The sequence below is a fragment of the Erythranthe guttata genome, chromosome 10 (assembly GCF_056151865.1).
Source record: "Erythranthe guttata isolate IM_541 chromosome 10, IM_541, whole genome shotgun sequence".
In the NCBI taxonomy this organism is placed as follows: domain Eukaryota; kingdom Viridiplantae; phylum Streptophyta; class Magnoliopsida; order Lamiales; family Phrymaceae; genus Erythranthe; species Erythranthe guttata.
The window spans coordinates 1,478,628-1,597,873 of record NC_142542.1 but is presented as its reverse complement, the minus strand read 5'-3'; the positions used below and the strand labels follow the sequence as shown (position 1 = coordinate 1,597,873).

At 37.9% G+C, this 119,246-nt stretch overlaps 27 protein-coding genes, 2 long non-coding RNA genes, 2 other non-coding genes and 3 pseudogenes across 35 annotated transcripts; 18 read left to right on the top strand and 16 right to left on the bottom strand.

The window, feature by feature from the left end:
* Positions 1-1,192: 1,192 nt before the first annotated feature.
* Positions 1,193-1,562, top strand: LOC148767251 (protein LURP-one-related 15-like; annotated as a pseudogene).
* A 319-nt stretch (positions 1,563-1,881) lies between these two features.
* On the bottom strand, positions 1,882-3,498 carry LOC105949902 (uncharacterized; annotated as a pseudogene).
* A 1,778-nt stretch (positions 3,499-5,276) lies between these two features.
* PCS1 (Eukaryotic aspartyl protease family protein) lies at positions 5,277-7,112 on the bottom strand. Its single transcript, XM_012976574.2, has one exon. The coding sequence runs from the start codon at positions 6,900-6,902 to the stop codon at positions 5,583-5,585; it is 1,320 nt and encodes a 439-aa protein (XP_012832028.2). The 5' UTR covers positions 6,903-7,112; the 3' UTR covers positions 5,277-5,582.
* A 1,240-nt stretch (positions 7,113-8,352) lies between these two features.
* Positions 8,353-11,735, bottom strand: LOC105952713 (amino acid transporter AVT1E-like). Its single transcript, XM_088823979.1, has 11 exons — positions 11,281-11,735; positions 10,510-10,796; positions 10,219-10,433; positions 10,102-10,125; positions 9,821-10,001; positions 9,516-9,735; positions 9,304-9,439; positions 9,041-9,206; positions 8,911-8,954; positions 8,750-8,812; positions 8,353-8,651 (listed from the first exon to the last, which is right to left on the bottom strand). The coding sequence occupies exons 1-11, from the start codon at positions 11,475-11,477 to the stop codon at positions 8,565-8,567; spliced, it is 1,620 nt and encodes a 539-aa protein (XP_088680105.1). The 5' UTR covers positions 11,478-11,735; the 3' UTR covers positions 8,353-8,564.
* A 742-nt stretch (positions 11,736-12,477) lies between these two features.
* Positions 12,478-13,340, bottom strand: LOC105952792 (hypothetical protein). Its single transcript, XM_012976369.2, has 2 exons — positions 12,811-13,340; positions 12,478-12,711 (listed from the first exon to the last, which is right to left on the bottom strand). The coding sequence occupies exons 1-2, from the start codon at positions 13,092-13,094 to the stop codon at positions 12,567-12,569; spliced, it is 429 nt and encodes a 142-aa protein (XP_012831823.2). The 5' UTR covers positions 13,095-13,340; the 3' UTR covers positions 12,478-12,566.
* A 1,588-nt stretch (positions 13,341-14,928) lies between these two features.
* Positions 14,929-17,534, top strand: LOC105952972 (hsp70 nucleotide exchange factor FES1). The gene is made up of 6 exons (XM_012976576.2): positions 14,929-15,216; positions 15,600-15,742; positions 15,837-15,887; positions 16,400-16,621; positions 16,719-16,821; positions 16,907-17,534. The coding sequence occupies exons 1-6, from the start codon at positions 15,131-15,133 to the stop codon at positions 17,418-17,420; spliced, it is 1,119 nt and encodes a 372-aa protein (XP_012832030.1). The 5' UTR covers positions 14,929-15,130; the 3' UTR covers positions 17,421-17,534.
* A 482-nt stretch (positions 17,535-18,016) lies between these two features.
* Positions 18,017-20,741, top strand: NDP1 (Tetratricopeptide repeat (TPR)-like superfamily protein). Its single transcript, XM_012976577.2, has 12 exons — positions 18,017-18,381; positions 18,516-18,627; positions 18,756-18,829; positions 18,973-19,019; positions 19,116-19,269; positions 19,354-19,398; positions 19,482-19,686; positions 19,782-19,843; positions 19,943-20,043; positions 20,144-20,198; positions 20,305-20,355; positions 20,452-20,741. Exons 1-12 carry the CDS (start codon positions 18,183-18,185, stop codon positions 20,631-20,633), a joined length of 1,287 nt encoding a protein of 428 aa, XP_012832031.1. The 5' UTR covers positions 18,017-18,182; the 3' UTR covers positions 20,634-20,741.
* Positions 20,742-20,890: 149 nt separating this feature from the next.
* On the bottom strand, positions 20,891-22,642 carry LOC105952974 (cyclin-D2-2). Its single transcript, XM_012976579.2, has 6 exons — positions 22,294-22,642; positions 22,091-22,180; positions 21,882-21,986; positions 21,584-21,794; positions 21,303-21,436; positions 20,891-21,213 (listed from the first exon to the last, which is right to left on the bottom strand). Exons 1-6 carry the CDS (start codon positions 22,543-22,545, stop codon positions 20,986-20,988), a joined length of 1,020 nt encoding a protein of 339 aa, XP_012832033.1. The 5' UTR covers positions 22,546-22,642; the 3' UTR covers positions 20,891-20,985.
* A 700-nt stretch (positions 22,643-23,342) lies between these two features.
* Positions 23,343-25,871, bottom strand: LOC105952793 (glucose-induced degradation-like protein). Its single transcript, XM_012976370.2, has 8 exons — positions 25,704-25,871; positions 25,360-25,415; positions 24,763-24,906; positions 24,552-24,625; positions 24,382-24,436; positions 24,254-24,316; positions 24,034-24,161; positions 23,343-23,851 (listed from the first exon to the last, which is right to left on the bottom strand). The coding sequence occupies exons 1-8, from the start codon at positions 25,747-25,749 to the stop codon at positions 23,773-23,775; spliced, it is 645 nt and encodes a 214-aa protein (XP_012831824.1). The 5' UTR covers positions 25,750-25,871; the 3' UTR covers positions 23,343-23,772.
* Positions 25,872-26,118: 247 nt separating this feature from the next.
* On the bottom strand, positions 26,119-28,409 carry LOC105952975 (L-type lectin-domain containing receptor kinase IV.1). The gene has a single exon (XM_012976580.2). The coding sequence runs from the start codon at positions 28,228-28,230 to the stop codon at positions 26,221-26,223; it is 2,010 nt and encodes a 669-aa protein (XP_012832034.2). The 5' UTR covers positions 28,231-28,409; the 3' UTR covers positions 26,119-26,220.
* A 66-nt stretch (positions 28,410-28,475) lies between these two features.
* Positions 28,476-29,184, top strand: LOC148767250 (uncharacterized). Its single transcript, XR_016033807.1, has 3 exons — positions 28,476-28,592; positions 28,760-28,823; positions 28,898-29,184. It is a non-coding gene; the product is annotated as an uncharacterized LOC148767250 (long non-coding RNA).
* A 269-nt stretch (positions 29,185-29,453) lies between these two features.
* LOC105952976 (subtilisin inhibitor CLSI-I-like) lies at positions 29,454-30,147 on the top strand. The gene is made up of 2 exons (XM_088823922.1): positions 29,454-29,721; positions 29,848-30,147. The coding sequence occupies exons 1-2, from the start codon at positions 29,649-29,651 to the stop codon at positions 30,048-30,050; spliced, it is 276 nt and encodes a 91-aa protein (XP_088680048.1). The 5' UTR covers positions 29,454-29,648; the 3' UTR covers positions 30,051-30,147.
* A 433-nt stretch (positions 30,148-30,580) lies between these two features.
* LOC105952977 (L-type lectin-domain containing receptor kinase S.4) lies at positions 30,581-32,964 on the bottom strand. The gene has a single exon (XM_012976583.2). It carries the CDS (start codon positions 32,908-32,910, stop codon positions 30,877-30,879), a length of 2,034 nt encoding a protein of 677 aa, XP_012832037.2. The 5' UTR covers positions 32,911-32,964; the 3' UTR covers positions 30,581-30,876.
* A 2,423-nt stretch (positions 32,965-35,387) lies between these two features.
* Positions 35,388-35,897, bottom strand: LOC105952714 (zinc finger protein 10). The gene has a single exon (XM_012976297.2). The coding sequence runs from the start codon at positions 35,895-35,897 to the stop codon at positions 35,388-35,390; it is 510 nt and encodes a 169-aa protein (XP_012831751.2).
* Positions 35,898-39,126: 3,229 nt separating this feature from the next.
* On the bottom strand, positions 39,127-40,651 carry ZFP10 (zinc-finger protein 10). Its single transcript, XM_012976298.2, has one exon. It carries the CDS (start codon positions 40,421-40,423, stop codon positions 39,446-39,448), a length of 978 nt encoding a protein of 325 aa, XP_012831752.2. The 5' UTR covers positions 40,424-40,651; the 3' UTR covers positions 39,127-39,445.
* Positions 40,652-45,283: 4,632 nt separating this feature from the next.
* On the top strand, positions 45,284-48,078 carry LOC105952979 (noroxomaritidine/norcraugsodine reductase). Its single transcript, XM_088824913.1, has 6 exons — positions 45,284-45,478; positions 45,574-45,781; positions 46,771-46,913; positions 47,360-47,451; positions 47,555-47,661; positions 47,771-48,078. The coding sequence occupies exons 1-6, from the start codon at positions 45,387-45,389 to the stop codon at positions 47,951-47,953; spliced, it is 825 nt and encodes a 274-aa protein (XP_088681039.1). The 5' UTR covers positions 45,284-45,386; the 3' UTR covers positions 47,954-48,078.
* Positions 48,052-53,754, bottom strand: LOC105952978 (transcription factor LHW). Its single transcript, XM_012976584.2, has 11 exons — positions 53,473-53,754; positions 52,188-52,786; positions 51,742-51,948; positions 51,239-51,332; positions 51,080-51,121; positions 50,870-50,929; positions 49,361-50,587; positions 49,168-49,269; positions 48,816-48,962; positions 48,577-48,702; positions 48,052-48,379 (listed from the first exon to the last, which is right to left on the bottom strand). Exons 2-11 carry the CDS (start codon positions 52,283-52,285, stop codon positions 48,320-48,322), a joined length of 2,163 nt encoding a protein of 720 aa, XP_012832038.2. The 5' UTR covers positions 52,286-52,786; positions 53,473-53,754; the 3' UTR covers positions 48,052-48,319.
* A 4,541-nt stretch (positions 53,755-58,295) lies between these two features.
* Positions 58,296-61,351, bottom strand: LOC105952981 (CASP-like protein 5B2). 2 transcript variants are annotated; one of them, XM_088824164.1, is made up of 4 exons: positions 60,847-61,268; positions 59,821-59,953; positions 59,580-59,689; positions 58,296-58,814 (listed from the first exon to the last, which is right to left on the bottom strand). In XM_088824164.1, the coding sequence occupies exons 1-4, from the start codon at positions 60,975-60,977 to the stop codon at positions 58,724-58,726; spliced, it is 465 nt and encodes a 154-aa protein (XP_088680290.1). In that variant the 5' UTR covers positions 60,978-61,268; the 3' UTR covers positions 58,296-58,723. The 2 variants fall into 2 exon arrangements, with proteins under 2 accessions (XP_088680290.1, XP_012832040.1); XM_012976586.2 differs by lacking the exon at positions 58,296-58,814 and having other exon boundaries at positions 59,345-59,689; positions 60,847-61,351.
* Positions 61,352-62,200: 849 nt separating this feature from the next.
* LOC105952984 (NADPH-dependent aldo-keto reductase, chloroplastic) lies at positions 62,201-65,016 on the top strand. Its single transcript, XM_012976591.2, has 8 exons — positions 62,201-62,516; positions 62,692-62,812; positions 63,308-63,358; positions 63,617-63,693; positions 63,779-63,866; positions 63,948-64,223; positions 64,308-64,556; positions 64,652-65,016. Exons 2-8 carry the CDS (start codon positions 62,693-62,695, stop codon positions 64,736-64,738), a joined length of 948 nt encoding a protein of 315 aa, XP_012832045.2. The 5' UTR covers positions 62,201-62,516; position 62,692; the 3' UTR covers positions 64,739-65,016.
* A 280-nt stretch (positions 65,017-65,296) lies between these two features.
* On the top strand, positions 65,297-67,933 carry LOC105952983 (NADPH-dependent aldo-keto reductase, chloroplastic). Its single transcript, XM_012976588.2, has 7 exons — positions 65,297-65,545; positions 65,911-65,961; positions 66,210-66,286; positions 66,604-66,691; positions 66,802-67,077; positions 67,192-67,440; positions 67,630-67,933. Exons 1-7 carry the CDS (start codon positions 65,426-65,428, stop codon positions 67,714-67,716), a joined length of 948 nt encoding a protein of 315 aa, XP_012832042.2. The 5' UTR covers positions 65,297-65,425; the 3' UTR covers positions 67,717-67,933.
* Positions 67,934-68,559: 626 nt separating this feature from the next.
* CHLAKR (NAD(P)-linked oxidoreductase superfamily protein) lies at positions 68,560-71,594 on the top strand. The gene is made up of 7 exons (XM_012976587.2): positions 68,560-68,789; positions 69,499-69,549; positions 69,733-69,809; positions 70,192-70,279; positions 70,528-70,803; positions 70,980-71,228; positions 71,360-71,594. Exons 1-7 carry the CDS (start codon positions 68,670-68,672, stop codon positions 71,444-71,446), a joined length of 948 nt encoding a protein of 315 aa, XP_012832041.2. The 5' UTR covers positions 68,560-68,669; the 3' UTR covers positions 71,447-71,594.
* A 218-nt stretch (positions 71,595-71,812) lies between these two features.
* LOC105952985 (NADPH-dependent aldo-keto reductase, chloroplastic) lies at positions 71,813-73,681 on the top strand. The gene is given in 8 exon segments (XM_088823645.1): positions 71,813-72,014; positions 72,161-72,211; positions 72,305-72,381; positions 72,482-72,569; positions 72,657-72,932; positions 73,045-73,287; positions 73,377-73,418; positions 73,420-73,681. Coding segments are annotated over 8 exon segments (951 nt in total). The 5' UTR covers positions 71,813-71,888; the 3' UTR covers positions 73,468-73,681.
* A 37-nt stretch (positions 73,682-73,718) lies between these two features.
* Positions 73,719-73,800, bottom strand: TRNAS-GCU (transfer RNA serine (anticodon GCU)). Its single transcript has one exon. It is a non-coding gene; the product is annotated as a tRNA-Ser (tRNA).
* A 77-nt stretch (positions 73,801-73,877) lies between these two features.
* LOC105952716 (uncharacterized protein At2g39795, mitochondrial) lies at positions 73,878-75,028 on the top strand. Its single transcript, XM_012976299.2, has 2 exons — positions 73,878-74,606; positions 74,721-75,028. Exons 1-2 carry the CDS (start codon positions 74,035-74,037, stop codon positions 74,890-74,892), a joined length of 744 nt encoding a protein of 247 aa, XP_012831753.2. The 5' UTR covers positions 73,878-74,034; the 3' UTR covers positions 74,893-75,028.
* A 1,054-nt stretch (positions 75,029-76,082) lies between these two features.
* Positions 76,083-77,177, top strand: LOC105952795 (hypothetical protein). Its single transcript, XM_012976373.2, has 3 exons — positions 76,083-76,433; positions 76,510-76,916; positions 77,014-77,177. The coding sequence occupies exons 1-3, from the start codon at positions 76,191-76,193 to the stop codon at positions 77,171-77,173; spliced, it is 810 nt and encodes a 269-aa protein (XP_012831827.2). The 5' UTR covers positions 76,083-76,190; the 3' UTR covers positions 77,174-77,177.
* Positions 77,178-80,057: 2,880 nt separating this feature from the next.
* Positions 80,058-81,069, top strand: LOC105952796 (uncharacterized protein At2g39795, mitochondrial-like). The gene is made up of 3 exons (XM_012976374.2): positions 80,058-80,331; positions 80,419-80,780; positions 80,910-81,069. Exons 1-3 carry the CDS (start codon positions 80,089-80,091, stop codon positions 81,067-81,069), a joined length of 765 nt encoding a protein of 254 aa, XP_012831828.2. The 5' UTR covers positions 80,058-80,088.
* A 625-nt stretch (positions 81,070-81,694) lies between these two features.
* On the top strand, positions 81,695-82,567 carry LOC148767248 (NADPH-dependent aldo-keto reductase, chloroplastic pseudogene; annotated as a pseudogene).
* A 283-nt stretch (positions 82,568-82,850) lies between these two features.
* LOC105973596 (uncharacterized) lies at positions 82,851-85,052 on the bottom strand. Of its 4 annotated transcripts, none has more exons than XR_016033985.1 (6): positions 84,969-85,052; positions 84,337-84,608; positions 83,921-84,230; positions 83,592-83,671; positions 83,236-83,355; positions 82,851-83,119 (listed from the first exon to the last, which is right to left on the bottom strand). It is a non-coding gene; the product is annotated as an uncharacterized LOC105973596 (long non-coding RNA). The 4 variants fall into 4 exon arrangements; XR_016033986.1 differs by having other exon boundaries at positions 83,921-84,009; positions 84,539-84,608; XR_016033984.1 differs by lacking the exon at positions 84,969-85,052 and adding an exon at positions 84,706-84,949.
* Positions 85,053-85,652: 600 nt separating this feature from the next.
* Positions 85,653-85,734, bottom strand: TRNAS-GCU (transfer RNA serine (anticodon GCU)). The gene has a single exon. It is a non-coding gene; the product is annotated as a tRNA-Ser (tRNA).
* A 125-nt stretch (positions 85,735-85,859) lies between these two features.
* On the top strand, positions 85,860-86,938 carry LOC105952797 (uncharacterized protein At2g39795, mitochondrial-like). The gene is made up of 2 exons (XM_012976375.2): positions 85,860-86,509; positions 86,633-86,938. The coding sequence occupies exons 1-2, from the start codon at positions 85,938-85,940 to the stop codon at positions 86,802-86,804; spliced, it is 744 nt and encodes a 247-aa protein (XP_012831829.2). The 5' UTR covers positions 85,860-85,937; the 3' UTR covers positions 86,805-86,938.
* Positions 86,939-87,605: 667 nt separating this feature from the next.
* On the top strand, positions 87,606-88,831 carry LOC105952798 (uncharacterized protein At2g39795, mitochondrial-like). The gene is made up of 3 exons (XM_012976376.2): positions 87,606-87,961; positions 88,039-88,358; positions 88,483-88,831. The coding sequence occupies exons 1-3, from the start codon at positions 87,719-87,721 to the stop codon at positions 88,640-88,642; spliced, it is 723 nt and encodes a 240-aa protein (XP_012831830.1). The 5' UTR covers positions 87,606-87,718; the 3' UTR covers positions 88,643-88,831.
* A 693-nt stretch (positions 88,832-89,524) lies between these two features.
* On the top strand, positions 89,525-90,772 carry LOC148767246 (uncharacterized). Its single transcript, XM_088824265.1, has 3 exons — positions 89,525-89,877; positions 89,971-90,338; positions 90,468-90,772. The coding sequence occupies exons 1-3, from the start codon at positions 89,644-89,646 to the stop codon at positions 90,625-90,627; spliced, it is 762 nt and encodes a 253-aa protein (XP_088680391.1). The 5' UTR covers positions 89,525-89,643; the 3' UTR covers positions 90,628-90,772.
* A 5,971-nt stretch (positions 90,773-96,743) lies between these two features.
* On the top strand, positions 96,744-98,025 carry LOC105952986 (uncharacterized). Its single transcript, XM_088824264.1, has 3 exons — positions 96,744-97,095; positions 97,215-97,567; positions 97,665-98,025. Exons 1-3 carry the CDS (start codon positions 96,838-96,840, stop codon positions 97,831-97,833), a joined length of 780 nt encoding a protein of 259 aa, XP_088680390.1. The 5' UTR covers positions 96,744-96,837; the 3' UTR covers positions 97,834-98,025.
* A 6,902-nt stretch (positions 98,026-104,927) lies between these two features.
* Positions 104,928-105,536, bottom strand: LOC105952718 (uncharacterized). The gene has a single exon (XM_012976300.2). The coding sequence runs from the start codon at positions 105,480-105,482 to the stop codon at positions 104,928-104,930; it is 555 nt and encodes a 184-aa protein (XP_012831754.2). The 5' UTR covers positions 105,483-105,536.
* Positions 105,537-119,246: the final 13,710 nt, after the last annotated feature.

The window sequence follows — 119,246 nt, the reverse complement described above, 5'->3', positions numbered from 1 at the left end:
AACATTCTATAATCGATAATCTTGTCTGTCCAGCTCCAGCCATGGAAAGCCAATTCACTACCCTTCCGTAGTTTCACTTCGCATCTATCAACTCTGTAGTTTCCAACATAACGACCTTTTTTTTTTTTTAAATCGACAATGCTGTGAATCTTGAATTTGAGACGACGGCCTTGGATCACAGCCTGTTACTTTATCCAGAGTCGTTTGCTTGCTGAGGGACCAGGTTTTCGTTGAGCATTTCGTCTAATAAACCGCGAGCTCCGTTTACATCACCGTTAGCGATAAATCCATCAACCAGAATATCATACATTTTTGGATATAGTTGCACGGACTTTTTGGCGCATTTCAGTCAGCACCACTGTCACCGTATCAAACTCCCCAGCCTCAAAGAGTGCTCGTAAAATCGTACTATACGTACACTAGTCAGGTGAACATCCTAGCTCTTTCATAGCACCCATCAGTTTAATCCCATCATCCACCTTCTTTTCCACACACAACCCCTTAACGTAGGTGTAGATCCATCAAGAACCAAATTGTGACACATTACATCAGGCTTATGTGCACTCATATTCATATGTTTCAACAATCCAAAAGCCTTCCCCTTTCCAATCCTTTTATCCCGACAAAGAATCGAAAGCAAGAGATACACAACAACCATCAAACATGTTTTTATCACCGTAAAAGATGATCAGATCAATAAAAAGTGTTTGAAAGTTTTCGACTTGCCAGGATTTGTTGGTGGGGGCAATTCGAGGCTTTCTTTTGAAGAGAAAATGGTATGATTGGGATTAGGATTTGATGGTTTTGGATTTTCTGATTGATTGATTGTTTGAATAGCAAAGTTTTATTGTCGCCATGGATGAAGTATGAATCCCCTCAACATTTTGATTTTGCCCCCAAATCTGATTTTTGGTTCAATTAAGCAAACTATTTAAATTGAACTTGTTTTGACTAGGAATATGGCCTATTAAGATTTAAATTGAACTTGTTTTGACTAGGAATATGGCCTATTAAGGCGTTCGGATTATGATATGTTTATGAATGTTGAGACGTAATTAATCAACCAATCTTGTGTTTGATGATGTAATAACAGCTAATGCCTGCACATAGAAGATGCCAAGCTTTCAGAGGAGAGAGCACAGATGATAAGGATATGCTTTTCAGTGTGAGGAAGTTAACATTCTTTCAAGTTGGTGTATTCATGCCTTCCAACGCAAACGAAGATGTTTCCGACTTCAGAATCGAAGGCAGCTGGTTCGAGAGATCGTGCCTCATGCTGGAAACTGGGATAATATCATTGCTCAAGTCCCAACACCATATTTATCTTGTAAAACTATTTTGGTCTGTAATTTGATGGAATCAATGCAGATGCACAGGAAACACGGTGCACAAAGTATTCTACTTGGGAAAGATAGCTTTGGGGTGACTGTAGATTACGCCGGAAATTAACCAGGACAGATCAGGTGAGGATTAATGTCTATATTTAACGAGTTTGCGTTTTGAATAAGTCCTTTAGACCCTTTGTTTTGATTTTAAGAGCTTTATGGGGTTTTGTAATTAGTGTTCTATGTTTGCTGTATTTTACCTTAATATGTCTACTAAGCCTCGTTTGGTTACCAAGATAAGATTAACCTGGATAATATAATTTGCACTCTAAAACTATCAATTTTGGCTATTTCAGAAGTTCTTAAACACTAAATAAATTAAAGTTTCATTATTTCAGAAAAAGAGGTAAAATTCTTCAATACTCATGCCACATCAGTATCAAAAAACGAGCGGAAAAAAAAAAAGAAAGATATAGTGCAATTTAAAATAATGTTACTAAAAGTCTAAAACCGTACTAAAAGCTCCGATCCATGTAATGTCCACCTGAGTGTAGCCTTAGTTTCTTCTTCTCTTCTTCGCGCGCCTATCATCATCATCACTTGATGATCCAGATTCAGATTCTTCTTGTGAGTTTTGTTGTTGGATTACGAGCCTTGGCATGTTTTTGTAATAGTCTTGCAAGTTGTCTGTGATGCCGCCAAGTCCAATGGAAATGAAATAGTTTATGGCAAACCTAGTGTTGATTGGATTATCCTTTGGAAATATAGATACGTCGAAAAATTCTTTACTCAGACGTTCACTGAGCATGCGAATTCCGAGGTGCTCGGATAATTCCTGGAAGAGAAACTTGATGAAAATACGAGAAGAAGAAGTTGTGCTGTCTTTAGTCAACCGTATATACGCCAAAACGTGCCAAGGCAACGCGTCTGTGGCAAGTAGATGAGCAAAGAAGTTTGCCACATTCCGTATTTTATTCGTCTCGAGGTGATGTATGGTGGAGTATTGGTGGACAAAATACTTTTCAAAGTTTTCCTTGTGAATATTCTTCATCATACAAAACCGCTGCCCAATGAGTCCGTAGTAGCGTATGTAGGTTCGCTCCTGGCTGCAGCATTCTAACAGCATAATGCAGAGTTCCATCTCGTGACCAGGCTCCGTTTCCATTATCTCCATCAGCTTATGCCCTGCTTCTTCAAAATCAACACTAGACATAATCGTCAAATACATACTTCTTAGAAGATTGATCAAATTCGTCTCTGTTTCATCCCTTATTAATTCCGATTCCGATTCCAATTCTTGATCATCTGAATCTTCTTCTTCTTCTTCTTCTTCTTCTTCTTCTTCTTGATCTCCTAGAATATCCTTCTTCAGTTGTTCATATATTTTCTCATTCTCTAGGAAATTCGGATCCGCCTTGAAAACATCTATGGCGATTTGGGGGTCAATCTTATCAGCCAATGACAACTCAACATGGGTAAATTGGTCTTCTTTCTCCACTAAATCCAATTCCGGACGAATAGTAGGGTACCCCTGGAACTTCGCTTTACGCAATGCAAATAGGCCTTCGATCAAGAACTGGACACGTTCATGTATTTGTTTTCCTTCATGAAGAATCCCACGGAATCGCTCAAACACACCATGCAATCCACGTGGACAAACTTCTAGAAGCAAAGCCCCACATTCTGTAACGAAGCCAACAGCCACTTCAACACTGTCATCGGTTGGCTTTTCGAGCAGCAAAGTGAGCAGCTCGAGAGAGATAAGCTCATGGACTACGTTCTGATTCACCAGGTGCGCTATAAATTTGACCGCAGCAAGTAATCTTGGCTTATCATTGCGCTTGTACGCAATCTGGAACTGTAATATTATCCTACGCAATAGAACGAGCCCAACTTCAGGGAACTTGGTGTTTACCACAGCAACCAATGCTGCAAATACGTCGGTGAAACGCGGACACGCTGTTTGAGACTTGATGCATGATCGACAAAATAAACCCCTACCTCGTACTAGATTCTCCGCAAACAGTTCCGGAATTATGTTCTTGATGTTGTTGGTACTCACTTTGTTGACCAACCCGTTGATACTCTTTCTCAACGCATCCCACGCATGTCTTTGATACTCGACGCTGCTTTCGTCCTTGATTTCTTTCATCATTCTCGCACACGGAGGAATATACACCGCCATGCCAATTTTATTTTATTTTCACAGGGAATAATAATAGGTTTGTTTCTTTTCTTCTAGGGTTTATAATAAGAATAAGAATAAGAATAATAATGTTGAACATAGACAAGAAAGAAAGAGATATATATAGACATTGTGAGAATTGGAGTTGTTGTAGGAATACAAGTTCCAAAGGAATACTTTTGATTGGCTGGATAATTCAAATTACCTACTAATTAATTATGACTCCAATTGATTTCAATCATTCCATAATTCTACTAAGCCCATTCCTTCAATTTTACGTGCCTTAGGGCCCATTGAATATATTTCTCCATAATTTTTTTTTACATCAACATAAGAGTATAAATTTGTGTATGAGGTCTTTGAGTATTAACAAATAACAATACATAACTACGAGTGCACGCTAACTTTTTTTTTAGAAAAAAGAAGATATACTACGTTTATATTAATTTCATGAACCTCCTTACAGAGATATATATGCAAGAAATTATCATAATTGACTCTAAGGTAAATCTTCATATTAAGGAAAGAAAATAATACAAAATCAATTAATGGAACTATCAAATATACGGTTTCCTAAATGAGTGGATATTGTTGATTTCACAACACTCCCCTTAAGCTGGAGAGTGAAAATATAGCTTCGGTAAGCACAATTTTTTTATTTTATTTTACCAAGTCCTATAACATTCTTTTTTATAGTGTGAATTTGATGAGTAAACTCACATTGATAGTAGGAAGACAATGAATCTTTAAATCCTTAAGAACTCGATCTACATCAAATTAACTTGTTAACTCCTTTGCTATTTCTCCATCTTCAATAAGATTCCCAACAAGCACTTGTTAATTACAAATACGGTAATATACATCAAATACTACACTTCACTTCAAGACTACCAAGTAAAATCATCTAAAATAGAATTAGTTAGTTCTAAGGCAATAAATCACTAAAACGTTAGAATACACATTCATTTATATAATATTTTTTTCTTGCTAAATCAAACCAATACCAAATTAAGATAACCAAAAAAAAAAAAAAAGAGAGAGAATTATATGAGAAACAAAGCATTCTTCTTCATTGGCAGGAGACAAAAAATAAAACATTTTTTTTGTGTGCTAATTTGTCTCAATATTCAGTATGAACAAATTAAATATTACATATATTACCTGACTTACTACAGCCCCAGTGAATTGCAAACATATATTATTTTAAATTTTTTGCCATGTAATAAAATTTCTTCCTTCACACAATTCCCAATCCCATGTCGTACAATCAATAACCTGCATATTCATACTTCTAATATCAAAGTATATATAAGCATATATACCGACATATTTATATCTACACAAATTAGGGGTTTAGGGTTTGGATTTAATTATCACGGCAAAAAAAATCGATTAAGATGGATGAGTGCGCTAAGAATCATTTACCATAAATAGAAGAAGAATTGACTGCTACATTAGCACGAACGGTATATTTTTCTCCTGCCCTTTGGGTTCGTCTCCTCCTTGGGATTCTTCTCTGCGTTGATGTTGGGAGAAAAAAACACTTCAGTTTTCTTTGCTGTAAATGCAGCGTGAACACGGTTAAGGGGAAGGAAGTGGGAGTGGGCTGGGCCGGGCAAAATATATTGTAAAAAAAAATTGCGATACACTACTAGAGGGGTAAGATTGGAAATAAATATTCTAGGGGGTTTTCACAAAGAAAGAATTATGGTATGGACATATCACTAGTTTATCTAAACGAGGGGTGTATTGCTAATGACCCATAATAAAAAGGAGGTTATATCCACTTAATATAAGTAAATGAATTGGGGTTTTTCACTAATTCTTCATTTATTAATGTTGGACTATCTCCTCCAATGAAAACAAAACACGTGGACAATCTATTTTTATTTCACCATCAATCCTCACAAAACTGTACAACATCTTTCTTGGCACCTCTTCCCTGTACACCGCTGTCGTACGTGGGCGATTTCCATTGGACCACATTTGTTTTAAATCTGTGAACTAGTTGACCTAGGGCTCTGTGTCCTAAGTAAAACACACGTGACATTAAGCACGTGCGAGAGTGGAAACTAAAGATGAAGGCCGAATCTCTGTCCTGCAAGATCGCATCTAACTTGCGCAACACCGATCCTAGATTTCTCAAGATCGAATTCCATCCACACATTTTGCTGATGGTGATGCCCGATGACGTAAGCCTCAATCCCCAAAAGATCCGAGTTCCCAAACGTGAAGCATTGCACCGAATCATTCCCCCTCACTTCATACGGGACCCGGTACAGCAACCGCTCGCCCGTCACCGTTATCTCCGCGCCCCGAAACACTAAGCTCACAGACGGCAGTTTAGGCGGGTCCGTTAAGTTTAACGGCACCCGAAAACACAAATCAAACGCCCCCTGGAACACAAAATCCGGATCCTCCAAAACCCGCAGGAAATTCGATGTTTGGTTTACGAACTCGTTTCTCAGTGCGGTGTACGCGGGTCCGAGGAGGAAGGTGAACTGCGTGCCGGAGTCGACCATGGTTTGACCCGCCCCGGTATGGTCGGGTTCGAATATGGATTTGGGTAGCTGGAGTAATTTTTCCGAGACCATAATGCCCTCGAGCTGGACAGTGTACGCAACTCTGTCGAAGTAAGGGAGAGGGGTAGAAATCTGGATTAATGGAGTGTAGTTCAAAGGCATAAGCCACGTGGCATTGGATTCGCCGAAGAGTAGAATACCCGAAAAATCGGAACCCGATATGCAGTAGGAGAATTTCTTGAAACCCATTTGAGAGATGAAAGAGAGAGATCCACGGTTCATGCCCATTAACCCGGTTGTTTTCGAATCTTCATCCGAGTTACTGCTGAAACCCGAATCCATACACCCGAATATGGTACCCGGAAACTTCGACCCGGCGATGGTGAAGTTGTCCATGGCTAGATTTCCTTCCGAGGAAGATGCGTCGGCGTAGGAGAGAATAGCGTGGCAGAGATTCTTGGAATCGCAGGAGGCGGGTATGGAGAAATCTTGGGTTTGGGTGGTGCACGTGGCGGAGGAGCAAGGGATGGGGGTGTAGGAAGACGAGCGGTTCGGGTCGAATACGGGTCGGTTGATCCGGGTGGTGTTGCATTGGAGCCAGGAGAGCTCACTCCCTGTGTCGAGGACCATGGTAACATTCTGTGGTGGCGCGCCAACGGCCAATGAAACTGTGAGGGTTACGTTGTGGGTGAATGGGAGCTTGTTCGGAGGTGATGAAGATGGAATTTCTTGGGTTTTGAGGGGTAAAACTAGAATTTTACTCGAGTTCGATTTGGATACTGTAAACGGTTCGGCGGTGGAAATAAAGATCCGGGTTTGGATCGCTGTGAAGAAGGCGAAGAGAGAGAAGAACAGTGTTTTGATATTCATAATTTATTAAATTAAATTAAATTATATATATGTGAAGAAACTGGTAAGAGAATTTTTTGTATTGTTTAAGGAGGTCGGAGAAGAAGATGTACGTAACTACTGAGATAGTGTTGTGAGTTCATGAGACAAAAGCGTGTTTGGAATCTTTTTAACATTTTCTGAACTGAAGAAACGCCACTGAGAAAGATCAGTGGGGGAGTAGGGTATGATTAGTGAGGAAAACGACACCGTTTTGGACTACTATATCTTGATTGGTCGGTTGATTGGTGTATCCGTGACCATAAACTTCTATCATTAAAATGGTAGTATTAATTTAATGACGTTAAGCTTGTTGGTTTCACACCCAATTTCCTAGCTTTATTCGGAATAAAAAAAAAATTTGCAATTGAAATATTCAGTTTTATTCAACTAATATTTTCAACAATATACTTAGCCTCGGGCTTATGAGATCATGTACCTCGTGAAATACTTCATATGGTTTAAATCGTAGATCTACATAAATAACTATTCAGTATGTATATATGTATATAAGTGTGTGTGTGAATTATTATGTGTATATCAATAATGTAAAATTAAGTGGTGTATTGCTACCAAATGCAGATTCTACTAAATACAAAAAACTTTAATATGAGATTTATATTGAGGAAATTTCTATTTGAAATTTGGGATCTTTATGATTGAATTGATCCCATTATTGACCTAATTAATTAGGAAAAGTCATATAAAAAAAATTACTATAAGAGTTTATAATTAGTTGAATTGTATATGCTTTTATGAGGTAGGTAGATAGTAGTACACTAGTACAATTAATGGGAAAATGAATGCATCCGAAGATATAATTATAAAATGGAGGGTAAGATAATTAATATCACCTTTCAATTAGATGATTGAAGCTGGAATATATATTGATTGTGTTGGGTCATATATCGTTGTCTCTCTTTCAATATATGGTTGGTGAATTACTCAGAACTCCAATAAAAATAAAAAATAAAAAATAAAATGCAGAAACAGTTTCACCAGAAGAATTGTGCTACTGGTGGTGAGATTAGCAGCTACTTATTAATTACTTATATATCTGTGCACGTGTGAGCACATGCATTGTTGAATACGGAGTGGGCAAAAGAATTGGTGATGGGAATCCTTTTTTCCCGTGAAAAAAACACTAATGTTGGGGACCATAAACCCCGCTAACCCGGGGTCCTATGCTAGCTCCACCACTGAATAAAAACTGAATTTTCTAAACAATACTGATTATATTAAAATTTTCCGATTCCAATCCGAAAATTTTGAATGCTGGAATATATTTTGTCATTCCAATCTAAGAAATTTTAACTTTTCATAAATTTTTAAAAATGTTTTTTCTGTTGAATCTCCGTCTGATTTTCACCAATAGTAATAGGTGCGATTTTCACCCATAGTAACAGCTCGGAGCCTTCTAAAAACCGAGAAGCCAACGGAAAAGAAAATTTGAACATAATTAAACTCATAAATAACACAAGAAATGTAAAAAAAAAAGAAGAAAAATAAATAAATAGAAAGAAAATGTAGCAATCAACTCCAAAATATTTGGTGAAATCTTCTTCTTGTAGTTTTGTACATAATTGCACTAAAAGTTTAGCTTATATACAAGAAAGAAGAAACCAACAACCATATTAACTTCCATCAGTTACCCATACTTGATACTGCTGAATATGTCCCAACCATTGCAAAACAAATTCCCATTATTATAACCGCCGTGCTTGTTATAATCTGTTAATCAAGAAACATTAAACCACAAATTATTATTTAATTAAATTATAAAAAAACATATATATCACACACACACACACACACACATACATACTTACCTCTAATTTAGATAGTCTTCCGGCGTGTATTCGCATACTGCTAGCACATGGCAACACAACAGACTGTTCGACAAGAAGCAACGAAAAACCCGAAAGTTAAATCCATGGTCAAACCGAAAGCTATGAAAAGTCAAAGCAAATAATTATAAGAGATGATTTACCACTAGCATGACAAGAAGGGATCCAATCAGTGCCATAACAGATCCTGCAAATTTAAATCAGTTAATTAGCAAATGCACAAAAGAAAAAAAAAATCGTACGCAACAAATCGAAGTCGTTCGATTTTATTACCAAAGTACGGAACGGTCAATGCTACAATTAAGGTCGAAAAGACCAAAGTTGTCCTGATTATCAAAGACATGGTGGTGGATTGAATATAAGATGAAGGCAGTAATTCTTCTAGACCTAATGCCACTGGTGTCATTGATAAACCAAACTTTGTAAGAGGTGCTACAACCTGAATTATTAAATAAAAAAAATGTGTTAGTTTTATTACACTTTTAATTAGTATATATATATTCAGAAAAATTTTTTTTTTTTTTTTACTTTCTTACCACAGCCCATCCGGCGATTTTCGAAGGTTCCAAGTTTGTGGGAAGATTTAATGTGAACTGGGGTTTTATAGCTTCGCCAAACATGGAGTAACCGAAAACTGCTACTCCGGCGTATAGGAAACCGGCAGTTACAAAGCTGCATGGATCACATTTTGTTAAAGAAAATAAAAAATAATGAATAAATGATTTTTGAAGATGAATCGAAAGGTTACCTGATAATGAGAACTGAAGGAAATCGGGAGGGCTCGCGCATGGAGGAATATATGTTTGGAAAAACAGAATGGCTGCCATAGCAAAAGCTGAAAATACCAATTGTGATTGGTAAGTTCGGAAAATCGATCGCTTTTCCGGTTGGATGGAATCCGACATCGGAAGATACTCCGGCCCACACCAAACAGGCCACTACTAGTACCAATGTCACCACACCACCAACTGCAAAAACCAAAAAAAAAAAAACAAACATAATTAAATATATTTTCGAAACAGAATGCTACTATTTACGAAGCAAATTACGTACCTGAAATGTACGAAAGCAAACGGAGATTTCTTAGCCAAACCGTCGGAAGAATGATGAGTGCGGAAATAATGGCACAAATTTGATACGAGTCGAGATGTATCCCAAACACATCCATTTGCATATTCGGGAAAGAAGCCGACAAATTATCGCTCATCATTATTAAGTATTCCACACATGAAGACTACAATCAAGAAATTTCGATTTTTTATTAGCAAAAATAAAAATAAAAAATTGGATTATTGATTTATAAATTATAATGAAGTGTAGATACATATACATACATATAGTTCAACATATAGGATCACCTGCAATTAAAAAAAAAATCAACAGATCAGTTCCAAATTCCGATTAATTAATAAAAGTATTAAATTAAAGTGGTGTATTTGAATAATACTTACAGCGATTAATATTCGACCGGTTAATCCGAAAGCAGCATGTCCGATATCCGGATAAGTTTTGAGACGAGGCGAACTATCCAAACATTTCTTCAATAATAAACCAGTGTAGCATGTAATTGCTCCAAACAAGAACAAAAGCCCTATACTAAACCACCCTCCTTCTTTAAGCGCGTACGGAGTCGAAAGAACTCCGATCCCACACAGCGCATTTACCGCTGCATGTTTCAAAATATATATAATTTCCTCAATAAAAGTTAAATGCTTATTAAAAATAATTAATTAATTAATTACCGTTAAGAACCGATTGCGTGTAGGTACACTTCTCGCGGTGGGGCTGTTCATCGGAAAAGCTGGCGGTGAATTCAGAAACGGAAGGTTGATTTATGTGAGGCAGTGAGGTGCAGCCGATTTCGAGGTCGGAGTTTAACGGTGAGATTAGGGGTTTGTATAAAGACGAAGAAGATTCCGGAAGAATCGATTGGGATGCTTTCTCGGATGCAAGGAAGAAAGAGCTGCCTTTGCCTTTTAAGAAGCTTACTGTTGGAGGTGTCACACCTGTGAACATGTCCATTGAATCCCTAGTTTCGATATCAAAATACACGAGTTTATTAGTCGATTTTTTAGCGTAAAAATCAACTGTTAAGTTATCAAATAAATGAAAGAACTAACATACAGTAGAACCTCAATAAATTAATAACCTCGATTAAATAATAGTTTCTCGATAATTTAATAATTCGTTAAATAAATAGAACTTTCCTAGTCCCGACTGTATTAATTTATAGATGTTTAACTGTATATTTATTTTTTCAGGCAAGTTGAATAAGAATTAAGACAATGCTGCATGGCAAAGTAACAAGTGGTTCACCATGGCTAGGGTTTTTTTCTGTAATAATATTTATTTTTCATGAACCAAAATTTATCATACACAAAAAAAAAAAAAAACATAAAACAAATATTCAATCATGGTAATAACAAAAAAAAACAATTGTGCAATGTAGTATATATATACATATATATATTCATGTATGTATATATTAATGTATGTATATGTGTATGTAATACCTGTAACTTTGGGGCCAAAAATTGGCAGGGTCGGGATTGAGACAATCATCGGAATGTGCGCGCGAAGGACCGGTAATATTCGATTCGGTATCGTAATTATCGAGATCATGGCAAACTCTTTCGGCCTCGTTTTCTTCGTCGTCCGTTTCGATTTCAATCGCTCTGTCTCGCCCCAATTCTTCTTCCAACTGCTTCATTGTTATTAATCACAGCTGCTCAATTCCGCCGTATAACCAAATATATATATACCTATACGTATATGTATGTATATATATATATAAATATTAAGTATTCAGGGTTTTTTCTCTGGTTTCGCAGGAGAGAGAGAGGTTGAGAAGAAGAAGAAGAAGTTGTACGGTGTATGGATTGTTGGGAATTTTGGAGCGATTGAGTTTTTATATTGATAATAATTTAGAAAAATATATTTTGATCCAATTAGAAGACGTTTGATTTTCATAAGGACTCTTAATTGGAATAAATATTAAGTGTTTTGATATATATATATCATATCATATATATATGATATATCCCGCCGTGTAGGGGTTGGCTGTTTTGATGCTTCGCCACTCGATTTCTTTGCTGTTTTATTAATTACGTGACCGTTGGATAATTAATTACTGTGTTAATTTAATTACATCCTAAAAAAGTTGATTTACTACTTATTGTAACGGAATTGATTTTTAGCTTATAAATTAATTACGTGCTAAAATTTTGATTTAGGAGGAGTTATTAGTGTGACAGAGAATTGTATTTACATTAGGATTGTGGGTGTGACAGCTGGCTAATAGTTTATCTCGTCAAAGTCTAATTTAGAATGGGAATAAAAGAGTTTGACTTTTAGTCAAATTATAAACGAATTTAAGTTGAATTATTGGTATTCAATTTTCAAGCGGTCTCAAATTGATTAGATTTTTACGTTTGATCTATATCCGATGACGATGTAGCATAGTATAAATCTTCTACTCTAGATTCTTAGCCTTTTTATTTTTTTATATTTTTTTAATACTTCATAATACATCACTATTGCATAATTTTATATTTAGAATTAGGTTTTGAATATTCTTAATATTATTAAACAAGCATATTTGAGTATTTTTTCAATTTCCTCGATTTCATCATATCCCTCGTTACAAAACAATTGCTGGAAAAAAATAATTAACACGTGTAACAAAACAATCAAAATGAAAAATTCAAACATTATGTGACATGAAAAATCAAATTAAATTACTCCGTAAAATTACAACACAAATAATTAAAAATATCACATACAACAATATATACTATATTTATTTGGACTTGTCAATTTGGTTAAGCTTGCCAAGCCCATTGCACGTGACACATACAATTTGAAGCTGATCTTTTCTTGCCGCATTTGCCCTTAGAGCCGACCCGGTTTTTCTCACGAATCCCGCCCCGTCACATTCGGGGCACCTGAACCAAGCCCGCAAATAATATCAATATAATATTAGTATATTATTATTATAAATTAATGATTAAAAAAATTAAATTAAACATCAGCAATTTACTAACAGATCCTTGCGGGAAAAGAATATAGGAAAAGCAGTCCCAAGCAACGCCACCGCGGCGGCGCCGGCAATCAGATAAACTGTTCCGTCGGATGAAACGTCACCGACGGCGGCAACAACCGTGAGCTGCTTTCTCTCTCTAGTTTTCTTCTGCAATGTAGCCGTTGAAGATAGGGTTGGGCCGAAGAATATGCTTCTGCCGTTGGAGTTGCTGCAGAGAGACGATGGAGTGGGTTTAGTGATTGAATTCGTGGAGAAAACAGCCTGCAATTGAGTAACGGACGCCATTTTTGCGAGATTATTGTTTAATTTTTTATGTGAAATTATACAGAGTTTGACTCAGATTTTATAGGTAATTTTAGCAGAGATATTTGTATTGGGGGGAAGTGGATAAGGGGAAAGGGAGAAACGCTAATGGTGACTTAGTATTGGATAAAATAATGGGTCCCACTTTTTATTTCATGGCATTATTCTCAGTTTCGTGGTGGACGCTGCACTACCACAATTATTTTTAATATTATTTAATTTGTTGAATTATCAGTTGAGAGTTGAAACTCCATTGTTAGTTGCTAGTTAGCTACAATTTTCCTATCAATTTATTCAAGATCCAAAATTTGTGTTTAATTATTTCATTTTTATTTAACGCGGCTATTGAAAGTTTTGCAACACTATAAGGTATGATCTAAAAGTCATTTGACTAAACTTGTTTTAAATAGATGATAAACCGTTTTAAGAGTTAATAAGTTGATAAGCTGTTATTTGGTCTTCAGAACTTTATGTTTTAGATTTTTTTGAAAATTTTACAATACACTTTGAAAGAGCTTATAAGCTCGAAACATCTTATAAGTTATTTTCAACAACTTATAAGTATAGCCTAGCCTACCCCATGAGGTAGTGTTAAATTGTAAAAGCATCTTTTCTGTTTGGGTAATTACAACCACCATTCGATTATGAATCTATTTTCACGTCTATCCTTATGGAGTCAAATTCAACATAATCTTCTAGATTTCGTGGAATGTTCACTAGTTTGTACTCGTTTTGTGCAAAAATGCAGTTTATGATGCACCGCAATCTGATATTTACAAGTCAAATGACACATGTTATGATCATCTTGTTTTTAAACGTAGACCGAATGAGGTAAAACGGATACAAACTGGATAAAATTCCACATAATCTAGAAGATTCCATAAAAGTTAACACCGCAAGAGTATAAGTCTAAAAAGATTCATAGTTAACAGGGTGTTTGTAATTGCCCAATCATGAGAGATTTTTCGTAATTACCTTATCTCACGGTTGATCGTAATTTACCCAACATTTGAAAGATAGCAAAGTATTGATATCAAAAGATAATATTATTGCCCAACGGCTTTTAAGACATAAGGGCCATCTTCTAGAAGCCTAAGATGACCGATCTAATTGGGCCGGTGAACCGTTTTAATCCTCGAATTGGGCCGGTGAACCGGGCCCAAATTTCATTAACAAACCTTCCGTTCTATCCAGATGCTTCACGTAAATTCCAGAACCTCTCTCGTTTCCATTTCCCCTCACAAAACGGATATATAAATCTATTTACATGTCCATCCTTATGGAGTTAAAGTCAACATAATCTTCTACATTTCGTGGAATGTTCACTAGTTTGTACTCGTTTTGTGCAAAATTTCAGTTTATGATGCACCGCAATCTGATATTTACAAGTCAAACGACATATGTTATTATCATCTTGTTTCTAAACGTAGACCTCGAATGAGGTAAAACGGATACACACTGGAGAATATTCCACATAATCTTAATGAATTCACTAAATTTGACACCGCAAGAGTAAACGTTTAAGAAGATTCATAGTTAACTGGATGGTTGTAATTACGAGATTTTTTTTCGTAATTACCTATTTAACTTATCTCACGGTTGATCGTAATTTACCCAACATTTTAAAGAGAGCTAAATATTGATACCAAAAGATAATATTATTGCCCAAAGGCTTTTAAGATATACGGGCCATCTTCTAGAAGCCCAAAATGACCCATTTAATTGGACCGGTAAACGGTTTTTTATTCTCGAATTGGGCCGGCGAACCGGGCCCAAATTTCATTAACAAACCTTCCGTTCAATCCAGATGCTTCGCGTAAATTCCAGAACCTCTCTTGGTTCCATTTCCCCTCACAAAACGGATATATAAATAGCTGAGCTCAATCTCACCAAGTTCTAATCTCTACTTCTTTGAAATTTGTTCCTTCTGTTAAAACCAACTTCTTTCGGCGCTCAATCTGCAAATCATTCTTCCAGCGTTTTTTTAATTTCCTTTCGAGTTTCTCGATCGAGTAAAAATGGCGGGCGAAGGTCCCAATTGGCAAGGTTTGCTTAAGTGGAGTCTTTCCCACGCTGATGGTTCTAATCCTTCTCGCAATTTAAGGTATGGCCATTCTATTTTCTCATGCGTTTATGAAATTGGGGGTTCTTTTTAGGGTATACAACCCTTCGTTCTTTGCTTTGAATGTTTATTTATGAACTAGCACTAATTGTGAACATTAAATAGATTGACACAATATTTACGTAGAGACAGACTCCTTAACCCTAATCCCATGAACTAATGGATTTTCGGGTTTAGGGTTTGATAAAAAGCCCTAATTATAACAGTTTTGATTTGATGGGGTTGGGTTTTAGGGGGGAAGTGACTAAATCTCGTTTGGTTATTGAATTGTGATATAAAATGAGAGTGATGTGATATTGATTTATATTATGTTTGTAGGAGAATTTTTTTAATGGATTATTTTTCTTGTTGTATTTGGGTTTTAGCGAGGCGGATAAAAAATGGTTTAAAGAGGCAATGGAGGCGCAGACAGTTGATATTGTGAAAAGAATGAAAGAGATAACACTTGTGATGAAAACCTCGAAGGAGGATTTGGAATCTCAAGGGGTCACCGATCAAGATATTCAAGGTAGATATCTACACGGATAAACATTTTAGCTTCTGTTTGTGCTATTCAGAACTCGATTTGTTCTCAATTGTTTTTTTTTTGGTGGTTCGTGCAGATATGTTGGATGAGTTGCAAGAGCATGTGGAATGCATCGACATGGCCAACGGTTAGTTTCTTAGTTGTATTATCTGTTTCCGGATTATTTTATGCACTGGTTATTACGATATTGGGATAGTTCTTTGTTAGTTGGTAGTGTTGGGCAGTTAGTTTATCTAAGTAGGGACTTGGTGCATAGAGCTGCCACTTGAATAGTTTAAGAATCGTGGTTCCGGTTTCTTCAAAACACTGATAACGAGTTTGTGTTCTTCATATTCGTTATTCCAATTTCCAAAGATTGGTAGTGGCAAATCCCGATTTCCTGAAACACAAGGTCAATATGACTCGTTGCTTTATTCGGCCATTCTCATACTGAACTAATAATATTGTAGCTTATAGTTCAGAAAAAAAGGCCCCAAATGAAACCAATAAAGGTCCACAGTCTACTTCATTGCAGAATTTTATGCGATGATGTATTGTTTCAGCTGAAATCGAACTTTTCTGAAGTGGCTTTCCAAATACAATCTGCCAGCACTTTTTCCGTTGTTTATAACGAATTTGTTGGTTATTTTCATTTGTCAGATCTTCACAAGATTGGTGGCTTGACTCCTCTCCTTGGCTATCTGGAGCATTCCAATTCCAAAATCAGGGCTAAAGCTGCGGAAGTTATTACCACAATCGTCCAGAACAACCCGACAAGTCAAAACGTGGTCATGGCCCAGCATGGTCTCAAATCACTTGACAAAATTTTTACCTCAGATACTGATATTGTAGCTTGTACCAAAGCTCTCGGTGCAATCTCATGTAAGTGTCTTTTTTTGGTAAAGCATTTACGCTAAGGATGGATGATTTGTTGTTCTGATCTTTTTCTGTTTGTTCTTGTTCGTGTTGCTTTTTCCAGCCCTGATTAGGAATAACAAGATAGCAACTGAAGAGTTTATTCGTGATAATGGCTATGAGAAACTGAGAGATGCTTTAACCGACGAGAATGTGAGATTCCAAAGGTAACTAACTACTCTCGGGTTGTGTTAACATCTAATGTAGCTTATATCAAATCCTCGACTAAGTTTGTTCATATCATATTTACAGGAAAGCCTTGAACTTGATGAGCTATTTACTTGATGTGGACAAGTCAAGACGTGAATTTGTACTTGAGGCTGTGTCGTCGTCCCACCTTGCATCGAGCAGTGACGGTGGTGTACGTGAAGCTGTGCTTAGTATTCTTCTTGATATGGCACGAGACAAATCTGGATCTGGTAAAGCTGCTAAAAAATTTAGCAAAGAAAAAGAAAAATATATGAAGAAAGTATTACAAGAAAGGGTGAAAAGGATAACAGAGATGTCCGAAGAGGATCTTGTAGCGGCGAAAGAGGAAATTCGCCTCGTGGAGGAGCTTTGGAGAGTGTGCTTTTGTGGGCCTTCACCACTTGTCAAGAAGGGGATTGCTGTTCTTGATGGGGAAAATGAACTGTCGGAGCTGCCACCTGATGTGGCGAGTAAGCACTTTGAACCGCCGCTCAGAGCTTGGGCTGCTGCGAATATGGATAGCGAGAAGAAGGACGAGGCTCCGTTGTTGATTGGTCCTCAGAAAAATTCTATGTAATGCATTCACTCTGCTGTGGGTGTTGTTAAAAATGTGTTTTTGTTGTCGTGTTGTGACCGTAGATTTTTGTGCTCGGTTGTTTCTTAGTCTCTATAAATGAATGGTTTTCGTGTTCGGGCAATCGGTATTTCGTTTTATTTGTTGGTTATTGCGTTTATTACCAGGCTTGTTGCTCCATTGTTGGGGTGGAGCATTTGAGGTAGAAGGAGAATTTTGAGATCCTACACCGGGTGAAATACACCGGGTAGATCTTTACCATTAATATACACACAAACACACACACACCCACATTGGTGTGTGTAGATCAACGGTGAAAAATCACCCGGTGTAACCTTCACCGGGTGTAGGATAGATAAAACCGGTGTTTAGAATTAGCACTTACAGTGGGTTTTTTTTCGTTTTTTTTTTAGAATTTGAAAATTGGAAATCGAAATTGAAATTGAAATTGGAATAATATTTTTGGAAAAAAATTGGAATTCTGAGATATACCACATCAAAATTGGAATAAGAAATTAGCCCAATTGGGTTTCTGGCCAATCGGGCCCAATTCGGCCCATTTCTTAAACTAATGAAGGAGCTTATTTTATTTTACAATTAAAATGAAAGAAAGTGATGTGCTGGAATATTTGAGAGAGAAGAAAAGAAGAGAAAACAGAGTAAATTTGATTCCACCGGCCAGCAATTTCATGTTTTTGCTTTATTGAATCTCTGATTAATTCAGCTCAGAAGAGCAAAACAAAGGGAAATATATCAAGCAGTGCGATGAGGCTCGCAGCTGAAGTTTCGAAGGCGATGAGGAATAGAATAATCCCCTCAATTTCACTTATTAAACTCCCGCCGGAAGCGGTGGCGCCGCCGTCAATCAGACAATTTTCTTCAAGCTTGAGCAATTCCACGCACAATCCAGTTGCCGTTGAAATGATAAAGTACGCCACCTCTCTCGCCCGTGAACAGAAAACAGGTGCCCCCTCTTCATTTGCTTTTTCTGCGCACAATATTTCCCTAAAGTTTTGAGGTTTTCGATTTTTTTGTAAAACGACGTCATTTTGTTTGTTTATTTATTAATTATTGTTTTGTGTGACTGTGAAATTGCAGAGGAATCATATGCCCGAGGACTGTTGGTGTTGGAACAGTGCGAGTCCACTCAGTTTGATGATAACTCTAAGGGTTTGGTTGAACTCGCTCGTTCTACCTTAATGTTTGAGAGGTTCGTTCCTCTTTTTCCTTCACTATTTTTCCACGATGTTTTTATGTAATTTTTATTAATTGATTCTGTCGTTCATTTACCTTTTTAATCAATTATACCACTTTTGGTTAATTTTGATGTTAATTTAGAGGGCTCCATGAGTCAGCAATTGAGAGACTTGGAAAAATTCAAGAACTGAGTTTGTCTTCTATTGCCATTAAAGGTGATTTTTCACACTTCTTTTCTTTCATTTTCTGAAGAGAAGATAATTACAATCTCAGTTGATTGAGAAATTCGTGATCTCGAGTAACGGTTTTTGTGTGTGTGTGTGTGTGTGTGTGTGTGTGTGTGTGTTGGCTTCTGCAGTTGCTGCTTCTGAAGCTCTAGGTGGAATTTACTTAGAACATTATCAAGTAAGCTGTAGTGATAACCACAAGGATTCTTTCTAATTTTAGATATTATAATAAATTCTTCGAAAATGGAATCAAACGATTTCCATTTTTGTGTAGGAGGATGCTGCATCGGCCGTTGCAGATTTAGCTCTTCAAATCATAGGATCAATCAGATTAGAAATTGGCGATGGGGGTGGCTTTGAGATTTTAGAAACCCGCATTAAAGCACTAAAAGGTCTAATCGAGCTAAGTCGTGGTAATCTTGACTCTGGTAAGCATTATATAAATATACCCTTTTGTCCCTTTTCTGTTTTCTATTATCAATCGTGTTTGAAATTCAGTCCATTTTCTGCAGCACGTTCGATCTTTGATGAAGTTCAAGGACATAGATTTTTCATCGGTACGGGTTTTTACTTAAATGAGAGACGTCATATCGCCCATAATGTCCTTCGTTTTGTTAATAATCGTGATATATATATTTAGGCAATGCTGCCCTTTCTTGTGGCGAATATCTTCACGGAATGCGAAATTTCTCGACTGCAAAGGAATTGTATAAGAAAGTAATTAAAGAGATATCCGAGAATAAAGGTTTTTCTGATCCAAACAACATTGGAGCTTGTAACATGGCTGCAGAGGAAGTTGAAATTGCAGCTGCTTGTGCTTTAGGACAACTCGAGGCTCATATGGGGTAATCAATCCCAAGATATAGTTCTATCTTGCAATCAATGTCTTGTTTAGTCATGATATACTCGTGTCTTAATTTCGGTCTTTTGCCCTTTGTAGGAACTTTAATGATGCGGAGGAGATATTGACTGCCGCATTGAAGAAAACGGAAGAACGCTTTGGTATGCATACATACACCTTCATGAATGTATAATTGTGAACGAGGTCCTCGGTTTATGATCATATTGTAATTATGGTGGCTTTTATTGATATATATATAGGTGCTCATCATCCGAAAGTTGGTGTAGTATTGACCTGCATTGCGCTCATGTATAAACTGAAAGCCACAGTGGAGCGCTCGAGTTCCCTTTTAATCCAAGAGGTTTGAATTTTTTTATAGAAGCCCGAGTTAGTTATGTTGTGACTAAAAAAGATTGTTGAGAGAAGCGTTTTTTTTTTCTTTTCGTAAAATGGTTTTTCAGGGCCTTTTCAGAAGAGCAGTAGAATTGCTTAAAGCTCCACCGTTGGATGTCGACGGTACGATAATCATATCTCATCTTCTTTAGATTCAATTGAATGAAAGAAAAGCTTAATTAGCGATAAAAAAGAACCCATATTGAGTTCATTTGTTTTGATTGCATAGGTGAGGCGAGTGAGAATGTTTACAGAAAAGATATTATCGCATTTGCCAGAGGTATGTATGTATATATATATATATATATCTTTGTGTTAGCATTTTGAGTTAATTTACTTGAGGGTTCAATATACAACATATGTATATATTGTGAAGGTGGGTATGGAGAAACACTTCGTGTGCAAAAGTCGAGAAAAGCAGAAGGGGAAAGATTGAAAGAGTGGGCGGAAAATGGATGGGGAAACCGATGCATGTCCCTCGGGGAAGCTCTAGAACTTTCCGAGACTTCAACTAGGGTTCCGGTCATAGATACTCGAATATGCAGGGTCCTTCTCTAGTTTATTTTAACAATACTGTTACATGATATTTATAATAATCTCACTGTTTTATATATATCAACTGACATTTTGAGGTCAAAATGACTGAAATAACCTTCATCGCTTCAACTAATCATCTCTGAAAAACGAGAAAAATGCAATTAATGCAGATTATCATTTATTTGTTAAATTAAAAAGTACATTGACAAAAACCTTCTCTAAAAAGCTTAGCTATTAGGGAAGGTCTACCTTACAGAGGATAATCCTATTATACATTAAAATAGTAGTCTACCTCATTCACAGTTGAGTAGAACACAAGACATATTAATCAACAACATACATTAACATTAATGACAGTTAAATTAAATTAAATTCACAACCCGAATTCCGGTTCCTCCCACTTCCTTTTCCTAATACCCGATCCCAAATCGAGAGAAATATTTTCAACTTGATAGTCGTCGAAGTTGAAGCACTCCGCCTTCAATACAGTTACCGGACTCGAAGGGCTACTGTGCCAAGAATTTGCACAAACTAACATATTATCGTGATCTTGAACCGATAATAGTTTCCCCATAATCCTTCCACACTTGATTAAATCGTCCTACAGCACAAATGTTTTTTATCAGAAAAAAAATAAAAAGAATCTAAGCATTATTCACAAGTTAAGTACTCTTGTAATAATAATCTCACCTTTTGATCTTGAGGGACAACATTGTCCAAAAGTGCAAGCGAAGCTATATCTATCGACGGCGATAACTCTTCAAATGCACGTTTGACTGCAGATATGGCTACAACACATTGTCTGAACTCCAGGAATTTAGGGTCTGAACCAATATTTTTTTTTTTTTTTATCAGTACGAGAAGAAAATAAATTAATCCTTATTCATCAGAATACGTTTACGGATAAATATTTGCTTACACTTGAAGAAACAAAATTTAATTTTTATATATATGTATGCAAATTGTGGTACCTAAAAGAGCAGCGAGGAGTAATTCATTAACACGTTGAGTGAAATCGTGGACCACGGATTTGTTCAAGGCGTGATGAATACTATGTATTAAGATGTCGATATAAGAAAACGGAGTCGTAGAATCCATTCTCCATCCTAATGCCTTCATCAGTCTTAGTTCCATTCGCTGAATTAGGCCCGGATCAAAGCATTTCTCGAGATCACCTTCCACCTGTAATATGTGAAACAAATATTCAGATATTTTGTTATATTATATATCCAAATGCAGAAAAACAAAATTGGAAATTAATATAATTACCTGGAATTCATGCAGTTGGAGATTCATCGTTGTTTCGTTGAATTTAGAGGCGACGGATAAACATGCGACGGAGAGGAGTTCAAACATCCAGTACTGTTTCCATTCCTGAAAACATCATTAATTTAATTAATATAACAAGTCTGAATTACTAAAGAAACCCTAATTAATAACTAGAGTGTGTTATAAACATAACATAAGGCATTTCTTACTCGGCATTCATGAGTCACTGAAACGAACCGATCCAAATAATTCACGGCGATAAACACTGTTCCACGACACAGATTCATTCTCCTTTGAGACTACATAATAAAAAAAAATGAAAATTTTCAGCAAGAAATATATATTTACATGCATATATATATATAAATAGGCCGATCGCCATGTGAAGATCTTTCGAAGACTATATATATACCTTAAGAAGCCAAGTAACAGATTTAAACCTAGCATTACGGAGAAAACCGTTAGCATTGAGAAGCTGAAAGTAGGGTGGTTGAGGCATATAAGTTGCTTCCTTCCCAAGAAAAACACCTAAAGCTTCTTCACAATCTTCTTTCGACAAAAACAACGAACTTTCGACATTCGCGTTCGCATTACTACTTCCTCCGTTTTCTTGTCCATTATCAGGGGTCATTAGCCACACTTCATTGCATAGTAAATTCTCCATTTCCCGTATACACACACACACAAAAAAGAAAAAGCAGTTTAATCAATAATAACAGAACATATATATATAATCCTATATTGATTGGTTAGTTCTGATTTTATTACTTTTGAAGGCGGTTATATTACATGTATATATAGTGTCTGGTGGTGGTGGTGGTGGTGGAGGAAGGCGGTTGAGGAATAGGTTGGTGGGGGGGGGGGGTAGGAGTATGGGGGTGGTGGTGAAGTCGGATCATGAGATATAAAAAATGGGACACGTCCCTCATGAAAAGGGGTAAATGCTCAGAAGTGAAACAACGTGTATGTATATGTGTATGTATATATATAATTTTGCCAGCGATTCTTTTTTTGTTTTTTACTGGAACAAAGCAAATGCGTGAATAGGCACGAGGAATGCCCTTGTTCTTGTTCACCTCTCTTTAATTTTTTATTTTTTTTTATGATTTTGTTTTTGGTCCTTTTTCATTCGATTAGGGCTTTTTTGTTCATTAAATGGCACACGTGTGGGCCCACCGTGGCCATAATGGGGGCACGATTTATTTTTTAATCGGGACCAACCTAGCAAAATTCAATCATGAATTAAATAAAAACTGCACAAACTTCAGTTTCTCAACTGTATGCCATGCTGGATAAAAATACCTGCGAAATTCAGACGCAATTTCCATTTGGTTGTTTATTCAGGTTTTTTGGGACAAATAAGTGGGGCCTCGAGCCTGTCATTTCAAACATTATTCTCCATTCTGAAAAATTATCAATACATAATATATCTATAATAAAGTGACATCATTCATACATTAATTTTATAATAAAAAATGAAATACGATTTAAATAAAAATAAATAAAAAACAAAAACCCATTCTACGTGATGCGTAGGTTGGTTATACCATATTACACCCTCAAAGAAATTAATTGCTATGGTTATCTCCACCATATCTTGTCTAATTAATTTACTTTTTAATTTTTAAATTTTAAATACTAGCTACAAAGGAAGCCCAAAATAGGATAGAGATATTATGGTTGTTTTATATATATATCAGAAAAAATAGCAAAAAAAAAAAATTGGATTGGGCGTATGACAAAAGGCCACGTCACCAAAAGACACTGCACATTTGCAACCACCAAACTGTTTGTGCGAGTTCAGCTCATAGCCACATCATCTCTGGATAACTACATTTCACTCCAAGATTAAGGCTTCCCAGTAATATTATACCAACTCCATGCCTTCAATTTATTGCAACTCGTATGTCGAGAAACGGAACCCTGATTTTTCATCGTTATTGGACTTGAGCTCCAGCTTCTGGAAAGGGCTGCAACATTATATATTATTATCATTGTATTAGATCATTCACTCAATATATCGATGATGTAAACTGTACCGAATACAGATATACTATATGCATAACGCAAGAAGATCATATCATTGTGGACGAGCATATATAATCAATGTAAAACGGGAAGAAAATAATCACTGGCAAGAAATGTGGCATACCTGCTGTTAGGGTCATAATAGAAGCCGTTAATCGAACCATCGTTGCAAGAGAAGCAAACGTAATAAAATCCAGCAATTGTCAGTCCGCAGTCAGGTCCAACATTCACAAAGTATTGCTCTTTCCACCTCTGCAAATCGAATTGGGAAACAGAATTCATACAGCGGTTCTATTCATTATGTATTTTTACTAACTGTAGAAGGATAGGATCGAGGCTATCACCATAAATATGTAAGGATAGTTACTCAAGTCTAGAGATTTCCCCCCATCAACTTCCACTTGGCTCTGGAGAAGACGAAAATAGTGAGATAGCGTAAATACATAACGAGGGGAATGCTGATAGTACTCACAAGTAAAGGTGGGAATGACGGGAACTTTGTCCAGTGCTTTATATCGTCTTCTGCACTGCTCGTAATTATTACCCAGTCAATTATAAATAATCGATTAAATATTCCATCGATAACTCTCGAACAGTTTTTCACTCAGCCGTAAATGAGAATTACTAGGTAAAAAAACTTACGTTGCTCCCCATTTTCCAGTGAAGAAAGTATAATTCTTGGTATCAACAATTTCCCCTTCCCAGAAAGTAACAACCTGAGATGAAGATTAGAAGAAAAAAAAAAAGCGAGGATAAATCAGTCTTTACTCTTTATCAATCTAAAGGTGCCTGTAAAATCAGTCGTCTTATCATATAATGAAACAAATTACAGATTAAAGAGCAGAGTTTTTACAGGTGTATCGGCCATAGGAACATTTAGAGCTTCCATTGTGCCACATAAGTAGCCATGATCAAGATCACAACCTTTGATTCTTACATTTACTCTCCATGCTTCGTCTTTCTGTAGACTTGAAACATTTTGAGTCCCTGAAAAGGACTGTAATGAAACACGTGGTATCAGCAGAAGATGACAAACACTATTAGTCGAAAGATTTAATTTTTTTCATGATTGAGTCAGTGAGCTGGGCGAAGTTGATGATCCCGAATTAATTGAAAATCACGATTAATTAATAATATTGCCCAAGTGTCAACTCTTAATATGGAATGCTACCTAATTCTCAGCTCAAAAATGTGATACCGCAATCAAAGTTCAGAAGCAATTTAGATAACAACATTATCATATAACGACGTAATAAATTGGCATCCGATTCTTCTGATGGTCCTGTTAGTACACCACTATCACTCCATCGATTTTCCAAAATAATTCCGACTATTCACCAGTCATAAATTACTAACAGACGAAGTATTCCAACACATCAACGAATATGAAAAAAAAAATTGTAACCTGCTAATAAGTTAAACATGAGGCTACAACGACGGTAGAGATTACCTGACCAACGCTTAAAAGAGTACAAGGCGGCGGCAAAGTGTTTCCTGCAGTTGTACCTTCAAAAGTGACAGTAAAATATCAATCGCCATATGAACAATAACTTGCACATATTCCCAGTTCCTCGTCAACACACACACACACACATATACGGAAAACGGCATGAAAACCTAGATCGTAATTGTATAGTTTATTCCATCAATTCGACGTTTCTGTAAACCGAGAGCAACGATTTCTTACAAAGAGAAATTTCAATTTGGAACGAAAAAAAAAAAACAGAAAAAGCTTAAGAAAAGAGTAGTAATGGAGAAATGAAAATTAGAAAGAAAAATAAGAAAATTGAATACCAGAGACTTGGGAAGGAGAAGAAGTATCGACAACTCTCACCGGCATTTTCTGATTCGATCGAATTGTTGATGAATTTCTTCAATCTGTTTAATTAAACCCCAATTTGTTCTTCTTTCCCCACTCTGCTCAACTCATCATAGCGACTTTCCAGATGTAAACACGACTTTAGTTCAAAAAGGTTATAATAATATTATCTATATATATATATATATTTTTTTTTTCCTTACTTTTTTTTGGATTGGATTAAATAATTATGTTAACGTTATGATTAAAATGTGTATTTATTCAAATTGCCTTCCCCAATGTTCGTTATAATTTATTCTTTATCAAAGTTTTTTCTTTTCATTTAAATTACCTCATTAATATTAATTTATTATTAATGCTAGGACAAAATAAATTTATTCTTAATATGAATTAACATGACACACGAGCTCCAAAATATATTTGAAATAATACATAACTAGTACTTGTGTTTAAAATAAAATTCAAAACATAAAAATTGGTGCACAAAATTTGTCACCGGCCACCGGAAATAAGGGAATTCGAAACAGAGAGTGAGCCGGAAAACATGGCAGTTTGCGCAGTAGACGTATACGAGAATCGATAATCATCAAATCCTTCACAATAATACCCCAACTCACCGCCGGAGACACCCGCCGCCGACGACAACTCCGGCATAGCCAACGTCCCCTCCAAATACCTCACAATCTCTCTCATACCAGGCCTAATCTCCGGCCTCGAATGCGAGCACAGTAACCCTAATTTCAGCACCAATTCCACTTCCCCCTCAGCAAATTCACCCCCCAAATTCGGATCAACCGCCCCCAAAATCTCACCTCCACTCCACAGAGAAATCACCCACTCCACAAGCACCGTTTTTTCCGACGAACTCTTCGGATCCACCGGCCTCCTCCCGCAAACCACCTCAAGCAAAAAAGCCCCAAATGCATACACGTCGCTGCTGGTCGTGGCTTTACCCGTTCTGGTATGTTCCGGAGCCAAATACCCGAGAGTACCAACAACGTGGGTCGTTTGCGGGTCGGATCCATGGTCGTACAACCTAGCTAGGCCAAAATCCCCCAATCTCGCTTTCAATTCGCCGTCCAGCAATACATTACTGGCTTTTATATCTCTGTGAATTACAACTTGCTCCCATTCTTCGTGTAGGTAAAGAATCCCGGAAGCTACGCCTTTGATCACTTTAAATCTTTGCGCCCAAGTGAGAGTTGATTTTGGTTGATCGTGTAGATATTTATCCAGGCTCCCATTAGGCATGTATTCGTACACCAAAAGGAGCTCCCCTTTTCTCCGGCAGTACCCCAGCAGCGGCACTAAGTTCCGGTGGCGGAGCCGCCCCATGCTGACAATCTCCGCCACGAATTCTTTCATCCCCTGCCTCGATTCGTGGGAAACCTTCTTCACCGCAACTTCGATTTTTGATTTAGGCATTATGCCTCTGTACACATTACCGAATCCCCCACTTCCTAATAGCTCCTTCTCCTTAAACCCTTTGGTGGCAATGTACAAATCTTTGTATGTGAATCTGTGGGGTATGTAATCAAGCTCCCACCCTTCAACAACTTCGGCGAACTTCCATTTTCGTCTAGCATAGTAAGCCACGCAAATGGTAACCAACAGTAATAAAACTACAGAGATCACAGGCAAACCGATTGTTAAAGACTTTGGTTGTTTCTTCGGTCCGATTCTTGGGATCTTGGGCAGTTGTGAGAGATCCAACGGTGGAGCAGCTCCGTTGATATCGAAGCTCCACCCCAATATATAATGTGATGTCTGTAAAGGCGCGGCCGAAAATCCAACGTACATGATCTGGTTGATAATAGGCGAAATATCGTACCTCAATGACAACAGAGGAGTACTTGGTTTTCTTGATTCTGGTGGAGCTATTGTCACATTGAAAAGTGTTGAACCGCCGTCGTATTCGATCCAAGCTTGCATTCGCTTGCCACTATTGAGAGTCAAATTTTTTAAAACACCCTTTTCGTAATACCCTGCAGGCTTAGCTAGCACCGATTCCAAACTGGTGATATCTATACCGACATGGTTGTCGTCGATATCATTAAATTCAGAGCTTCTAAGGGTGTCTAGTTCAACTGCAACTATATGATTGGTAATATCTCCATTGTTGGATTCGTTAAAGAGTCCGAGGTATGTGCTTGGAAGAGAACCTGGGAGCCCTCTTGTCGGAGATAACACGAAAGTCAACCCGTGACCTCCTAATAGCTGAAATTGGGGAACTATGGCGAATACAAAGTAGGTCGAAAAGGAGAAAGCTGAGGTATTCGAGGAATTCTTGAAAGTAAGAGGGTGTGGATAGAAAGCATGGCCTGTTTGCTGTTTGGTGAAGTTTGATAGAATCAAGAGCCCGTTTTGTGCGAGTTGGGCTACGCCGTCGAGGCTCAAGTTAGCTGATTTGAATCCATTGAAGGTGAAAGGAGAAGAATCTGAAGCTGAAATGGCAACAATTTGAGGTAGCAAAAGCAATGCTAAAAGCTTGATTGGAGACATGGCTTGTTTTTTCTTGAATGGAAACAGATGCGTTTCATTTATTTCGTTCACGTGCCTTTGGGAAGAAAGACTTTTAACAGCAAGATGATAATGATGTGTATTTCTTTTTTGTCTTCAGATACAGCAAAAATGAAGCTTCTGGCCTATAACAACAATGTGAAAAGGACACAAGGTAATATTTTTAGCTGCCAGAAGAGACTTTTTCGAGGGTATTATATATTGTTCTTTGTTATATACTTCTTTTTTACTTAGCTCAGTTGTTGTATGCATTTCTTCTGTAGCAGGTCTGATAAATGAAAGAAGACACGTTCAAAGTTAGAGTCATCGGTCGTCGTGCCTAAATAATAGAATGGAGTACTCCGGTGAAATTTGATCAGTACACACTTGCACCAGTGTGTACTGAAATTTCAGTACACACGTGTACGTAAATAGTTGTTTATTTTCGAGCACGTCCACATATATTCATGTTGTATGTTACTATGTAGATTTATAAGGCTGTAATGCAAAATTGATCGATGATCACCGACAGGTGAGCTTAGAAGGTAGTATCTGGCAAATCGGGGCATTGAAAATATGTGGCCGTGTGGGACTCGGTTTGAATTCTGTTGCTCTTGTGGACCAGGCCATTCAGTATTTGGACCTGATGGAGCCTGTTTCTATTTGGCAGGTAGAATGAACGGCCCAATACACACTCGGTTAATTCCAAATTACGATTCATCACAGACTTCAATTTTGCAACATAGATGCAGTACAATATCTAACGTAGGGGTGTACGTTCACTTGGTCGGTAGACATCGAACTGAAAATTCGGTATTTTTTATTTGAATTTCCGTATAAGGTTTTGATTCCTGGTATATCATATCGTACCGAATATCGAAATATTTAATATTTTTTTCTTTTATTTCAAATCCTTTTAAGGTTATAATAACAAATTATAAAATACTTATAGATTGATAATTTTTTATTATTATTTACGAATTAGCCGATTAATGAAAATTGAATGTCAATCAAATTCAAGAAGTAATTAATTTAAATAATTTTTTGTACCTTTTTTTAAATAAAAAATATATATTTTCGATTTTATTGGTACCGAACCGAAAAACCCCAAATTAACTGAAAGAATAGTTCGGTTCAATAAACGTACAAATTTTTTATGTACCGAAATTTCAATTTTATCGAAATTTTGATACGCTTCTGTCCAGTTTACCGAATGAATACTCTTAATTTAACGTTGCTCGGCCGGCATCCTAACCCCAGACGGCCCAGATTATATTCTCTTCCTTGTCTAAACAAATGGATAAACTAGAAATTTTTTTCAGCAATTATATATATAAATATACTATAAATACAGTCTATAAAGATACGTAAATTATCCATAAATCTTGTAAAATCATTATTCATTTTATTATTAGCTACTAATGGCTGAGAAGGAGAGTCAACCAGAAAACTTTCCCCAGAAACATCCCCTTCAGCTGTCTTCCTACTCAGCTGGTAATTTTTTTTTTTTATTTTAATTTTATTAAATTTCTTTTATTGGTAGCAAAAATTGATTATCTTGTTGGTAATTTCGTAATTTTGAGTTATTAATATATTTTAGGGTTTTGTAATAAATTGTAGGTGGGAGGAGAAGAACATGGCCGGAAGTGGTAGGGCTGACCGCAGAAGAAGCGGAAAGGAAGATAAAGGAAGAGATGCCAGCTGGCACCCGTGTTGACGTGGTGCAACCTGATTGGTTCGTGACAATGGATTACAGAACTGATAGGGTCCGGATCTTCATCGATTCCACCGGGAAAGTTCACAAACCACCAATGATTGGCTAATTTTACATTACTTGTACTTTTTCTTTGTGTTTGAATTTCAATAATAATTTATTATATAAAATAAACAAATAAATAAATAAATTTTCTTCTTCCATTAGTGCTGCCATTTTGACTTTTTGGTCATCTTCTTTTTCTTCCTTAGTGGTGTGTTTGGTGCAAATTAATTGATGGGCAGACAAGAAGAAAGACTTTTAAGTCAACCATCAGTCAACTTTGGGATGGGCCATCATTATTACATATGCCTGGTGGACAATCCCACTATGCTTACTTCGGTTAATTCATCTTGCTTTATCTTGATTTTGACAAAATGCAAATAACAAAAATTGTAGTCATTTGAAATAAGTTTTTAATTCAACCTGAATCAGTTTTAAATTGAATGTCGGTTGACAAAATTGAGCATGAATGCATTACGTTTTGAATTCTAAATGATTCAAAACATTAAAAATCATCGGTAGTGTTCATTGGATCATTCGTATCTTTAAAAAATAAATAAAAGTTAACAGTATTTTATTTTTAATTCATTTGAACCATTTTTATAAAGTAGAAACAGAACTAAATTTTGGCATTATTCATTTTTCCTGACAAGCTTTGTATTTCCCATGTGCTATTACATCTTTAAAATCGAATCATACATGTGAATATGATCTTCAAATCCTTCATTTTTTAATTGATAATACATGCTTCATACTAATTAATAGAACCACCAACTTTAATTTGTTATACTATTTGATAATACTAATTAATAATCATAAACAATTAACACAACAATCACTAATTAAGTTGAAAATTCATCAAGAACTCACCATGCATGAACACTACTAGCTAGCTATCTAGCTTCCCCTATACTATGAAGAAGATGCGTAACGGGCGACGAAATCGAGTCAACAGTGCGTACGGACGAACTCGTTTTCTCAAACGAAGAAGAAGCATACGAATGCAAATAATCCTCGAACCCACCGTCCTCCCTAAAAGTACCCGGGGCCCGCAAAACCTCCGGCATTTCAATCTCACCGTCCAAATAACTCACAATCTGCCTCATACTCGGCCTCCCTTTCTGCTCGTTACTCGAACACATCAGCCCTAATTTCAACACCATCAAAACCTCGTTCTCGTCGAAATCACCCTTCATTCTTCCGTCCACGCAATCAAGAACCGACCCCTCTTTCCACTTATTCCACACGTAATCCACCAAAACCAAGTCATCCGGCCCCGCTTTCGATTCAATAGGCCTACGTCCGCATGCAACTTCTAGCAATAGAGCTCCAAAAGCAAACACGTCGGATCCCGTCGTGGCACGCCCGGTTCGTGGAAGCTCCGGAGCCAAGTAACCCAACGTACCCACGACCCGGGTTGTACCCGGGTTCGACCCGTGATCGTATAGCTTTGCGAGTCCGAAATCTCCTAACCGGCCGTTCATTTCTCCGTCGAGGAGCACGTTGCTAGCTTTGACATCCCGGTGGATGACTATTTGTTCGTAGCCTTCGTGTAAGTATAAAAGCCCGGAAGCAACACCTTTAATAATCTTGAACCTTTGTTCCCAATTCAATGTGGGTTGTGTTTCTTCGAACAAGAACTTATCCAAACTTCCGTTGGGCATGAAATCGTAGACGAGGAGAAGGTCGGCTCCACGCCTGCACCACCCGTGTAGCTGAACTAGGTTGCGGTGGCGGAGCCTGCCTATGGTGGAGATCTCTGAGACAAATTCTCGAACACCTTGGTTGGACTCGTGTGAGATGCGTTTGACTGCGACTTGGGTTTCGGGGTTTCGGCCGAGTGTGCCTCTGTAGACACGGCCGAAGCCTCCGGTACCGAGTAGCTCGCTGTCTTTGAAGCTTTTTGTGGCGCGTTTGAGCTCTTGGTATTTGTATCTATGGGGCACGATTTCCAGCTCCCAAGATTCTATTACTTCTCTGTTCTTGATTTTTTTTATTACAAAAACAGCGAGTAGTATTGATCCTAGTATGAAACAAATTGCTGTAATGGAGATGGTTGTAATTAGGCGCGTGTGTTTCTTCTTGATACCTGGAACTGAGGGGAGAGAACCCAAATCAAACGATTTGGTTTCACCGTTCATTTTGAAGCTCCATCCGAGAATGTAGTGTGAACTCGCGAGCAAACCGGTTGAAGCAGAGAATCCGATGAACATATTTTCTTGAAAAATTGGGGAGAGATCTACCTTTAAAGATAAGACAGGGATTCTGGGTTTCGTCGAAGAGAGAGAAAGAGTGACGTTCACGAGATTCGTGGCGGAATCGTACTCCACCCACGCGACGATGGGTTTGCCGCCTTTGAGATTGAGGTCGTTCTTCACGGAGCCGTCGTCGCCGGAGAAATAGGCGGCGGCGGCGGATACGTTGGAGTTCAGGCTGTTGATGTCGATGCCGACGTGGTTGTCGTTGATGTCGCCGAACTCGAAGTCCTGGACGGTGTCGAACTCGACGGCGAAGATGTGGTTGGAGGAGTTGCCGCCGTTGCTGGAGTTGAGGAGGCCGAGGTACTGGCTGGGGAGGGCGGATTTCAGCTCTTTTGTCGGCGCCACCGTGAAGGCGAGGCCGTGGCCGCCGAGTCTCGGGTACTCCGGGTGGATGGAGATGACGAAGCACGTCGAGAAGGAGGAGACGGCGGCCGTGGTGGAGTTCTTGAACTGGATCGGCGATGCGTAGAATGCGTGGCCTAATTGCCGGCTGGTCTCGTTTGTCAGCCGGAGAATGCCGTTGTTGTCGATCAGAGTGACGCCGTTTAATGTTAGGTTGGTTTTTGGATCGGAAAATCCGGAATAGGTGAATTCATCCGTTTGAGATGAAGCTTGGTTTGATAAGAGTGTGAGTGAGAAGAAGAATAGTACGAGGTAAATCGCCATTACAGAAACAGAGCAGAAGACGAAGCTTTGTCTGCTTGTAATATAATGGAAATTATATGAAATTCAAGATTGGTAGGATTTTGATTTTAACATGGTGTTGTTAGGTGGCATCTATTTTAATACTGTGAGCGTAGATTTCATATATATATATATATATATATATATATATATATATATATATATATATATATATATATATCAGCATGATGGGATTAAAATATAGTATAAAGAAGCAGCCACTAATTAAACAGCAGGAATATAAACAACATCTCCTGTAATGAGTTTATTTAAATTATTGCAAAAGTTTTGCCTTTGATCCTAGTAGTGCTGTCTATGTAATGATGATGTAATTAACTATAATATTTTTTAAATTATTAAATCGGATACTAATATGTCAAATATGTTTGGTTCTTTTAGCAATAATTGCAAATAAGACTTAGGTGTATGACTTTATGAAGACTGCATGTGTTTGATCTGCTATAATTTGGCTTCAATTATAGACACAGCTTCCATTATTATCAATCCTAGCCGTTGGATCAAAGTTAGTTAACTCGCATTTGAGTCGAGCGCTAACCGTAGAAGCTTACATTCTTGATGGCGTCTTCGTTTATTGCCAAGCGACGCCTCCTTGAAACACTTGTCGGCTAATTGAACCCTCTTCATGTTTTCTTGCTCTTGAACAAGCATATTCCCATACTCGAGAAGCTTCGATAGAGCCATCTTCGTTCGGCTGCTCAAATTTCGGAAGCTTCTCTCTCGAATTCACTAGCTAGCTTTTATCCTATGTTCTCCACTCCTACACTAGCAATCCATTTCCTCGATCACTTCATCATCGTACACTCGCGCTCTCAAAGCACCAAAGAAATCTGCGAAAATCGATCCAAAAAAACATCTTTCTTGAATACGTTGTCCAAAAAACTCCGTTATATTACACGTTTGGACTATTATCTGTCACTTTAGATTATTCCAACATTGGATTAATTTCATATCCAATTCTACCCTTCTATAAGATCTGTCACACGAGTTGAGCTCTGCCGATTGCGATTTTCCTTTTATAATATTGTTTGCTTATCTGTAAATAAGTTGACCCGGCCGGAACATGTTGGTCGAAAACCTACACGCAAGTGCACGTATCGTACAAGTAATATAGTGGACTAAAAGTCCGGATGTCGAACCCACAGGGAATATTTAATTATCTAATCCTAGACGCTAAATTCTACCAATTATTATCAAGCCCACCCTACACAGTCGACTATAGAGAGAATTAACTAAATTAAATTAAAAGGCAAATTAAAACGACAAAGCAAGAAAGCAAATTAAACACGAATATTTATCAGAGTAAACAAGCCTAGGATTTTATTCTTCCCCCTATGTGATTATTACTCCCCCAATTCCTTCAATTATGCAAGCAATTAACCCGGATTATTAACCTGAGATGCTAAAATAATCATAACCCGCTTCCGCGTGTATTACGATTCTAATACTCTAGATTCAATTACTATATTCCTATGCAATTAATTCTAGAACACAGCATTAAGCACAAATCTCAATAATGGCTACCTATAAGAGATTAACTATATTCCTATGTTAATACAACAAAGGCTCTTCTACCACAGTTCTAATTATTAACCCGATCTTCCGATTCATGCGATTAACAATAACATAAAAGCGCATAAGTTGATCAAGTTCATGCACTTAATAAAACAAGTAGAAGAAATAATCCGGAATTAAAACTTGCATAAAATCATAAAAAAGGGTTCATAAATCCCACATAGGGTTCCAAATAAAATCCTAGAAATAAATAATTAGCTACTCATGATTAAAGGAAAAACGCAAATAAAATAAGTCATAAACGATATATCTATGCTTAGAGTCTTCGAATTCTTCGTCTTCGTTATTGCTTTGTTGCTCTTGAAATTGCGTAAAAAGATCCCTAATTGTGTGCTTGGATTGGTCTTATATAGGGTGAAGAACTTAGGGAATAAGGCAGTTTCCTTGTGCAATTAAAATCCCTTTACTGCGCAACTTCGGGGTATGGGACGGGGGTCCCATAATTTGCACTAAAACTGGGACGGGGTCCGAGCCTTGTTTCTTCAGAATTTTGATATTTTCACTTTTGACCCATATTTTCGCCAAAATTGCAGTTTTGACCCCATACTTTTCCAATTCTTCAATTTGTACCTAAAATACAATAAATCAACTTTTTAAGCACCAATTATCATTAAAACACACCAAAAGCCCAAATAAAAAGGTACGATAAAGTGTAAAAATATACACTTAACAGAACACTCAGTGTTATCAATATAATTAGTAAAATCAATATTTCACATTTCAAAAAAAAAAATTAAACCTTGAAAGAAATGTACAATCGAACTTGTGTTTCTCTCGTGACGAACAATTAATCGATCATCTCGGAAGTAGTACTACTAAGTACTAACCATATGTGTATATGTATGTATGTATATGCAAAGAAGTAGCTATAGTTGCTTTGACTTGGAATATTGATTAGGCTGAATTGGTCCTAATCGAAGTTCCAAGTCTAACAGTTGATCATCATCTTCACCAACAATTAATCTCAATTTCTCCGTTTTCGCCTTCTCTTGATTGCTGCCGTTGGTCTCTGCAGGTGGTGCCGCCGCCACCGTCTGCTCCGTAAATAACGGCAACGAACGATGAATCGAATTATCTTCAACTACAATAATAATCTCATCATCGTCGTCGTTCGTTGTACTTTGATTGTTGAAAATCAACTTATTAGAATATTCATCATCGGCTTCGGTGCCGATCTTAGACGGGGGATTTTGGCGGGAAAAGTCATCGTCGTCGCCGTCGATCATCATCAGCTTTGCCCTGTCTCTCCTGTGGATGTTCATGTGTCCACCTAATGCCTGCGCGTTCGAGAATCCACGTCGGCAGAAACTGCAACTGTACGACGTCGTTGTAATATTATTCGTTGTTTCGCCGCCCGAAGATGGATTATTATCCATGTTGCAAGATCTAGAGAGAGATGGATTATTAATTTGCTAGATATAATTGAAGATATTGAAGATGAGAGCAGAGGATGATAGATGTTGTTGTTTTCTTTTTCTTATTGCTTAGTTAATTACACAAACTTCAATTATGCATATATATTAATTAAGAGATTTGGTCAAATGGTCGGTTGGTCAATTATTTTTATTTTTCAATTAGTCATTGGTTTTTATTTTTATAATTACCGAGATAATATATTTATACATGCATACGTGGCTTCAATGTGCGTCCAAACGCTGCCATAATTATCACAATTGTGTACGTACTTACATCTGCAACTTCGAAAGGGATGTCCCTCCAAATTACGTACCTTCACAAAATTAATTAATCATACATATATATATATATTATATTCAATTAAGTTAATTAATCGTACTTAGTGAAAAATGGGTTAATATATAATTTATCATAGATGTTTGTATGTACTCGGTGGTTATGCCCAAATAATCATCATATTCGTATATATAAATTAATTTCAAAGTAATTAATTAATGTCTACAACATGTTACACCGTACCAAATATACTGCATAGTTGACGACAATAATTGATAAAAATATTTGATGATACATAACTACAAAATTTGGACCACCAAAAAATGTTAACAATTGCGAGTCTCTAAAGGGTGGCCAAAATGAGTCCTTAAAGGGTACGTAAATCATCGATTTTATATTTAATATGTTTATCTTTATACATTCAATGTCGAACCAACCATTGAATTAACTGTTATAGCAGGTAATAAAATCAAATCTCAAACTTTTGAACTTATAAGATTAAAAGTTTAATTTTAAAACATAGTGAACTAAATCTAATTAGTAAACTTACAGCACTAAAAAATTCATTTTGCACGAAGAATTTTAGTCTAGACAATAAATATTGCTGTAATGATTTTGGATAAATGTCCATTAAATAGTGATTTGAGTTAGAAGGAAAAAGGGCCGTTTTAATTAGTTGGGCTTAAAAAGTCAAATAGTACTTGACCCAAATAAGCTATGGACTTCTGCAAATAAACTCTTGTTGACCGAAAATTCTATAGTAGTAAAAACTAAAAATCAAATTCCCTGAATATTCCTAAATTATTAATTATAGTATGTATAATTTCAAAATATAACAAAAGAAGTGAAATATTTTTTATTTATTTTTTAAATATAAATAATACATCAATGTTTAAACCAATTAATATTAAAATAAGTATATAGTATTGATCTCAGGACACAAGATATATAAATAATAAATATATCCATCCCCATGCAAAATATACTCACGTACAGCTGTCATAACACAAAAACAGCTAAATTATGGAATCAAGAACACATTTATTCCTGTAAGTATCCTACTATATACTTTAATCAATTAATGAATATCTTGGAATTATCAAATACACTAAAAACAGTAACACAACCCACAAGCCTAGCTTGGAATTAACACCCCATTCCTCTCAATTTAATCAAATTCCTTTTCAATAAATTAAAATTCCCCTATTATTTAATATATATATATATATATATTTAATTTAATTATTAATTCCTGGTGAGAAGCAGACACATCTGATGAACCCCATGTGCTCTTCACATTTCAACTTCAATTAAATCCCTCTGCTTTTTCATCAGAACTATTTTAATTTATTTACTAAATCAGGACAAACAAATAGCCAAAATCCCAACTTTACACTTATGTTAAAAAACTTCGACAAAAACAAAGTGCAGTAAAATGTCTTTTTCCAAGTAATTAATAATATATATATACATATAATCACTAACCGTAAGTACACCTACACTAAAAAGACAAGTGACAAATCAAAAAATTAAATCTATATATGTAGGAACTCCCTAAATCATTACTTTAATTATTTCAGTTAAATAATTTACTATATTTTAATTTACACATCCATCATAAGAATCCAAGAATCACGGATGTGGATTTTGGTCATAATTATATACATACATACATACATATATATTATATATATATATACATATACTATCATGGTAGAGCTGGCTAGGGTTTCACATGAGGAATATCACCAAACATTCTTTATTCTTGCTACTATAGAAAATAATGCTCATAATTCTTAGATCTCTACTTGAGAAAAAAAATTAATAAAATAGAAATGAAAATATATATATAGGAAGAAACAAAAGGAGGCGTAGTTAGCGATGACGAAGCAATAATATTCGGTATGTGAATATAGAGAATATAAAAGGGTATTTGTGGAATACTTAAGTGGGATTGATTCCTTGTAGTTGGTGGCAATTTTGGAAGGATTGGGAAAAAAGAAAAGGAAGAAGAGAAACAAAAATTAATTAAAGTGCATGGATTTGTGCTAATACTTCTAAATTAGAGATGATAATTAATATATAGGATAATAATACAAAGGAAAAGGGAATCCATGTTGTGTTGTATCTGACTTTATATATACTTGAAAATGTGAAAATTGAACTTAATTATTAACTCTCTGTCTTTCTTGTTGGAGCTTTCTTTTAGATACATACAGATGGATGCGATCATATATATATATATATATATATATGATATATTGTCAGTGAGGTGAGATAATAATAGTAATAATAATGATCAGCTACTGGGAAAAGGTGCTCACTGCATTCCATGCACTACTTTTCACTCAGTTTCATCTCTTCAACCTACCTCCTCTCTCTCTCTCTCTCTCTCTCTCTCTCTCTCTCTCTCTCTCTCTCTCTCTCTCTCTCTCTCTCTCTCTCTCTCTCTCTCTCTCTCTCTCTCTCTCTCTCTCTCTCTCTCTCTCTCTCTCTCTCTCTCTCTCTCTCTCTCTCTCTCTCTCTCTCTCTCTCTCTCTCTCTCTCTCTCTCTCTCTCTCTCTCCCTTCTAATTAAGTGTAGTAAATATAACATTGAAAGAAAATGGTCCATATAAAGTTTCCTGAAGTAGCTAGTCATGCAATTAAGAGTGGGAATATAAACGAATAGTAACAGCTAATTCGATCTACGAAATGAACTTGTTTCTTGATTATAGCTACTCGATATATCACTAGCTCTTTCCGCATTCGAAGCTATAACGTTCACCTAATTAGGCCAATTTCTTTAGATTCTTCCTATTTCGATCATGTACAATTATCATGATCTTGCTGCGACAAAATGCATAACTTTTTCATGCCACAAAATCGTATCATACATCGATCGTTTGACAAATTTTCACTATCGTCTCTAGTACTAATATATACGAATCCGATCATAATAATCTCGCTTGTTTCTCAGTCATGTGTAATGCATGTGAAAAGCTAAGAACTTTTATACATGTTATTAATAATGTTCAGAATTTAGATTAGTAATTGGTTTTACTAATACAAACTGCAAATCCAACATGAATATATATGCTTCGAGCTAATTAACGGTGAAAACTTATAGCAATATAAATCGAGCCAGCGAAGAGGGCGCCTTGTCATCCAGATCCGAAGAAAAAAAAATTAAAAATGAACACATAATAACGAAGTAATTAATAGCAAACTCGTGCAAATATTTGATCTTTACTTCACCTTTGAAGAATATTCCCAAGCCTTAGCTCAAGATCGAGCTCGTCTTCGACGGAACCCGAACTGAATTTGAAAACCTCAGATTTATCAGGTTTTGTCGATTCGATTTTCCTCCTCTTGAAACTAGCTACTTCCTCGTCGCTCGATGTGTTTGTTTGTGTTCGACGAACGACCAAATTCAAGCTTGTTGACAAATCATCGGTAACACAATCTTCGGCTGCTGCTTTTTCAGCCGCCCTAGATAAATCTTGCTGATGATGATCAACACCAGCCGTCGATTTCTTCTCTCCGTTGTTCTTGATCGAATCCGAAAGTACTGCACCGTCTCTTTTCTCAGCGATAAAGCTCGACCACGACCGAGGAATACTATGCAGCGACGACGGAACCATGTTATAAATCTCTCTATCGTTTTTCCGAACAACAAGACTACTGGACGACGACAAGAAACAAGGGTTTGGTGGTGGTGGTGGTGATGACGTCATGGTGTCGTCAGCATCAATAACTTTTGCAGGATGTGAAACCCTAGTATGTGAGGTTGGTGAAAATTCAGGGTTAGGGTTGCTGTACAAGAAAGAACATATATTCTCATGGGAGGAAGAGTTGTAATAACTGTACGGCGGCGGCGGTGGAGCATCAAGAGATGCAGGATAGTTAACTACGGCGGCGTTGTTAATATGTGGCGGCAGAATAATGACTTGATCAGCTGAGGAAGGAAGAACCGCCGGAGATTGCTTCAGCCTAGCCCTATCTCTCCGGTGAACATTCATATGGCCGCCGAGAGCTTGAGCCGAGCGGAATTCTCTCCGGCAAAAGCTGCAAGAGTAAGATCTTGGCGGCCAAACACACCCTCCGAGTACTCCGGCGGCATCTTCTGCAAAAGCCTGCTCTTCCCAAGATTCGTTGTAAGAAGAATTCATATGAGGATCTAAATCGGGTTTACTCTTAGCAGCCCACATCCAATATCTTGCTTCCTCCATTAATTTTATATATATATATTAAATTCAAAATGAAATGAAGACCTAGTTTTCGATGCAAAATATATATATGATATGATGAAAACGAAATGGTAATTAATGGATGATGATGGCGAGTCTACATCTCATCTTTAATGAGGAGCTAGCTACCTACAGTTAATTTAATTTAATTTACAGAGGATTAATTTAATTAATTAAGATTAAAAATGACTAATTAGGAGATTAATTAGGGGTGGTGGTGGTGGGCAGTCTAGCTAACTTTGGCTCATTCATGGCTAATTAATTTAATTATTATTTGTTTTTTAGCTGGGGTTTTTCCTACACACACACAACAATATTCACTGTTTATCGATGCCAATGTATGGTATTACAAGGTGACAAATTTGTTTTTGCGATTTTAAATACAAATTTAAAGATATATATTCTTTGGGGTGGGCCCGGCCCGAAGACTCATGTTGGTATACAGACATGGAGAATAATGCATTGAAAAATGGAATACAAACTAAGATTGTGTGAGTTCACCACGATCATGTCTTTGATTAGACGTACACCTGTTTTACGTACTCTGGTTAATTGTTCCCTAATTTGCTTAATTAAGTAAATACTATGGCAATGTTTGAAACCATCTTTATTTATTTTGTTTTCATTGTTTCCCCAAAACAAAATGAGATTTATTACACTTTTCAAATTATTTTCTCAAAACAATTTCAAAAGTTTCTCTCTCCTTCAGACATGATGTGACTGCTACAGTATAATGATTTGACTGCTACAGTAAAAAATGTTTTCACTAAAAAACAAATAAACATCACTTCATCTTTCAATTTTTTTTCTTCAAAAATACATTTTTCTAACACCTTTAAACATGATTTGATTGCTACAGTGTATCGTGTCTCCTTCCAAAATACAAACAAACATTAATTTACTTTCATTCTCAAATTATTCCCCCAAAACATATTTCCTCAAAATAGAAATCAAAATAAGATCCAAAACGGTTCCAAACATTGCCTATACATTTTAATTAAGTCGTATATATATAAATTAACGAGTAAATTACACATAAATCCTTGAGGTATGCTAACAAAAAGTTAAGGTCCATGTGCTATCAAAAATTACACTCACCATCTAAAACATTATTAGGAATCCTAACGGAATAATGCATTGAATAAGTTATTCTGCTAGGGTTTTAACGAACTATTAATTTTAGATAGTGACGGAGACAACATAGAATTAGGGGTTGACATGGCTCCCCTAACATTGCTTAAATTATTATTATTTTATATAAGATTTTATACATTTTCATCGATGATAGCATTAACGGCACCGCACGAAATAAATATAGTGCATATTGGTCCTCGATACATGAAATCTTAGCTTGAATAATTTAGAGGTGTAGCTGTAATTACCAATACCACATGGCCTTAAAATTATTTTAACATATCTTAGAGGTGTAGATGTAATTTATCCTAAATTATTTATGATAACGTACGTGCAACATGTCATCATTGAAACTCCTTAATTATCAGGGTTATTTGTTAAAACTAATTAAATTTGTACACACAGTTTTGTTGAAATAGTGTAAAATTTAATTAAAATTTAAAACGTGATATCCCTAAATGAATTTTATTTCTTCAAACGTAGATTCTTCCAAAAAAGGTTCTTTAATTAGGCTTAACATACATGTGATTTTTCTAATTTTCAATAATCGTGGTATCGTGAGAGTAGAGGTGGTAAATGAGCCGGCTCGACAAAGGCTCGAACTCGAGCTCGGGGTTTTTCGAGCTCGAGCTCGAGCCCAAAATTAGTTGTTCGACAGCTCACGAGCTGCCTTTTATATATATATATATATATATATATATATATATATTATTATTAACTAAATTGTAAATAGTCTACAATAATAAATATTTCTAGTATTTAAATAGAAACAAATCTATATTACTTAAATAATACATAATAATATAATATATTATAATAATAATAATAATAATAATAATAATAATAATAATAATAATAATAATAATAATAATAATAATAATAATAATAATAATAATAATAATAATAGAAAAATTAAAAAAATATATATATAACTAGAGTCATTATTTATTTTATAATTTTTTTTTTATTTTCTTATAAATATTTTTTAATAAAAAAATCAAATGATTTTAATAAAGAAATTAAATATTAAAAAAATAATAATAAATGAGCTCGAGCTCGAGCCAAAAAAATTGGCTCGATGAGCTCGAGCTCGGCAACATGGACTCGAGCTCGAGCTCGAGCTGGCCTAAAGAGCCGAGCTCGGCTCGTTCCCACCCCTACGTGGGACTTCTTTTATTTTATTTTTTTTCTTTTAATTGTTTTTTTTTTAATTATTATTTTCAGTTTCTGTATTAGTATGTTCAAAGAAACGTGTTTTCCGCAAAATTTTCTGCAGATATAAATATTATCTAATAATCACTGAAATTACGACATTTGATCAATTAGTACCATATTTTTGGTGTCGTTAGCACTTAAATAAGGGGAGAATGCTTGTACAATTTAATCCTTCCTTAATGACATATAAATAACAAGAAATTAATTTCGATAAAATTAATTAACAATTAATTCGATCAGCTAAACGGCAAAAATTAGAGTCATTGGATGCTAATGTATATCTGGGATTGGGAACTATAAGCACGGGTCTTTGGACTTTTGCAACACTTTCTTCTTTCTATACTTTTAATAATTTTTAAATCAATTATTATATATCTTATTGCCAAATTAAACACTATTAACATCAAACCCCTAGTTAGTTAACATTCTAACACACAACAATTATTCCTAATCATTCATTAATTATTTTAAAACCATTTTGAATCCTTTAATTTTTGAAATACTCCTTATTCGTGTTTTTTAATCGATCGAAAAATAGACCAAATCGCAAGTTTTGATTTCGGAATCGAGTATATAATTATAAACCAGTCAATGTTAGTCGTTAATTACACGCTAATTCAAAGGATATTTGCAACAAGTAATTGTTTATTTAATTTTGTATCTCTCTCAAACAAGTTGAGACACTTATCACTGTATGAATTATGAAAGATGGACAAAAGGGCAGATGGCCGGAAAAAATATTGAAAAGACAGTAAGTAATAATATTAATTAATTATTATATTATAACTAATTTTGACTAAGAAATCAAATTTAAGAAAATCTTCATATATGTTAGTTATAAAAGATATGTGTTTACTGTATGAGGTGACACTGCCTGATTTGGATGTCATATGATATACTAAATTATGTTTAATTTTTTTTTCATATTTTTTTAACAATTCTTTTTTTCATAACAATTCTAATAATATTACTACAAGCCACAATAGTACAGTAACTGTAAAAAATTACTTGAGACCAGCATAATTATCAGTTGGTATAACTTTATTATATTCTACAGTAACAATCATCAACAAGTAAACATTTTATAATATAAGATATATGAAGAAAATTTGTCGGTAAATGGTCAACATAGAATAAAGACAATTCTATGGTAAATATTTAAATAAGGATAAAAACAAAATTTAGGTGAAACATATCAATTATAGTACTATTTGAATTAATTTATGGAGCTTAATTAATTATTTTAAACCAACTAATGACGAGGATACAAATATAATAGGCCCATAAAAATAGATAAGCCCACCAGAAAGCCCATCCAAAGAAGGCCCAATTTACTTAGTATTTACAATACAATACCACCTTAGGCCCAAAGCAGATAGATAATTTTGTTTTCAATTTAATGATTTTAAAAATATATATAAAATTATAATTAAATATAGGGTAAATTACAACCACCCCTGAGGTATGGTTAAATTACAAAAAAACCTATCTTGTATGGGTAATTACAACTACCCCTCAACTATAAATCTTCTTACACGTCCAACCTTGAGGTTTCAAATTTAGTGGAATCTTCGAGATTATATGGAATATTATCAATTTTGTATCCATTTTATCCCACTCGAACTTCACATTTTGAACCAAGATGATCATAATACGTGTTATTTGGCTTGTATATATCAGATTGTGGTGCATCAAAAACTGTATGTTTACACAAAACGAGTACAAACTAGAGCACATTACACGAAATCTAGATGATTATGTTGAATTTGATACTATAAATGTGGAGGTGTAAGAAAAAATCATAGTTAAGGTGTAAATGTAATTATCCAAATAAGAAGGGATTTTTCGTAAATCGACCATATCTCAAGTAGGGTGTTTGTAATTCACCCTTAAATATAAACTGCAGCACAAAAAAGAAGGCAATGAAGACAAATAGATAGCCTTTATACGTATTTAAATACTACTGTATAACTCTGCACACAAGAAAAAGGAACCGTTTTCTCTTTTGGTTTTGATGACTTTTATCCAAATTTCTGACCCATTCTGAGTGATACGATATATACTAGAATGTCATGCTAGTATTAAACAGATAAAAGACTTATTATATTGCATTTCCACCTCAATATTTTATTTTAATTGTTATTAAATTAATCTCTTTTATTTAGTCGACACTGTTTACTTATTATGACAATAGTACGTTGGAAGTAAAATTCATGTGTAGACACATGAATAAAGCAGAATAAACAAGACAAGAAATTAATGTGGGTCGGATACAAAAGTGACGTACATCCACGATGACTTTTTCCAGTATCCTTACAGTAAATATGTATGTATCGCCACAAAAAGCAACGTGGACACATAACCGCTCCACAGAACGCCCTAGCAATTCAAACTAATCATTAGCGGTGCAGATATGTTTTTTTTTTTTTTTTCTCCTTTTTGTCAATTACAAAGCGAAAAGTATGCTCTATATATAACTGTCAAACTCACAACTCTAATTTGCTTACTAAGTCACAACTACAAGTAATTTTCAGCTAGCCCTCTATAGTCCATACCAAATTACCAAAAAAACCCAAAGAAAGTTTTTTATTTAGCAATGGCAAAGGAAGAACAGAGTAGCAAAAGGCAGCAAAGATGGACTCTCCAAGGAATGACTGCACTTGTCACTGGTGGTACCAAAGGAATTGGGTACCTTTTTTTGAACACTCAATTCTTTTTATTTTTTATTGATTCATTTAATCTTTGCTAATGATCTCACTGTGTGTGTGTGTGTTTAATTACAGATACGCCATAATAGAAGAGCTTGCAGGATTTGGAGCCACAATATACACGTGTTCGAGGAATCAGGCTGAACTTAGTGAAAGGCTTAAAGAATGGCAAGACAAAGAGTACAAGGTGATGGGTTCAACCTGCGACTTGTCTTCAAGAACACAGAGACAAGAGCTTATCAACAATGTCTCTTCTGCTTTTCATGGCAAACTCAATATCCTAGTAAGTACAATTCATTCTCTTTATTTAACACTTTTTTCTTTTATTTAAATTAAAGTTGCATTGCGTGTTATTCGGTTGCATTTGTCCCTTTTCTCTCATTCTTTACCATGTGTTTCATTTAGTGAATCCCCACGCACAAAACGTGATTCAGAGAAATGGTTAAAGCTTAGTTCTTCAAGATTTCCTCGATCCATATGAATTTTCTTTTTCGTCAATCCTTAAGTGTAATTTACATCTCTCGTATTGTTTGCAAATTGTTTTACGTCAGCGAATGTTTATCCGGTGCACTAGGGCTATGGTACTTTTGGAATATACATATATAAATTAATGAAAAATAATAAAACATGCAAGAACAAGATTGATGAAACCAATATAATTCTGCCAAAAGTTGCCGTCCCAAAAGAGATCAAATTAGATGAATAAATAATTATTGGACAAAGTACAGCAAATTAACTTGTACAATATGGCTTGTGCAACAGTTTATCTCATTGAGCGATAACTCTCTTAATGAAAAAAATATATATAATAATAAAAATAAATAATAATAATAATAAAGCCAAAAATAGGTGACTTCATTGGTAGTTGCACCTATAAGACTTCATTGTCATATTTCTTGTCTACATCAGCATAAGAAATTAAAATTGTCAATTCTCAAATAACAATATGTATAGGGAGTATACTATTTAATTCTACACGCAAAATGCATTTTGGACCATCAATTCTATATTGTATGCTGCATATAACCTCCAAATCAATCATCACTAAATTATTTTAATGTGGTGATCCAATCCTGATCGATATAATTAATAATATTTTAAGATTAATTCCCCGTTGATTAGCTTAATTAAAACGAGTTTTTTACGACATTTTATAAAACGGTTTACGATAAAATAAGAAATTTTTGAAGCGTTTGATAAAAATCTAGAGAGTAAGATATAAAGTGGGATCACTCAGCTATAAATGTACTGATTTTATGTATATGTATATAGGTAAATAATGCAGCGATAAGTATGATGAAGAGAGCGTGTGATCACAGCGCCGAAGATTTCTCGAGTATAATGGAAACAAACTTAGAGGCGCCTTACCATATCTGCCAACTTTCCCCTAACCACCGCCGTCCGCCGCCATTAAAGTGCTCTATTGAGCTGGAAATTACAACTTTAATATTAATTCATGATTAATATATTGCATGATCCAATACTAAAATTTCCTTTGATTTTTTTTTTTTTTAATTTCTTTATCCCACAAATCCTTCACCATAAGAACACTTGAATATCATTTTTCTTTTTTATAAAATGTATTAAATTCGTGTGTGTGTGTGTGTGTGTGTGTGTGTGTGCATTGAATTTGGCTATCACCACCCTTTTAATGGCTATCACCACCCTTTTAATAATTATTTAACATTCACACTGGTTTATGCTTAACAAGGAAAAATCATCACTAGTTCATGATCATGATCAATAGCTTTACATATCTTGCTTAAAACTGTGACTTTCTAGTGAGTTATAACTGCATCAAGAAAAATGTTATTTCTATCTTTATTACTTATACTCTGTCGTATCCTTGTGGTTTCTCTAGGTTCATTATTGGTTTAGGTAATATCGTCTTCATTTCTTCTGTTGCCGGTGGCATCGCACTCCCTGCCCTTTCTGCTTATGCTGCTTCTAAAGGTCCACCGCCGTTTACTCTCTCTCTCTCTCTCTCTCTCTCTCTCTCTCTCTCTCTCTCTCTCTCTCATAAGTATTGTAACTGAATTTGGCCACTAATTTTCAGGTGCAATAAACCAACTAACCAAAAATTTAGCGTGCGAATGGGCTAAGGACAACATTCGTACAAACACCGTGGCACCATTCGGCGTTAGAACTACCATCCTCAAACTTGTATGGTTCTTTCGTTCTCATGATCTCAGCAAGAACTATATTTTGTTTTATGTGTGTATATATGTATATATACGTATAAAGATTTTCCTCGATGTTGGTGTTTTTATAGGAGGATATAGATCCATCAATTCTCCAAATGTTGTTTCCAATAATGGCCCGAACGCAACTGGGGCGAGTAGCAGAAGCTGATGAAATATCTCCACTGGTTGCATTTCTTTGCCTTCCGGCGGCTTCTTACATCACCGGACAGGTCATTTATGTCGATGGAGGATTTACGGCAGGTTGCTTCTAGAAGAACTAACCTACAAATTTATCAATGCTGAATTTATGGAAATAACATATGTCGGACATATATGTAATAGAATGCTTGCATTTTTACGGTCCGAGATATTTGCCAATAAAAAGTCGTGCAACTCAGACTATTCAAATTTGAACAAGACTCGTTTTTGACAAAAAAAATTAAATACTCGCAAATTGAGAATCACGGGCCACGGGGCCAACTACTTTCTACAGAAGATGGTCATATCTTGTAGTAACAAGGGTTTCTTGTTGCCAGAATCTTCTAAATTATAATATGTCAAATATCGGTACATATAGAAAAATCCACAATCAAGACAGAGGGTGGTTAAAACTTGCTTGATGAGATAGGCGCCCGACTTTATTGCAACAGTTGCATCAGCGGCCAAAATATATCCAGGCGATGGAAGTTTCCAGAAGTCTGCATGCAACGAGATTGAAAGATATATACACAAAGGTAAGAAATGTAGAATTGATACATAATACAATGAAATATGGTTATAAACCATATCATAACAAACATAGTATTTTCGATGATTGCAACTGTTTATAGCCAAAATCTTTTCTTCAATCAAAATATTCCTAAATGCAACTTATATGTTTCCAAGAAAGCAGTACCTCGACAATGAAGCGGGCCCACGAATTGTCCGTGCTTTTCTTCATGACACCCTTGAGGATAGTTAATTGCAAACGATGAATCACATCAGCAATTTCGAGAAAGCGGCCGTGATCAGTACAAAGCATCTGGTTTAAAACACAAGCCACAAGGCAATTATTAAACCAAGATTCCGTATTATCGACATGCGTCAATTAGCTAGAATGACTATAATTTTCTTGCTGCGATATTTGATAAATACCTCTATAAGCATGTGTCCAGGATGGTCGAGATCTTTCACAACTATTGGGCACAACTGTTGCTTGCTTCCTAATTCTACAGCCCAGCTTGTCCCGTTCTCATGCTTGTTGCTGATTTCAGCTGTTTTGATTGTCTTTTCATCAGATTCCTGAGAAAGATAATTCAGAATTTCAATTCTGCATTCTTCCTGCTTTAAACACAAACTAATGCAAAATAATGAATTGATCAATGATGTATTTAGATGTGTCACCGAATGACATATTTGTCATCAAAGAAATATTTAGACAGTAAAGATAATGGAATGCAGCATGAAATGCTATATTGACACTCTCGGGTTTTGCAACCTTTTTTACCTCTTCGAGAACTTGATGCCTCAACTTATCAGCCTGATTGGTCACACCTCTTAAAAAGAGCATGTGTTTTACGGTCTTATCAAGGAGTCCATCAATGCTACACTGCTTTGACAGTAGAAACTCGTCAATAATTACTTGAAAAGTTGGAAGAAAGGAAGAAACAAGTAAATATTATAAATGCAACAGCACTTACCTTTTCACTGTTTGGGACAAGCTCTCGTAGCTCTTTGATACGGTCTTGAATCAACTGCCTATCCCGTGGCCTAGGCTTTCGATTATCCCCAGTGCGGTCCCTTCTCTTGTTGGTAGTTGATAGTCTTGATAATTTCCTGGGGTTCAATGAATCAGATCCTTTTCGCTTTTGCTGCTTATCACACAATGAGCTAATCTTGCTTTCAACTGAAGATACTGAAGCAGGAATACTAGACAATGTATTCATTCCCTGGACAATAAATTCAGATGCCAAAAAGTTCCATGGGACTTCATCTTCTCCCACTGAGGCACTGAGTTTGGATCGATCATGTTTTTTGGAGGAAGCAGCAAGTTTTTCCAAGGGCATACTTAATGAAGTAACATTGGACTTGGATGAATTATCGTCAAAACTGCTAATTGTGTTAGAAACATTAGCTTCTAAGGCGTGCTCCACTTCGATTTCATTGATGGGAAATAGAACAGACTCCAAACATGAAATATCCGTAACATAGGAGGGCTCTCTATCACCTATTGTGCCGCATGCTTCATTCTGATTAGAGATAGACGTACCATACGTATGCTGATAAGTGGTATCCTCTACATCTGTTCCCAGTGCCTTCTGCAGTTGATAGTCCTCACTAAAGCTGAAAAGGTCCCATCCGCTTTTAGATATGTAACTGTCGAAGTCGTGGTCTACAAAATTTGGTTCAGTTGTATCCTCAAAGTGAAAAGCCATTGATTCATTTATGAAGTTCCCATACGTCCTGTCAAAGTTGTCGTAATAAGGGGAGCCACCCTTCAATTTTTCTTCATGATGAAGTTTTAAAATGTCATTCTCTGTTATAAAGGGTTTATAATCTTCACTTGGTACTTCTTCAGCTACATGAATCGTGCCCAATGGTTGCTGGCTAAATTCACTTTCAGTTGCATTTTCAAGAGTATCTGCGTCAAGCCTCGCAGTGCTATTGCAGTAATCTTGAACCATAAACACTGGCATACTCATCTGGTTACCAGTTAAGTTGCAATCTTTTGTCCTAGCAGTGTGAATGGCATTTTGTTCCTTTATTATTTTTTCTGTGGCAATGGTAGATGGTTCCCCTAAACTATTCATGAAATTAGACATACGGGAGAACTCCTGAATTGGATATCCCCAGTCATATCCATCGGGTTCTTTTTGAGCCTCAAACTTATCTCTGAGATAAGCAACTAATGCTGCATCTTCGGAAACCTGATACATTTATTAGCAAATTAAACCCTTAGAGAAGGTACACACTTCAGAACCAGAAAAAACACCAAAAATAGAGACAAAAATAGGCTCAATCAGATAGGATTTCCAGCACATGAAACGCTAGTTCAAGTATTCGACAACAGAAATAGAGAACATAAATATGTGAATTTAATAAATTAATCACCATGTAGTTATAGAACCATAAACAATTTGCAGTTATTATGACTGGAATGTGGAGATTAAGGCCATAAAATATCAATAATATGAAAACAGAATACTAACCAATTCTGTTGATCCAAGTTGCAACACTCCGTGTGGAATTACTGGCAAAAGCAATATTGTCTGTACAAGCATTGGGTAGAAGTCATCATGTGTTATTCTAAAGTTTTATGCTTAAGAACTTAAAGCTATTATATTATAAAATTCCTGTATCATCCAAACAACATGAAAAACATATGAATATGCCATCGTCTAATTTTGCAATTAACTTACCCTTATCCCAGCTGCAAATTGAAGCAGCCATTCATCCGGATACTGTTAAAAGAAGAAAAGGCTTGTTTCATACTTGAGTAATAAATTAGAAGCATAGCAAGAACAGAGAACAGTGAATCAGAAGAATTGGTTTTTGCTGGTTTTGATCCAGATACTCACCTCAGGAACTAAAACAGAATTGAATACATCAGCTGCAATATCGTTTGAGTAAATCCAATGAGCATTCCCCGTGCATGCCACATTGCCGACGACCCTGTTTAATTGTAGAATAAGAGCACAGTTAATAACACATGACAGGGCTACTCTATCTACTCCATTTAATTGAATATTATATATTCTTGGTTCACTATCAGCCAGTTTTAATTGACAAGTAAACATCCCTTTCCCATTACTGAACAATAGTTAATTAGGAAAATGAGTAGCATCAGATTCAACGGAATGTATATAAGGCAGAGCAATGAGGTTTCAGAAACCATTTATGCCATTGACCTCAGGGCACAAGGGATTACTCTCTACTTTCTCCAGCGTTATTTGGCAATCCAGAGAATTCATTTTTTTTTTTTTTGGCTCAAAACATGTGTAATATGAAAAGAAAGTAGTACAACCCCCCACCCATGCACACATGAAAATATGCATGGAAGTAAATGCTGGATAGAGCTTACCCTTTTCCCACTGCATGAGAAGCACTTGACATTTCAGCTATTGCAAGTCCAACTGGATATTCACCAGGACTTTCATCAAGCAGAGAAGAACTAAAAGTGGAGGAAAGCATCTTATTTGAGTTCTCTAGGTACAGATCTTCTATTTGGCTCACCGTGGGAGATCTCGGCTTCTGATTGTCACAAAAGCCATCTTCCCATACCAAAACCCTGAAACATAAGGTTACATTGTGTGAAATTCATTGATCTTAATGTCACGCCACGGCAGTGAGCTACAATCTTTCGTAAAAAAAAAACGAAGAACCTGAATTTTCAGAAATAAATATTCGTCTCAAACAGAAATGACATGAAAAAGAATAAGTTTTGTTCTTGTTTTATGTCCCTACAAACACTCAATTTTAGATGACAAGAGGAGCGAAATAAAGACACAGGATTGAGAATTGGCTTACATTTCATGTTGATACTTAAGCTTCCAAAACACTGCATAATTCCAAGGAGAGTTGCAGCAAAGACTTTCGAGGAACGGCCTCAAGAAACTAATCCCCATGGATTAATACGGTATGAAAAATACAAATATCCAGTACAACAAAAAAGCCAACCAGTTAAGCCAAAATAATCACTAACTTCCTCGATATGATCCTCGTCCTGCCTGTACAATCCATAAACCAGCTCTTCGTTTCAATTGTGGCTCCATCGGTTTCAGTAAATCCAACATTTTTTCAGCAATAACTAAGCTTGATGTCACTAATATAAATATTACTGAAGGATAAGATCAATGGGAAGACAGATCATAGACTTTCTTGCCCAAAATCTCCATGATCGTCAGATCTTATATCAATTATTATGTAGGAAACTACGAACTCGGCAATCAAATCAGGAAAGAAGCTCCGAACCGTATCAGGCGGGAGCACTAAGAGTTCCTTTGATTAAGATGTACAAGAAGCGCCAAAAGTTGCTTTTGTGTAAGATATACAAGAAGCGAGAAGTTGCTTTTGTATAAGATAGCTAACAACTGGGTGAAGCTATTTCTGATGTAAAAACTTGGGAACTGCAAAATTTAATAGGTTCAATTAGCAGATAAATAAAAGGAAACAGAAGATACCATAAAGAATATAAGATATAATCCCAATTAAAAGCATAAAAATTGTAGTTGATATCAGCTCTGCAAGAGCAGAAAAGTGCATAAAAATTCAACAGAAAGCATGAAAGCTTATGCCAATCGAACGACCTAGATCTGCTGAAACATCATTTTGAGGCAGAAATTCTCCAAACGGAAACTCCTAGCATCAGATTTGGACTTTGCATTTATGTAAGGAAAAATATTTTTATTTGTACTTTATGCTTTACTTCCACACCTTTTACTTTTCCTTTTTTCTCGCTAAACACATAGATCCAACATATCATAACAAAATTGTAAGGCATCTCAATTTACAATCATGAACGCTACTCCTTTTCACTTATCATATTGACAGACAAAGCTAGAAAGTCGAACTCAGGACAAATGAATTAGACGATTGCAGACACTTCTGAACAAAAGCCAAACCAAACATCCATAGTTTTCACTCGAAAAAAGCAGAATTCCACCAATCAATACAGTTTAGGGCACAAAATATATCACAAGCAGTAGATCAAAAAATACTTTCCTCTCCTAATTCATCAGCGCGATACAAAATTAAAAAAAAAAAAGGTAAAATGCGAAATTCAATTTTAGAGTACCGACAATAGTAAAATTACCTTGAAATCACTCTTCAAATGATGGAATCGTGGTATAGATCATACTCGTTTAGTTCCATTCTGAAATCCACAAAGCTTCACTTTCGTATACCGGAGATTTCGGTCTCGATTTCTGGACGGCCGGGGAATTACACGATGGCTTTTGCTTTTTTGGTGGGAAGACTTTTCAGAAACGAAAATGTTTTATTTATTTAAATTCATATATTTGTCAAAATTGTATATATATATATATATATATATATATATATATATATATATATATATATATATATATATTAGTGTGTGTATATATATATATATATAAAGATTATATAGGGCTGAAGCTGGCCCAGTAGTGAAGTGGGCTACTAGTGATTGGACGACCTAAGAAGCCCTTTTTTCATTTCTTTATTTTTGTCGTTTTCCGGACTTGAAATTTGTCCAGAGTTGGATTTAATGATTTCTAAGGCGGAGTGGGATTCCGGGCCCACTTTGCTGCCTTCCGTTGAAAATTACTTTATTATTATTAATTAATACAAAATAAAAATAAAAAGAAAACTAAAATAAAATGTGTTAATAGAGTTGAAGACTGGGGTCCCTTCGACCCTACACCCGGTGAAAAAATACGGGTGGGTCTTCTGCTGCCACGTGTTCTTTTTTTTTATTTTTCTAAAACCTCTAAAGGTAAACCCTAGCGGCGAATCTATTATAAAATACAAAAAGAAACACGTGACAGCAGAAGACCCACCCGGTGTTTTTTACCGGGTGTAGGGTCGAACAAATCGAAGACTTGTGCTGGGCGGCAAAGTAGCATCAACTTTTTCAAAGTATTTTTTATTTTTTATAGATATTTAAATAATTATGAACAAAAAAAAATTAAAGAAACTTTATTAATAATTAGATATTTGGTTGTAAAGGTGGCCATTCTTTTTTCATTAATTTAATCCTATAGAAATTTGGTTAATTTATGAGTAAATTATATTAGGATATGTTAATTTTCTTTATCTATCATAATTTTAATCAAATGCTAAACATTTATTAATCTGATAAAACAATTGCTGATACAATAATGCATCGTGTGTTCTTCTAGCCAATAAAATCTAACACCTTCTCATTGTCACTCTACGTGTCCTAATAATTGATCGTTAAGTATGAACTAATCAAGATTTTATTAAACATTTTAATACAAATTACCAAGCTACACGAAACTAATCTGACAATAATACATATATATTTTAATACTTTTAGTAAGTCAACTTATTAGTGTATTTTACCTTATCGTTGACTATTTTTCGGAAAGATGTGATATTTGGGCATTTAAAATCCACAAGTAATAACATCTTTGTGTTGAATTTGAAGTTTGAACTAACTATTTACGATATAGGAATTGGATGTTAAAGAATATATAGTAGACCTCAATAAATAAATACTCGATAAGTTTATACCTTTGCTTAAATAATAGTTTTGGTAAAAATCTACCAAATTATTAGTTCAATAATTTAATATTTCGTTAAATTAATAGAATTTTACTATTCCCAACTGTATTAATTTTTGTCAATTTAAGGTTCAATTAAAAAATTATTCATATTTTAATTTAAGAATTAGCATTATATATATTCTGAAAAAACAGAAAAAACTCATATTTAAATACATTATTATATATAGATGATGTGACATGATACTTGTTGGAATATAGGAAGGCTGGGTGATCTTATGGTTGACTAAATATGTTCTTATCAATTAATTAAAAAATATATAATGTTCTTAAATAAAATAAATAAATGAATCAAAGCGGACCAAATTAATATTTAACTAGTGTTTGGTGAAGGATCAGTGCATCAACAAATAAAATAACCACTAACCCTTATCAGAAAAAAAAATATATTAATTAAATATATGTGCAAATTGCAATTCGAAGTAGACAAATTCTATTTGGCTTTTCCTCTTCCAAACTTCTGAAGTTGGATGAAAGTGATCTATATAGATTGACCAAATTAATGCTGTTACAATAATTTCATTTCTTATTATTTTTCTAGGAATTAATAAATATATATATAATTTGAGGTCAAAATATCACTGTACACGTGTTGAAATGTCAGTGCACCGACAACAATACTATATAGCACATTGGAAAATGATGGTGGTCTCTCATATCATATGTCGGCCGGGCTACATATAGTGACGTAAGCTCACCGGCGGAAAGCAAAGGCTGACGGTGGTGGTGGTGGTGTTGGTCCGCCGCCTCCGCCGAACCAACAATCAAGTACATCCACGCCACCTCACCTCCACATCTGCCCTCCACCAACAAAAGGATCAATGATTATTGATATACTGCTACTTCTTTAATTAATTTCCAAAATCCTAATAATTTAAATTAGCTGAAACTTTTTCATATTTTTTTTGTTTTCCTTTTATTTTTAAATAAACAAAATCTAAATTAAAATTAATAATGATGATTAGAAGATCTATATACAAATATTTCTCTCTTAGTCAATAAATTAGTGTGATGATTGGGATTTGGTAAGCTGTGTAGTAGATCCCTGACTGTGAGTGTGACAATGGGACCAACTCTTTTATTTATTTTTACATTTTTTTAATTAATTTTAATTTCCTTTTTGTCTTGGATTTGATAATTAGTGAAAAAAAGTGAGTTTGGATTGCTATGGATTTTGATTGGTGGAAATAGGAGTGTAATCGAAGGCTGACTAGGCCCAACATTAATGATTACATTCCAACTAAAAGGCTTGGATCCAATGTGGGTTATCATATTAATTATTAATATAGCCATTAGTGTATATATATATTATTACCCTTAACTAATAATGATAAGTTTTATATGCACCTTTACACTCGATAAAGTACATTGGGTGATCATGCATCATTAATCTACAATAACACATATACCCATGTGTATATGTGCTTAGTGAATGATCGGTATTTTTCATCAGGTGCAATATCTCATAGTCCGCTGAAAGTTTGTATACGCGAATTGACATAATTGGCGATGTAAAGATTATGTAGGCTCTTATCTTTTTATACCGTTGGGGGACCAAAAACATGTAAAGAAGTAGAGAAACACGTTTTTTTTCCGGAATGAGTGAAACATAAATCATAAAAAGTAGCAACTCTCACTTGAGACAAACCTTTTCTTTCGTCCCCGTAAAAGCAAGGCATAAGCATGCGCCTCTGATAATGAATGAATGGGCTGCCATTTTTATTTTTTTTGGATTTATTACCAATAAAAAAATAAAAATTATGATAATAAAAATAATAATTATCGATTTCTGTCTAATCTGGAATTGATTAAGATAGGAACTCCATTATCTAAACGTAACGGAGTTCTGCTCGGATATGCAATTATGTAAAGGCTGATTAGTCAGATTTGAACAAATCTGACTCAAATCGAACATAAATAATGTATTGACCGATTGACTAATTCCAAATTAATTAACTGATTAAATGTATCAATCCGAAATTTTATTGGATCACTGCAGTATGGGCCTTATTTGCGTGACATTAATTTGGGCCGTAATATTGGGCCGACCGAGTATAAGGACTAAGGAGTATATGATATTTTATTGACCCAGTATCACTTTATTCATTTTCTAATGAGAAGTTGCTTTGGCGCTTTTAATATCCGTTTAAACATATAAAAAATATGCAGCAAAAAACATGTGGCTTGATTTTTCGGTCGGACACGCACCAAACGGCTGAGATTGCGCAACTATTTGCCAGACAACACGCCTGCCTTGTCTACAATCTTATGCCGAACTATCAAGACTCGCTCTTGACAGCTTTAAGTCTTGTTATCCATTGCTCATTATGTCGGTTTTCAAGCCACATTCTCAATCGGTGAGAATCATTCTTTGCTTTCTTGGACAGTCGCCTACAATACTTGCCTAAAATTCGACTACTCATTCGTCGATGTATGGTTGTCTTGTGCCATCCATTACTTGACATTATGACTCAGCTATATTCGAGTTATAGGCGATGTCGCCGATTAAGGGGCTAACAACCGTCATCATCAATTTCTAAATTAAAACTGTAAAACAGTTGAATTGTAACATGTTAAACTGAATTAATATGTAAATTAATTTATTTAGACATGGTTTTCAAAATTGAAACGCGCGCATATCGAAGTAGAATGATTTTTTTTCTATGATATATAAATATGTCAAATTCAAAAAAATAAAAGACTTTTACGTATAATTTATTCCATTTGAATCATGGATTCTAGAGATATTAGTCATATATGCATTATTAGGTGGAAAACTCATTGTCCTAAATGTTACTTCTTTAAGACAAATGACACGTCTTCATTATCTTGAGATTAATAATAAATAATCATGCTCCAGCACCTTGTATTATATAACACACAATAAATATTTGGAAATCTTGAGAATGAATTATCACAAACCATATCACAAAAGATATGGCTTACCATTATATATACATATATAAATATGTAAAAGTCTTGTTCGTGCAAGCATCAAGAAAACTACACACCAACTTTTCTTTTTGTGCTTAAAAAAATTCAATAATCCATAAAACTAATATGTGTTGTGTAATAATGTATTACTGTTGTCACTATACGTGTGGCCGCATGTTGTTTTCACTACGCACTAATTTCTCATTTTTTTTTTTTTGTAATTTCTTTAAACAATGACTGAACATAAATAGAATATAAAAATAACTAATTCATGTCCCGGTCTAATTTGATGTGCTATAAGGATGGACTAATTTTAATTAAAAAATGTTTTAACTATATATATATTTTTTTATTTTTATATTTGACAGTGGTTCAATTAATTTAAGAATATATTTCCTGACAATGAAATTGTAGCTAAAATACAAGTTTCAATGGAATGTTGTCAAAGGTTCGTGCTCAAATCAAATGTAATGCTTAAATGTCAGCTTATCTTAGCGTAAAACAGCTAGCTCCAACCTATCCCATTACGCCACGTCATCACCCTACCCCACACCCAGCCTCCCCTTTATATATTAATCCACGTTGAAAATTTTACACAGAGAGAGTTTTAGAGAGAGAGAGAGAGAGAGATCTAGATTCTAGAGAGAGAGAGAGAGAGAGATGGAGGGACTAATTCCATTTGTGTACAAAGCAATAGTGCAATACAAAAACGGAGGACGAGGGACATGGCTAAACGAATCACCATCAGCTTCTTACATGAGGCTTCCGGCTGGTGACTCTGGCCGGTTTTCAACTTCCGATATCCAGCTTTCCCGCCCAGATTATTGTGCCTTCTCCGCCTCTTCACCGCCTCGCTCCGCCGCCACCAGGGTTCTTTCCGGCCGGGCAGCGCAATCCGGTCAATTCTTTTAGGGCTGTCAGGTGATCATATCGGCTGCCAAGTATTTTAATTAGGTTATTGTAATATTACGATTTACGACCAAGCAAGTGTGTGTGCGTGTTTTTTTTTTTTCTTGATCGACGTGGAAAACCAGAAAAGGGCCCACATAAATTATGTATTTTAATAATTTTCTTAATTGTAATTTGTAAATAATGTTGGTGCATCTGTTGTAAATTAAAAATGATTGAAATCCAATTTACGGAATCCTGATGTTTATATGAATTTTCTAGTTTTTTTCTAAAATGTCAAAAATGAATTTTTGCGAGTCTAAACGACCCCGGATCGCCGAAATCTGAGGTGTGATTTAGGAGCTAATTTACTGTTGACTATCATTAGCATTTATCATGGTATTTAAAATGGCTCAATTAATTTTTAAAAGATAAAGAGAAAATCAAATTAGGTTGATCATTGACCAATTGCTGCAAGTAACTTGGTACGTTTTCAAATTCAACAGTTGCTATATATTCCATTCACATTTGTCGTGTGCTTTTTTTTTTTTTTTAAATAAATACTAAAGAAATCGATAACCTCACAAATCTCGGATAATTTCGAAAGCCATAGCCTTGCAAAGCAAGAATTGAGTGATTACAACAACATATCTTACAATTGCCAAATTCCAACAGAGATTAATCACCTCGCGAGACACAAACACCGAAAACGTGAAAATTTCAGACCGATGCTAATATCCAGAACATGACGTGGGAAGACAAAGCAATAAGGAACCATGTAATGAATGCCAGAGCTATGGAAAGCTCAAACCTGTGACATGGCAGATGCCCTGGACCAGTACAGAATTTCAAATCTTTTGCGTACAAAACTGCGATTCCTCCCGATGAGCACGCGGCGGCAAGTGATAATGTAGCTGTCACCTGCATTTAATTTGTCAAAACTTCATTCGAAAATGGGATAATTTGTTTAGATAGTTTCGCGTAATATAAAGCCAATCAAGAGTCATTGAAAAAAAAAAATCGTGGCATACAAGAAAAGGCATAGGAATTACCCAATCACCGACAACGAACAGGCTGACTAGGACTGGATTTCGGAGGTCTCGTTTAATCCGTAAAGCGTAGATATCGAGACAGGCAAGTCCAAAGCTCCATAATACTTGAAGCCCCATTGATGCAATGAGATAGCTGAAAAACCAGAAGTTACAAAGTGTTAATTATACTGGTGAGTAAAATTCAATGCTCTTTTTGTAAAACACGAGAGAATTCATTGTCGTAGAATTAAAAAGACAATGTCTATAAGTGAGAGCTGGACCAAACCAACATAAATGTCTTGGCTGCATAATTGACTACCGCAAAACATTTTACAGTTTAAAATCAGGTAGTTCAGCAAGTGAAATCGGCACTTAGTAAGATGTAAAAGACATGGTTGAAGTAGTCTACGTGTCTGAAAATGAGCACATCCAACAACATTAATCCTTTTGATAAATCACCGTAAAAATGCTCTTTCTTTCCATAAGGCCCCCGTTTGACAGGCTAATTGACCTCGGTATATAACTAATCAAGGCAAAATTTTCATTCGGTAGCGTAGTTTGAAGCTCAACACGCAAGGGTCCGGAATCTACCACAACACAGTGACTTCCTTGTTATCAAACGAGGCCTAAACGTATTGTATATTAGTTCATTGCACTGATTTCTATCAACAATTACCATATATACTACCATAGTCCCAAAGTAGTCGAAGAAGAAGAAAATCCCAATTCATCAATTCCCAGAAATAGCTAAACGAACTACACATCTAGCAAACGACAATTTCCAAAAATGCGCAGTCATAAATATCCAATAATCCACCATATCTAGATAACTATATTCAAGCAAAAAATTACACAATAATGGCAGGGAACACCTCTAATTATTTCATTTCCATTTATGCATTTATTTTTTCCGGTTACACACAACCACATTCAGATTTCCCAATTAACTCAGCCAACAGTAGATGCACAGCAGCAATTATACACATAAATTGCACCAACTGTAAATAAATAAACAGCATTAAAACAAGCAGAAATTAGAAAATGTACCAATAAGCGGTGAAGTTAGAAAACCCAATAGCAGAAACCATAACTCCAATGGAGGAAGCTGCAAAGAAACACTGCCCTGTTCTTAACAACAAACCACTCACAGATCCTGGACTACCCAGCAAATCCTTCATTTCTCTCTCCTTCCCTACAATAAGGGCGGGCCCTTTTTCCTCAAATTTTTTTTTTTAAAAAAAAGGGCCCCCTTCAAAACCCTAGATTTCCTTAATCTTCCCCATTTCTACTTGCGAATGTAAATCTCGAGCTCTGTGTAGATATCCTACTCCGAATTACAGTAGTGAATGGTCTACGGTGTTAGAGGATTACGATGGGGTTTGATGGAGATTGAATCATCCGCAAAGCATGCAGCGGAGTAAATGAGCCGTTGTGCTGAAGAAGAAAACCAGTACAAACAATTTCTGGATGGGCTGCTTATTTTATTATTATAATGAATATTTAATGCTTAATCTCTGCAAATAATTTTGAATTAGCAGTTGTTTTATCAGGTGATTAATAATGGCTCTTGTCGGAGTGATCTGACAGTCCTACGTGGATATTCTTTTCCAATTTCTTAGTTTTTTTCTTTTCTTTTTTCCTTTAATCTCTCGTTGTTCATTGGTCTAATTGTCTGGGAAATAGTTTAGTGTCGTTTGGTTCTGTGCGAATCCTTTTTCGCCACGTCGGACATCGGTCCCATTTTTTCTGATCCATCAGAAGTTCGGATCCAACGAGTAACTGGGGCATGCTAATGGGCCCAACTTTAATTTGGGCTCGCTTTGAACTCAGACACTAGAGCTGGGCTTTTAAATCAGAATTGGATTTGAAAACCGTTGCGCTATTTAATTTATTAATTTATTCTCATTTTTTAACCGCCTCGTTTGTAAAACCAGGGTGTGAACGAGTCGAGCTCGCCAGAATTTTCAGGCTCAAGCTCAATCTCGTGTTCGATTTTGCGACTCGAGCTTATCAAGCTTTCATTTTCTAGGCTCAAGCTCGAGCTTTGTTAATTTTTTGTATTTTTTTCTAATTTTCATATTAATATTACTTTATGTTATCACTTATCAGTATAAATTATTTATATGATTATAAAAATAAAAATATACTATAATTTTTTAATTTGTATATTTAATATTATTTTTATTATTTAAATACAAAATAAATAAATAAGAAGCTATGCAAGCTGTCGAACAACTATAGTCAGGTTCGAGCTCATCCGAAGCTCAAGCTCATGAGCTCGAGGTTGAGCTTTTATCGAGTCGGCTCATCGAGTTCACGAGCCGACTCAAATCAATTACCACCCTTAGGTAAGACATGCTATAATTGATATTATTATATATTTTTCTCAATTGTTGAAATTGTGTTTTGGGAATTTCTTAAATCCATTATGCAACTAAATTATTATAATACTCTAAAATCTTTTTTTACTAATCTTATCTTGAAAATTAAATCGGGATTGCACATATGTATTTCATTTAAAATATAAATTTTTTTGAAATCTTTGAATAGAAGTTGTAGATTATAAAATGGCCTATTAAAATTTATTTAAAGAAAAATTGGATTTCAAGCGTACGTCACGCTGTGTTCACTCACGAGCAATTCCGCCCCGGCGCCGCCGTAACTCACACTCCTGCCGTACAAAAATTCAAGCGACCTCCCGTTCGATTTATCAATTGGTAATTAACGTGTAAACATAAACCTGCTTTCTGATAAAAATCAATTGCACAAACATATACATTATACATATTTGATATTTACATATATATATATATACATACATGCATTGGTTCATATTTTGATATGTAAGATCTGGGCAATCTGTGACGAATTATTTAATTATTGTGAAATTAGAATGGCGAGAGCGATTCGATCGTTCGAGCTGAACACCGGCGCCAAAATCCCATCAGTTGGACTTGGCACGTGGAAGGCGGCTCCCGGTGTCGTTGGTGATGCCATCACCGCCGCAATTAAGGTACCTAATTATAAAAAAAATCTTCATTTTTTTATTTTCCGTTTTCCGACGATATCTAAATCATTTCCCCTGGAAATAAATGCCACTAGTGAATTGTTATCCGTAATTTGGCTCTACCCTAAAATTCGAATCAACTTTGAACAATTTACATTGCTCGATTTGCAGTGGCGGAGCCAACATAGGACCAGAAGAGGCCATGGCCCCCAGCAATTTTTTAAGTAAATATTTTTAAAAAATCGTGTATAATTAGCAATATCGAACCCCCTCATAAAAGTTTTAATGCATTCGACCCCTGCGAACTGCAAATCCTGGCTCCAATAGTGTGGATTTGACTCATTTTATATGACAGTTTGTATGTGTATCAGTATAATATCATTATGGCTTGTTTTCTGGACCCAAAACTGAATCTGCGAGTATCGGATTTTTTTTTTTTTTTTTTCAGTGTGGAAAAATATATTTTTAGTGGTGAAAAGAGTGATGTGTCTTCAAATGCAGGCAGGGTACCGCCACATTGACTGCGCACAGAGATATGGGAATGAGAAGGAGGTACTATCTGCACCATTCTAACTCTTTTTTTCGATTATGTAGATATTCGGCGTTTATGTCAGCACAGTGTGCAACTATCAAATCCTATAGTTACATGGTTCTTTTCGGTAAACTGTCAACGTGGTTTCACGGATAAGGAGAAGTATACATGAAGCATTGCCTCATTTGATAATGTTATAAAATTTATCTGTTAATCAATTTTATCCCTTCATTGCTTACGATCGCACGTTTTACGATCTTGGAATCCTTCTGTTACAGATTGGTGATGTACTAAAAAACTTGCTTGAAGAAGGGGTAGTGAAGCGAGAGGATTTATGGATTACTTCTAAACTATGGTTTGCTAGAATTTTCCATAATCCTATCGAGTTATAGCCTATTTGTTATGTCCCGTTGAATCTGAAGCTAATCCGATTCCTGCAGGTGTACGGATCATGCTCCAGAAGACGTACCTTTGGCTTTAAACAGAACTTTGAATGATTTGAAGCTTGACTATGTTGATCTTTATCTGGTTTGTCTATATTACCTGAACCATTTTTCATATCTATTGTTTTGTGTTATTTAGTATAACTAGCTACGCTTTTGAATGAAGATGCACTGGCCAGTTAGAATGAAGAAAGGTTCTGTTCGATTCGAACCGGAGAATCTTGTTGAAACTGATATACCGAGTACATGGAGAGCAATGGAAGCACTGTATGATGCCGGAAAGGCACGAGCTATTGGTGTTAGCAATTTTTCTAGCAAGAAACTTTCGGATTTGTTGGACGCAGCACGTATTCCGCCAGCTGTCAACCAGGTGGAATGCCATCCTTCATGGCAGCAGCCACAGCTACATGCGTTCTGTAAATCTCGAGGAGTTCATCTATCCGTGAGTATATATTTTTTGTTGTTAAAAGATTTGATTTAATCTGTGATTTTGGTGTGCTGTTTTGAAGAAAAAATATATATTCAGGGATATTCGCCTCTTGGATCGTCTGGCCAAACCACGGTAAAAAATGAAGTGTTTAAGAATCCGATTCTGAATTTGGTTGCTGAGAAATTGGGAAAGACTCCGGCACAAGTTGTTCTTCGATGGGGTTTGCAAATGGGGCATAGCGTGCTTCCAAAGAGCACTAACGAAGAGAGGATCAAACAGAACTTTGATGTGTTCGATTGGCATATTCCGGAAGATCTGTTTGCCCGATTCTCAGAATTTGAGCAGGTAATACTCAGCCGGTTATCTTAAATATATAAAGTGAAGCTTTCGACTTTTTTTTTTTGTTTGTTTGATTGATGAATTGTGGGATCACTATGCAGGTGAAACTTATTACAGGAACTACGTTTGTTGACCAGACTTTTGGCTCCTATAAAACCATAGATGAGTTATGGGATGGTGAAATCTGAGAAACTTCACTCTGCAATGTTTTACTCAGGAGAAAGTTTTTTTTTTCCTTATTAATAAAATATAGGAATACAAAATCAACAATTAATATTTAAAAACTACTTATAATATATTGATATGGAAGAATTATAGATATATTGGAAGCTGGAAAAACATTTTGATAGCACTGTACTGAGGAATTTTTATTTTTTTATTTAATTTTTATTTTATTTTGCAGTCTAGAGCCTTGTTTACTAAATAAGATCATTTTCTCAATCATGATAATAGAAATTAATTAACTGAGCCATTCTCTAATCGTCCTTAGATATACTTTAATCTCCTACAACCAAAACATAATACACTTACCCCCTTGTATGATTATTTACCTTTTGTGTGCTTATATTAAAAGTACAAGGGTGTCATGTGCAAAAAGTTCAAACTACAGGGGTGTGCAAAAAGTTCAAACTACAGGGGGGTGATGTGCTTATATTGAAAGTACAAGGGGTTATATGTACAAAACTTAAACTACAGGGGGCGTAGTGCTATTTACCCTATTTAATGCGATGGTCCAAATAGAGGGATGGAAGTGTTTAATTTTGACACTCGTTCGTGAGAGCTCAGCCTCAATTTTCACTCTTCAATTTTGTTGATTTTCTCACACCATCTGCACTCGATTCTTCTTCTTCTTCTCTCTCTAGAAAGCTTAATAAATGGCGCACGAGATCTTATACTTTGAATTGAACACCGGTGCGAAAATTCCTTCAGTTGGACTCGGTACGTGGCAGTCGGAGCCTGGCCTCGTAGGCCAAGCTGTTGAAGCTGCCATCAAGGTGCGTATTTAGGTGTTCGTATATATCATATATGTATGTATAATTTCCCGGCAGCATCTAATTACTCTTTAGTTTAGTTTCATTTTGATTTACTTGCAAGTTGCAAGTGATAATAATCTGGTGTTTTGTTTTGTTTTGTTTGAAATCTCAATTGTAGGTTATGTGCGGTTTATCTTTAATTCGAGTTTTCGTTATTGATTGTAAATATCAAATTGAGATTTGAGATTACTCGAAAAGAAGGATAACTCCGCGCCCGTTGATCATTCTGCAGATTATCTCGTTTTTTTTGCTGCATATTGATTATATGTTCAAGAAATATAATTACATATCTGATACCGCCAACAATCAATACTTTCTCGTTGCAGAATGGATACCGCCACATTGACTGTGCTCGAGCTTATGTCAACGAGAGGGAGGTATATACTTTTTTTTTCTATCACCATTACCAAGTGTATATTCGTTTTGGTTCTTAGATTAATGCACTTGATTGATCACATAGAGAAATATACTTCAATTTTAGGGCAGTGTTATATTGCTTTTTTATAACGAGATTCCTATTCGATACATGTTTCATAAGAAAATATATCAGATCATAAAATAACTAATTAACGATCCTTCTCATATTTGTGCATTTCTTTTGAGACTTAATTTTTCTTCTTTTCAGATTGGTTCAGTCCTGAAGAAGTTGTTTGATGATGGAGTTGTTAAGAGAGATGATTTGTTTATCACCTCCAAACTTTGGTAATCATATCTAGAGTGATAAGATCTGGTATGGGGTTCTGTTTTTTATTTATCTCGAACGAGAACTCTGTTCTGTGATATTCTGTTACTGAGTATTACTGCGTGCAAAGAAGAATGGTCAAATTTGATAATTCGACCGAGAAATGGAAACTAATCATTTCTCACAAAGCTTGACCTGGAATATAGGAGATACTTATTTTGAAATTTTACTTGGACTTATGTGATTTTTTTTGTGTATTGTAGTATAATTCGTCGTGTGCGTCGATTATTCTTACTTTTGAGGTGCTCACAAGCTTATGGCCTCGTGACCTCTGCAGGTGTGCTGACCATGCACCTGAAGATGTACTAGCTGCATTAGACAAAACACTGGAAGAATTGCAACTGGGATACGTCGATTTATTCCTTGTACGTACTGCTCCGTGATTTTTATCGAGTTTCCTTGTTCCTTCTTGTTGAATGAGTAAAAACTGAAATAAAAAAATATGTAACGGATGAATGGCCATATGATTATGCAGATTCATTGCCCTGCCAGGATGAAAAAGGGGTCTGTCGGCTTTAAACCTGAAAATTTTATTGCTACAGATATACCTAGTACATGGAAGGCCATGGAATCACTGTATGATTCTGGCAAGTCCCGAGCTATAGGGGTCAGCAATTTCTCCACGAAAAAGCTTGGCGATTTGTTGGATATAGCACGCATTCCGCCAGCTGTCAACCAGGTTGAATGTCATCCTTCATGGCAGCAAACTAAATTGCGGGAATTCTGTAAATCCAAGGGAGTTCACCTATCTGTAAGTCTTTAGATTTTCGACTTTATATAGCATACTGTCTGTCGACAGCATTAGCTTTTTTTTTTTTTTTTTGTGTGACATATGTTTTTACTTTAAAGTTTCGTCAAATTTCAGGGTTATTCCCCACTGGGTTCTCCTGGCTCAACCTGGCTCAAAAGTGATGTCCTGAAGCATCCCGTTTTAGTTGCTACTGCAGAAAAATTGGGTAAGACGACTGCACAGGTGGCGCTTCGATGGGGACTGCAAATGGGTCATAGTGTACTTCCGAAGAGCACTACTGAATCTAGAATCAAAGAGAACTTGGATCTTTTTAGTTGGTCCATACCAGATGACTTGTTTGTGAAGTTCTCCGAAATCGAGCAGGCAAGTTATTCTCTGTTTCTTTTTTAACACAATAAACGACTATCGAGTGCAACATGCAAATTTATCATGTTTTCTTATAAATTAGTTAAACGCGATTCAATACTTCCAATTATGTTGAGACTATTAGTGGATCTCCTCTTCGAACCCTTTTAAAGACTATTAAAGGATATCTTTGTCGGTATTTTGCAGGCAAGGTTGTTTAATGGTTCTGCATTTGTGCACGAGACGTTCGGCCAATACAAAACTATTGAAGAGTTCTGGGATGGAGAGATCTGATACTGCTGTTGTATCATCTGTCTGATTTCTGAATATGTTTTTCATATCAGGACCGATGTTCGTGTTTTTGAGGAATTTCTACTTTCATATAGTGTACAGTAAATAAATAAATTAAGAATCGTAAGAAATAACAAAATGTAGCGAATTATTAATATGACATGGAAAAAATATTATGTATTAATTTATCCAAGTTCTACTGTATATTTCGTACATCTGAGTTATGAGTTCGAAATATTTATACGAAGGGGGTGATGTTTTTGGCCCGACTCGTCAATTTGGCATGACGTACCAACTAAAACCTAGGTGTACATGTTTAGGCTTGGCCCCATCATGAATCAAATATCACTATCTGCTTATGAAATTAATTAATAACAAAATCGATTTACGTCATGTATTTTGCAGTCTAGAGCCTCGTCTTTATGCTAAATAAGAACCTTTTTTCGCAATCATAATTATTTTTGATTAACTGAGCCTTCCTATTATCGTCCTTAAATATACTATGATAATATGATTAATCCTCTTCAACCAAAACCTAACTATAGTATTTAATAACAATGGTCCTATAAATTGATAGGGAAATCTTCTAGGGAAGTGACCCCACACAATTCAATATTCTACGTTTGCGAATATTCGGTCATATGAATATGTGCAAATTGCAAAATATATGTGAATTTAATATACATATTAAAACCTACGTCAGCATTTAATTATCGTGACTTCCATCCACCGTCGAATAAATGTACAGAAATACGAAACGAAATCAACGGCCCAGATCTGGAGGTCCAAATCAAGAGGCTTGGAAGTATTCAATTCGGCTTCTCCTTCCCCCGCTTTTAAAGTGAGTGCTCAGCCCTTCACAATTTTCACTGGACTTCTCTTTCCTCGTGTTGATTTTTTCACACCATCTGCACTCGATTCTTCTCTCTCTCTCTCTCTCTCTAGAAATTTGAAAAATGGCGAACGAGATCCTATACTTTGAGTTGAACACCGGCGTAAAAATTCCTTCAGTTGGACTCGGTACGTGGCAGTCGGAGCCCGGCCTCGTAGGCCAAGCTGTTGAAGCTGCTATCAAGGTGCGTGTGTTTTTAGGTGTTCGTATATAAATGTATGTATTTCTTCCTGCCAGCATTTCTCTTTAGCTTCAGTTAATTTGTTTGCAAGTGATGATATGAAATGTTTGTGGTCCTTTTTTTTTTTTTAGAATTTTAATTGTTAAGTTATGTGCGGAATATCTGTAAATTGAGTTTTTCTTTTTCCTTGGCTGTAAAAATCAAATTGAGATTTGAGGTTATACGAATGAAGGACAACACCGCGCACGTTGATCACTGTGCAGATTATCTTTGTTTGTTGATGCAACGTAATTTTCTGATATAGTTTATTAGTATAATATCTTTTTAATTTACTTTATTTATCCTCAAATTTTTGAAAATTGAGTGGATTTGGTTTCCAGTTATTTTGATTTGCCTCTTCAATTTCCTTTACTAAGTGAGGATCGAACTGGAATACTGGATGCTTCTGCCCTAGTAATTAATATGTGATGGTATTTTGATGTTTGCTTCCGACCATTTAATTTTTGAACGGCCTATGAGAATCGTTATACTTTTTGTGTCTATAATGAAATTAAAGCCTAAGAAAATGAAGAATACTGACTGTAATAACCACTAGAAATTATGCTACTGCTATTGTCCATTAGTCGTTGACTTGTATCTCGTAGTTCATGGAGTTTTAGGCCTTTGTTAGAACAACACCACTGATCAGTTAGTTGTACTTTCCTGATTGCAGAGTGGATACCGTCACATTGACTGTGCTCGAGCTTACAACAATGAGAAGGAGGTAAATACTTTTTTTCTATCACCATCTTCGATAAGAAAATATAACAGACAAAATAACTAATTAACGATCACATGTATTCATGGTCTAAGAATGATGCATATGACAATAATGAATCACGTGTATGAGTGTATATTGTGAAAATATTTGTGAATTTATTTGACACTTAGTTTTTCTTCTTTTCAGATTGGTTTAGTCCTGAAGAAGCTGTTTGATGATGGAGTTGTTAAGAGAGAGGAATTGTTTATCACCTCCAAACTCTGGTAATCATATCTAGATTGATAAAACCTGGTGTGGGATTCTGTTTATTTGGATGAGAACTCTGTTTTGTGATTGTCTGCAACTGAATATTACTGTGTGTGAAGATGACTGGTCGAATTTGATAAATCGACTGAGAAATGGAAACTAATCATTTTTATGAAGCTTGACCTGGAAGAAGTGAGATACTTATTTTGAAATTGTACTTGTACTTTTGTGACTTCGTTTTGTGTATTGTAGTATAATTCCTCGTTTGCGTCGATTATTCTTATTCTTGAGGTGCTCACTAGTTTATGGTCTGATTACATCTCTATAGTCTTCATTTTCACCCATATATTTGACCTTAATGTTGTACCTTCACTTAAAATGGCCTCCTGACTTCTGCAGGTGTAATGACCATGCACCCGAAGATGTACTGGCGGCATTAGACAAAACACTGGAAGAATTGCAACTCGGATATGTTGATTTGTTCCTTGTACGTACTGCTCTGTGATTTTTATCAAAATTTCTCGGTCCTTGTGTACTGATAAAAAAAGTAATGCTGAGATGAACGGCTCTAATAATGAATAGAACGAATCTCACATAAAGGTCAATAAATGTCGAAATTCATTGGCAGAAACCTAAAAGCAGCAGTTGAAGTTGTAATATATTTTTTTTCTTAATGTTAGTTCCCCCTTTCATTTTGCGCTTACAACTCACCACTCGTGGCATATGATTATGCAGATTCATTGGCCCGCTAGGATGAAAAAGGGGGCTGTTGGCTTTTTGCCTGAAAATCTTATTGCCACAGATATACCTAGCACGTGGAAGGCCATGGAATCACTGTATGATTCTGGCAAGGCCCGAGCTATTGGAGTTAGCAATTTCTCCACGAAAAAGCTTGGCGATTTGTTGGATATAGCACGCATTCCTCCAGCTGTCAACCAGGTTGAATGTCATCCTTCATGGCAACAGGCTAAACTGCGGGAGTTTTGTAAATCCAAGGGAGTTCACCTAACTGTGAGTCATTTCTTCAGTTGAACAGATAATTTCGATTTTTAACCATATCTATTTTTTCCACAGCATTATTAAGATGAATGCTTTTGTTTTCCTTTAGTATACTTCAATTATATGCGCGAGTTAGGTCACTATAACAAATGCTTGAATTTTTAACATTTCATTTAAAAAAAATTCAGGGTTATTCCCCACTGGGTTCTCCTGGCTCGACATGGCTCAAAAGTGAGGTCCTCAAGCATCCTGTTTTAGTTGCTACTGCAGAAAAAATGGGTAAGACGGCTGCACAAGTGGCCATTCGATGGGGACTACAAATGGGTCATAGTGTACTCCCGAAGAGCACTACTGAATCAAGGATCAAAGAGAACTTTGATGTTTTTAGTTGGTCCATTCCAAACGACTTATTTGTGAAGTTCTCCGAAATCGAGCAGGCAAGTAATTTTTCAGTTTCTTTTCGACGCAATAAAAAGACTATCAAAATCTCGTTGTAAACCCCATTGCGATTTTTTTTAATTGATGGTAGTATCAGGTCCCTAATTATATAATTGTTGGTAATTTGCAGGCAAGGTTGCTCAAGGGTACTGGATTCGTGCATGAGACGCTCGGTCAGTACAAAACTGTTGAAGAACTCTGGGATGGAGAGATCTGATCCTGCTGTTCGATGATCTCGTTTCTGAATTATTATTTTCATATCAGCTTCGATATTATGTTCTTAAGGAATTTGTACCTTGATTTAGTCTCCCTTGATAATTGATGTTACTCGACTTCTTTTAAATAAATGCTACTTCATTTGGTTATTTTGCGGTGTACGACATGGAATATCCCATCTTGCTCTTTTTATGTGGGCACCCAATTAATATACCTATTACCGGATGTATCGACTTATATACGTGAAACTCGAAAGGTTGCCCATATTTCACTCAACGGGGTGATTCAAAGTGGGCAGATTTCATCTTCATACAGCTTGCACTTGTACCCAATTCAAATTGCACCTAATGACAACACAAGATAACAAATTTGGCCTAACTCGAAGAATTTGTGCTACTTAATATTCAACTTCCAATTCTTCTTTTTCTATCTATATTCGAACAATGGCGAACGAGATACTATACTTTGAGTTGAACACTGGGGCCAAAATTCCTTCAGTTGGACTTGGTACATGGCAGTCGGCGCCTGGCCTCGTTGGTGTTGGTCAAGCTGTAAAAGCTGCTATCAAGGTGCGGCGAATCTTCGATATTGAGACTGTGCTCTGTTTCTTGATTGTGACATCAAATTGCAATTTTCATAAAACAATTACTGAATAGTGACTGATCTAGCCACTATAATTCATGAAATAATTTTCTCGTAACTCCCTGTATTGCAGAATGGATACCGCCACATTGACTGTGCTCGATTTTATGGCAACGAGAAGGAGGTACATACTTCTATCACCATTATTTAAGCCTTATTCCCTCCTTTTCGGACTTCTAGAAGAAAGATCAATTAGTTATTATTCCTTCTTTTTCAGATTGGTTTAGTTCTGAAGGAGTTGTTTGATGATGGAGTTGTGAAGAGGGAGGAGCTCTTCATCACCTCCAAACTCTGGTAAGTAATCATGTCGTAATTAGTAACAACTGGTGCAGACATTATTTTTTATCCATTTCATTTGAGATTGTTTGGAATCGCACCCTCTGATTTTGTGTAGGTGCACCGACAACTCACCCGAAGACGCACCTCTGGCATTAGATAAAACACTGGAAGAGTTGCATCTTGAATATGTTGATCTGTACCTCGTAAATTCTGTTCCGGCGTCTTTAACTTATCACCTCAGTCCAAATTTTGTATCAATTTAAATTACATGTGTTTGGAAAATCATGCAGATTCATTGGCCTGTGAGGATTAAAAAGGGATCTGGTGAGTTTAAGCCTGAAAACCTTGTAGGCACAGATATAGCTAGCACATGGAAGGCAATGGAAGCACTCTACGACTCGGGTAAAACCCGAGCTATTGGCGTTAGCAATTTCTCTGTGAAAAAACTCGGCCATCTCCTGGAAATAGCAAGAATCCCGCCAGCTGTCGACCAGGTCGAATGTCATCCTTTTTGGCAACAGGCAAAACTGCATGAATTTTGTAAATCTAAGGGAGTTCATCTATCTGTGAGTTATATATAGTAATCTTCATTTGCTTCTTCAAAAAAAAAAATCGATTTTTTTTTCTTCATGCATACATGTAATAATAATAATAATGGCTTGTATGTCTATTTGTTAGGGTTATTCACCATTGGCTTCTCCTGGGTGGCTCAAGAATGAATTCCTTCATCACCCTGTTTTAGTTGCTACTGCGGAAAAGCTAGGTAAGACGACTGCACAGGTGGCGCTTCGGTGGGGACTCCAAACGGGACATAGCGTGCTCCCGAAGAGCTCAAACGAATCGAGGATCAAGGAGAAATTTGATGTTTTGAATTGGTCAATACCAGATCACTTATTAGCCAACTTTTCTGGGATTGAACAGGCAAGTTATTCATATTCCAATCCTGTCTGAATTATTTATTTGTCCTAATTAATTTATTGAGATAACATTTGTTTGTTTGTGAAATGCAGACAAAACTTGTTAGGGGTTCTGAGTTTGTCCATGAGATATATACTCAGTGAATACACAACTCTTGAAGAGCTTTGGGATGGAGAGATCTGAGGATTGCTGATCAATTGTATAAGTGGGATATTAACAAAATAAATATATAATTGTCGGATTTTCGTTTTATTCATAAACATAAAAAAAAATACCAATATGTTCGCATGTATGATAGGACATATACAATAGACGTCGGATTTTTCATTTTTGTTTAAAGCATCAAAGTAATTTATAAATTAAACTTTGATAAAAAAAATAAATTGATAATATTAAATTAAATATATAGTTTTTTATAAGAAAAAAAAACTAATCGTCGCCTGAGAGATTCGAACTCTCGCGGGGAAACCCCATGTACTTAGCAGGCACACGCCTTAACCACTCGGCCAAAGCGACAGCTACATGAAGATTTTTGTACACTACTAGACATTATAACATAACAATAATCTAAAGGCAATCATTATCTAAAGGGATGATAGAATCTAAAGCTACGCGAACGTCGAATCATTTATATACTTGTTTTCCAAGAAAGAAGCTTCTTCTTGATTGTGAATGCAAAACCCTAAAAACCCTAGACTCCTACACTTGTAAAATAAACAACCAATTATTATAACGCCCATAAACGAAACAATGGCTATGTCTTATATGATCCGCAGAGCTTCTTCTGCAGTTATTTCCAGTGCAATTCGTCCAATTGCATCTTCAAAAACCATGCCTGCTGGATCCATCAACAACGCGATCTACAGCGGTACCAACAATTTCTGTACGGACTCCATGAAAAAGAAGCTGCTCAATGAAAAAATCCTCACAGCCTTGAAATCTGAAATCGAATCGGAGGAGAAACATCAACATATGCACGTGCTCCCGGTCCCACCGCCCGATTTCCCTTTCACAATGGAACACGGTTATTTCTGCGGTAACGAGAGGATCACCCTGAAAAGGGATTTCAACGGAGAGAAAATCGAGTTTGTTGCGGAACATTTCTACGATCGCGAATCGGACATTTATGACGGCGACGTAAGATCGGAGACCGATGGTTCTATTCAGGCGTCGTCTGTCGAGGTGGACGTCAGCATCTCGAAACCGAGTGGACGAAAGATTATGCTTCAGGCTACCGCTGCTTCGTATGAGGTCTCGGCTAATGAAATTTGGGCAGGGGAGGAATCTGCCACAGATGAACAACTTCTTGGACCCTACCTCGTGTATTTCTTCTTTTTTTTTTTCTTTTTTTATATATTAAATTATTTTCCTTCTGCAAATTAAATCATATGCGATTATTTAATTAATGTAATGGATTTGTACATGCATGCATGCAGGGGTGTGGATGAAGAAGATGAAATGGAAAATGGTTTGAGAGAGTATCTTGAAATAAGAGGGCTTAAGAAAAGTTATGTTCCATTCCTTGCCAAGTACATGGCCGCCAAATCCAAACGCCGCCCTCTCCTTGTGCTGCAAAAGACCATGGATTTTCTCCAACACTGCAATTAATTAATATCAGTTTTTTTTCTTTTTATTGTTTAATTAGGATTTGACATATTATAAACCAACCCTAGGTTTTTTTTTCCTTTCTTTGGCTTGAATAAAGTTTTTCAGATTAATTAATGTTGCGAATTTAGTAATTTGCAAATTTAACATGTTTGCTCTCTCTCTCTCTCTCTCTCTCTCTCTCTCTCTCTCTCTCTCTCTCTCTCTCTCTCTCTCTCTCTCTCTCTCTCTCTCTCTCTCTCTCTCTCTCTCTCTCTCTCTCATCAATTTAGGTGGTGTTTGCAAAAGAATACTTAAATAGAAAGTTAGGGATTGTCAGTTAAGTTGGTTATAAGTGATTATTTATAAAAGTTGACGGTGTTTGTAAATTGGCTGGAAAATCAACTTATTGGCATAAAAACATCATACGTATTTTTATGATGTTTTTTTTTGTCGAAAACATGAGCATTAGCTAAAACTTAATCTAGGGTTTTGTCGGAACCCATTTAATCTAGGAATTTGTCGGAACCCACTGTGGTGGTTTTAAGCAATATTTTTTCCGTCTATATTAACAAATTATAGCTTTAAACTGGTTTTCTTAAGAGAAGTAAAAAAAAGAGTTCATTTTGTTAACACCTAAAAAAAGATTATGATTAAAAAAAAGAGTATAATCTGTTTGCAAAAGCTTTTGCAAACACCACCTTAATAGTTCCCGACGATTGATTTTCGTGAAGTGTAAAATTTTATCTTCAAATACCATGCAATTTATTCTACTATAATTAAATTTGACATGTATTTACTTAATTGATATTATTTTTCTTGAAACACCCCTAAAAGAATATTCAGTGGCATATTTCCTTTAGGTCTAGAAACTCCTCATAAGCAACCATAATCACAAATTCCGAAAAAAATGTTGTGTATATACTAATTTCCAATTTAATTAACATGTCTGTGTTTAGAAAATAATTAAACATTTTAATAAGTTTACATATCCAATTTGAACACTACATTTTCGGCTTTAAAAACTCGATATGGCTCGTAATAATAGGAAACGATAATAATTAATAATTAATAACTCTAACTTGAAACAAATGAAAAATAAAAATAAAAATAAAAATAAAAATAAATTAAATATGTTATTATTTAAACAAATAAAATCATTAATAAGTAAAATGGATGGTGCATGATAGAGTCTTATGCTTGTTTTCCAAGAAATAGGTTTCTTGATATATTGATTGTGAATGCAAAACTAATTAAAACCCTAAAACCTCTCCTAAAACCCTAAAACCTCTCCTGGAACCCTAAAACAAGTTGCCCTAATAATGGCTATGTCAATGTCTTGTATGGTTCTTCGCAGAGCTTTTTCTACAGTTGCTCCTCGTGCCCTTCGTACGATTCCTTCTCCGAAAATTCTCTCTTCGGCAGTTAGTAAGATGGATATCTCTTCTTACAGTGCCCACCATTTCTGTACGGACGCCAAGAAGATTAATCAAGTTGATCAGAAACTAATCAAAGTCTTGAAATCCCGAATCACACCCCGCGATCGATCAGCCGTGGCGAAAGCTGTGAGTCAAGTTCTGATTAGAATTAGATTAAATTATTTTTCGTTGATTTATTTATTTATTTAATTGAATAAAACAGATGCCGCCGGTTCCAACTGGTTTCCCTTTCACAATCAAAGACGTTAACTATTTCAATTCGATCAATCTAAAAAGGGAGCTCGACGGAGAGGAAATCGATGTCGACGTACACCTTCCCGCTTCGGTTGAATACAACAGCATAATCGGCGATGAAAGCGAAAGCGATGGTGGTTCTGACGTCAGCTCATCCGAAGAAGAATACTCAACCGATAGTGATCGGAAAGAAGAATCAACGGCTGATACTTTGCCAACCGTTCTTCTACAAGTTAAAATCATGAAAGAAAACGGAAAAGGGCTTAAATTTGATGCTTCTGCTACTTCTGATGATATTAGGGTTACCCAGGTTACGGTGATGGAGCCTGATCCGGATTATCCTGAATATCCGCACCGTTTTGGACCGTATACCCTGTAATTTTTTATTTCATTTTTAATGTGTGTTTTTGTTTTTTTGAGGCTTATTATTATTTTTTTATTTTATTTTCAATATCTTTTTTTTTTTGTATAGGGAGGAAGGCAGTGATTTGCAATCTGCTTTGGGAGAGTTTATTGAAAAGAAAGGGGTTGAGAAAAAATATGTTGAGTTTCTATACAATTACTTGTTCAGGAACGACGACCGGCGCGAGGTTCTTATGGTGGATAAAATGGAGAATTTTTTCGACGAATGAAGAAGACGACAAGAAGACGACGTGCATATTTATTAATTAATTAATTATATATTTTTAATCAGCTCGAGAATTTCGAATATTGTTTGAGCATCTTTTCTTCATTTGCATCTCTTAGTTTTCTTCTGTATTTGAAGAAAGCTCAAATTAGGTTTTAATTAGGATGTCTCAATTGTTTACTCCAATTTAATTATGTGAATCCATCATTGGTTTTATTTAATTTGAGTTAAATGATTTTATTTACTTCACTCAATATATATCTTATCTATCCCATCTAATATACTCCTCTCAACAAAAAATTAAGAAGAAACTTCAATTTTGAAGAGAAACAAGTTTATTTATGGGTTTTTATATTTCTATTTTAATTAAAGTTAACATTTATCTACTTAACTTATGTCACTTTCTTTGTGAATCTTGCCAACCTAATGTGTCACAAGCCCCTACTATTTAGTCACTAAAACTTTATAACGGTAACCAAACGAGCCCTTAGTTTTTAACGGTAACCAAACGAACCCTTGTAAGTAAACCCCAAATGATCATAGACTTTGGAAAATGTGCGTATGAATCCCCATTTCCAATTTAACATGTTTTTTGTGTTAATTTGTGAGTTTGTGTCAATTGACCCAAGTTCGAATCCTCTTGCTAGGTCAAACAAACTTGTCACACACAGTTAACCTAATGTGGTTTACGTCTCTCATATGGTTTGCAAATTATTATACGAGTGTAGGTTTACTCAGTGCACCTATACGACTAGACACGGCCCCGGGTCGGGTCGGGTCCGGGTCCGGGTCGGACCCGCCGGGTCCGGGTCCTACTTTTTCGGGACCCGAAACCGACCCGCATGGGTCCGGGTCCGGGTCCGGGTCGGGTCCACTCGGGTCCGTCCGGGTCCGGGCCGGGTCCGGGCCGGGTCCGGGTCCAAACCGGTTCTTGATTTTTTTTTTTTTTTTTTTTTTTTTTTTTAATTTTATTTTCACATATAAAAAAAAAGAAAAAAAAAAAGATAAATTTAAAGGACTTGAGCTTAGTTTTAAATTCAAAATTATAAATTTTAAATTTAAAACTAAGTTGCCTACGTATCCGGTTTGGAATCAAAGTCCACGTAGTTCTCTTACCTTTACTTACCTTTTTAGTCGTCGCTTGTGCCGCCGGGTGAAGTTGTATTCCCACCTTCTGTAGGAACATATTTATCATCATCGTCGTCGTCTTTGTCGATGTGATCATCTTTGTGTCTGTAGTCGGTTTTCGTCCAATCTCCCAAAAGCATTTGATTTTCGAAATTGTCGGCACCGAGATTGCTTCTTGTTGGATCCAATACTCTACCGGCTACACTAAAGGCGGATTCGACCGCAACAGTGGAGACGGGGCAAGCGAGAACATCCTTGGCAATACGTGCCAAAATTGGAAACGATGAACTTTTTGACTTCCACCACGCTAGTATGTCAAAATCTGTACTTTCTGTGGAATCAAATCTAACAGTTAAATAACTCTCAAGTTCCAATCGTTGATTGGAACTTGAACTTGAGGATGAGGACCTTGGGCGCTTGAATCGCTCATGCAATAAACGTTGGGCCGCCAACATAGTAGATGTATCCGTTGTTGAAGTAGGATTGTTATTTGGAACATTAGATGTTCCAGATATACTAGCATATTCATCATAAAGTTGATTTAATAATGTAGTCGAGGTGCTAACAAGAGTAGGTACGTTAGGAAGTGGAGGGCAATCAATCAATGATATATCCTTAGACAAATTATCGTAATATAATTGTAGCATATCAGATAATAGATCAAGCCTAAGTCTAGGATCTAAAATTGTAGCAACCAAATATAGTTCAGGAATATTCATATAATATTTGCAGAATATTCATAACAGGAAAACCAATTATTTTTTTTTCAAGTTTCCATGCACGATTGATCCAATGACATGTGACACCCATATAGTCATTACGACCCCAATGATCACTCCAAATATCAGAACAAATGGAAACTTTGTTGTCTAGCATAAGAAATTCTTGTACTAATTCAAGTTTAAGTCGAGAAACCAAGTGCTTACGAAAGGTCCCATGCCCATCGCCCTTTTTCCACGCGTATGATTTAGGTGCACCCTATATATTAAATTAAAAAACTATTAATACATTTGCTAAATTAAATAGACAAATAAATAAAAAATAAAAAATTTGAGTCCGGGTGGACCCGAGTTTATAGCCGTTGTAATTTAAAAAAAAAAAAATTTGAAATTTTCGGGTGGACCCCAGTTTTATAGCCGTTGTAATTTAAAAAAAAAAAAAAAATTTTTTGAATTCCCGGACCGGGTCCGGGCCGGGTCCGGTTCGGGTCCGGTTTATAGCCGGTGTATTTTTAAAATTTTGAAAAAAAAATATTTTTTTATTCGGGTGGACCCGACGGGTCCTCGGGTCGGGTCCTCGGGTCCGGGTCCTCGGGTCCACCCGCCGGGTGGACCCGTCGGGTCTCGGGTCCTAAATATCGGGACCCGAAACCGACCCATATATTTTCGGGTCCGGGTCCGGGTCCATGGTCAACGGGGCGGGTCCGGGGCGGGGCGGGTCGGTCGCCGGGTCGGGTCCGGGTCGGGTCCGGGTCAGACCCGACCCGTGGCCATGTCTATATACGACTGGTTGTCTGATTCCTTCATTACCACAAAAAACATATATATTTTGAAAGATTTTAGTAGATGACGTAATAATATATGAAACAATGACAAATAAAAAAGATTAAAAATTGTTATAATTTAAACAAATGAAATCACTAATAATAATTAAAAGGGAGTATCGGCACGCTTGTTTTCCAAGAAACAAGAATCTTGGTTGTGAATGCAAAACTAATTAAAACCCTAATTAAACCTCTCTTAAAACCCTAAAACCTCTCCTGAAACTCCTAAAACAAGTTGCCCTAAAATAATGGCTATGTCAAGGTCTTGTATGATTCTCCGCATAGCTTTCTCTACAGTTGCTCCTCGTGCCCTTCGTCCAGTTTCATCTCCGAGAATTCTCTCTGCTGCTGCAGTTAAGATGGATATCTCCTCTTACAATAATTCCCACCATTTCTGTACGGACGCCAAGAAGAACCCACTTCATCAAAAAATCGTCACAGCTTTGAAAACCCAAATGAAAACCCCCAAAATAATAGCCATGAACAAAGATGTAAGTTCTCGATTAGTCTCTTTTAATTTTTTATTTTAAATCGATTCTTTTCGGGTTTTGATTTTTTTTTTCTTATCAATCAACCAGATTCCTCCAGTCCCAGCAGATTTTCCTTTCACAGTTAAAAAATTTCATTTTTATTATGATCATGGTTGCCTGGAATTAACAAGAGAGCTTGATGGTGAGCGAATCGATGTCATGGCATCGATTCCCTATAACCTAAGAAAGAGCACAAACATGGATGTAGAAGGCATCTTATTGGCAAAATCAACGGCTGATATTGCGCCATCTGTTCATCTAAAAATGAATATCTCCAGAGAAAACGGGAAAGGGTTGGATTTTGAGGTTTATGCTTCTTCTGATGATATTAGGGTTACTCACTTGTCCGTGAATGAGCCTGCTCCCGATTCCGATTCTGATTCTATTATTAGGGTTGGATCTTATGAAATGTAATATTTTCTCTAGTATTTTTTTTTTTAATTTGGCAAAAGAACTCAAATATATATGATTGCAAGTATTTGTGTGTTTTTTAATTGAGACTAATTTTAATTTCTTTTTTTATTTTTTAATTTGTACAGGAAAGATGGGAGTGATTTGCAATTGAGTTTGAATGAGTTTGTCGAAATGAGAGGGATTGAGAAAAAATATGCTGAATTTTTGTTCCAGTACATAATCAGGAGTTACGGACGGCGCCCTTTGCTTGTGCTGGAAAAACTCGAGAATTATTTCAACGAGTGACTATACTTACCAACTAAGTGTAGTGATCTTAATCACAATTTGGAGCTTTCAATAATTACTCGTCCATTTTATGTTGCGACCGTCTCATCTTGTTCATGTTAACTTCAATTTATGTTATTATTTTTTTACGGTCGATTGACATTTTATAACTATGGCATTTTTTAATTTGTTACCATTTTTCAATAGTTTTGTTTGTCTGTAGAAATAAGGGGTAGATGTAATTATCCAAACAGGAGGGGGGTTTTTGTAATTTGACCATACCTCAGGGGGTGTTTGTAATTTACCCGTAGAAATATTTAATCATTCTATAGACTATAGTAGTTCTCGTATGTCGATTTAATTCAAGTGTAAGGGTCGTAATAATTTACGAAAACATTAAAAACTGAATACAAATGGAGAAGTTAAATTTGCTGTAATTTAAACCGGGTTTATTGCACCGTGCATCACTATAGTATATACTATGATTAATTTTTTTTTTTTTAGCAAAATACCCTAAAAATTAACTAAATTCAATTGAAAAACAAAACATTGATAATGTGAAAGGTTTAATTGATTAGGTACATCGTCGATCCAAAATTCAAGTGAAATTGGACCAAAAATACCAAATTAATAAAGTTACGGCATGTGAAATGAAAACATGACAAGTTAAAGGACCAAAGCTTCCAATAAGCTAGGATTAAAAAGGGAGGATCTTTTGAGTTCAAGCCTGAAAACCTTGTAGCCACAGATATATCTAACACATGGAAGGCAATGGAAGCACTCTACGACTCGGGTAAAACCCGAGCGATTGGCGTTAGCAATTTCTCTGTGAAAAAACTCGGCCATCTCCTGGAAATAGCCGGAATCCCGCCAGCTGTCAACCAGGTCGAATGTCATCCTTTTTGGCAACAGGCAAAACTGCATGAATTTTGTAAATCCAAGGGAGTTCACATATCTGTGAGTTATATATAGTAATCTTCATCAGCTTCTTAAAAAAAAAGATCGATATTTTTTTTTCTCTTCATGCATATATAGTAATAATGGTTTGTAAGTCTATTTGTTAGGGTTATTCACCATTGGCTTCTCCTGGTTGGCTCAAGAATGAATTCCTTCATCACCCTGTTTTAGTTGCTACTGCAAAAAAGCTAGGTAAGACGACTGCACAGGTGGCGCTTCGGTGGGGACTCCAAACGGGGCATAGCATACTCTCGAAGAGCTCAAACGAATCGAGGATGAAGGAGAACATTGATGTTTTGAATTGGTCAATACCAGATCACTTATTAGCCAACTTTTCTGGGACTGAACAGGCAAGTTATTCATACTACAATCCTGTCTGCACTACAACAAAAAGTCCCTATCGAGACACAGGAAAGTGTCCCAATATGGTGTTTATTGGGACATTTAGAGTTTTTGGGGCAATTATTATAAGTGTCGCATGTATGTGTGTCGCATTAAGTTGGGGACACTTAAAATGTCCCTATATCATACCTTATTGGGTCACTTAAATACGTCTTATTGACCTCCTTACAAGATACAAATAAGTGTCCCAAAATCTAAATTACGTATAAACTAATTAACGCTTTGGGATACTTACTTGTGCCTTCAAAACATATATGCAATATTTACATGCGTCTCAAAAATTTATATTAGGACACTTATAAATGTCAATCTAAAACTAATGATAAAATCAAAGTGTCCTATAAGATATTATATTAGGACATTTATAAACAAAAATAAAATGACAATTTCTGATCCAACAACCTTATAATCAAAGCACAAATCCACCAATATTACATATATAGTGATAGTAGAACATAATTCATGTTCTCAAATAAAATCATTAAAATTCCCAGTCAATTACATTTAGTCTGATGAGATGGCAACAAAAATACAACTAATATTCAGTTGCAACCTACAACAGACAAGAGTCATGTGGATAACTCGCTCACAACTAATACAAGAGTCGTCTCGATAACTACTCGCACACTGCCAAGTTGTTTTCTTCCTTTCAAGGTTTGCTCTTCCCTCGTGAGTCTAGCTTTTTCTCCATATTCTAATCTTTAAAATCAGTCTGTTACAATATCACACAGAGGAGTGAGGACAATTAGAAAGTACAATAAATACACTAAACCTGTTAAAAGACATAAAGTTTCCTTAAGGTATACATTTAATACCACTTGTACTTACTTTCATATTTTGCCATCATTCCAAGAATCCTATATCCTTGTTGTAAGATGATGCATTCAATTTCATCTTTCTTAACCATTTTCGTAATATGAAGCCAAGACCAAACGGAAAAAAATCACACTTCGAATGATTAGAAAATTAAGTATGTAAAAGAAAGAAAAGCAGTTAACATTCCTTGTAAAGTGTATAGATGAGATCTGAAGATATTAAGTGCTCCCGCTGAAAGATAATAAAAATAACACAGTAATGCAAATCGAGTGCCCAATTTAAAGCGGCATCTACGGTTTCCTGCAAAAGAACATAATATTTTGAACTCTATTTGCTGGAATATTATTGACGGGAGAAAAAATTACCACCTGCTATCCTATGCCAGAAAGTTGGAACTCGCGTGTAGCTTCGACAGCTCGACATCTACTAGATTTACATTGTGAGAAACCTTCAAATATTGAAGTTGGTTAGTGAAACCACAAAATCATTCTGAAAGTTATGAGAAACAATTGATTTCAGAAACATCCACAAACTTGAGAATTCTTTCAATTTATTTTTTTACTAGAAATGACTAATTTCAGCACTTCCAGACTATAAAAATAACACACATAAACATATTTACACATAGAATAAAATATAAACTAGAAGAGGCAAAATATTACTCTAGAAGAATTTTTGGAGAAAAATGAGCAATTACCAAAGTTTGTTTTCTTCCCACAGTGTGCTAAATCAACACCCTCTGTTTCGTCCCTTCATTCGACTCCTTCAAGTAAATTCGTTGGAAAGCTGGAAATAGATGTTATGATGTAACAACTAAATATGAAGAACTATATATATAACAATATACTTGAATACTAAATGAAAGTTTATTACTTCGTGCTAGATGCAAGTAGATCCATTAGGTATTAAGAAGGAACAAAGTTAATATTAGGTAGAACGTAGAAAGTCCTTCAATTTCTCTATAAGATTATGTGATTTGCTAATAATTTTAGTTTGCTATGAATATTCTCAAATCTCACATAATAATAGTATTATCATAGGCAAAGGGATTAAAGGAAAACAAATACCAATAATGGACCTCTTGAAAATGACTTTTCAATTTGTTTTGTTTGCTTATTTTACTGGTGGTGGCTGGAATTGTACTTACGCTTGACAAACAAAATGAAAAGAGAGATAAATCTGCCCCTATTTCCCATCATGGCCCTGTTTGAATGATGAAAGCCATAAAAATCTCTGCCTATAACAATTTGTATTCATCATTGATTAGCTTAAACTGTAATGGAATATATATTTCATCATTTGAAAATTAAGTTACCACTCTATAAGTAGATAACGCTCCCTCGAGCCTTCCCCTTTATGAACAGTCATAGGACTTCAATTTTCATCTGTTATAAAAGAAACGCAGAGAGCCCACATACATAAGATAAGAGTTGAAACAAAGCTACCAACTAAACCCTCGACTACGCAAAATTGAAAGATTACCATTGGAAACTACAAGAAATTGAAAGCAGACATAATTTCAAGCGGCACACACACTACAACAAAATTTTCGTAATGATTAGGAATAATTAAAATTGAAAAAAATTGATATGCCTAAATTGATTAAATCGCATACGCTTCGTTTCTGATTTAGAATTAGGGATCCAAATAACTGAATTAATAGTAAAAATTGAAATGGAAGAGAGAGAGAGAGAGAGAGAGAGAGAGAGAGAGAGAGAGAGAGAGAGAGAGAGAGAGATTTTTACCTCAGATCACGGAATGCCGTCGAAGAGAAATTGAGTTTGGCTGATAATTTGTGAAGTTAGAGAAGACCCAAACGGGTTTAGGGTAAGAACTCAAACTGTGTGAATATAAGTTTTTAATATTTTTATTTTTATTTTTTTTCTAAAAAAAAAAAGTATTTTATTTTGAAGTGTCCCTTTAACTTTGATTTTCGGGATACATCATAGGGTATGTCCTAACATCTATTTTATGGGACATTTAATAAATAATATCCCAAAAAAAGTGTCCCAACATGTACTTTTTGTTGTAGTGCTGAATTAATTTACATTGAGAAATTTATTCATTTGTCCTAATTTAATTTATTGAGACAACAAATGTTTGTTTGTGAATTGCTGACAAAACTTATTAGGGGTTCTGAGTTTGTCCATGAGACACTAAGCGAATACACAACTCTTGATGAGCTTTGGGATGGAGTGATCTGAGGATTGCTGATCAATTGTATAAAATAAAGAATTGTTGGATTTTCGTTTTATTCATAAAAAATAAAAATAAAAATACCAAAATGTTGGTATGTATGATAGGACATATATATTGTCAATAGTTTTTGTTTAAATCATCAAAATAATTTTTAAATTAAACTTTGATAAAAAATATATTACAATTATTTTGTTTTGTACAAGATAAAATAAAAAAAAATATAATTCAATCGTCGCCTGAGAGATTCGAACTCTCGCGGGGAAACCCCATGTACTTAGCAGGCACACGCCTTAACCACTCGGCCAAAGCGACGAGTACATTTTCATTTCTGAAACAATATCTAAAGTGATGATAGAATCTTTAGCTACGCGAACGTCGAATCTTTTATATACTTGTTTACCAAGAAAGAAGCTCCTTCTTGGTTGTGACTTGTGAATGCAAAACCCTAAAAACCCTAGACTCTTGTACTTGAAAAATATAAACAACCCATTATTATCACACCCATAAACGAAGCAATGGCTATGTCTAGTATGATTAGCAGAGCTTCTTCTGCGGTTATTTCCCGTGCACTTCGTCCAATTGCATCGTCAAAAACCATGCCCGCTGCATCCATCAACAACGCAATCTTCAGCGGCACCAGCAATTTCTGTACGGACTCCAAAAAGAAGCTGCTCAACGAAAAAATCCTCACAGCCTTGAAATCTGAAATCGAATCGGAGGAGAAACATCAACATATGCACGTGCTCCCGGTCCCACCGCCCGATTTCCCCTTCACAATGGAACACGGTTATTTCTGCGGTAACGAGAGGATCACCCTGAAAAGGGATTTCAACGGAGAGAAAATCGAGTTCGTCGCCAATCATTTCTACGACCACGAAGAAGACTTCGACGGCGACGTAATAAGATGGGAACACTCAAGATCCAATGCTTCTCCGGTGTCGTCTGTTGACGTGGAAGCGAGAATATCGAAACCGAGCGGACGAATGATTAGCGTTCATGTTTCTGCTGATACGGACAATGTTTGGCCTCATGAAATTTTCGTGGGGGAAGAATCTGCTCCCGAAGAACTTTTTGGATCCTACTCCTTGTATTTCCTTTTTTCCTTATATATATATATATATATATTTATTTTTATTCTGCAAATTTAATCACATGGGATTATTTAATTATTGTTGTTGTTGTTTGAGTAATGGATTATTTGTGCATGCAGGAGTGTGGATGAAGAAGATGAAATGGCAAATGGTATGAAAGAGTATGTTGAAATAAGAGGGCTTAAGAAAAGTTATGTTCCATTCCTTGTCAAGTACATGGCCGCCAAATCCAGACGCCGCCATCTGCTTGTGCTGCAGAAAATGATGGATTTTATCCAACATTGCAATTAATTAATTTGGCACACTTTTTAGTTTTGAGTTTTTTTTATTGTTTATGATTGAAATATTATAAACCCTAGGCGTTTTTGGTTTTCTTTTTTTTTTTTTGCTTGGATTATGTTTTTGAGATTAATGTTTCTAATTTAGTAATTTGCAATTGAACATGTGTGTGCCCTTTTTTTTTAAGATCAATTTAGGTGGTGTTTGCAAAAGCTTAATTAAAAGTAAAAAATATGGATTATGAGTTAAGTTGGTTTTAAGAATTTATTTATGGGAGTTGATGGTGTTTTCAAATGTGCTGCAAAATCAACTTAAGTACAAAAAACAACAGATTCATGGCTGCTTTACAAATTATGGCTTAGAGAAGAAAAATAAAAATTAATTTTGCAAACACCTATAAATTATAATTAAAGAAAAGCTTATAATCTGTTTACAAAAGCTTTTGCAAACACCACCTTAGTAGTTTCGAGTGTCAACGAAGCGTAAAATTTCATTCTTATTAAAACCATAATAAAAAAACTCCGAAAAAATGTTGTCTATGAAGTATGAATACTACTTTCCAATTTAATTAAAATGTTTGTGTTTAGAAAATAATTAAACATTTTAATTGTTTACGTATGCCAATTTGAACACTTAATTTTCGGCTTTAAAAACTCGATATCGTTCATAATAATAGGAACAATAATAATTAATAACTCTAACTTGAAACAAATGAAAATAAAAATTAAATTAAATTAAATATGTTGTTATTTAAACAAATAAAAATCACTAATTGGTAAAATGGATGACGCATCATAGAGTCGGTATGCTTGTTTTCCAAGAAATAGGTTTATTGATTTTGTAAATGCAAAACTAATTAAAACCCTAATTAAACCTCTCCTAAAACCCTAAAACCTCCCAAAAAACTCCTAAAACAACTTGCCCTAATGGCTATGTCAAGGTCTTGTATGGTTCTCCGCAGAGCTTTCTCTACAGTTGCTCCTCGTGCCCTTCGTACAGTTCCCTCTCCAGAAATTCTCTCTGCGGCAGTTAGTAAGATGGATATCTCTTCTTACAGTGCCCGCCATTTCTGTACGGACGCCAAGAAGATTAATCTACTTGATCAGAAACTCATCAAAGCTTTGAAATCCAGAATCTCACCCAACGATCGATTAGCCGTGATGGAAGCTGTGAGTCAAGTTCTCTGATTAGATTAAATCGTTTTCGTTGATTTATTTATTTAATTTAATTTAATTGAATAAAACAGATGCCACCGGTTCCAGCTGGTTTCCCTTTCGCAATCGAAGACGTCAGCTATTATAATTCGATCAAGCTGAAAAGGGAGCTCGACGACGGAGAGATAATCGATGTTGAGGTCGACCTTCCCGGTTCGGTTAAATACACTCGCACAAACGGCGATACTGTGCCAACTGTTCTTCTACGAGTGAACATCTTGAAAAAAAACGGAAACGGGCTGAAATTTAATGCTTCTGCTACTTTTGATGGTATTAGGGTTACTGACGTGACGGTGACGGAGCCTGATCCGGATGATTCTGAATTTCCGACCCGTTTTGGACCGTATACACTGTAATTTTTTATTTAATTTTTTTTTCTCTCTAGTAATTATTATTATTATTATTATTATTATTATTATTATTATTATTATTATTATTATGTTTAATTTTTGTTATAATATTTTTTTTTTGTATAGGGAGGAAGGCAGTGATTTGCAATCTTCTTTGGGAGAGTTTATTGAAAAGAAAGGGGTTGAGAAAAAATATGTTGAGTTTCTATACAATTACTTGTTCAAGAACGATGACCGGCGCGATGTTCTTATGGTGGATAAAATGGAGAAGTTTTTCGACGAATGAAGAAGATGACATGTATATTAATTAATTAGCTCGAAAATTTCGAATATTGTTTCAGCATCTTTTCTTTATTTGCATGTCTTGGTTTTCTTCCCTAGTTTTAATTAGGGTTCTCAATTGTTTTCTCCAATTTAATTATGTGAATCCATCATTGGTTTTATTTAATTTAGTTAGATGATTTTATTTACTTCACTCAATATATCTTATCTATCCCATCTAATATACTTTTTCTCAACAAAAAATTAAGAAGAAACTTAAATTCTGAAGAGAAACAAATTTATTTATGGGTTTTTTATATTTATATTTTAATTGACTTTAACATTTGTTTACTTAATTTATATCACTTTCTTCTATCACACTTTAAAAAAATTCACAAATATAATTTATAATAATTTGATTTCCCTCATAATTCTCAAAAAGAAATGTAAAAAAATTCTCTCATAGGACAAACATTTTCTTTAGCTCTAAAAATCCTCATAAACACTTCGTTTTTTAAAGCCCTAATGAGGGATAACACCTGGTTTTCTACATTTGATGAATTTAAACCGTATATATACACACAATCACGCACACACACATGTATATAAATAATCAGATGTAACAATAATCAGGTATAACATTTAACTCAAATCTACGGTTCAAATCCGCCAATGTATAAATAATCAGGTATAACATCTAACTCGCTTAAATATTCGATCAAGACTTATAAAAATGTGCGTATGAATCCTCATTTCCAATTTAAAATGTTTGTGTTAATTAATTTTTAATAAAGATTTTAGTAAATTACGTAATAATATATAGAAAACAATGGCAAATAAAAAAGATTAAAAATATTGTAATTTAAACAAATGAAAATGACTAATAATTAAAATGGAGTATCGGCACGCTTGTTTTCCAAGAAACAAGATTCTTGATTTTGTAAATGCAAAACTAATTAAAACCCTAATGAAACCTCTCCTAAAACCCTAAAACCTCCCAATAGACTCCTAAAACAAGTTGTCCTAATGGCCATGTCAAGGTCTGGTATGATTCTCCGAAGAGCTTTCTCTACAGTTGCTCCTCGTGCCATTCGTACAATTCCCTCTCCAAAAATTCTCTCTGCGGCAGTTAGTAAGATGGATATCTCTTCTTACAATAATGCCCACCATTTCTGTACGGACGCCAAGAAAAACCCACTTCATCAAAAAATAGTCTCTGCTTTGAAAACCCAAATGAAAACCCTAGCCTTGCAGAAAGATGTAAGTTCTCTTTTAATATTTAAAATTGATTAATTGTTTTCGTATTTCTTTTTTCAATCCTGATTTGTTTTTTTGTTTTTCAAAATCAACCAGATTCCTCCAGTTCCAGCTGATTTTCCTTTCGCAATTAAAGAATTTGATTATGAATATTGTTCGGTGAAACTAACAAGGGAGCTTGACGGGGAGACAATCGATATCCGGGCATCAGTTCACCCACGTCTTCGAAATACCAGCAACACTTATGACGACAGATTATTTACAGAATCAACGGCTGATATTGCGCCATGTGTCAGTCTAACTGTGGACATCTCCACAGTAAACGGAAAATTAGAGTTGCGTTTTGAGGTTGATGCTTCTTATGATGATATTAGGGTTACTTCCTTCTTGGTGGACGAGGCTGCACCCGATTCCGATTCCGATTCCGATTCCAATTCCTATACCCGTGTTGGATATTACCAAGTGTAATGTTTTTTCTTTCTTCTCCTCTCTAGCAAATCAATTTAGTTTGGCAAAAGTAATTAATATACTTATGCATTGTGCGAGTATTTTTGTGTGTTGTTGTTTTTATTTTTTATATTTGATTTGTACAGGAAAGATGGCAGTGATTTGCAATTGGGTTTGAATGAGTTTGTCGAAACGAGAGGGCTTGAGAAAAAATATGCTGAATTTTTGTTCAAGTACATAGTCGGGAATTCCAGCCGGCGCCCCTTGGTTGAGCTGGAAAAACTCGAGAATTATTTCAACGAGTGAAGATCGATTTGCTTTATTAATTGTAGTGAAACTAAATTAGGTTTCGAACTACTTTCAATTATTACTTGTCCGTTTTATGCTGCCGTTGTTTCGTCTCGTTCATTAGTTAACTTCAATTGATGTTATGAAATTTTGTTCATCACTATGGCCTTTTGTCGATCTCCATAACTTATTCTGTTGTCATTATGCTGAAAATCCGAAAATCCCAAAATATTTACGGTTTAGTCTTCTAACTTGTCATGTTTCAATTTTACACGCATTAACTTTCAAAATATAGTATTTTTGCATGATTTTTTTCTTTAATTTATTACGCAACAAGTAAACTAAACATCCATATAAATAATTTTTGATGAGTTTTTATATTAGCTGTGATATGCCTAATTGGGCCAACCCAATGGGCCTACAATTTCTTTACCTACTGGGCTACGAGTCCAATATCGAAGACTAATATCACCGATGCCCAAACACCTTCAAGTAAGGCTTGGGCCCAACAAAGCAAACCCAACCCAATAAACGACATATAAATAGAGGTTTTCCTCATTTTATTAAGGTACGTCCTATTAACTGAGCAATACGATAATATGTATTCTCTGGACTATTTCTATGATCAGCACGTCTGACTTGAGCGTCGGAGGGGTTTCCGCCGGATCAACCCCCGGCTTAGTTCATGTGTGTTCTATGATCGCAGGTACCTCAGGATCATCAAGTTGTCAAGCTACTGATCTGCTTTGCTCTCCCTGCTCATTTTCTACACCACCCTAGGTGAGCTATATTTTAGCATCATCATTTTGGCGCCGTCTGTGGGAACGATGCAAACCAGATCACGTAGCCAACAAGATCCTCCTGAGGCGTCTGCTCGGAGAGAAAATGACACAGCTAACGACCTCCCACCTCGTGGAGGCTCTGGCTTGTCACCTCCTCCACGTCCCATGGATCCGCCTCGCGAGGTTCAGGTGATCCCCCCTCGGGACCAACCACTCGCCGATCCACCACTCCCTGCTCCTCGAATGGTTCAAATAACCGAGGATGCGCTTCAACGCATGATAGCAAAAGCTTCAACTCGCGCTGCCATAGAGGCCGTGACCCAATATATCGCCACGATGGGAGCAAATGCTCCCAACGCGATACCAGCACCTGCTCCACATGTGGAGCCACCTATGGCACCACCGCCATCGACTCCCTGGGGGCTTACATATGCCCCCAAAATATTTCGCTCGCCAAGGGTTATCGACTCCCTGGGGGCTTACATATGCCCCCAAAATATTTCGCTCGCCAAGGGTTATCGACTCCCTGGGGCTTACATCGCCCCCAAAATATTTCGCTCGCCAAGGGTTATCGACTCCCTGGGGGCTTACATCGCCCCCAAAATATTTCGTTCGCCAAGGGTTATCGACTCCCTGGGGGCTTACATCTGCTCCCAAAATATTTCGTTCGCCAAGGGTTATCGACTCCCTGGGGGCTTACATCTGCTCCCAAAATATTTCGTTCGCCAAGGGTTATCGACTCCCTGGGGGCTTACATCTGCTCCCAAAATATTTCGTTCGCCAAGGGTTATCGACTCCCTGGGGGTCACATCGCCCCCAAAACATTTCATTCGTCATAGCAGGAGCCAACGCTCCTCCTCGTGAGGCCCCACTGGGTCCTCAACATGATCAATTTCTACTTACTTCTCGAACGGTTCAGATAACCAAAGAAGACCTTCAGCGTATGATCACGGAAGATTCAACTCGTGCTGCCTCTGAATCAGTGGCACCATATATCGCCAAGGTGGGGCATCTCACCCCAGTGGTTCGTGATCGCCTCATCCTAAATGGGGGGCTATCCCATCCTAAAGTTGGGCATCACATCTCAAGGGTGGTACATCCACTTACCTTTCAACCCCAAGGGGTTTCACATCCCATCAAGTGTTTCACGTCCCTACTTCAAAAACAGAAAAAATGGTATGACGCGCACGCGCGAACCAATGGCACAACCATGCGCATCCTCCTCAGACCATAGGTCTCGAACGCCTCATCCTACAGTGGGCAGTTATCCCCATCCTAAGGTTGGGCATCACCCTTACCTTTCAACCCTAAGTGGGTTCACATCCCATCTCAAGGAACGAGGATAATCTCCCTACTCAAAAAATAGAACATCCCGAAGGGGGTGCACATCCGATCTCAAAGAACGAGGATAATCTCCCTACTCAAAAAATAGAACATCCCCAAGGGGGTGCACATCCGATCTCAAGGAACGAGGATAATCTCCCTACTCAAAAAATAGAACATCCCCAAGGGGGTGCACATCCCATCTCAAGGAACGAGGATAATCTCCCTACTCAAAAAATAGAACATCCCCAAGGGGGTGCACATCCGATCTCAAGGAACGAGGATAATCTCCCTACTCAAAAAATAGAACATCCCCAAGGGGGTGCACATCCGATCTCAAGGAACGAGGATAATCTCCCTACTCAAAAAATAGAACATCCCCAAGAGGGCGCACATCCGATCTCAAGGAACGAGGATAATCTTCCTACTCAAAAAATAGAACATCCCCAAGGGGGTGCACATTCCATCTCAAGGAACGAGGGTAATATCCTATTCAAAAAATAAAACATCCCCAAGGAGGTGAATATCAACCAAATAAAAAAAAAATAGAAGAAAAAAGAAGAGAATGAAAAAAGAGAAGAAGAAAAAAGAAGAAAAAAGACACAAGAAAAAGAAGAAGAAAAAAGAGAAGAAGAAAGAAGAAGAAAAAATGAGATAAAATAAAAAAATAAAAAAAATATATATATATATATATATATTTTAGCCAAGCCGCGCGCCCCCCGAGCCGGCCAAGCCGCCGCGCGCGCGCCCCTCCAAGCCAGCTGTGCACGCGCGCACCGAGAGAAAAAAAAAAAAAAAAAAAGAAGGAGGCGCGCGTGCACCGCACGCGCGCGTGGCAGACACGCGTGACACGCGCGCGTGCACAGCACGCGCACTTCAGCAAAAAAAAAAAAAAAAAAAAAAAAGAGAAGAGGCGCGCGTGCACCGCACGCGCGCGTGGCCGACACGCGCCTGACGCGCGCGCGTGCACAGCACGCGCGCATCTGCAGTAAAAAAAAAAAAAAAAAAAAAAAAAAAAAAAAAAAATTGGAGCGCGCGCGCTTTCCAAGGAGCCCTTGGACGGCGTGCTCCCATCAAATCGCGCTCAACTTTCACCGTCCTCCACCAAATTGCGCGTAGATTTTGACTCGCTTCTCCAAATCGCACGAGAATTTCAACGCGCTCCACCAAATTGCGCGAGCTCTTTAACGCACCTACCAAATTGCGTTCGCTATCAAATAAAAAAAAAAAAAAAATTATTTCTCCACACCATGCCAACGATTAACGCAAGACTACAACACCGATCTACTCTCGACAAGATCCGGTACCCTTTTCAACGTGGCTCCCACATCCTCTCGAGAGTGGGGGGCTTGCGAGACAACTCCCACGAGGAGCCAACTCGCGCAGTAATACAACCCGCAGCGAGACAACTCCCACGAGGAGACAGCTCGCTCGGTCCTACAACCTCTTACAAGGAAACTCCCACGAGGAGCCAACTCCCTACGAAACCATAGCGAGTTAACTCCCACGAGGAGACTACTCGCTCTGTCCTATAACCCGTTGCGAGGCAACTCCCACGAGGAGCCAACTCCCTCGGGTCTCAACGCCATAGCGAGATAACTCCCACGAGGAGCAAACTCGCTCGGCCCTACACACTCGTTGCGAGACAACTCCCACGAGGAGCCAACTCGCTCGGAACTACAACCCGTAGCGAGACAACTCCCACGAGGAGATAACTCGCTACGTCCTACAACCCGCAGCGAGACAACTCCCACGAGGAGCCAACTCCCTCGGGTCTACGAAACCATAGCGAGATAACTCCCACGAGGAGACCATTCGCTCCGTCCTATAGCCCGTTGTGGGACAACTCCCACGAGGAGCTAACCCCCTCTAGTCTCAAAACTACAGCGAGACAACTCCCACGAGGAGTCCACTCGCTCAATCCTACAGCCCGTTGCGAGGCAACTCCCACGAGGAGCCAACTCGCTCGGTCCTACGAACTCACAGCGAGATAACTCCTACGAGGAGACCACTCGCTCCATCCTACGACCCGCAGCGGGGAAACTCCCACGAGGAGCCAACTCGCTCGGTCCTACGAACCCACAGCGAGATAACTCCTACGAGGAGACCACTCGCTCCATCCTACGACCCGCAGCGAGGAAACTCCCACGAGGAGCCAACAAGCTCGGTCCTACAAACCCACAGCGAGATAACTCCTATGAGGAGACCACTCGCTCCATCATACGATCCGCAGCGAGGAAACTCCCACGAGGAGCCAACTCGCTCGGTCCTACGAACCCACAGCGAGATAACTCCTACGAGGAGACCACTCGCTCCATCCTATGATCCGCAGCGAGATTACTCCCACGAGGAGCCAACTCGCTCGGTACTACAACCTACAGCGAGATAACTCCCACGAGGAGACAACTCGCTCGGTATCCCAACCCGCAGCGGGACAACTCCCACGAGGAGCTAACTCGCTCGATATTACAAATCCGTTGCAAGGCAACTCCCACGTGCAACCACCTCGCTCGATAATAAGACTCGCTGCGAAACAACTCCCACGAGGAGACAACTCGCTCAGAGCAACCTCAATCCACACGCGCCTAAATCGCGCATCATCCAATGCTCCTACAACTTCGCTCAAGACAACTCCCATGAGGAGACAACTCGCCCGAAATTCACCATATAATCGCAAGCTCAAGTTAGCACGATTACAATCCTAGAAGCACTTAGAGATATTATGAGAATCTATATAGCCTGGCCAGCTTGATTACTCAAATTTATCTACTTGTTTTCGATGGGTCATTCATTAAAACGTGGCCACGGTCCAAACATACTTAAGACCCACGAGGTCTAACAAGGGGCACGACCCCCATATAAAAAAAAAAATCTTGAGAGCCTGATCCCCTCCTCAAGTACATCACGCAGAAAGCTATATGTAAACACATACAAGCAACGCGTCAAAACATTGAAAATGTCGAAAAATAACAACTCCCACGAGGAGAATACTAGCTCCGTGCTACTACATTATCGTGAGACAACTTCCACGAAGACGTAACTCGATCAACTCGATTACCCCAGAGACAACTCCCACGAGGAGATTACTTGATCCGTGCTACTACATTATCGCGAGACAACTCCCACGAGGAGATAACTCGATCAACACTATTACCCCGCGACAAGATAGCTCCCACGAGGAGATAAATCGCTACTACATCGTCGCGGGACAAAACCGACGACTCGATTAATTTATATTGCGGCAACTTTGTCGCGCTATGCGCCAACGCGCATTCACACCCCTCCGACACACGCTCCAACGCGTTTTCGCATACCATTAGGCCATACGCCAATGATCGACTTCTCCAATTTTTACTCTCGACACGATTTGAGACCCATCACAACATGGCCCCCACATCGACTCGAGAGTGGGGGGCTTAATGATATGCCTAATTGGGCCAACCCAATGGGCCTACAATTTCTTTACCTACTGGGCTACGAGTCCAATATCGAAGACTAATATCACCGATGCCCAAACACCTTCAAGTAAGGCTTGGGCCCAACAAAGCAAACCCAACCCAATAAACGACATATAAATAGAGGTTTTCCTCATTTTATTAAGGTACGTCCTATTAACTGAGCAATACGATAATATGTATTCTCTGGACTATTTCTATGATCAGCACGTCTGACTTGAGCGTCGGAGGGGTTTCCGCCGGATCAACCCCCGGCTTAGTTCATGTGTGTTCTATGATCGCAGGTACCTCAGGATCATCAAGTTGTCAAGCTACTGATCTGCTTTGCTCTCCCTGCTCATTTTCTACACCACCCTAGGTGAGCTATATTTTAGCATCATCAAGCTGCATTATTAATCCAAAATTTCAAGGGATTTGGACCAAAAATACCAAATTTGTAAAGTTATTAAAAGTGAAATTGAAAATGATAATTTAGAGGACTAAATTGTTAAATAGGCCAACATAAAGGACCACAATTACAATTTTCCCACCCACAAATGTATATATATACACACATTGATTAATGAGTCTGCCCGCGCTTGTTTTCCAAGAAACAGGCTTCTCGATTGGGATTGCAAATTATTTAAACCCTTAAAAATACGATTGTGATCAACTACGACGCAATTGAAATGTCTTCCATGATTCGCAAAGTTTTCTCTACGGTGTTTTCTCGTGCAGTTCGTCCAATTTCTTCTCCGAGAATTATCTCATCGAGATCCATGATCAATAGCAAATTACTCACCGCTACTCGCCGTCGTCACGGCGGCGCATTTAACCCGAGAATCCCTTTCTTCACTTCCCACCACCACTTCTGTACGGATACCAGGAAGCTACTCGATTACAAACTCGTCACAACTCTGAATTCCCAAATCAAACTGGAGAAAACTGTACGTAATTTTCTAAATTCATCTTCTTCTTCCTCTTCCCCCTTTTCTCCAGGTTTTCACTTTTCTCTTTAGGGTTATTTTGATTTTGATTTTGATTTATTTAATTATTAATTAAACAGATGTATCCAGTGCCAGCTGATTTTCCGTTCACGATCGAAGACGAAGATCCTAATTCTTCTGAGATCAATCTAACGAGGGAGATCGATGGGGAGAGAATCGACGTCTTGGTACGAATCGAAGACGACAGTTACGACGGCCGATCATGGGAGGAATATTCTTCCTCCGATGAAGAGGCGGATGAAGAATCATCAACGGCTGATAATTCGCCATTTGTTAAGCTAGATGTGAACATCTCGAAAGAAGATCGAAAAAAGTTGGAGTTTCAGATTTCTGCTTCTTCTGATGATATTAGGATTAATCACATGCTGGTTTGGGACACCGATTCCGATTATCCATGCGGACCGTATTTCGTGTATGTTTCGAATTTTTTTTTGCTTGTTAGTAATTAAATCATTTAAATTTGGCGAAATTAGTAATATATTGATGAATGCATTTTTTTTAATCTACAGGAAGAGTGGGAGTGATTTGGAAACTGATTTGAGGGGGTTTCTTGAAATAAGAGGGGTTGACAAAAAATACGTTGACTTTTTGTACAAGTACATGAGGAGGTCCAGAAGGAACTACAGGCGGCGCCCCGTCGTTGCGTTGGAAAAACTGAAGAAATTCGTCAAGGATTGAAGATTAGTTAGTAGTGGATTAATCTTGTTCATGTTATATTCATTTCTATGTTGTGATTTTTTTATTTTTATTTTTTCGGATGGAATTTCTCGAAATCGGAGGGATTAACGACGGGGCTCTTTGATTACCGGATTCTTGTTCGATTATATGGAATGAAAGAAACTAAAACAGCAAGTTTTGTCAAGAGGTGAATATCTTTCTTCTTAATTAGTAATGTTTTGATGAACTTGTCTATATATTTACTCAAGTCATTCTTAAGCTAGCTTTCCGGTTTTACGAGACTCGGAAAGTTCGAAATAATTAATTCATGTTACTGAAACTGGTTTTTAGAAACCTGATTTTAGACCAAAAGAAACATCAAGGAACACACTCTTGAATAATTAAACCTGGAATTTTTGCCAATTAATTTGAAACAAAATCAAAATCAAACACACAAACTGTTAGAAATACCATGTAGAAAAGATGAAACACATAATGAAAAAGATGAATTGTGTCTCTTGTATTTCATCAATGAGAGCTTGTACATTTATATACACACAAGAGAGAAATAATAAAGGAAGAAACTAATTACACCTAATCAAATCCCTAATCAAATCACTAATTAAGACTTGATTGAATCTAATCAAATCACTAATCAAATCACTAATTAAGACTTGATTGAATCTAATCAAATCACCTAATTAAGGCTAAACTAAATCAAAATGAATTTATATTAAATTATTCTAACACCCCCCGTCAAGTTGGAAGTGGTATTGATATATCAAAAACACCCAACTTGCGAACTAATCGCCGATAAGCTTCACCGCCAAGTGGTTTCGTAAAAATATCTGCCAGTTGATCACTTGAACGTAGGTATGAGGGAACAATGAGACCTGCCTGAATTTTTTCTCGAACCGAATGACAATCAATCTCAATGTGCTTGGTGCGTTCATGAAAGACAGGATTTTCTGCAATGTGTATAGCAGCTTGGCTATCACAATGAATTGGAATTGGTTGAGAGTGGTTGAAACCGAGATCCGTTAGAACATATTTTAACCACTGTAACTCACACGTAAGTGCAGCGAGAGAACGATATTCGGCTTCGGCAGAAGAACGAGAAACGGTTGGTTGTTTCTTAGTTTTCCAAGAAATAGGACTAGAACCCAACATGGTGAAATAACCAGTGGTAGACCGACGAGTGGTAGGACAACCAGCCCAATCAGAGTCAGCATATCCTACTAGAGTGAGAGAACTAGATGCAGAAAGGAATAAACCTTTACCAACAGTACCTTTAAGATAACGAAGGATTCGATTGGCAGCATCAAGATGAGTAGAATGCGGATTTTGCATGAATTGACTAAGAGTATTTACCGCATATTGAATGTCCGGTCGTGTTACAGTGAGATACAACAGGCGCCCTATGAGACGTCGATAGATTGATGGATCGGGAAGAGGAGTCCCATCATGTGGACGTAAACGAAGATGTGGTTCCATTGGAAAATCAGACGGACGAGAACCAGTCATCCCGGAATCAGATAAGATGTCTAGAGTATACTTGCGTTGACATAAAAAAATGCCTTGTTTAGAACGAGATACTTCAATACCCAAAAAATATCGAAGATTACCAAGATCTTTTATGGAAAAAGAATTGGCAAGAAATTTTTTGATATCGGAAATATCATCATCATTATTTCCTGTAATGATAATATCATCAACGTAGACGAGTATAAAAATGGATGTCTTATTACGAATATATGTAAAAAGACTGTAGTCTGAAATTGATTGATGAAAACCTCGACTAATAAGGGTGGTTGAGAATTTGGAGAACCATTGACGAGATGCTTGTTTAAGACCATATATTGATTTATTTAATTTACATACACGAGTTTCCCCTTTGTGAGAGAAGCCAGGGGGAAGTTTCATATAGACCTCTTCATTAAGATCTCCTTGAAGAAATGCATTGTTAACATCAAGTTGGTGGATGGACCAACTTTTAATGGCAGCAATTGAGAGTAGGAGACGTACAGTAACTAGTTTTGCCACAGGTGCGAAGGTATCATGATAATCAATTCCTTCAATTTGAGTATAACCTTTGGCAACTAGACGAGCTTTATATCGATCAATTGAACCATCTGACCGATATTTAATTTTGAAGACCCATTTACAACCAATGGGTGATTTGCCGGGTGGAATTTGACATAAGGACCAAGTGTTATTTGATTCTAGAGCTCGAATTTCCTTGGCCATTGCATCACGCCATTCAATTGATTTTATGGCTTGAGAATATGATCGCGGCTCTTGATTCTTAATGATATTTGTGAGAAAGGCTCGATGGGAATGACTTAAATTACGGAAAGAAATGTAATTTGCTAGTGGAAAATCAGTGGATAGTGAAATATGATTACAAATATAATCATTGAGACGCTTTGGTTGGTGACGGATGCGTTGAGGGTAATTACGAACAATGGTTGTAGAAGGTGAATCAGAAGATGGTGTGCCATCGAAAATAGATGGAGAATTAGTTGAACCATCAACTTGAGAAGGTGAGGAAGGAGGTTCGGAAATAGAGGGAGAATTGATTGAATCATCAAGTTGAGAGGGTAAGGAATGAGATGGTGGCGAGTCATCCAAACTCGTAGTTTCATTATGAGGAATAGAATCACCCGAAGGGGGGTCGATGAGTGGTGTAGGGTAGTCAAAAGTCCCATTATCATTGATCGGAGTAATTGAAATTGGATCTTGTAAAGATGAATTTGCAAGATCATGATATGGAAAAATTGACTCATGAAAAATGACATCGCGTGAAACGTAAATTTGACGAGTTTTGAGGTCGTATATACGATATCCCTTTTGTCCATAAGGATAACCAACAAAGATGCCAGGTTTTGCTCGTTCATCAAATTTATGTTGAATATTTATATTTTTAGCAAAACATAAACACCCAAAAACTCGAAGAGAGGAATAAGATGGAAGATGTCCAACTAAGACTTGATGAGGAGATTTATATTGAAGGACTGGAGTTGGAAGTTTGTTAATGAGAAATGCAGCGGTTAGAATACATTCACCCCAAAAAGAAAGAGGCAAGTTTGCTTGAAATCGTAAAGCTCGAGCGACATCAAGGAGATGCCGATGTTTACGTTCTACAATGCCATTTTGTTGTGGGGTCGCAACGCAACTACGTTGATGAATGATTCCATTATCATGAAACCATTTTTGAATTTGTTTGGAAAGAAATTCAGAACCATTATCTGAACGTATGGTTTGAAGTTGAGGAAGAAAAATATCCCCATTTCCGGAATTGAAACGAGAGACTTTCGTGTTAAATTGACGATGAATTAGATTAAAAAAATGAGTTATCATGTTGAAAGTTTCGGATTTGTGTTTCATTAGATAAATCCAAGTGCATCTTGAATAATCATCAACAATAGTTAAGAAGAATCGTGATCCATTTTGTGAGGGTATAGAGAAAGGACCCCAAATATCAACATGAATCAATTCAAAACAATGAGAAGAACAAGATGTACGTTGAGGAAATGAAAGACGTGCCTGTTTAGCACGTGGACAAACATCGCAAACAAAATCCTTATTTGGAATAATATTTTGAGAATTCTTAACAATAAAATCAAAACGAGGCCTAGATGGATGACCAAGGCGAGAATGCCATAGATCAAATTTATTACATTGCGTAATAGAAAGAGCAGAATTAGAAACCAAATTGCAATCTAGATAGAAAAGGCCATTGTGAGGATTACATCCAGACGAAATCCACAAATTGTGATATAATTTTTTCTTCGTCTGGATGTGTATTTCAGGACCAATCAACGAAGAAGACGATTGGTCGGGGTAATCCTCACAATGGCCTTTTCTATCTAGATTGCAATTTGGTTTCTAATTCTGCTCTTTCTATTACGCAATGTAATAAATTTGATCTATGGCATTCTCGCCTTGGTCATCCATCTAGGCCTCGTTTTGATTTTATTGTTAAGAATTCTCAAAATATTATTCCAAATAAGGATTTTGTTTGCGATGTTTGTCCACGTGCTAAACAGGCACGTCTTTCATTTCCTCAACGTACATCTTGTTCTTCTCATTGTTTTGAATTGATTCATGTTGATATTTGGGGTCCTTTCTCTATACCCTCACAAAATGGATCACGATTCTTCTTAACTATTGTTGATGATTATTCAAGATGCACTTGGATTTATCTAATGAAACACAAATCCGAAACTTTCAACATGATAACTCATTTTTTTAATCTAATTCATCGTCAATTTAACACGAAAGTCTCTCGTTTCAATTCCGGAAATGGGGATATTTTTCTTCCTCAACTTCAAACCATACGTTCAGATAATGGTTCTGAATTTCTTTCCAAACAAATTCAAAAATGGTTTCATGATAATGGAATCATTCATCAACGTAGTTGCGTTGCGACCCCACAACAAAATGGCATTGTAGAACGTAAACATCGGCATCTCCTTGATGTCGCTCGAGCTTTACGATTTCAAGCAAACTTGCCTCTTTCTTTTTGGGGTGAATGTATTCTAACCGCTGCATTTCTCATTAACAAACTTCCAACTCCAGTCCTTCAATATAAATCTCCTCATCAAGTCTTAGTTGGACATCTTCCATCTTATTCCTCTCTTCGAGTTTTTGGGTGTTTATGTTTTGCTAAAAATATAAATATTCAACATAAATTTGATGAACGAGCAAAACCTGGCATCTTTGTTGGTTATCCTTATGGACAAAAGGGATATCGTATATACGACCTCAAAACTCGTCAAATTTACGTTTCACGCGATGTCATTTTTCATGAGTCAATTTTTCCATATCATGATCTTGCAAATTCATCTTTACAAGATCCAATTTCAATTACTCCGATCAATGATAATGGGACTTTTGACTACCCTACACCACTCATCGACCCCCCTTCGGGTGATTCTATTCCTCATAATGAAACTACGAGTTTGGATGACTCGCCACCATCTCATTCCTTACCCTCTCAACTTGATGATTCAATCAATTCTCCCTCTATTTCCGAACCTCCTTCCTCACCTTCTCAAGTTGATGGTTCAACTAATTCTCCATCTATTTTCGATGGCACACCATCTTCTGATTCACCTTCTACAACCATTGTTCGTAATTACCCTCAACGCATCCGTCACCAACCAAAGCGTCTCAATGATTATATTTGTAATCATATTTCACTATCCACTGATTTTCCACTAGCAAATTACATTTCTTTCCGTAATTTAAGTCATTCCCATCGAGCCTTTCTCACAAATATCATTAAGAATCAAGAGCCGCGATCATATTCTCAAGCCATAAAATCAATTGAATGGCGTGATGCAATGGCCAAGGAAATTCGAGCTCTAGAATCAAATAACACTTGGTCCTTATGTCAAATTCCACCCGGCAAATCACCCATTGGTTGTAAATGGGTCTTCAAAATTAAATATCGGTCAGATGGTTCAATTGATCGATATAAAGCTCGTCTAGTTGCCAAAGGTTATACTCAAATTGAAGGAATTGATTATCATGATACCTTCGCACCTGTGGCAAAACTAGTTACTGTACGTCTCCTACTCTCAATTGCTGCCATTAAAAGTTGGTCCATCCACCAACTTGATGTTAACAATGCATTTCTTCAAGGAGATCTTAATGAAGAGGTCTATATGAAACTTCCCCCTGGCTTCTCTCACAAAGGGGAGACTCGTGTATGTAAATTAAATAAATCAATATATGGTCTTAAACAAGCATCTCGTCAATGGTTCTCCAAATTCTCAACCACTCTTATTAGTCGAGGTTTTCATCAATCAATTTCAGACTACAGTCTTTTTACATATATTCGTAATAAGACATCCATTTTTATACTCGTCTACGTTGATGATATTATCATTACAGGAAATAATGATGATGCTATTTCCGATATCAAAAAATTTTTTGCCAATTCTTTTTCCATAAAAGATCTTGGTAATCTTCGATATTTTTTGGGTATTGAAGTATCTCGTTCTAAACAAGGCATTTTTTTATGTCAACGCAAGTATACTCTAGATATCTTATCTGATTCCGGGATGACTGGTTCTCGTCCGTCTGATTTTCCAATGGAACCACATCTTCGTTTACGTCCACATGATGGGACTCCTCTTCCCGATCCATCAATCTATCGACGTCTCATAGGGCGCCTGTTGTATCTCACTGTAACACGACCGGACATTCAATATGCGGTAAATACTCTTAGTCAATTCATGCAAAATCCGCATTCTACTCATCTTGATGCTGCCAATCGAATCCTTCGTTATCTTAAAGGTACTGTTGGTAAAGGTTTATTCCTTTCTGCATCTAGTTCTCTCACTCTAGTAGGATATGCTGACTCTGATTGGGCTGGTTGTCCTACCACTCGTCGGTCTACCACCGGTTATTTCACCATGTTGGGTTCTAGTCCTATTTCTTGGAAAACTAAGAAACAACCAACCGTTTCTCGTTCTTCTGCCGAAGCCGAATATCGTTCTCTCGCTGCACTTACGTGTGAGTTACAGTGGTTAAAATATGTTCTAACGGATCTCGGTTTCAACCACTCTCAACCAATTCCAATTCATTGTGATAGCCAAGCTGCTATACACATTGCAGAAAATCCTGTCTTTCATGAACGCACCAAGCACATTGAGATTGATTGTCATTCGGTTCGAGAAAAAATTCAGGCAGGTCTCATTGTTCCCTCATACCTACGTTCAAGTGATCAACTGGCAGATATTTTTACGAAACCACTTGGCGGTGAAGCTTATCGGCGATTAGTTCGCAAGTTGGGTGTTTTTGATATATCAATACCACTTCCAACTTGACGGGGGGTGTTAGAATAATTTAATATAAATTCATTTTGATTTAGTTTAGCCTTAATTAGGTGATTTGATTAGATTCAATCAAGTCTTAATTAGTGATTTGATTAGTGATTTGATTAGATTCAATCAAGTCTTAATTAGTGATTTGATTAGGGATTTGATTAGGTGTAATTAGTTTCTTCCTTTATTATTTCTCTCTTGTGTGTATATAAATGTACAAGCTCTCATTGATGAAATACAAGACACAATTCATCTTTTTCATTATGTGTTTCATCTTTTCTACAGGTTCATCTGAGGTCCTCCATTTTGCTTCCAAGAAACAACAGGCTTTAAAATACACTCCAAATGAATGTCGAAATTACAATCATCACACCTGTACCGCCACGTGGCGCTTCCGCAGGGGGTTCGGCAGACGGCGCAGGATCCGGCGGCACGAGACGATCGGAGGGTCAACCGGTGGGTCTTGTGCAGAGCGTGCTGTAATTTCTCCGGGAGCTGTGTGCAGAGTGGGTGCACGTCGAAACCGCACTCCTCGCACCTGTAGAACAAGCCCTCGACGGGATCTTTGCAGATGTCGCACAAGCGGTTGTGCACGCGGTGGGAGTGCCCCTTCCGCATCATGAGTTCGAGCGCGTGGGTTTTGTGCATGTAGGATGTGAGGTGGCGCGGGCACGTGGCGCAGTAGTCGTGGAGGTCGAAGTCGCAGCCGCGGTGGGTGCACCGGAATCTCTTCCCGGGGCCTCCGGTGGTTTTGCAACCGTCACATAAGTACTCGTCGTCGCCGTTGATTGGCGTTAGCGGGTGACCGGGGTGGATGAAAATAAAATGAGCCATATCGAATTCAAATGTTCGAATTCGGAGGTGTGTAAGGAAACAAATTAAACCCAAGGCTTTTTCTTAAAAAGCCTGTAATGATTTTAGGGTTTTTTGTTATTGTATAATTTATATGTAATCAATACTTGGGGGAGGAGTTGTATTTTCTTTTTCTATTTTTTAAAGACCAAGACTTGGATTCATGGATGGTTTCAGGAGTTGACTTTATTGGGGTGAGAGATGGACGTTGGGATGAAATTTCCTGTCGTGTATAAATATTCTAATGTTCGTCAAATTTTGGCGGTGAATGAGTATTTATATATATGTTTTTATGTATACATCAAAGTCATCAAATTAAATAAATAAATTGTTTTCTGAAGAAATAAAGAAAGAAAGAACTAATTTTGGACTTAATGTGACAGGATAACCTCTGATTTTGGTCCGTAGGTCTTCGTCTTCCTCAAGCCAGCTCCTTCCGTACTCCGGGTGAATAAACCTGCAACGCCGGGAGGGGTTCCCGGCGGGAAAGCTCCGACGATCAAGTCAGTGATCGGAATAGAAGAGAAAATGTATATGTAATGTAATAGTGATTAGTGTAAAAAAAATCCCCTGTGTGTGTATGTTGATTCTCTTATTTATAGATGAGGAAAGCTTGGCTTCCAAGGCTTTCCTTTTTTAGGGTTTCCCCTTTTCCCCCAAGTCATGTATCTTGGGCCTATATTGCCCTGGGCTCGCCTTACCGCGTTTTGGTATTGGGCTAGCGAGTTAAGGTACTCCCACGTAGTTCCGAGGTTCGCGCCATATGACGACCTCGCTCATAGGACCGAGCTACGGCATCATGGGTTCTTCATTATGGGCCTATCATATTGGGCTTACCCTAATGGGCTTATGTTTATTTATTAATTGTCAAACAAGCCCGTATCAACTACTCCCCCCTACTCCTTATTTATAAAACAAGTCGGCTTTTCTTTACCTCGTTTTATAAGTATGGAGTATGAGGCATCAGTTCGCACTTCGTACTTGATTCATGTCGGCATACGCAGCCTCTCTTCCTTTCCCTTTCATTAATTGCTCTGACACCCCGCGTGGTCGGTTCGAGTTCCCTAGGTCATTATGAGAAGATTTCCATCAGCGCTTTTCGTGCTAGGTTCGAGGTAATTTGCATTAAATCCTGTCCGTTCGGATGGGCGGTTATGATTGGTTTTTTCTCTTTCCTAGGTCATTACTAGGGGAGTCCAATCGACGCCTCTTGCATCGGATTCGGGGAGACCTACTTTGAATCTTGTCCATCCGAATAGACGGTCACGATCGAGCTTTCTCCTTTTCCTTCTTCTATAAATACCTGGTCCTTGCCATTTTTTAAGTTTTTTCCTTTTTTTACCCTTGTGCTTTTTCTTCTCTTATTATTTCTTCTCCGGCGAACCTGCTTTTCCGAGACAGAGATCTTATCCTTCGTGCCCATTTTCTTCCCCGACAAAGGTACTACTTCTTTCCCCCGTCTCTTATTTCCCCCGCCTTTACTCTTCGAATTGATAATGTCTGCCCGTTCTCCCGATCCTTTCGGCCAAAAAATGCCCTCCGGGGAGGAGGGTGAAAACCCCGCTTTTTCTATTTCTTCCTCGTCGGAGGAGGGACCCTACTTCTCCCCCTCGGGCAAACTCTTAGAACGGCCCAAGAAGAGGGGCAGAAAAGAGGTTTCGTCTTCTGCGAGGAGTGGTTCTCCTTCCCTATCTGAAGGACGAGATTTGGATGACCAATGGGGACCTAGTACTTTAAGCGAGACAGATCTAAATAACTTAGTTCGCGACATAGGCCTCCCTACCGATGTCGAATTGATTCTTCCTTCGCGAGATGATCGCCCTCTAAACCCTCCTTTAGGTTTTAGTACTTGGTTTTCGGAGCAATTCTACTTCGGTCTATCTTTTCCTATCTCGCCCTGGTTTTCCGAGATTGCCCAATTATGTAACGTGTCCCTTAACCAATTCCACCCCCATGCCATAATAATTATGACCGGATTCCGCATGCTGTGCGCCTGGTCGGGGGTGATTCCTACACCAGCTCGCTTCCGGAGTGTGATGGTATTAAAGAATTCGAGTCCTTTCCATGTCTCTATCTCGGCTCGACCGGGTTTTAAGATTCTGATGCCACCTAATAAAACCGATGGGTGGCAAGGTCATTATTTCTTTGCCAGAAATCCTGTCGACACGCCCTACTTGTGTCCTTGGCTCGCCACCCTGCCTGAAAAGAAAAGGGGGAAACCTTTGGCGGTTGACGATTGTTTGTTAAAAATGATATCCCACTTTCAACCGAGCCACGGCGTCCCGGATAGCCTCACCAGCTTTCCGCCAATGCTTCGCCACTTTCGTTTTCACGACAACGGCACGTATTCTCTAACTCGGGAAGATTTAGGTGGGTTTGGTTATAACACTAATTTTTACCTCGACTCGTTGTCTTACTTCGGTTGGTTTGTTTTTTGTTGTTTCGCTAGTTATGTACTTGTATGTCTTGTATCTCACCCACGTATCTCCCTTGCCCGTTTGTTTTGGTGCGTAGATCTAAGGATGAAGAGGATGTTCCGAGGTGACAAGCCGGCTACCCGTCCCTCCGATCCGGAACCTGGGTTCGAGGCGTCTGAATTTCAGCGCCCTCTAATCGCTGAATCCGAGAAAAGACCCTCGGAGGAAGGGGCTCTAAGGCCCAGGCCATCGAAGAAAAACGCCGCTCCTCCTCGCGCCCGTGGTGGACCTGCTTCGCGAACTGAGGACTCTGAACCTCCTAAACAATCCTCCGCGATAGTTCTCGCCCCGTCACCGCCTCCTTCTTCGACCGAAGAGGTGGTAGAGAAAGAACCTGCTCCGAAGAAACGGAGGTCTGAGCTGGCCCTTGGGGCGGCTGGGTCATCTTTACCGGCCGACTTTGGACTGTACCTCTGCCGGAATGCTGAAAACGCTATTGCTGCGTGCCGGTCCTTGGCATTCCCCACCGATGTCGCCCACTTCGGGCAAATGAGTAAGGGCGACCGACTTGAGTTGCTTCTTCATAACATTACACAGGTTTGTTTCACGCGGTTCTTGTGAATTGGTTTTTGCCATAGCATCTTGTATTTAAGATTAACTCCATTTAACCTCTTTGTGAGTGCAGCAATTCGCCATCGCCTTTTCGGGTCCCCTGGGGTGGGATGATGTTTCACGCGAGGCGTATGATAATCAGAGGAAAGAGGTGATGCAGCTCCGGAAGGAAGTCCGGGGCTTGAAGGAGAGTTTGGGAGTGTCGGAGTCCTCGAAGGAGGGGCTGTTTGCCGAAGTGAAGAGGCTGAAAGAGAGAGAAAAAATCCTCGAGGCTGAAAAAGACTCCCTTGTATCCCATAATGCCAGTTTGGAGGAGAAAGCTAAGGGGCTTTCCAACGAGCTGTTCGCGGCTGGAGTACAAGCCTCCACCAATTTCACCGAAGGGGTGAAAGAGGGGCAAAGGTTGTTCCCGGGGTCGCCTGAGGGCCTTCGCTTCATCGAGGAGTTTGTTCGCCGCTTCTTTCACCGATTGTGGCGTTCCACCACGTTTACTCGAGAAGCTTCAGGCTTAGCTCGTTTCTTCTTTTCGTCGGCGGTTGCGGCTGTTCGGAAGAGGTTAGGCGGTGCCGGCATCGAGTTCCCGTTGGTGGAAAATGAACTGGCAGAGGACCTCCCCGACGACGTGATTCCGGGTTTTGAGGGGGATGTAAACGAGGATCCCAACTTAGAGTGGTGGAGGCCGGTTTATCAAGGCCTCGTTGAAGAATTCTCCCGGCAAGGGGCTATTACCGACTTCGCCGGAGACATCGGGGCCCTTGGGACGGTGGTTAGTTCCGAAGAGGCACAACCAAGCCTCGTTTCGCCGCCCCCTCCGGATGCTGAGAATCAGAGTGAAGCAGTTCCAAAGTGAAGGCCAAAAAGACTTAACCATTTTTTATGTTTTGTACTTTGAATATGTATTTCTTGAATATTACTCCCTTTATTTCCTTTTGTCATGTACCCTTAACAATTTCTCCGTTTTTCCATATGCTTGAAACGTCTTTATTCGCTTTTATGTCTTTGTTGTTTTGGACTTCAGACTTAGTCTGTCAATATCCTCACTGATCTCTAGTGGTGTTTTATTCCTTAAGCTCATCCATTAGTTCAATCTTGTACCATTCCTATATTTTAACTTAGCACCCACTCATAATATTTTGCTTACGAAAACGCGAATTAACGCCACAACGAAACACGCGAGTTAACGCCACAATGAAACACGCGAGTTAACGCCACAGTAAAACACGCGAGTTAACGCCACACTGAAACACGCGAGTTAACGCCACAGTAAAACACGCGAGTTAACGCCACAATGAAACACGCGAGTTAACGCCACAATGAAACACGCGAGTTAACGCCACAGTAAAACACGCGAGTTAACGCCACAGTAAAACACGCGAGTTAACGCCACAGTAAAACACGCGAGTTAACGCCACAATGAAACACGCGAGTTAACGCCACAGTAAAACACGCGAGTTAACGCCACAGTAAAACACGCGAGTTAACGCCACAATGAAACACGCGAGTTAACGCCACAATGAAACACGCGAGTTAACGCCACAGTGAAACACGCGAGTTAACGCCACAATGAAACACGCGAGTTAACGCCACAATGAAACACGCGAGTTAACGCCACAATGAAACACGCGAGTTAACGCCACAGTAAAACACGCGAGTTAACGCCACAATGAAACACGCGAGTTAACGCCACAATGAAACACGCGAGTTAACGCCACAATGAAACACGCGAGTTAACGCCACAGTAAAACACGCGAGTTAACGCCACAATGAAACACGCGAGTTAACGCCACAATGAAACACGCGAGTTAACGCCACAATGAAACACGCGAGTTAACGCCACAGTAAAACACGCGAGTTAACGCCACAATGAAACACGCGAGTTAACGCCACAGTAAAACACGCGAGTTAACGCCACAGTAAAACACGCGAGTTAACGCCACAGTGAAACACGCGAGTTAACGCCACAGTAAAACACGCGAGTTAACGCCACAATGAAACACGCGAGTTAACGCCACAGTAAAACACGCGAGTTAACGCCACAGTTATAACTTAAGTAAATAACACAAGTACTTTTTTAACGTGGAAACCCTCCAAATAAGGAGAGAAAAAACCACGGGGCCTAGCCCAGATCGGAAAATGGATGTTTATTAATGGTTGTTTTGCCTGTACAAGGTGTGTCTCGATTTCGCTGGCGTAATTGCCTCGATTTCCTTTATCTCTCTTTCTCTTTTTTTTTTTTTTTTTTTTTTTTTTTTTTTTTTTTTTTTTTTTTTTTTACGCGAAGAAGCGTTTCAGATGTATTATGTTCCAAGCCCGAGGTAACGGCTTTCCGTCGATGTCTGCCAACTCATATCCTCCGCCGGCCAAACACCTGGTGACTGTGTATGGTCCTTCCCAATTAGCCTCCAACTTTCCCGTGTGTTTTAGCGCGTCCGCTCGTCGCAAGACGAGGTCTCCGATCTGGAATGAGCGGGACCGCACCCCCTGATCATACCGAGCTTTAATCAAGTTTTTACTTCTTTCCATGTGCAAATACGCCGTTTCCCGAAGATCGAAAACTTCGTCCAGCTGTGATCTTAAAGCATCATCGTTTGTTACTTCGTCAAATGCGGCGATGCGGAGCGTGTCCATTGCCACTTCGACCGGTATAACCGCTTCAGTTCCGTAGGTTAACCGGAACGGTGTTTCGCCAGTAGCTGCTTTGGATGTGGTCCGGTAAGACCATAGGACGGAGGGTAACTCGTCTACCCAACTTCCACCCAGCTCGTCTAACCGTTTTTTCAACCCATTGACAATGGTCCGGTTTACGGACTCCACTTGTCCATTGGCCTGGGGGTGCGCTACTGCTACGAATTTTTGTGCAATTTTCATCTCTTCGCACCACGCTCGAATTTTCTTACCGTTGAACTGAGTGCCGTTGTCCGATACAAGGCTTCGAGGTAGGCCAAATCGACAGCAGATATTTTTCCAAATGAAGTGCATGACCTCGTCTTCTGAGATTTTCGATAAGGCTTCAGCTTCAACCCACTTAGTAAAGTAATCTACCGCGACAATGATGAACTTTTTCCGACCCGTGGTTTGAGGGAATGGCCCCACCAGGTCGATTCCCCATTGGGCGAAAGGGCATGGAGCACTCATGATGGTCATTTCCTCCCCCGGCTTGTGGATGAGCGAGGCATATTTTTGGCATTGTATGCAGTGTTGAACATATCGGTACGTGTCTTTCTTCATGCCAGGCCAGTAATATCCGGCCCGGTGTAGTTTCTGCATGAGGGCCCGAGCTCCTCCATGCTCGCCACAACCACCGCGATGCACTTCATCCAGCACATGCTTTACCTCCTGCTCTCCCAAACACCTCGCATCTACTGTGGTGAAGTTTCTTTTATATAATGTCCCATGCCGTACGTAAAAGTGCCTTGCCTTATACGCCAAACGGTGCTGTTCTCTCTTGGTGCCAGCTCGCTCTCCTCTGAAGTATTTGAACAAGGGTGTTCTCCAATCCGGCTCTTCGTCTATTGTCATTATCCCCGGTGTTGGGGTGGGGGCAATAAGGATAGTGATCTTTCTTTCAATGCAGTCAACGACTGACGACCCGACTTTAGCGAGGAAGTCAGCTCGCTGGTTGTCGTTTCTCGGAATTTGATGCATGGTACAGACTTCAAAAGTTTCTTGCACAGCTCGGGCTTTATTTACATAACTCTTCATTCTATCGTTTTTTATTTCGTAGTCTCCTTCGAGTTGATGTATTACCAATTGAGAGTCGGAGTATATTCGCACCACGCGCGCTCCGAGCTCTTGGGCGATCTCCATACCTCGGATAAAGGCTTCATACTCTGCTTCATTATTGGAAACTCGAGGTAACCTGACAGCAAATTCGACTTCCGTTCCAGTGGGATCAATAACTATTATTCCTGCCCCCGCTCCCGAGGTTGTAGAGGAGCCATCCACGTAAATTTTCCACTCCTTTTCGATGGGTATCCTGGTGGTTTCTCGGATGAAATCCGCTAACGCTTGTCCTTTGACCGAGGTACGGGGTTGATATTGGATCTCGTATTGTCCCAGCTCGATGGCCCATTTAACAATTCGCCCTGACGCGGTAGGTTGACCTAGGGTCTGCCGAAGGGGTAAGCTTGTGCGAATCACCATGGTATGCGACAGGAAATAAGGCCGGAGTCGTCGCGTAGTGAGGACCAGTGCGTACGCTATTTTCTCGACTTCAGAATATCGGCTTTCCGACGTAGTGAGGATCTTACTAGTATAGTAGATCGGCCTTTGTTGATTATTAACTTCCTTAAACAACACCGAACTGATGGACTCATCGCCCACTGACAAGTATACAAACAGGGTTTCGCCCTTTTCAGGGGTGCTAAGGATCGGCAAGCAAGTGAGGGATCGTTTTAATGCTTCGAATGCGAGCTGGCATTCGGTGGTCCATTCGAACTGAGCTGTTTTCCTTAGTACTTTGAAGAAAGGCAGGCTCTTGTCAGCCATTCGCGATATAAACCGAGCTAAGGCTACAACTTTTCCTGCCAAGGATTGGACTTCCTTGATGGAGCGAGGAGGTGTCATCTGAAGTACGGCCTCCACTTTATCTTGGTTTACCTTGATGCCTTCCCGATTAATAATATATCCCAGGAACTTTCCAGCTTGTACTGCGAATGCACACTTAGCAGGGTTCAACTTCATCCCATATAAACGAAGAGTTGCAAAGGTCTCAGCTAGGTCTGCGAGATGCGTAGAGCGCCTCTTGCTTTTAACTAACATGTCATCCACATAAACTTCAATGTTGCGTCCGAGTTGGGCCCGAAACATCCTATCCATTAATCGCTGATACGTGGCTCCCGCATTTTTCAGGCCGAAAGGCATCACCACGTAACAGTAAGTCCCCGTGGCGGTGACAAAACTTACTGCTGGCTGGTCCTTTTCGTCTAGCGGAATTTGGTGGTATCCTTGCGAGGCATCCATCATACTAAGTAGCTCGCATCCAGCAGTGGCATCTACAAGCTGATCTATGCGAGGTAAAGGATAATCGTCTTTCGGGCAAGCCTTATTTAAGTCCCTGAAATCGATACACATTCGCCATTGGCCATTAGCTTTCTGTACTAACACCGCATTGGACAGCCATGTAGGGAACTGAATTTCCCGGATGTGTCCGATTTCCAGAAGTCGTTGAACTTCCTTCTGTATGATTTCGTCTTTTTCGGTACCGAAGTGTCGCCGTTTCTGCTTGACGGGCCTGCACTCGGGTCGTAAATTGAGCCTGTGTACAGCAGTTCGTGGTGATATACCGGTCAAATCACTTGGTTGCCAGGCAAAAATATCTACATTAGACCGCAATAACGCTATCAACTCATCCCGAAGAGGTGGTTCTAAATCCTTACTTATCCGGGTTTGTTTCATCATCCCAGGGACGAGGTCGATCGTCATCAATTCGTCCATGGGTTGTACATGATTAACTTTATCCTCTGGATCAACTCGGGGGCGCTTCTCGTCTCCCAAGTCTTCTTTGGTGAGGGTATCGCGTCGGCCCTTCTCTGCTATCTTAACCATTTCGACATAACACGATCTCGATTGGGCTTGGTCGCCTCTGACCTCTCCTACCATCCCATCAACCGGGAACTTAAGCTTTTGATGAATGGTCGAAGGGACCGCCCGAAAGGTATGTAACATTGGTCGTCCTACCACGATGTTATATGAGGTCGGCGACCCCTCAACGATGACAAAATTGACAGTTTGAGTGCGTGTTCGAGGTGGAGTTCCTATAGTGACAGGGATTTTAACTTGTCCAATCGGCGTCAGGGACCCTCCTGTGAACCCAAATATCGCTGTGGTGACGGGAAAAACCGGGAGGTCAAGCTCCATTTGCAGGAAACACTCGTAAGATATGACGTCCACCGAACTTCCGGGGTCAACGAAGGCGCGAGCGACATCGTATCCTCCCACGTTAATCGTGATGAGGAGAGGATCACAGTGAAAATCATCTAGGTCTGTTTCATCTTCAGGACTGAACGAGATAGTGGGATAGTGACGATACTTCGGTGTAGAAATTTGGCAAACTTCATGATTATTTTTTAGGCTACCGAGATGACGTCTCCTAGCCCGGTGAGTATCTCCTCCTGTAGGACCTCCTGAAATCATCTGAATGTACCCTCTTTTCGGCGCTGGCGGTGGGGGCGGTGCTCGTGGCGGGTTCCCGAACTGGGCTTCACGTTTTTGCCCCCGAGGCGAATCTATCTTCACAAAATCCCCAATCTTGTTATCCCTGATGAGACGTTCCACTTCGTCTTTCAGATGTGCGCAGTCGTCGGTCGTATGTCCGTATTCGTTATGAAAACGGCAGAAAGTACCCAATGTCGGATCTCGACGGGGGGCTCCGCGAGCAGTTCGAGGCCACCGCAGATCGGCTCTCTTCTCGATCGCGTATAGCACCTGGGATAGAGGAGCTGTAAGGGGCTGGTATGATTGGAACCGAGATCCCTTAGCATCCGAAACAATACTCCGACTAGGAATATTGGCATCCTTGCGAGGTAACATGGGCTCCTTGCCTCTCTTTACTTCGCTGACCCGTACACTTGTGGCTTGGTGAGATTCTTCCACTTTCTGTTGGCGGGCTTCTTCTAAGTTAATGAACCTAGATGCCCTTTCTAATAAGTTATCGAAATCAGGTGATGGCTCCAGCGCTAGAGCTCGGAAAAATTCATCATCTCTCAACCCTTGTGAAAGGGCCGCCATGAGTACCTCGTCACTGGTAGTCGGGACTTCCAGGGTGGCCGAGGTAAACCGTTTGATGTAACTCCTGAGGCTTTCCTTCTCCTTCTGGCGGATGCTGAACAACGATAGGGAGGTTTTCTTGCACTTTTTCGAGCTGGCGAACTGGTTCATGAAGGCCTTAGCAAATTGTTCGAAAGATTGCATGCTCCCGGAAGGCAACAAACCGAACCAGGCCTGCGCAGGCCCGGCTAGGGTGGTGGCGAAGGCACGACATCTCACCCCTTCCGTGAGCTGATGAAGTGATGCCGTGTTGTTAAAACGGCTTAGGTGTTCGGCGGGATCCGATGTGCCATTGTACTCGAACGAGATGGGTCGGTAGCTAGCGGGTATGGGGTCGTCATTGAGGTGTTTTGCGAAAGGGCTAGATCCCACGAGATCTTGCATTGACCTGTTCCGTAAGGCCTTTAATTCGTTCATATCACGTCTCAGGCTGTCTACTTCGGTCCTGACTCCATGACTGTCGCCTCCTCGATTTTCCGAATAACTGTCGCCTTCATCATCAGTTCGCCCCTCGTTCAGAGAGCGTCTCAGGTCCCTTTTGGGTCGGTTATCCTGAGGTAAGGATTGGGCGTAATTGCGGATGGCCGTGGTGATCATGACTTCTACTTCATCTCGGGTGTACGTGCGCTCATCAGGGGGTGGAGCCGGTGCTGCAGCCGGTCTTTTCGAAGCAGCTCCAGCGCTCTGAAATTCAAAAGAAGGGCTTCCTGAAAAGAGAGGGACTCGTCTCTCTTTCTCGGGCGTGAGCAGGCTGCACCCGGACTTCTCCCTCGAGGCAGGCGGCGGATCAACGCCAGGTGTATCGTGAGCTGCTGCTTCCAGCTCCTTCTGTAGGTTTCGGGTAACCGTGTCTTCTCCTTCCATTTTTTCTCCACGTTCTCAGCTCAGATCTGGACTTCCGGGGGTAGATCTGATTTTTCCCGGAAGCTGTTTTCCCAAAACTTCAAGATTTTCCCACAGACGGCGCCACTTGATTTGGTCCGTAGGTCTTCGTCTTCCTCAAGCCAGCTCCGTCCGTACTCCGGGTGAATAAACCTGCAACGCCGGGAGGGGTTCCCGGCGGGAAAGCTCCGACGATCAAGTCAGTGATCGGAATAGAAGAGAAAATGTATATGTAATGTAATAGTGATTAGTGTAAAAAAAATCCCGTGTGTGTGTATGTTGATTCTCTTATTTATAGATGAGGAAAGCTTGGCTTCCAAGGCTTTCCTTTTTTAGGGTTTCCCCTTTTCCCCCAAGTCATGTATCTTGGGCCTATATTGCCCTGGGCTCGCCTTACCGCGTTTTGGTATTGGGCTAGCGAGTTAAGGTACTCCCACGTAGTTCCGAGGTTCGCGCCATATGACGACCTCGCTCATAGGACCGAGCTACGGCATCATGGGTTCTTCATTATGGGCCTATCATATTGGGCTTACCCTAATGGGCTTATGTTTATTTATTAATTGTCAAACAAGCCCGTATCAACTACTCCCCCCTACTCCTTATTTATAAAACAAGTCGGCTTTTCTTTACCTCGTTTTATAAGTATGGAGTATGAGGCATCAGTTCGCACTTCGTACTTGATTCATGTCGGCATACGCAGCCTCTCTTCCTTTCCCTTTCATTAATTGCTCTGACACCCCGCGTGGTCGGTTCGAGTTCCCTAGGTCATTATGAGAAGATTTCCATCAGCGCTTTTCGTGCTAGGTTCGAGGTAATTTGCATTAAATCCTGTCCGTTCGGATGGGCGGTTATGATTGGTTTTTTCTCTTTCCTAGGTCATTACTAGGGGAGTCCAATCGACGCCTCTTGCATCGGATTCGGGGAGACCTACTTTGAATCTTGTCCATCCGAATAGACGGTCACGATCGAGCTTTCTCCTTTTCCTTCTTCTATAAATACCTGGTCCTTGCCATTTTTTAAGTTTTTTCCTTTTTTTACCCTTGTGCTTTTTCTTCTCTTATTATTTCTTCTCCGGCGAACCTGCTTTTCCGAGACAGAGATCTTATCCTTCGTGCCCATTTTCTTCCCCGACAAAGGTACTACTTCTTTCCCCCGTCTCTTATTTCCCCCGCCTTTACTCTTCGAATTGATAATGTCTGCCCGTTCTCCCGATCCTTTCGGCCAAAAAATGCCCTCCGGGGAGGAGGGTGAAAACCCCGCTTTTTCTATTTCTTCCTCGTCGGAGGAGGGACCCTACTTCTCCCCCTCGGGCAAACTCTTAGAACGGCCCAAGAAGAGGGGCAGAAAAGAGGTTTCGTCTTCTGCGAGGAGTGGTTCTCCTTCCCTATCTGAAGGACGAGATTTGGATGACCAATGGGGACCTAGTACTTTAAGCGAGACAGATCTAAATAACTTAGTTCGCGACATAGGCCTCCCTACCGATGTCGAATTGATTCTTCCTTCGCGAGATGATCGCCCTCTAAACCCTCCTTTAGGTTTTAGTACTTGGTTTTCGGAGCAATTCTACTTCGGTCTATCTTTTCCTATCTCGCCCTGGTTTTCCGAGATTGCCCAATTATGTAACGTGTCCCTTAACCAATTCCACCCCCATGCCATAATAATTATGACCGGATTCCGCATGCTGTGCGCCTGGTCGGGGGTGATTCCTACACCAGCTCGCTTCCGGAGTGTGATGGTATTAAAGAATTCGAGTCCTTTCCATGTCTCTATCTCGGCTCGACCGGGTTTTAAGATTCTGATGCCACCTAATAAAACCGATGGGTGGCAAGGTCATTATTTCTTTGCCAGAAATCCTGTCGACACGCCCTACTTGTGTCCTTGGCTCGCCACCCTGCCTGAAAAGAAAAGGGGGAAACCTTTGGCGGTTGACGATTGTTTGTTAAAAATGATATCCCACTTTCAACCGAGCCACGGCGTCCCGGATAGCCTCACCAGCTTTCCGCCAATGCTTCGCCACTTTCGTTTTCACGACAACGGCACGTATTCTCTAACTCGGGAAGATTTAGGTGGGTTTGGTTATAACACTAATTTTTACCTCGACTCGTTGTCTTACTTCGGTTGGTTTGTTTTTTGTTGTTTCGCTAGTTATGTACTTGTATGTCTTGTATCTCACCCACGTATCTCCCTTGCCCGTTTGTTTTGGTGCGTAGATCTAAGGATGAAGAGGATGTTCCGAGGTGACAAGCCGGCTACCCGTCCCTCCGATCCGGAACCTGGGTTCGAGGCGTCTGAATTTCAGCGCCCTCTAATCGCTGAATCCGAGAAAAGACCCTCGGAGGAAGGGGCTCTAAGGCCCAGGCCATCGAAGAAAAACGCCGCTCCTCCTCGCGCCCGTGGTGGACCTGCTTCGCGAACTGAGGACTCTGAACCTCCTAAACAATCCTCCGCGATAGTTCTCGCCCCGTCACCGCCTCCTTCTTCGACCGAAGAGGTGGTAGAGAAAGAACCTGCTCCGAAGAAACGGAGGTCTGAGCTGGCCCTTGGGGCGGCTGGGTCATCTTTACCGGCCGACTTTGGACTGTACCTCTGCCGGAATGCTGAAAACGCTATTGCTGCGTGCCGGTCCTTGGCATTCCCCACCGATGTCGCCCACTTCGGGCAAATGAGTAAGGGCGACCGACTTGAGTTGCTTCTTCATAACATTACACAGGTTTGTTTCACGCGGTTCTTGTGAATTGGTTTTTGCCATAGCATCTTGTATTTAAGATTAACTCCATTTAACCTCTTTGTGAGTGCAGCAATTCGCCATCGCCTTTTCGGGTCCCCTGGGGTGGGATGATGTTTCACGCGAGGCGTATGATAATCAGAGGAAAGAGGTGATGCAGCTCCGGAAGGAAGTCCGGGGCTTGAAGGAGAGTTTGGGAGTGTCGGAGTCCTCGAAGGAGGGGCTGTTTGCCGAAGTGAAGAGGCTGAAAGAGAGAGAAAAAATCCTCGAGGCTGAAAAAGACTCCCTTGTATCCCATAATGCCAGTTTGGAGGAGAAAGCTAAGGGGCTTTCCAACGAGCT

What these genes read in the sequence shown, in the direction of transcription:
- LOC105952986 (XM_088824264.1), top strand. Translation starts at nt 96,838, where the DNA reads ATGTCTTCCATGATTCGCAAAGTTTTCTCTACGGTGTTTTCTCGTGCA. An exon ending in AAATCAAACTGGAGAAAACT is followed by an intron (nt 97,096 to 97,214) that starts GTACGTAATTTT and finishes TTAATTAAACAG; the next exon opens with ATGTATCCAGTGCCAGCTGA. An exon ending in CCATGCGGACCGTATTTCGT is followed by an intron (nt 97,568 to 97,664) that starts GTATGTTTCGAA and finishes TTTAATCTACAG; the next exon opens with GAAGAGTGGGAGTGATTTGG.
- LOC105952984 (XM_012976591.2), top strand. Translation starts at nt 62,693, where the DNA reads ATGGCGAGAGCGATTCGATCGTTCGAGCTGAACACCGGCGCCAAAATC. An exon ending in GATATGGGAATGAGAAGGAG is followed by an intron (nt 63,359 to 63,616) that starts GTACTATCTGCA and finishes CTTCTGTTACAG; the next exon opens with ATTGGTGATGTACTAAAAAA. An exon ending in GATTCTCAGAATTTGAGCAG is followed by an intron (nt 64,557 to 64,651) that starts GTAATACTCAGC and finishes ATCACTATGCAG; the next exon opens with GTGAAACTTATTACAGGAAC.
- LOC105952798 (XM_012976376.2), top strand. Translation starts at nt 87,719, where the DNA reads ATGGCTATGTCAAGGTCTTGTATGGTTCTCCGCAGAGCTTTCTCTACA. An exon ending in GATTAGCCGTGATGGAAGCT is followed by an intron (nt 87,962 to 88,038) that starts GTGAGTCAAGTT and finishes TGAATAAAACAG; the next exon opens with ATGCCACCGGTTCCAGCTGG. An exon ending in CGTTTTGGACCGTATACACT is followed by an intron (nt 88,359 to 88,482) that starts GTAATTTTTTAT and finishes TTTTTTGTATAG; the next exon opens with GGAGGAAGGCAGTGATTTGC.
- LOC105952975 (XM_012976580.2), bottom strand. Translation starts at nt 28,230, where the DNA reads ATGTCTCCAATCAAGCTTTTAGCATTGCTTTTGCTACCTCAAATTGTT.
- LOC105952978 (XM_012976584.2), bottom strand. Translation starts at nt 52,285, where the DNA reads ATGGGGATTAGTTTCTTGAGGCCGTTCCTCGAAAGTCTTTGCTGCAAC. An exon ending in AACTTGGATCAACAGAATTG is followed by an intron (nt 50,588 to 50,869) that starts GTTAGTATTCTG and finishes TAAATGTATCAG; the next exon opens with GTTTCCGAAGATGCAGCATT. An exon ending in GGCATCAAGTTCTCGAAGAG is followed by an intron (nt 48,963 to 49,167) that starts GTAAAAAAGGTT and finishes TATCTTTCTCAG; the next exon opens with GAATCTGATGAAAAGACAAT.
- LOC105952795 (XM_012976373.2), top strand. Translation starts at nt 76,191, where the DNA reads ATGGCTATGTCAATGTCTTGTATGGTTCTTCGCAGAGCTTTTTCTACA. An exon ending in GATCAGCCGTGGCGAAAGCT is followed by an intron (nt 76,434 to 76,509) that starts GTGAGTCAAGTT and finishes TGAATAAAACAG; the next exon opens with ATGCCGCCGGTTCCAACTGG. An exon ending in CGTTTTGGACCGTATACCCT is followed by an intron (nt 76,917 to 77,013) that starts GTAATTTTTTAT and finishes TTTTTTGTATAG; the next exon opens with GGAGGAAGGCAGTGATTTGC.
- ZFP10 (XM_012976298.2), bottom strand. Translation starts at nt 40,423, where the DNA reads ATGGAGGAAGCAAGATATTGGATGTGGGCTGCTAAGAGTAAACCCGAT.
- LOC105952972 (XM_012976576.2), top strand. Translation starts at nt 15,131, where the DNA reads ATGGCGGGCGAAGGTCCCAATTGGCAAGGTTTGCTTAAGTGGAGTCTT. An exon ending in CACCGATCAAGATATTCAAG is followed by an intron (nt 15,743 to 15,836) that starts GTAGATATCTAC and finishes TGGTTCGTGCAG; the next exon opens with ATATGTTGGATGAGTTGCAA. An exon ending in AGCTCTCGGTGCAATCTCAT is followed by an intron (nt 16,622 to 16,718) that starts GTAAGTGTCTTT and finishes TGCTTTTTCCAG; the next exon opens with CCCTGATTAGGAATAACAAG.
- LOC105952793 (XM_012976370.2), bottom strand. Translation starts at nt 25,749, where the DNA reads ATGCCGGTGAGAGTTGTCGATACTTCTTCTCCTTCCCAAGTCTCTG. An exon ending in TTCTCCTTCCCAAGTCTCTG is followed by an intron (nt 25,416 to 25,703) that starts GTATTCAATTTT and finishes TCACTTTTGAAG; the next exon opens with GTACAACTGCAGGAAACACT. An exon ending in CTCTTTTAAGCGTTGGTCAG is followed by an intron (nt 24,907 to 25,359) that starts GTAATCTCTACC and finishes GTTTCATTACAG; the next exon opens with TCCTTTTCAGGGACTCAAAA.
- LOC105952979 (XM_088824913.1), top strand. Translation starts at nt 45,387, where the DNA reads ATGGCAAAGGAAGAACAGAGTAGCAAAAGGCAGCAAAGATGGACTCTC. An exon ending in GGTGGTACCAAAGGAATTGG is followed by an intron (nt 45,479 to 45,573) that starts GTACCTTTTTTT and finishes GTTTAATTACAG; the next exon opens with ATACGCCATAATAGAAGAGC. An exon ending in ATGGCAAACTCAATATCCTA is followed by an intron (nt 45,782 to 46,770) that starts GTAAGTACAATT and finishes ATATGTATATAG; the next exon opens with GTAAATAATGCAGCGATAAG.
- PCS1 (XM_012976574.2), bottom strand. Translation starts at nt 6,902, where the DNA reads ATGAATATCAAAACACTGTTCTTCTCTCTCTTCGCCTTCTTCACAGCG.
- LOC105952977 (XM_012976583.2), bottom strand. Translation starts at nt 32,910, where the DNA reads ATGGCGATTTACCTCGTACTATTCTTCTTCTCACTCACACTCTTATCA.
- LOC105952796 (XM_012976374.2), top strand. Translation starts at nt 80,089, where the DNA reads ATGGCTATGTCAAGGTCTTGTATGATTCTCCGCATAGCTTTCTCTACA. An exon ending in TAATAGCCATGAACAAAGAT is followed by an intron (nt 80,332 to 80,418) that starts GTAAGTTCTCGA and finishes TCAATCAACCAG; the next exon opens with ATTCCTCCAGTCCCAGCAGA. An exon ending in AGGGTTGGATCTTATGAAAT is followed by an intron (nt 80,781 to 80,909) that starts GTAATATTTTCT and finishes TAATTTGTACAG; the next exon opens with GAAAGATGGGAGTGATTTGC.
- LOC105952713 (XM_088823979.1), bottom strand. Translation starts at nt 11,477, where the DNA reads ATGAAGCAGTTGGAAGAAGAATTGGGGCGAGACAGAGCGATTGAAATC. An exon ending in TCCTATATGTTGAACTATAT is followed by an intron (nt 10,002 to 10,101) that starts GTATGTATATGT and finishes TCTTGATTGTAG; the next exon opens with TCTTCATGTGTGGAATACTT. An exon ending in GAAGACTATCTAAATTAGAG is followed by an intron (nt 8,652 to 8,749) that starts GTAAGTATGTAT and finishes CTTGATTAACAG; the next exon opens with ATTATAACAAGCACGGCGGT.
- LOC148767246 (XM_088824265.1), top strand. Translation starts at nt 89,644, where the DNA reads ATGGCCATGTCAAGGTCTGGTATGATTCTCCGAAGAGCTTTCTCTACA. An exon ending in CCCTAGCCTTGCAGAAAGAT is followed by an intron (nt 89,878 to 89,970) that starts GTAAGTTCTCTT and finishes AAAATCAACCAG; the next exon opens with ATTCCTCCAGTTCCAGCTGA. An exon ending in CGTGTTGGATATTACCAAGT is followed by an intron (nt 90,339 to 90,467) that starts GTAATGTTTTTT and finishes TGATTTGTACAG; the next exon opens with GAAAGATGGCAGTGATTTGC.
- LOC105952797 (XM_012976375.2), top strand. Translation starts at nt 85,938, where the DNA reads ATGGCTATGTCTAGTATGATTAGCAGAGCTTCTTCTGCGGTTATTTCC. An exon ending in CTTTTTGGATCCTACTCCTT is followed by an intron (nt 86,510 to 86,632) that starts GTATTTCCTTTT and finishes TTGTGCATGCAG; the next exon opens with GAGTGTGGATGAAGAAGATG.
- LOC105952716 (XM_012976299.2), top strand. Translation starts at nt 74,035, where the DNA reads ATGGCTATGTCTTATATGATCCGCAGAGCTTCTTCTGCAGTTATTTCC. An exon ending in CTTCTTGGACCCTACCTCGT is followed by an intron (nt 74,607 to 74,720) that starts GTATTTCTTCTT and finishes GCATGCATGCAG; the next exon opens with GGGTGTGGATGAAGAAGATG.
- LOC105952718 (XM_012976300.2), bottom strand. Translation starts at nt 105,482, where the DNA reads ATGGCTCATTTTATTTTCATCCACCCCGGTCACCCGCTAACGCCAATC.
- NDP1 (XM_012976577.2), top strand. Translation starts at nt 18,183, where the DNA reads ATGAGGCTCGCAGCTGAAGTTTCGAAGGCGATGAGGAATAGAATAATC. An exon ending in TCGTGGTAATCTTGACTCTG is followed by an intron (nt 19,270 to 19,353) that starts GTAAGCATTATA and finishes CATTTTCTGCAG; the next exon opens with CACGTTCGATCTTTGATGAA. An exon ending in TCCACCGTTGGATGTCGACG is followed by an intron (nt 20,199 to 20,304) that starts GTACGATAATCA and finishes TTGATTGCATAG; the next exon opens with GTGAGGCGAGTGAGAATGTT.
- LOC105952714 (XM_012976297.2), bottom strand. Translation starts at nt 35,897, where the DNA reads ATGGATAATAATCCATCTTCGGGCGGCGAAACAACGAATAATATTACA.
- LOC105952976 (XM_088823922.1), top strand. Translation starts at nt 29,649, where the DNA reads ATGGCTGAGAAGGAGAGTCAACCAGAAAACTTTCCCCAGAAACATCCC. An exon ending in GCTGTCTTCCTACTCAGCTG is followed by an intron (nt 29,722 to 29,847) that starts GTAATTTTTTTT and finishes AATAAATTGTAG; the next exon opens with GTGGGAGGAGAAGAACATGG.
- LOC105952981 (XM_012976586.2), bottom strand. Translation starts at nt 60,977, where the DNA reads ATGAAGGATTTGCTGGGTAGTCCAGGATCTGTGAGTGGTTTGTTGTTA. An exon ending in TCTAACTTCACCGCTTATTG is followed by an intron (nt 59,954 to 60,846) that starts GTACATTTTCTA and finishes CTGGTTTTTCAG; the next exon opens with CTATCTCATTGCATCAATGG. An exon ending in TGTTCGTTGTCGGTGATTGG is followed by an intron (nt 59,690 to 59,820) that starts GTAATTCCTATG and finishes AATTAAATGCAG; the next exon opens with GTGACAGCTACATTATCACT.
- LOC105952792 (XM_012976369.2), bottom strand. Translation starts at nt 13,094, where the DNA reads ATGGCGTCCGTTACTCAATTGCAGGCTGTTTTCTCCACGAATTCAATC. An exon ending in TTCTTTTCCCGCAAGGATCT is followed by an intron (nt 12,712 to 12,810) that starts GTTAGTAAATTG and finishes GGCTTGGTTCAG; the next exon opens with GTGCCCCGAATGTGACGGGG.
- LOC105952974 (XM_012976579.2), bottom strand. Translation starts at nt 22,545, where the DNA reads ATGGAGAATTTACTATGCAATGAAGTGTGGCTAATGACCCCTGATAAT. An exon ending in ACTCCTCGCTGCTCTTTTAG is followed by an intron (nt 21,437 to 21,583) that starts GTACCACAATTT and finishes ATATTGGTTCAG; the next exon opens with ACCCTAAATTCCTGGAGTTC. An exon ending in TTGTCCCTCAAGATCAAAAG is followed by an intron (nt 21,214 to 21,302) that starts GTGAGATTATTA and finishes TTTGTGCTGTAG; the next exon opens with GACGATTTAATCAAGTGTGG.
- CHLAKR (XM_012976587.2), top strand. Translation starts at nt 68,670, where the DNA reads ATGGCGAACGAGATCCTATACTTTGAGTTGAACACCGGCGTAAAAATT. An exon ending in CTGTTGAAGCTGCTATCAAG is followed by an intron (nt 68,790 to 69,498) that starts GTGCGTGTGTTT and finishes TCCTGATTGCAG; the next exon opens with AGTGGATACCGTCACATTGA. An exon ending in TTTATCACCTCCAAACTCTG is followed by an intron (nt 69,810 to 70,191) that starts GTAATCATATCT and finishes TGACTTCTGCAG; the next exon opens with GTGTAATGACCATGCACCCG.
- LOC105952983 (XM_012976588.2), top strand. Translation starts at nt 65,426, where the DNA reads ATGGCGCACGAGATCTTATACTTTGAATTGAACACCGGTGCGAAAATT. An exon ending in CCAAGGGAGTTCACCTATCT is followed by an intron (nt 67,078 to 67,191) that starts GTAAGTCTTTAG and finishes GTCAAATTTCAG; the next exon opens with GGTTATTCCCCACTGGGTTC. An exon ending in AGTTCTCCGAAATCGAGCAG is followed by an intron (nt 67,441 to 67,629) that starts GCAAGTTATTCT and finishes GGTATTTTGCAG; the next exon opens with GCAAGGTTGTTTAATGGTTC.